Below are 117,684 nucleotides of genomic sequence, written 5' to 3'. Positions count from 1 at the left end.
AATTAAAAAAAAAAAGAAAAAAAGAAGCCAAACGACTATAACCAAATTGTTTTTGCAATTTGGCCTCGAATCCGATCCGGAACTATAATCACATCCATAAGTGAAAAACCATCATGATGGGGAACCATATCCTGGTTTAATGGATCGGTTTCGATCCGATTTGGGGTCTAACCAGTCCGTTAAGCATGTTTGTCGAGACTTTTTACAAAAGCAGCTTAAATTGTAAGGTAGAAATATATTTCACATTCAATTTTTTTAAAAAAATGAAAAAATTACAATAAAATGAGGTTCTTACAGCGTCGTTTTTTTTTTTTAAATTTTATATCCTCATTTATTTAGAATAATGTACAAAAAACAATTTTGATAATTTAGTTACAAGAGAATTCAAGAAATAATATAACAAAAACCGAAAATGTAGCTGGGAGAATTTGACTTCATAAATTGTCGAAGTATTTCCTAAAATCAAATAGATTAGGTTGAAAGCAGCAACAAATATTGTCGTTATTAGTAGTACAATGCTTAGAACTTGACACTAGAACTACCATAGATTTTTAAAATTTTGACATAATTGCATTCATATTATGGGTGTTTTAAGGTTGTCAATATTGAAACATGCATGATATATTTGGGAACTAAAGAACCCATCAAGACAATTAAGTTAATTGTTGTAATAAGTGTTTGATGTTACATTATTATATTATTAATAATATTATTAAGATTGAGATGTTTAGATTAACTAATTTTGATGTCATTATATTTTTTTAAAAAAAACAACAATGTCTCTATTATTAAATCACAAAAATATTCCATTTTTAGTTAATAAAAATATCATAAAAACTTATTTTAGTAAATTTGTATATAATATATAACCACGTATCCTAATATATATCTCTATGTATATTTTTGAATTTTAAATGGTCTAGCAAAACCATTATATAAAAGTTACGCGCACTATATATTTATCAGTATGGGGTATTAATCTTTTAAAAAAGACATCCACCGAAAGCGAAATAATGTATCACAACCATGAATAAACTGATACATTTCGAGAGCAATAAATTTATTTGAGGATATTTTGGAAAAGAAAAAATAATATAATTAATCAGATTTTAAATTTTTATTATTTAAGAATTTGGATCTCCTTCCATGCACAACATATAGAGTCATTGGATCATACAAATTTTACATAAGATTCACGTGGTCTAACGGTGACGATGTGCAAGGCATGGTGTGCTGTGCTCCAGACCAAGAGGAGAGACGGGACAGATATCATTAAAGGCATTTCTCTTCTCACTTACATACATAGACTTTAGTAACCAGTCGTTCCGTTTAGGTTTAACTATTTAAGATTATTTTTTTTTTTGCAAAAAACTATTTAAGATAGTTCACATGCAACTGTTAATTTTTTTTGTTTTTTTTTTTAAACATAAGCTCTATGCATTGTGGCTCAAGAAATTGTTTGAATGACCCGATTGAGCTATCGGGTCGATAGTTGATCCAATTCTCGAGGATGCTGAAGTAAATACGTCAGCAAGTTAAGCTTATTCTTGGTGTTCCTTTTTGTGTAACAAACTACAGAATCAAGAGAAATTTTGTTGTCAAATTCTTCCTGGCTGAGGAATGCAGCCAATTGGTAGTTCACCGAGCCTTGGTAGGCATAATCATTGTCCGAAGGATACCGTTCCTGTTGAATTTGACGCTCGCTTCCACCACCCCAAAATCTTTGTTGAATTTTAATTAATTATTTTGATTAGATCAACTGTAAATTTTGATTCCTTTTTTAAATTCAGAAAATTCCACCGGGTAAGAATTATGTGGATTTGGATCCTCTACTGTGTGTTGAAAATTCAGCATCTGATGCTGCGTACTTTTTACACGAGATGATAACATGATTATCTCGTGGACACCACACTATATGAGAAAAATTTAAAAAGTTATCAGATTAAACGAGACAATCATATGATCATCTCATGTAAAAAGTTATACAGTAGAGGATCTAAATGACAACCGATAGAAATGAAGCGATTGAGCACAAAACTTATGCTCGTATCGGGTTATTAGGGAATCCCAGTGATGTGTACTACGGGCGCACGATCTTATCCAGCCTTGCAATTTCTGGGCTTCTGTGAAATTGGTGCCTTCAAAAGTTTTGCTGAAACTTATTTGAACCATATATTCCACGTGGTTTCATTCATATAACAATAATTTTTCTTTCCAACCACCAAGAAACGCGCACTATTACTCAGCGACAATCACTAAGCAAAAACACAAAAGACAGTGAAAAAGGCATCATTGTTTTCTATAATATTTGCCAGCCACTGAAATACAAAAAAACTATCCATAAATGAAATCAAATGTTAAAATCAAGAAGCATGATTCAATAAATGAAAACTCGTTCTTTCTGTTTGTGCACCATACAACATTGAAAAGCTGAACACCCACCAACTGGGATGAAAATCATAAAAAATGAAAGAAACTGCAAGCAATATTTATCTTCTTCCATGAGCCTACCAAACATCAACCAGACCTAACAATTCATAGCCAAGGTAATTTAGCACCTGAGTTTTGCCTTTCGACCATTCCATCCATAAAACATTGGATCGGGAACGAGTGCAAAGCCAATAAAATCATCCATTATCAAAATCCAAGGCAAACAGACAAAAATAGATCATCAGATAACTTGATACACCCTAAACCTTGTTTAACAAGAGTTCAAATCGAGCCGGACCATTTAGACACTTCTCACCGTCCCAGCCAAATATAACCACTGAAGAAAATTTGTACCCATGATCACTTCAAATTAGTAAATCGAAATGCCATCCATTCATGACGCTGCAAAACTCCTCAGCCCGAAAATGCGCGCATAATCACTTCACATCATACAACAAAATGGAGCTAATATGATATTGCGCTTCGTTTTTCAAGAACCTAAGTCATTTATTCCCACAGAGCTCTACAACAAACATATAATTTGTGCTAGACTACAGTTGAATAGGCACAAGATACACCAATAACAACACCACCACTATGTACCCACAATGTTCCTACAGAGGTCTGCTAGTCAGTTAATCCTGCAACTAGTTCACATGGTGAAGATTCCCAAATCAGCAGGTCGATGAATTGTTGCTTCAGCCTTTCCTCTTGCGCACTGCACAATGCCTCAGCCACATCACATAAATGTGAGACACCGTGAATTATAGCCTCCTGTGCTTTGACCTATTCGATTCAATATAAATGTCACAAAAAACATAAAATTCCAAATTTCTCCTTTTTTCTCGCTTCCAAGTTCCAAAAAGGAAGAATCCCTAGTATTTATTTTTACAAAATGCATGCCTGAACACTTCAAAACAATAAAGTGGCGGACGCATAGAATTTTAAAGGAAGAAGCTGGAACCTGAAATAGGAGATCGTTGACGAGTCTCCGGTGAGTGGGATTTGTCAAGGAACGCTCTTCTGAGCTCGAGGGCTGGATAAAAGAGACCGCATTATATATCCCTTCACGCGCCTGAAACTGTGTTTGGGAGTTGGCTTCCATTTCCTTTAAGGTGGTCGACAAACGTCCCCACTGACCAATCTCTCTTAGATACTTCTCCCTAAGTTTAAGGAGAAGTTTTCTCTTCCGCTCGCGGAGGTTTTTCCTCGGGTGATTGGCGTCGGACGAGGTGGCGAGGGAGTCCTGGCGCCGTTGTTTCTTTCGCTTGTGCACAAAAGCATCATCATTAATCAGCTCCCAGTCATCTGGATTCTCCCAATCTGTGGGATCCATGGATGTCTTGAGAGAATTTAAGAAGAGCGAACGGATTGGGATTGAGGGAAATCGGAAGATTTTGAATTCAATTTGAGCGTCAAAGTGAATAAAAACTTTGCTGCTTCCACAAATAATCTATTTTTTGTTTATTTTTAAAAAAACGCATTTAAGATCTTGATTTTATTGGTGAACTTATATTTTGTTTTTGTTTTTTTAATCGGAATCTAGTATTTTCCTTGTAAATTTATATATGATAGGCACAAATTATATAGACTAGTTATTCTGACACCAGATTTTTTTATCATCGTCGATGAACTAAATTGAAATTTGACAAATTATGTCATTGACTAAATTGATATTTGAATTTTTTAAATAAAAATAAAAATGTGTATTGAAATTTTTTTTAAAAAAAAACAAAAATGTAATATTAGTATCATACAAGGATAAAGTTGGAAGAAAAAATTGGTGTCTTTCTTAGGTGGTTATTATCATACTCTCAATTTTAATAAAATAGAATATATTTTTGAAAGAAAAATTATATATGTCATTTTATTATTTTTCAAAATATAATTTTCACAATGTTAGTTTAAATTTTATTTATTTTTTTATTTTAATAAATTTTTATAAGAAATTTATTGGAGAAAAAAAAGATTGAAAAAATCGAGAATATGTATGATCAAATTTTTAAAAATATTTTTTAAAATATAATCATTATTTTAAATATCAGTTCATTTCACATTTATAATATACATATATATGTAACCATGTAGGAAATAACAAGAAAGAATTAATATATTAAAATAATTTATGCAATATAAAATTGTAATATATTATGATAAATATATAAATTAGAATGACACAGGTTAAATTCAAGATTAAGCAGCCTAATCCGGGTCTATTTTGTTTACTCAGTAATAGAATGGATCCATAAACCACAAATATAAAAACTGCGGTTTTGATCTTCACGATTCCAAGAAAACCGTAGGCGGATTCAAAATCCACCGGAGCTAACCACCCAATTTAAGAACAAATACCTGAAAAGCTATTATCTTTCCATCAGAGATCAGATCATAATTTCCTTAAAAACCATATCACAAGTGTTCGATTTCTGGACCGTGTCAAGATTCAAGGATCTAACTTTGTTAGTTGAATCATCGTCTTTCTTACCCAAAGGTAGTTACGGCGGTCAGCACGGGTCTTCGAGGAGTTCTGGGGGATGTCCACTCCCGATATTGCCGGAATCTTGGAGAACTCGGTGGAACTTGATCGCTTAAGGAAAAGGCAAGAGGAGATCCTCATGGAGATCAACAAGATGCACAAGAAACTCCAATCCAGTGAGTGGGTTGTGTAAATATTTTTTTTCCCCTAATTCGGGGCCATTCAAGTTATTCCACTTAATCTTGATTGTTACAACTATAAACTATCTGTTCACCGTTATCGTAATCTAGGAAAATTTCGAAGATTGCCTGCAATGTTAGCTTGATGGCTTCTGAATTGAAGAATGAAATTTGGAAATATCTGTTGTGTATACTTCACGGTTAGGATGAGTTGATGAGCTTTTATGGGTATACATAAAATCTAGTTGAGGAAATATCAAATTGACTTACTAGTTGGCTTTGTAATTTATATATCGAACACTATTTAGTATGGTATGTGTTGGTTGCTGCATTTGGATTGTTTTAAATAAGCTTGGATTGATCCCAATCACAAAGCCCGGTGCGGCTGGAATTTATTTATTAATTTTAACGTAAATATTGAGTGAAAATGTAATTAGCTCCCTCTATTTGGAAAAACATTTGGACTTCTAATTTTCCTCGATTAATATGAATTATTGGCTCTGCCATGGAGCCTTTATATATTTTTTCGAGCTAGGGAATTATGATTGGAGTATGAGCATGCTTTTGTTTAATTCTATATGTAACCTTCTCATAGACTAGTGCATACGAAATAATATGGTATTTCTTTATCCATGCAGCGCCTGAAGTGGTTGAAAAGCTCAGGTGACAATTCTCTATCAAGGCTCAAAATGTTATATACACAAGCCAAAGAGTTGTCACAGAATGAAGTGACGTATGCCTGAATTTCATTCAATTAGGATATTTATTCTTTTTTGGACTTTTATTTTCATTTTCCAAATTCTCATTACATTATCGCTGCTTACAGTAGTGTTGCTATTTTGTTTGGATTTCATAGTTTGCACCAATTGAGGCGTTGAATGTAAAAGTTTGATTTTGCATACACATTTTTTTTTACTTCTCATTTATGTTTATTCATTTGTAAACAGAATTTCCACCCAATTGTTAGGACAACTGGACGCTCTAATACCTTCTGGGACTTCAGGGCAACATCGCAGAAAGATAGGTTTGTACTTGGTTTTAGAAGGCATTCAATAAAAAGGACTACTTCTGGCTGTATGCTGATGACAAATTTGATGGCTCACTACCAAGCTGTTAAGTGATCTTAGTTTTTGGAATTTTAATCAGTTGGTTGTCTTCACACTAGATATGTTTGATTTAGTGATCCTCAAAATATTACAACTATTTTCATGCTATTTCTATGAATATCTCAATGAGTTTAAATTTTGCCTCCTTTCTTGTTTTGTATAAAAATGTGCATAAAAAGACGAGAGTTTAAAAGGTTTAGTCCTTTTCCAAAGGAGTGTCACCCATTGAAAGAAAAGATGATATGCGGATGCGGATGCATATCCATTATGTAGTCCAGTTTATGTAGGTTTTAAATTGGTACAGTGCTAAAAATGTAGTTGAGTTATTATTACATGATATTTACTTTTAACTACCCGCTCATATTTCATTATTGAGATTTTTTTTTTGCCTATTTGTATCTGCTTTTTCTTCGGATTGGCAATATAACTTAGGCATTTGGCAAACAGGAGACGGTAATGAGCCGAAAAAGAAGAGGATGAAGGCCGATTCAGATGTCTCCAGACTTTCTCCTTCAATGCGAAATCTCCTGGAGAACCTTGCAAATTTGAAGGGTGAACAGGTTAGCATTAAGCTGGAAGTCTTCACCCCCTTGCTACTGATTATCCTGTTGATCTTCGCTTTTAAAGAATCCAACTTTGGTTTATTTCGTTTGAGATACCTACCGTTGTGATAATTTAGTAGTGGATTATAATTAGAAATCTCCAAACAATTCAGGTGGCAGCAAGGGTCCCTCAAGAGGATGCAGGAAAGGATGAATGGTTTGTGGTTAAAGTTATCCATTTTGACAAGGAAACAAGAGAGTGAGTGTTGTTTTATTTAGAAGGCGAAAGTGCATTTTTGCTATTTTCGTAACAAACATAGATGAAAAACTTCATACAAAACATATGACCTTAAGATTAGATTTGTTTTTATTTTTAGTTTTATTTTCAGAAAAATACTGATGTAAATGGGTCTTAATCAAGATCTCTGTGTAATAATTGTGCGAACACAGAATTGAAGTGTTGGATGAAGAACCAGGTGACGATGAGGAGAGCGGTGGGCAGAGGTTGGCTCTTTCTTCTAATGTTACTTCTGTATTGTCTTTGTTACCAATGATTTTTTGGTTCTGTTGGCCCTGCTTCAGCATCAGTTCACTGAGATACTTTGCAATTTCATTAAATTTAAGACATTTTTGCTAGAAAACGATGTTTTGTTTCTGTTTCTGATTTTGTTTTATTTTTCTTATTTATCGTTTTGTATTTCTTTAATTCATAAAAGTTTGGAAAACCTTACAACTCAATTAAGGCAACACAAATTTTGACATGATAATGATATTCAAAATGCATTTTAATTCCGTCCACAATCCGGTACATAAAGCCACAAAATGAAGTATCATTGTGGATTGGTGATAGTCTCAATCTCATGGATTTAATCGAGGGATTCTTTCATTAATCTTGTTAGCTGTAGTGTCGCGATAAAGGATTTTATACCATTATATTTTACTCTCTAGGTTTTGTAAGGTTCTTTGATTTCTATGACAATTAATCCTATTTATTGATGTTTGCACTCATTTAAATGTGATGCTTGCCTGTTGTTGGTTCTTATTGATCATCAAAATACTTATATTGTTGAACTTTGAAGTCAACATTGTGTCTTAACTTCATCTATTGTTTTTTCCTTGATGGTGTCAGAAAATACAAGCTGCCTATGTCGCATATTATACCATTTCCAAAGGGAACTGATCTCTCTAGTGCCCATGACTTTCCTCCCGGGAAACATGTTTTGGCCGTATATCCAGAAACCACAACTCTATATAAAGCAACTGTTGTCCAAGCTCGGAAGGTATATATCTGCTTTCTATGTTGTTTCTAAAGATAAAATGATTCAAGCTGACTTGCAATTATGTTTTTTTCTGCATGCAATGTGATGTTCGATTTGCGATTATGTAGAGGAAGACTGATGAGTAAGTATCTTTTCTTCAGTTTGCCACTTTGCATTATCATCGTCTATTATTCCTCGTGAATCGTTTGTCGTGACTTATATGCTTGTGTTGACATAGATGTTTGATTTATCAGGTGATATTTTAAGTTCTAAAATTTCTTTGTGGTTTACCTTGACAGCTATGTTTTGGAATTCGACGACGATGAAGAGGATGGATCTTTACCTCAACGATTGGTACCCTTCCACCGGGTTGTCCCTCTTCCAGAAGGATATCGTCAATAACTATACTATTTATAGGTTGTAAAAAATTATGATACATGTTCTTGTAGCAATGTTCTTGTAGCATTTAAGTTTTGTAACCACTAGACTAAGATTACGTATGGTTTGTATCCACGCCCTTTGAAGCAACTTTTTCTTTTTTTGCAATAACTTGATTTTGTCATTTGATACTAGTTGTGGTATTTATCGATCAAAACGGCAGTGTACAGGTGAAAAAATTACTAATTCAGAGGTGAATCTGAAAATGACAGTTAATTGTATTTACAAGTGAGTTTTTCATTGGTAGATTCTGCTGGTGTTCCTGCATATTAAATCCTATGATGTTTCAATGGACTCACACTTGCTTATGGCAAGTTTTCATGATTGCCATTGGGGGATCAGACAAGGATCCATCTATTATACGATTTGCAGCTTCAGAATAGTGCACACCATCCCAGCTGATTACTACAGAAGGATCTGCGCAAGGGCCAGCAGACACTTCACTACCACACCAGATATCGTATCCAATTCCATGATATCTGCAGCATATTTGAAAAGGGTCCCCAAATCCTGCAAATAAGGAAGATGCACTTTCCTTAAAAAAAGGTGAAGTTCACATTTTTCCCCCAAAATTTGGTTGGATATGATCATACCTTGATTCTTTGCAGTTGTGATTAATTCATTGCAGTGTACATATCAACTTATACTATTGAAGCTTCATAAAGCTCTATTTTTAGTTTGAGAACCTCATCTTTAAGCTCGTTGTTGAATTGTATAGCTATTACATTTTGGTTCTTGACACACCCATACTCATCAAGGTAACCCAGCATCGGATCTTGGACTTTTAACTGTGACTACGGGCTGTCCCGTGTTGTGTATCCAATATGTCCTTGCCCCTTTCGCATACAGATTCTACGGGAATGTAGAAACAAAGAAAACAAGCAGGCCTATTCTGTAAATTGGAATTGACTGACTTAATTTTTTATCCTGATCACTTAAGTTTCGGGACCATAGGAGTAAAATACAGGAGCAACAGATATTAGTGCAGCTTACTCTTAGTTGTGTTGAGTAATAGCTGATTATCATGGGTATGGCGGCTTTCTGTTGTTCTAAACTCAACTTTCTTATGCATGCAGCAATATCATTTTACCCTATATCAAGTTTGAACAGCGCCTTGACAAAGCCCTTGGGTTTTGATTGCCTTTTTTTAACGGACTTCTTTTTCACTGAAATTGAAGGCATAAATTAAAATCAGGTAAAGAAACAAAAAGGCACATTAATGACGTTTTTTTCTTCAAGACCTTGCCAAGTTTCATGTGAACCTTCATTGACAAAATAAGCTGTTCTTTCTTTGATGCAAATAATAATATTCTCTGCTGACTAATTTTCATTAAAGGTGGTGTAGAAAGAGACATGCAAGGTTAAAATTTTCAACCGAGTCAATCCACTACTTTATTTTCTAAAAAGGAAAAAAAAAATCAATTCGTGCACGTTAAAATTATATTCCGATGCATCAAATTTTTGCTTTCACAACTGATTGAATAATGCAGTTAGCCTTTTATATATACATAAGTTCTACTTTTCCAATCATACTCGTGGAAGAAGTTCTACTTTTCCAATCATACTCGTGGAAGATTTATGTCAGGGCCCGTGCACTTAGTTAATATTTAATTACCACACAACAAGGATTAAATGGTGTAAACAGCGAAAACGAGTTTAAAATGTTCATTAGGGCCTACAGAAATTTCGGCATGACCTCCCTGTAAGTAGGACATCCCAAAAATTTCAAAACACAACAATAACAATATACGCTCGAAAATAACATCAGTTTCACAATCAACCACACCAACATCCTACAGCCGCACTGGCCAGGACTAGACACAACATACCACAAATAAAATCCAAACATTAAAACATAACCATACAGCTACACAGGGCATCTCCCTGGCAAATGTATCAAACCAGCATAATATATAAATATCTGGAAACTCTGACACCAACCGACTGACTACTGGGTACCACTCGTTGACGCTCCACCAGACGCGTCAAAACCCCTGGAATGACCTGCTATGTCATCAAAACAACCACAACATCAAAAGAAAACAGGGGTCGGACCCCAGTACGACAAACCAGTAAAATCACGACGTAAATAAAGGACATGTAATAATATCAAGTAAATGCAATGCTATGCGATGCATGAATGGTAACAATGGAATAACGGATACCAAATGGAGTCCGAACGAATAGCATCATCAACAGTAACAGTGGCCACCCGTGTCAGGAATGCAGCATCAAATCGCCGCTCGTCCATGCACGTAGCATCGGGAATGCGAGTAGCTAAGTCGCTCGTCCCTAGCTGTCATCTGGGAATGTGGCTAATCCTAATCCACTCGTCCCTCTGATGACTCAATATATCTCAACAGAATCAACATAAATAGCCGTCAAAGGAGTCAAGGCTCAATATGTTATGCCAATACAATTTATGCATGAATGCATCAGATTAAACATTCAAAGCACATAATAGCAAACAACATTCACCGAATATTCTTACATGCCAATATAAGCGTCATAATAATATAGGTTTGAGCGTACCTCAACTATATCTTACAATAACACAGAAAATCTTAAGGAATATCGGATGAACTCGTCCAACGATATAACCTACAATATAAATCCGCTATACACTTCAATATAATGCATTCTAACCGACTAAAACAAATTAAATCGGCTCGGTTAAAAATCGAATTTCGGACAGCTTATAAAACCCTTCAAAATCTGGAATTCAAGCTTAATACCTCAATACTCGAGGCTAGAATGCACAACTGTAATTTCGCAAAGGTGGCTCGCCGGAACAAGTCGCCGAAAATACTGTTCACGCCGGAAACCTAGCTGGAAATTAGGGAAAAATCTCAATTCTTCACTTTTATAAACTAATACCCCAAGAACAACCAAAATTCGAAGCCAAAAGCTTACCTAAACCGAATCGAAGCTCACGCACCGTGCTGGAAAACAGGACCGATCGAGCATGCAACCTTCCGATACAAGGCAAGAAAGAAGCTAATAGAATGGAGGATGAAAAGTGATAACCTACTGCACAAAATTTCTGGCCGCTGGGACGCTGCACGATTGAAGCAGAAAGACGGAGAGAACGATGGGCAAGGCTGGGGAAGAACTTTTCTGGAAATGAGCGATCTGATCTTGTATCAAATGGGTTTGGGTTTTTATTAAATAAAAGGGAAATGGGCTGGGCTTACTTATTGTTATTGGGCCTCACATTCTCTCCTACTAATAAAATATTTCGTCCTCGAAATCTAACAAACACAACACTGATATCCACAACATTACATCTGATAATACATAGGAAATTCAGAATACATCGCGTAATTCATTACATTCTCAAACAAATGAGGCCATTCTTGTCGCATCTTTGCCTCTAATTCCCATGTAGATTCTTCTCTTCCATGTCTACTCCATTGTACCAAAACCAATGGAATCGTCTTGCTCCTGAGCTGTCTTTCCTTACGGTCCAAAATTTGCACTGGATGTTCAACATAGCTAAGGGAACTTTCCAACTCCACATCCTCGACATTCAAGATATGAGACGGATCTGGCTCATACTTCCGCAACATAGATACATGAAACACATTATGTATCAAAGACAAACTCTGCGGCAAATCCAAACGATACGCCAATGTGCCAATCCTCTCAACAATCATACACGGACCAATATAACGCGGAGCTAACTTCCCTTTATGTCCAAATCTCATAGTACCCCGGAATGGTGATACTTTCAAGAAAACATAATCGCCCACTTGGAACTCTAAAGCTCTACGCCTTTTATTAGCATAACTGGCTTGACGATCTTGGACTGCTTTCATCCTTTTCCTGATCAATTCAACTTTATCTTTCATTTCTTGAATAAATTCTGGTCTTGACATTTGTCTTTCTCCTACATCTTCCCAACATATCGGCGATCTACATTTTCTTCCATACAAAGCTTCAAATGGTGCCATACCGATTGTTGCCTGAAAACTATTATTGTAAGAGAATTCAACCAAAGACAATGATTCTTGCCAACCACCTTTGAAATCCATCACTACTGCTCGTAACATATCCTCTAGAGTTTGGATGGTTATTTCTGACTGACCATCTGTCTGCGGGTGATAGGCAGTGCTCATAGCCAACTTTGAACCCAAAGCTGATTGCAAACTTTCCCCAAAACTTCGAAGCAAATCTTGGATCACGATCAGATACTATGGTTACTGGCGCACCATGCAATCTCACTATATGATCAATGTACAGTTTCGCCATTTTCAAATAAGTACAAGTACGATCATACGGAATAAAATGAGCAGATTTAGACAATCTATCAACAATCACTCAAATCGCATCACAACCACGATTAGAACGAGGTAAATGTGTTACAAAATCCATAGCAATGTGCTCCCAGTTCCACTGCGGCACTTCAAGACTATGTAACATTCCACCAGGTCTCATTCTCTCGGCTTTAACTTGTTGACACGTTAAACATTTAGCCACAAAATGAGAAATATCTTTCTTCATACCTTCCCACCAATAATGAGCTCTCAAGGTATGATACATCTTTCGAATTCCTAAGTGAATACTGTGTCGACTACAATGTGCTTCCCTTAGTATGGCTTCTTTCAGATCTATCAAATTAGGAACCACAAGTCTACCATTAAAGCGCAGACTACCATCTGAAGCAACACTAAACTTTTCTGTCTGACCTGTTCGAGACAATTCTTTCAATCTATGAATATGCAGATCGGTCTTCTGTGCTGCTTTGATTCTGGACAAAATCTGTGGCTCGACTTGAATAGATGACATTATAAAGTAGTCTCCACTGATCTGATAAGTCCATCCTGAAGTTCCCAAGTGCTCGTGAACTTTAGAGATAGTCAGAGATGTCAGCATAGCATTCTGAACTTTCCTGCTGAGAGCATCTGCAACAAGATTCATTCGCCCTGGTTGATACTGAATCTCACAATCAAAGTCTTTAAGTAACTCCATCCATCGACGTTGTCTCATGTTCAAGTCAGGCTGTGAGAAAAGATATTTAAGACTCTTGTGATCCGAATAAATCACAAACTGCTCACCGTACAGATAATGACGCCATAACTTCAATGCAAACACAATAGCAGCCAACTCTAAGTCATGAACTGGATATCGGGTCTCATGCGGCTTCAACTGACGAGAAGCATATGCAATCACTCGCCCATTTTGCATTAGAACACATCCAAGTCCATTTAGAGATGCATCTGAACAAACAACATATCCACCTGAGCCTGATGGCAAAGCTAGCACTGGAGCTGTTGTCAACTTTTCCTTCAAAGTCTGAAAACTTGACTCACATTCATCAGTCCACACAAAACGTCGATCTTTTTGGGTTAATTGGGTCATAGGCCTTGCTATAATAGAAAATCTTTCAATAAAACGCTTATAATATCCTGTCAATCCCAAGAAACTGCGAATATCGGAAATATTCGTCGGTGTTGGCCAATTGATAACAGCTTCCACTTTACTAGGATCCACTGATACTCCTTGAGTTGATATAACATGACTCAGAAATACAACTCTGTCCAGCCAGAATTCACATTTAGAAAATTTTGCATACAATTGCGCTGCTCTGAGTGTCTGGAGGACCAACCTTAAATGTTCTCGATGCTCGAACTCGAAGCTGATGGTAGCTAGAACGAAGATCGATCTTTGAATATACTGATGTACCCTGCAACTGATCAAACAAGTCATCGATACGCGGCAGAGGATACTTATTCTTCACAGTAGCTTTGTTCAACTGCCTGTAATCAATGCACATTCTCATCGTTCCGTCTTTCTTCTTTACAAACAATACCGGAGCTCCCCAAGGTGACATACTTGGTCTAATATAACCTTTTTCCAGCAAGTCCTGTAATTGCTCTTTGAGCTCTTTCAATTCCGCTGGAGCCAACCGGTATGGTGCTCTAGAAATAGGATTTGTCCCGAGCACCAACTCAATGCTAAAATCTATTTCCCTTTGGGGTGGAAATCCAGGAATTTCATCGGGAAACACATCAGGGAATTCCTTGACAACAGGAATATCAGAAACTTCAAATCTTTTTCCCTGTGTCGCATCAACTGCATAGATCATGAATCCTTCATTTCCTATCGACAAGATTCTAAACATTTTCATTGCTGACACTAATGGAATACGTGATTGCGAATCACTGCTGTAAAAATTCCATTTACTGCCATAATACGGTCTGAATCTGACGACTCCATGGAAACAATCAACGGTAGCTCGATAATTAGACAGAGTATCCATTCCCAGAATACAGTCGAAGTCAGACATATCTAGCTTGATGAGATTAGTTATCATAATATTATCATCGAATCTAATCACACAATTCAGAATTATCTCATGAGACATCAAATATACACCAGCAGGTGTAGAGACTGACACAGTATCTATCAATGGAGTAGCAGCAATCTCATGCTCATTAACAAATACAACAGATACAAATGAATGAGATGCTTCTGTGCCTATCAGTATACGAGCAGGATGATCAAAAATAAGACAGATACCTGCGATAACTCCGCTCGGTGCGTCTTGAACTTGATCCTGGGTTAAAGCATGAACTCGAACCTGCTGTGGCCCTGGGAAACGCTGCTGTGCAGAACCTCTAGGCTGAGGATAGCTAGACTGCTGAAAAGGCTGAGTCGAACAAAAGGCCTAGTTGCTTGTCCTCTAAAATCCTGACCAAACTGAGGTTGCTGAAATTGTTGTCTCACTGCATTCGAACATACTCTAGCATAATGTCCAACTTGCCCACAAATATTACAAGATCCGTGAACTCCCGTACACTGAGTGCTGAAATGCTTACCACCACAACGATCACAAAATACTCCACCTGGGGACCCAACTGAACTTCCACGCTGACTGCCAGAACTAGAAGAACTACTACGAGTCTGTTTCTTGAATTGCTTCCCTTTGGCCTTAAAGTTTTGCTGCTTTGGTTGCTGATAAGACTGCGAAGGTTGATACGACAGTAAAGGACGGTATAGTGATGCACCAACTGACATCGGCACATTGCCCCCGAAACTCTGAGGAATACCTGGTTGAACCGACTGTGGTTCTGCCAAAAGTAGACTTGCCTCCACATTCTTGGCTTTCTCTACAGCATCGGCATAATTAACAGGTGCTCCAGCGACTACTAAAGTGCAAATGGTTCGATTCAATCCTTGCATAAAATGAGATAGCTTGTTCCAATCACTGCTAGCAATATGAGGAACATAGGCAAGAAGCGCTGAAAATTGAGAAGCGTACTCCACTACAGTCATGTTACCCTGAGTCAATCTATTGAATTCAGCTTCCTTGGCCGAATAATATGAAGGCGGTGAATACTCTCGAGCAAACTGAGCGCAAAATACATCCCAAGTAACTCTTTCACCTGATTCTTTCAAAGCTTCCTCAGTAGTTTCCCACCGTAACTGAGCTCGGTCTTTTAATTGACAAATGGCCAACTTAAGCTGCAATTCAGGAGTGTACTACAACATATTAAACAAACGCTTCATACTTTTTAGCCATGCTATAGCTTTCTCACCATCTTCATTCCCAAAGAATCGAGGAGGACGCATGTTCTGAAATCGGGATATCACAAGTTCCATTTCACCCATTTCTCTGGTCAACTGATCCACTTCACGCTCAACGTTAACATTTCGTGCTTCACCACGAGGACGACGACCTCGTCTTCCCCAATCAGTCTCGTTAAGTCCTCTCACATTAGGAGCTTCAGATTCCTGAACAACTTCCTTTCCTTTTCTACCTTTACGTCCCGGTGCCATATACAAGACACAAGGATTTAATCCACATGCAGAAACAAAATAATGGGCGTAGCATAAGAGTATAAACTTAAACTAATACGCTCTAGTCATGTTGATACAATTAATTCAAAACATAGAAACAAGTAAGAGCAAATATTCAAACACATGCACAATCATTTTATTTGTGCCTAAACTCGAGTGTCCTAGACTCTAATTCGAGCGTATCCCAGTTACGCTCTGATACCAAACTGTCAGGGCCCGTGCACTTAGTTAATATTTAATTACCACACAATAAGGATTAAATGGTGTAAACAGCGAAAACGAGTTTAAAATGTTCATTAGGGCCTACAGAAATTTCGGCATGACCTCCCTGTAAGTAGGACATCCCAAAAATTTCAAAACACAACAATAACAATATACGCTCGAAAATAACATCAGTTTCACAATCAACCACACCAACATCCTACAGCCGCACTGACCAGGACTAGACACAACATACCACAAATAAAATCCAAACATTAAAACATAACCATACAGCTACAGAGGGCATTTCCCTGGCAAATGTATCAAACCAACATAATATATAAATATCTGGAAACTCTGACACCAACCGACTGACTACTGGGTACCACTCGTTGACGCTCCACCAGACGCGTCAAAACCCCTGGAATGACCTGCTATGTCATCAAAACAACCACAACATCAAAAGAAAACAGGGGTCGGACCCCAGTACGACAAACCAGTAAAATCACGACGTAAATAAAGGACATGTAATAATATCAAGTAAATGCAATGCTATGCGATGCATGAATGGTAACAATGGAATAACGGATACCAAATGGAGTCCGAACGAATAGCATCATCAACAGTAACAGTGGCCACCCGTGCCAGGAATGCAGCATCAAATCGCCGCTCGTCCATGCACGTAGCATCGGGAATGCGAGTGGCTAAGTCGCTCGTCCCTAGCTGTCATCTGGGAATGTGGCTAATCCTAATCCACTCGTCCCTATGATGACTCAATATATCTCAACAGAATCAACATAAATAGCCGTCAAAGGAGTCAAGGCTCAATATGTTATGCCAATACAATTTATGCATGAATGCATCAGATTAAACATTCAAAGCACATAATAGCAAACAACATTCACCGAATATTCTTACACGCCAATATAAGCGTCATAATAATATAGGTTTGAGCGTACCTCAACTATATCTTACAATACCACAGAAAATCTTAAGGAATATCGGATGAACTCGTCCAACGATATAACCTACAATATAAATCCGCTATACACTTCAATATAATGCATTCTAACCGACTAAAACAAATTAAATCGACTCGGTTAAAAATCGAATTTCGGACAGCTTATAAAACCCTTCAAAATCTGGAATTCAAGCTTAATACCTCAATACTCGAGGCTAGAATGCACAACTGTAATTTCGCAAAGGTGGCTCGCCGGAACAAGTCGCCAGAAATACTGTTCACGCCGGAAACCTAGCTGGAAATTAGGGGAAAATCTCAATTCTTCACTTTTATAAACTAATACACCAAGAACAACCAAAATTCGAAGCCAAAAGCTTACCTAAACTGAATCGAAGCTCACGCACCGTGCTGGAAAACAGGACCGATCGAGCATGCAACCTTCCGATACAAGGCAAGAAAGAAGCTAATAGAATGGAGGATGAAAAGTGATAACCTACTGCACAAAATTTCTGGCCGCTGGGACGCTGCACGATTGAAGCAGAAAGACGGAGAGAACGATGGGCAAGGCTGGGGAAGAACTTTTCTGGAAATGAGCGATCTGATCTTGTATCAAATGGGTTTGGGTTTTTATTAAATAAAAGGGAAATGGGCTGGGCTTACTTATTGTTATTGGGCCTCACAATTTATGTCTTTTTCAGTTCAGAACATAATCCAAAGATTTATAAAAATCTATTTCCAGATTTTTGTAAAAATATCAACAAACCAGTTATAATATTCTTGCGCTCGTCAATTGCACAACTACTTTTAATGGTGTTGTGGCGTCGAGGTCTTCAAGTTTAGGATTCACCATTCCAGTAGAAAAGTATTACATCAAGAAAATATTAGTACAGAGTACAGGCATAAACAGCCGATTCTTGGGAAACACTTCCATGGAAAGTTGAAACCAGTCCTGTCACTAACCATCCAGTAACGGCTTGCATTCAACGCTTAAGATATGCTTTTGAAATGGGCATCGGAGGGTCGGAATACGAGCCATTCAGTATACGATTTGCAGCCTCCGAGAAGTGCGCACCATCCCAGCTAATGTATGTTTCCCCAGTTCCGCATGAACCTACAAACTTTTGTGTATCGTCGATCATCGCTTTGCCGACACCATACGTGCGTATAACATTCATGTATCGGGATCCCTGAATCCTGTTCAAGAAAACAGCATGATAAGATTGACCAAAATGTTAATCATGGTTATATCATTTGCTGAGTTTCAGGTACTGACCATATATTTTAGCGTTGCTGATTAAGTCATATTTGACCGAGTAGATGTCAATGTAGTTCAAGGCAGCGTGTGGAAGCTCAGCCCTCAAATTGGTCACTCTAGCTTTTAAGCTGCCGATTGAACACGACAACCATGCTCTTTAGCCCTTTCATGCATCCAACCTAATTGTCCGATAAACCAGGTTTTTTATTCCTGATTTAGAGAGTGGCTACCGGCAAACATCCGATCCAAAAGGTCCCGTATCGTGAATCCAAATAGCTCTTGCTCCTTGTACGTAGATATAAGCGCTGTAAACGTATAATCATACTTTCGAAACTCAGAATTGCTAGGAAATACGAGTTTGTTTTGTAATTAGTTACTAAGTTTTTTTAAATTTTGTTTTGAAAAATAAAATAAAAACAAAAGGTGATTAAATCTATCAAACAGATCGATGGATTATAGTAATTTGAAATATATATATATATATATATATATATATATATATATTTGAGATAGACTTTATTTATATATATTTTTGAATTGTTTTTTTTTTTTAAGATATGGTTCATTATTTTATTTTTTTAATACATTGAGATGTGATCATGTGGTTTTATTGATTATGATATGTAGGCACAAGTCCGCGTCAAGTCTCGATTTGGACATATTTAAATATTCATTGGCAAGTCTTCTTTCGTATTACTTTTTTTTTATTATGGTCTTAGTAAATTACAAGTGATAATCCTGATCACATATTTTTCATACCATCACTGTTTAAAAATTAATAACAAACCATTTACCGGGTGTTTGAGTTGGTAGAGTAAATAAACCCTTGATCCATGAGAAATTATCTCATCATCAATATTTTATTGAACGAGTATGTCGCAAAAATTTTTCCTCTTATAATTTACTTTATTATCATGTTTTACAGGTTAATGTCTTAGTCATGAAGTTTATCATGTATGCACGAAAGAACAACGACTGCTAAGTCCATCTTATTTTATTATTTAGACCTAATAATAAAATAATATATATTCGAAGTTACAAATTTAATGTGGACAATATATACTAGAAATATTTATTTATGGAGGGAAAATATATGGCTGATTTGTGCTATTTTATCCAATTATATATTTTAACTAATATATATTTATATTGTGAAATAAATATATCATATATTTTTTAAAAAATATATTAAATCATAATTTTTAGTGTAATATATAAGTACAGAGCTGGCGAAAGAGAGAATATCGTAGAATATCCCGGCTACATGATTCAAATATCATTGAATAAGCAAATCATATAAAAATATTTCCTATTTTACTATGTTTTAATTATATATAAAAATAATTAATGTATTTAATAATCAAGTATATTTTAACATCTAATTAAAAATCTAGACCATTTAAAAACTAATGCTCAATTAACACAGTGAATCTTGTAATAAAATTACAATAATAACTATTATTTTCTTTCCACGCACGCACACAAAAAAAAAAAAAAAGATATCTATAACTAATTTCACCCTTTTTTTATTCTAAAATAATCTTTTTAAATTTACAATTTTATCATTAAATATATTTTAAAAGTCAATCTTATTTTTATTTTAAAGTTTTTAGATATAATAAAAAATATTAATTTTAAAATAATAAAAAATATCATATTTAAATAAAATATTTCAACAATTTCAAAAAATAAGAACTTGAACTTAATTATTCGAGGGAACATGTCTGTACATAGGAGGATACTGGTTAATATAATCCGGTTCAAGTATATACTAAAGTTGACTAAGGTCAAATTGTATTATTTGTTCTTTTAATTTTCTCGCGCTCCAATGACTGATCCATCCAGGCAGAAGAGAAATGCTGCTATTTTCCGCCTCTGAGGTATCATCTATCCTTTCAATTTCTGCATGTGGAGATTTGGAGGAATTGATATCTGGAAAAGCAGTTTCAAATTTGTTTTGTTTCACTTGAATTATCGACTTTTATACGGTTCGAGTTACCAATCGATTCACGTTTTGATTTGTTTTGTTTCCTTTCTCCTTACTATTCATTGTCGTTGAATTTTCAGATAAACACGTTTTGTTTTGTTTTGTTTTGTTTCCTTTCTCTTTACTATGCATTGTCGTTGAATTTTCAGATATACAATTAAAATCTATTTTTGATGCGTGCTTGTCTGAAAAAAGATCACGCGGGAGAGGCTTGGCGTGGAAGGGTCGACGTGAAGTCGGCGCAGCGTTCCGTAGGCATTTTTCCTTCATTTGTCAAATAAGCTACCTATTTTGATAAATTCGCCACTTGTTTAATTTTCTTGTATATGTGAAAATAAGTAGGAAATTAGGTTTGAGATAACTAGGCATTTACAATATCCAGATTCCAGAGTTTTGAATTGCTTTGTGATTGGGGGATCAATCTGTGTAGATCTGGGTTATATTATTGATTCCCTTTGCTAATTAAATTTTGGAGTAATTGATTCTTTCTGGCTTTCCTGGACCCTTGATTAATCTGAGAGGTTACTTGAATCAATTTTCTGTGGTGAAGATTGGGGCCTGTGATTAGAATTTTGAAGTACTTTTGTAGATAAATTGATCTAATGGGAAATCAGAAATCTAGCTCTAGAGGTGGAGGGAATGGGAGGCCATCTTCAACTGGTCGGTCTATTTCGTCGTCTGGATGGCATCATGATCATAATCAATCGTCATATTCTTCATATGCTCAGAATTATCCTGTTCAGCATCCTTATCCAGCTGGTTATCCACCTTCAGGCCAGGACCATGTTCCTCCTCAAAATTATGGTACTTCGTCACAATCACATGCGTCACCTCAAAATTATGGTAGTCCGCCGGAATCATATTCTCCTCCTCAACAATATGGGCTTCCGTCGCAACCACACGTGCCACAGAAAAAATTTGAGAGAAGGTATTCAAGAATCGCAGACAATTACAGATCATTGGAGGAGGTATGTGCGTGTGGATATTGGGAGAAAACTATTGAATCATAGATCTTTCTTGATATTAGACAATGTGAAGCATCGAAAATGAGCTACGATTAATGGGCATGTAAAACATGTGTTTTAAATGATTAATTTATTCAATCTTGTGAAGGGAATTGGATAATTCCAGGCAATTGGTATAGTTGTAACTTGCTGGATTTTTTGTGAACTTTTCACTAAAATAGTTCTTGAAGGCTTGGTTGAATGACTTTTATTTTATTGTAATTGGTGGGGGTATCTTTATAGGGAGAAAATTTGGAGATTATACATTTGTTTCTGATTTTCTGCAATGACAGAGTTCTTTAGCATGTTCTGATTTGTCTGCAAGTGGGGAGTTGAGAAAGAACATTTGAATAGACTGTTATGAAAGGCCTAGATGCTTGAATTAAAATTAATGTTTAAAATAGCAAAATCAGAACATGATCCATAATCAAAATAGATTAGTCAGTGTTAACCATATGTGACCTAGGAATGCCAGAATCTGAATTGGCGTGACCGGAATTGTTTTGATGTCTTAGATCTGTAATTTGTGCATGTCCTGGTTAGCATTGTCATATATAAATTCACATTTTTAGCTCCATGTTCGTCTGCTTCCAAATTTCGATGGAGTGGTGATGTGATCCCTTCTTCTGTGTCTTTGAATGTTAAATGTTCATAAAAGATTTGAAAATTGAGGCCTTTTCAGGTGACTGAAGCTCTTGCACGTGCCGGACTGGAGTCCTCCAATCTAATTGTTGGGATTGATTTCACTAAGAGCAATGAATGGACGGGTAGAGTCTTCTGATTTTCAGTTTCTGTTTAGTTAGATGCCTCAATTGAGGACTAGAAATTGTGGAGCAGCAGCTGAGCTTGATTTAATGTTTAGGCAAGAATTCCTATCATGGCCGAAGCTTACATTACATTGGAAATGGTCTTAATCCCTATGAACAAGCAATATCTATCATTGGAAAGACAATGGCCGCGTTTGATGATGATAACTTGATTCCTACTTTTGGATTTGGAGATGGTATTACATGAAACTAGTCGTTATTCTGTAATTTATAATTTTCTTTCTCAAATTATAAACATACATTTCACCTAGTTAATCTCGCAGCATCAACCCATGATCAAGATGTTTTCAGTTTCTACCCCGAGGAGAGATTTTGTAATGGATTTGAGGAGGTTTTAAGTCGTTATCGAGAAATTGTTCCTAGTCTAAAACTGGCAGGTTAATAACTTTCTAGTCTTCTTTGTCAAGCTAGATTTGAATGATAGCTTAGAATCTTTATCACTTTGTTTCAGGTCCCACATCGTTTGCGCCTATTATCGAAATGGCCATGTCTATTGTTCAGCATAGTGGAGGCCAGTACCATGTTTTACTGATTATTGCAGACGGACAGGTATATTATGCTATAAACAATGCCAAGGTTTTTTTTTTTTTTTTTTACTCTAGACGAGTTGGAACTGCTCTTCACGTGCTCTGATAAATCTAAAAACATATTTAGAAATGCAGGTCGGAAGTTCTTAAATTTTGTCATAAATCATCATATTTTGATTGACTGAACCATTGGGTGTTGTTCCATTCTCTTTTTCAAATCTGCCTGCCATTCTAACTACATATATATGCTTGCACTCCTGCTTGTTCTTTTAATTTTATCTGGCAATCAATGTCAATATATATGTTTGTGAATCTTTTTCTCCTAGCCCATTTAAAATAAAATCCTGTCCCATGTAAGGCTTCTAAACTATTTAACAGTCTGTTTTGCTTCTCATGTTCTTATGTTCATTAGTTGTCTGACATGGTTGGAAGAAAGATGGATTTAAACGTGATTCTCTGATAACTTAATGGAAAAAATTCTTCCGTTTATTAATAGAGTTTTCTTATGCTTAAATATTGTTGCAATTTTTGATGTTTCTTTTCTTATGATTTTTTTAGTTTATACCATGTGTCAGAAATATTATGCATATTCTCAGGTTACCAGAAGCGTTGATACTGGACACGGTCAGTTAAGTCCACAGGAGCATAGAACTGTTCAAGCAATTGTTGAAGCAAGGTGAATTTTTTAAACATGTTTTCGGGATATGCTGGTCATTTTTCCTCATTTTTCTGGCAATGATTTCTACATTATTTGCAGCAAATATCCGTTATCTATTATTTTGGTTGGGGTTGGGGATGGCCCTTGGGACACAATGAAGGAATTTGATGACAACATTCCTGCTCGGGAATTTGATAATTTCCAGGTCAGTTGTTTGCTTTAGATATATTAATTTTTCTACCAATACCTACCTGGCTAAATTTGGTGACTCTTTACTCCTTTGTTCTTCAGTTTGTTAATTTTACAGAGATAATGTCCAAAAATGTGCACCAATCTCGAAAGGAGACTGAATTTGCTCTTTCTGCATTAATGGAAATTCCTGCTCAATATAAAGCAACAATGGAGCTCAATTTGTTAAGGTAATCCTTGCTTCACCTTTTCTTCTGTGTGTATATCTGGTCAGGGTTGGGGGTGCGCTGGTATTACTTGGGTGCATATGTAGCCCTAATCGCATGCATTTACTTTTTGGATGGTTTAGTGGATCAAAAGGAAATGCTCCTGGAAGGGTCCCTCTTCCTCCTCCACTCTATAGTACAACATATGCCAGCAGCTCAAAACCCTCACAAACAACTAGTTTTCAGCACAGCGCCAGTTCATTTTACGAGCACAATGTTTCTGCAAATGTAACTCCATCTGCTCCTAGCTCGACGTTGGACTACCAGGTATTTTTTTGTGCATATGAATCAATATTGGGTTGTAGAGGACGTGTTTCCGTCCTTTATCAGCTCATCCCTCTGTGAGGGAAATTCTTGAATGAATTATGCGAGTAAAAAGTAACCGTGGCTTTTTTCTGGGTTCAATAGATTTGTCCCGTCTGCCTTAGCAACCCAAAGGACATGGCTTTCGGTTGTGGTCATCAGGTAACCAACTCCATTTCACGATCTGTTGTGACATAGTGGTATGAATTCTATAAATTTCCAAACAAAATAGGTTTTTTACCTCGTTTTTCACAGACATGTCGCGGTTGTGGACAAGACCTTCAACTATGTCCAATTTGCCGGAGTCGAATTGAGACCAGAATCAAGCTCTACTAAGTAGCTGTCCTCCTTTGAATCTCAACTCTATATTATTATAGTATCAAATTCTTTGTATTGGTTTCTTGATGTATAAAAGTGGTAGCTTTTTGATAGTGTTTTGATACTACAAATCAAGTAATCAGTCTTTCTGCATTATCTTTTGGTTGGATCGTGTACATATTTTTAGGCTGATATTAGAGGGCTCGGTGAAGTTGCAAAGTTTCTGTAGCAAGGCTTTGTATTGAAACAGTTTGAAAGTGTGGGAGTTAAGATTGTTGTTAATCGAATGGAATTATTTTGTGGTTGAAATCGTATAAAGTTGCGTCTCCTATTTTATTTACTTAAAAATATGCTTGTTAGGCAGGGAACAAACTGTGACTCTTGCTGAAATTGTTTATTATGACTTGAATATCCAGAGATAGAGTAGATTAGATTCAGATGGTGGACTTGTTTCTCATGAAAAACAGTAAATCTCATGTTTAGACATGCTTTATTGCTAAGCAAGGATTAATCAAACATACAGAGTTAGAAGAAACAAATTGTTATTCAAGAAATGCTGAAATATTAGATCCAATGAAGGTCAATAGATTAGAGTAGAACGATCTCTTTCTTAACTAATGAGATTAGCCATTATTAGGACTTCAATGCAACAATCGATCGACACCGGGTGCTCACTAGACCTTGGACAAGATCAAGAGTGAGACCACATGCTTGTTGCCTCAATGTGATGGACAAAAAGTTATAGACATATATTTTAGCAAAATCGATGAAATTCAAACAACAGTCTTCGGGTTATAGGCTATTGGATATGAAATGGGTTGTCCGTCTTCAGTTGAAAAAACCAGACATTCATCTCATCGACCATGCTGGCGTCCATAAGGTTCAAATTCGAGCTGATGAGTGAAGAAATTCGGTTCTGATTCTCTTTTGACTCGCATTCCTTTGATGTTCTAGTTCGGGAAATCGATGACTGTTTGATACATTTTTTAGATTCAATTTCTTACATTATCCTATGTTTAACTCAAATTTTATGATAAATAGTGATGTGATCTCGTTAAAATAGGTGAGCCAGGGTACAAGGCTCCAACGGACCAAATCAATAATTTATAATGTTTGGGAATTTGAGTGAAGATAATGGCTTGGATCAACACCTGTAAACAAGAAAGTAACTCGTGAATGAGCGCCGGAGGGATGTCCGGCGTGGCCACTCCGATGCTTAAGTCAGCAGGCTTTTTTTATTAACACAAGCAATATTTGAAGGGAAATATGTAAGTGCTTTTAGTTCCAAGATTTCCCAATGTTTAAATGACATTAATACCTGCTATTTATAGTAGAAAATGGGGTAGATACCTCGATTCTTGTGCCACCTACTAAGTATGGCAAGTCGGCTGCCCATACTTGTAGCTTCTGATGACTTCTAGGACACTCCAAGCCCAAGTGGTTCTGACGGATTAGGCTGCCTGTATCGATCACACTCGAGTGTGGTGCAATTCTCGAGGTGGCCTGGGTAGTTGGTTACCTGGGTACCTGTATGAGAAACCGGGTGGAGAAGAAGTGCCCGGGCAGCTGTCTTCTGATCCGGGCTATTCAACCGATAACCCGGGTCATCATTAACCCGGAAATGGGTCACCATTATCCCGGACCTTTACAGGGGTATCACCACACATCCTAAAAATAGTCGGGCTAGAGCTTGACTCGTTGTCCCGATCAGTAATGCATGTTTACTCCAAAACATATCCCAGAGTGAATAAGAGCCTTGGGTCTCTAAATATCCTGCAGAAGTGATGAGGTGTCAGGCTTCTATATCTCTCAGGTTTTGAACATTCATCGTTTAGTATTCTCGGGAAATCCAATGAATGTCATTAGGCTGCATGCGTTAACAGTGACACCGTCGAAAATTGTTCGTATTCCGAGGTAATAATGAGCATGTTTCCTCGATACTCGTACACGTCTTTTCATCTGCCTGCTCAATTTCCTAGATTCCCTCTGATCGTCCGATTGGATTCGGATCGACGATGGAGACTGATTCCTTCCTATATATATATACAGTAACATGCTTACCTATTCTCCAACATTCCATCAACTCAGTCCTTAAGAAGTGCAATGGCGGATTCCAGTGGTTTGAAGGCTCCCGACATGGCAGCATAGTTCATGCAAGCGGCTTTTGAGAAACGAAAATCTGAATTGGAAGATGAAGTCTTCCAAAAGATCCTCCATTACTGGGAGGAGCTGCAAGGACTTCAGCTTCTTCACGAGTGGGAGGAGGCTATCACTCCTGAACTGGTGGCCAAGCTTGCAAAGTATCGGGAACGCTTGCAGATTTCTGATACGGAGGACCTCTTTGAGGATGACTTTATCCTCCAGCTATTGCTTCATAAAGAGAGGAGGACGCTGCAGAAGATTGCCGACTCCGCTAGCTTTATGAAGGCGTTCACTGGTAGCTCTGTAAAGAGTTTTGTGATTAAGTGGATAGCCTCTGTAGAAGAGGAATTTTTTGATGTAACGGGTAAAGAATTCCCGGAATAATAATAATAAATGCTTATCTAGTTACTCTTATTGTCCGTATTTCATTGACACCGCATGATATATGTACCATAAAATGAATCAGAATAAATATCCAGAACTGATAAGTGATCAACTGAAAAAACCGGGCCCTAAAATTCCCCAGGCTCAAAATGAAGTACCGGGGCCTTACTTTTCCCGGGATTAAGATAAGATGCCGGGGCCTCAGACCTCCCGGGCTTAAGATGAGATCTTGGGTAACCCACGGGGTGCCATGATAACGCGTGCCCTTTCTATCAACGATCAGGAACGTTTCGTATTTCGATGAGCCGATAAGTCTGACATTATTGCGTGTGTCCCCTCGTATGCCTGGTACAATTTTCTAGGCAAATCGTGGTCGTCCACGCATGCTTTTTAAATAAACGACTGAGATCTTCCCCCACCGCCTATATATACTAACTAATAGGTTTTCCAAAAATTACTCTCAAATTCGAAATTGCAGCGAAGCTCTTGCGAATTCTCTTCTCGAGACTCTACTTGTGCGAAATCATTTCCGGCAACCTTCCACCGCATATATCGTCGTAAGTTTTCTTCTTTTAAAATGTCTCACTCCACTTCTTCCACCTCAGGAGCGAATGCGCGAGACTCTCCTAGCGCTGAGTCTTCCGCACTTCGTTCCGATTCTCCTCCCTCTCCCCCACGTCGCTCCATTACCCAACCTTCTAAAAAACCAGTGGCACTTCCAACCAAACCTCTCTTTTCTAAACCTTTATCTTCTGGCCACTCCCGGGCCCGAGCTCTTGCGAAGAACAAAGGTAAGGGTAAAGCCAAGGTCTCGAGTCCTCGGGCGGTCGAGATCCCGGGAACTCCCTGGTTCTCCTCTATGCGAAGCGCCTTACGCTTGGGGGCAGATGAGGAACTCCGAGCGCTGGGCAATATTCCTTCTTCCATTTCTATCTTGATACCTGGGCCCTCTGATAGGGCCGATAACCCTCCTCCTAGGTACACAACTTTCTTTCGGGACCAGGTTAGGAATGGTCTCCGGTTTCCCGTTCATCCCTTTTATATTGATGTTGCCAAATTTTTTGGTGTACCTGTCAATCAATTTCATCCCAATTCTTTTAGGATTATGGCCTCAGCCTATGTCCTTTTTAAAATGAATAATCTTCTCATCACCCCCCTCATCCTTCACTATTATTTTTCTTGCCATTTCGGGGATAATGCATTTTCCCTTAAATCCCGGTTAAACGCTCGATTCCTCGATGACATCCCTTCCTCTCAAAAGGGATGGAAAGGAAGATTTTTTTACATCCAACTCCCGGGTCCTTTACCCTGTCTAACCCGGTTTCTCCCTTCCCTTCCCCAACAACCTTCCCTTCCTCCATCCTACAAATTTGAGGAGCCTTTCCTCCTGAGTCAAACCCTCGTGGAGGGACACAAGTACTCCTCTTCCATTCTTATCTCAGAAGAGAACTTAGTGGCCTACGGGTTGAGTGCCCGGGCTGAGGACCCCATAGACCGGGTAATTGATGAGGTGGCTGGCTCGGGTTCTCAATTCGGTACATACTTTATCTTCTGTGCTTCCTTATTCCTTTATCCTGTTTATTTAATGTGTCATAACCCTGTCACTCCTCTATGCAGATAACTTTGAGATGTAAGCAGCTTTTGCTAAAAGGCGTGCAGCTGAGAAGGCAGCCTGAGAGAAGGAAATGGCGGCTCGCCGGGCAGCTGCGGAAGAAAAGAAAAAATGGGATGCAGAAGCGGCAGCCTTGAGAGCTGAGGTGTCCCGGGAAGAACCTCCCCAGGATGGCGCTTCCCGGGCGATGACTGAGAACTTGGAGGAATCTGAAGATCTCATTCCCCTCACTCAGAGAAAACGAAAAGCTACTGCAGAACCCGAGCTGGTTATTCTCGAAGACCCTTCCGAGGGTGACCAAGGCGCCTTCCGATCTGCTCCAGCTCCTCCTCTCCCCCCCAGTCCAATGAAGAACCTCGCCAAGAGCTCCCTCCAACCGACCAGCTTTCTCTGGCTAACATCTTCTTCGAGGGAGCTTCCGCTGTTGGTGTTAAGCGTTTCAAGAAGGTGCTCAGCCCTGCTGAGATAGCTATCCTGAAAAGCACTCCTTCTAGTGTGAGGTTTTTGGAGGGGTCCAACCGTCTTCTGTCTGTAAGTTTTATTCTTTTATTTCTTTTCCCTCTCTCTCCCTCCCCCCTTTTTCTTTTTTAAGATTCCTTCTTGTCCAGGCTGCCCAGATGCTAGTTTCGGCCTTTGAAGAGGTGGCAGCGGTAGCAACCAAGAAGGGTAAGCAAGCCCGGGCGGCTCAGGATATTCATGACCATCTCCAAGGAGAGATGGCCCGGGCTCAGAAGCTTCATGAGGAGACAACTGCCAGTCTCCAAGCTTCCTTGGAAGCAGCTAATCAAGAGCTGGCCGCGGCTCAACTTTCTCGTGATGAGAGCATAGCCCGGGAGGAGGCTTCTCAGAGGCAAATTGAGTTCATGGCATCTCGGATTAGCTATCTCGAGGATGAAGCCAGTGCCCAGCAACATCGAGCCGAAGTTGCTGAAGATAAGCTCAGACTTCTTCAGCTGACCCATGAAGAATGGAGGACTACTTTCCTTCAATCGGCGGAATTCCAAGCAGCTGTTGAAGATAGGGCCTACAAATACTTTTCGATTGGCTTTGAAAAATGCCAGGAGCAATTTGAGGAGATAGGTCTGATTCTGACAGATAAGGAGGGCTTTCCTGATATTGATAAGGCCATTGCTTCCCTTCCCAAAGATGATGCTATCGAGAAAGAGGCTGAGAAGACTCTCGGGGAATCCGGAGAACCATCAGGGCAGCAGACTTTAGAATAGGCCTGTAATTTACTCTGTATTTTTTCCTTTGTATTTCTTGCCTTTGAACTTTGTAAGGAAATGTTGATTTCTTTCCGTCGCTGTGCTTTTTTCAATATGATTTTTGACAATTTTTCCGCAACCTGGGTAATGCAATAACTTATGAGTATTTCTTAGTAGGAGAAAACGGTAATTTCAATCGAATACCCGGGGTCCCGGTCCATACGTTAAATAAGTAGCTTAATTAATACTCCAGATGTAGAGATTTAAACCTGAACTCAGAAGGAGTATTTCTTGGATTCCACAAACTAGGGTGTAGTGCCCTGAGCTTTTTAAGAACCAAGGTACGGAGCCTTGGGCCGGGGATCATGTCCCGGGACTTGGAAATGGTCGAGGTGTGGTGCCCCGAGCCAGGGTGTAGTGCCCTGGGCTTTTTAAGAACCAAGGTACGGAGCTTTGGGCCGGAGATCATGTCCCGGGACTTGGGAATGGTCGAGGTGTGGTGCCCCGAGCCAGGGTGTAGTGCCCTGGGCTTTTTAAGAACCAAGGAACGGAGCCTTGGGCCGGGGATCATGTCCCGGGACTTGGGAATGGTCGAGGTGTGGTGCCCCGAGCCAGGGCGTAGTGCCCTGGGCTTTTTAAGAACCAAGGTACGGAGCCTTGGGCCGGGGATCATGTCCCGAGACTTGGGAATGGTCGAGGTGTGGTGCCCCGAGCCAGGGTGTAGTGCCCTGGGCTTTTTAAGAACCAAGGTACGGAGCCTTGGGCCGGGGATCATGTCCCGGGACTTGGGAATGGTCGAGGTGTGGTGCCCCGAGCCAGGGTGTAGTGCCCTGGGCTTTTTAAGATCCGGGTCATAGCAGCTCCCAAGATATAAAACGCAATACTCTGGGAAAATATATATTTTTTATTGATTTCTTCCGTCAAACAATTACATCTATTATGTATAGTATTTCTTTAAGTTAAACACATTCCAAGGCCTTTTGAGGGGACGTCCCTGCGCATATTCTAAATAAAAGGATCCCGAGTTGACTCTCCGAGTGATTTTGTAAGGTCCTTCCCATCGGGCTTCCAGCTTCCCAACTTCCCCAGCAGGGTTGACTTTTTCATGACTAAATCCCCAACTTGGAAGTCTCGCATACGGACCCTCTTGTTATAGGATTTCATCACCCGATTTCTGTATGCCTCCATTCGAATAAATGCCCTGTCCCTTTTTTCTTCTATTAAGTCCAATTCCATGGCCCTGCTCTGGTCATTGTCCTCCGGGTAAGATTCTACCCGGGAAGAGGTCTGCCCGATCTCTACTGGAAGAACTGCTTCAGAACCATATACCAAACTGAAGGGAGTTTCTTGAGTAGGTGCCCGGGGAGTAGTTCTGTAAGCCCATATGACACTAGGTAACTCCTCCACCCAATCCTTTTCTTTACCCTGAAGTCTTGCCTTTAATGCTTGCACAATGACTCTATTGACAACTTCTGTCTGACCATTGGCTTGAGGATATGCAACATAGGTAAAAGATTGAGTGATTTTCATTTCTTGGCACCATGACGTAATTCTTTTGCCTTGAAATTGTCTTCCATTGTCCGAGATTATTCTCCTGGGCACTCCGAACCGGCACACAATGTTCTTCCATAAAAATTTCAATACTTCCTGCTCGGTGATCTTTGCTAAAGGCTCAGCTTCAACCCACTTAGAAAAGTAGTCAACAGCTACTAGTAAGAATTTTTTCTGAGCCCGGGCAACCGGAAAAGGACCCACAATATCCATGTCCCATTGATCAAAAGGGCAGGATGCCCAAATAGGCTTCATGAGAGTGGCCGGGCTGTAGCTGAAATTCGAATGATGCTGACAGCCCTCACAAATCTGGACCAAACGAGCAGAATCTTGTTTTAAGGTGGGCCACCAGAATCCAGCAAGCATTGTTTTTCGAGTTAAAGACATTCCTCCGAGGTGCTCGGCACAACACCCCTCATGAATTTCTCGGAGAACATAATCCACCTCTTTTTCATTTAAACACTTCAAAAGCGGTCCTTGGAATGATCTTATGTACAAAATTTTATTTAAGAGAACAAACCTGGGGGCCTGTCTTTTGATCTTTTGAGCTCGGGCTTTATCCTCAGGGAGCTCATGGTTCATAATATACGCGATCAGTGGTGTCATCCATGAATCTTCAGGCATGGGTGATGCTTCTTCCTCCGTAGAGAGAACCAGCCGAGTAATATGCAACACCTCCCGGGTATTAACTTCTGATAAAGAAGCAGCCATTTTAGCCAAAGCGTCTGCCTCACTGTTTTCTTCTCGGGGTACTTGTTCAATACTCCAATCCATGAAGCTTTCTGCTTGGGCTCGAATGAGCCGTAAATATTTAAGCATCTTGTCATCCTTAGCCTCATAAATGCCCTTTATTTGTTAAGTGATGAGCTGTGAATCAGAATATAGAATAATCCGAGAAGCTCCAACTTCCCGGGCAGCTCGAATACCTGCAAGAACAGCCTCATACTCAGCTTCATTATTGGTTATCCGGGAATCAATTCTTAATGCTAATTTGATCTTTTCTCCCAAGGGAGACACTAATACCACCCCTACTCCGCACCCCACCAGGATAGATGCCCCATCCACTGATACTTTCCATACCTCCTCCTCGCTGGGCTGGATCATTTCAGATAAGAAATCTGACAAAGCCTGCGCTTTAATGGCCACTCGGGGCTTGTACTCGATGTCATATTCACACAACTCTACTGTCCATTTTATCATTCACCCGGATACTTCAGAGTGAGTCATGATCCTACCCAGAGGACTATTGGTAAGAACAATAACCTGATGTGACAGAAAGTAAGGTCTTAGCTTCCGGGCGGTCATGACCAGGGCCAAAGCAATTTTCTCCACTTCGCTATACCGGAGCTCGGGCCCCCTTAGAGCATGGCTGACATAATAGACAGGTTTTTGATCAGTTCCTTCCTCTTTTATTAGAACAGAGCTGACAGCATACTCTGTAGCGGACAGGTAGACATATAATCTTTCTCCAGGTTCTGGTTTCACCAACACCGGGAGCCCGACAAGATGAATTTTCAAGTCCTGGAAGGCATGTTCACATTTCTCATCCCATCCGAATTGCTGGGCCTTCCTTAAGATTTGAAAAAAAGGATAACTCCGGTGTGCTGATCGGGAAATAAATCTGGAAAGGGAAGCAATTCTCCCAGTTAGCTTTTGTACCTCCTTGACAGATCGGGGAGTTGGCATGCTTAGCACAGATTCGACTTTCTCTTGATTCACCTCGATCCCTCGGTCTGTCACAATGTATCCCAAGAATTTGCCACTCTTCACGCCAAAAATACACTTGGCAGGATTAAGCTTGATTCCATAATGCATGAGAGTCGCAAAAGTTTCTTCTAGATCACTAATAAAGCTGGCACCCTCTCGGGATTTGGATAGAATATCATCCACATAGACTTCCACATTCCGTCCCAGCTGCTTCTCAAAGACTTTATCCATCAGACGCTGGTAACTAGCCCCTGCATTCTTCAACCCGAAAGGCATTACAATATAACAAAATGTACCTCCCGAGGTGATGAAGCTGGCTTTGTCTTGATCCTTTTTAGCCAGAGGGATTTGATGGTACCCCTGGTATGCGTCCATGAAACTTAGCAATTCATAGCCCGAGGTGGAATCCACCAGCTGATCAATCCTAGGCAGAGGATAATGATCTTTGGGGCACGCCTTGTTGAGATCGCGGAAGTCTACACACATGCGCCACATCCCAGTAGATTTGGGTACCAAGACCACATTCAAAAGCCATGTGGGGAATTGAATTTCCCTAATGTGGCTAGCTTTCAGAAGCTCCTTAATTTGCGCATCAATTACTTTGTCCTTTTCCGGGCCAAAGTGCCTCTTTTTTTGTTTTACTGGGTGAGATCCCGGGAGGATGTTCAATTGATGTTCCGAGTGGATATACTGAGATCTCGGGCCACCCGGATTTGCTGGCCTGGTCCAATTTCTATTACTTCTTGTTCTTCTTCTGCCACAAAATGCACCTCTCCTCTCCCCATCGTTCTTTCCCCGTCCACCCTTGCCTTTTTCCCTTCCTTCCTTGTTCTACTCTGATCCGCCCGAACTGCCTCCACATAGCATTTCCGAGAGGATGGTTGATCTCCTCGGACTTCTCCCACCCGAGCTCCAACTGGAAATTTTATCTTTTGGTGGTATGTGGATGCTACGGCTCTCAATTCGTTCATAGCCGGTCTCCCCAAAATGATATTATATGATGACGGGGAATCCACTACGGTGAATGAAGTCATCACCGTCCTCTTAAGATCCTGAGAACCCAAGGTTAATGGCAACATGATCTCCCCTTCCGGGTAAACCATATGGCCAGCAAAACCAAAGAGGGCAGTCTCCACAGCCTCTAGGTGGTAGCCTGCAAATCCATCTGTACAAAGGCATCTTTAAAAATTACATTTACAGAGTTGCCTGAGTCCACAAAGACCCGTAGAATATCATAATTCGCCACTCGGGCTTGGATCACCAAGGCGTCGTAGTGGGGCAGACTCACCCCTCTCAAATCTTCCGGGCCAAAACTAATGATCGCCTCATTCCTTCTTGCTCCTTCTACCTCCAAACATTCCCTCCTGCTTCTCCCCTTCCTTGCCCGGTTAGAATCTCCATCAGTAGAGCCTCCTAATATCATTTTGATCATTCCTGTGGCAGGGGGCGAATTCTTTTTTCTCTCGGGCTCAGGCTCCCTTCTTCTACTGGGCTCAATCCTCGGGATATTCCTCACACTTCCTCCTCGGGCGCTGGATCCTGGTGGCCGAGATGTCCAAGGTGGCACTCTCGGCCTCTGGCTATTGTTACTGGGTCCCGGGATGGAGGATGAGGCATAACTCCCCTTTAGTGCCTTGCAGTTTTCAGTGTTATGGTGGCATACTTTGTGAAAAGAGCAAAATCCACTTTTTTCTGGCCGGGATAACTGATGATCCGGGGCCAAATCTCTGCTGCACTCCTGCACTTCCCTCTCCCGAGCAATTTTCAGAGGCACGTGGTGAGAAAAGTGCCCTGTATTGCCTCTTTTCTGTCACCTCTCCTCGGGCTTAGACATCCGGTCTCCTTTTTCTTTTCTCACAGCGTCCCTCTTTTGTTTATGGGCCTCCTCCATATTGATATATTTTTCTGCTCGCGACAATAGATCCTCGAAATCTCCCGGCACCTTCTTAGTAAGTGACTTGAAGAACTCACCCTCTCTCAAACCCTGGGTGAATGCATTAGTCTTCGTTTCAGTGGCACAAGTAGGGACGTCTAAGGCCACTCTGCTGAATCTTCTGATATAGGCCCTTAAACTCTCTTCTGGGTTCTGCTTAACTTCAAAAAGGCTAAAAGCAGTCTTTTGTACTTTTTACTGCTGCTAAAATGGTGTAAAAACACCTTCTGGAAGTCTCCAAAGGAACTGATACTTTGGGAAGTCAAGCCTTCGAACCACCTCTGAGCTGAATCCACCAGTGTTGTTAGGAACACCTTGCACTTGATTCTATCAGTGTAACAGTGCAACATGGCCATATTTTCAAACCTGGCCAGGTGTTCCTCCGGGTCTGCATTGCCATCATAGTCTTTCACCTTCGCAGATTTAAAATTTCCAGGAAGAGGCTCCCGGACGATGATATCAGAAAACGGGCATCCTCTCGGGACTGCCCGGGCAACGCTCCGTCTTTCCAACTGTCCTTCCAAGACCTTCATCTTCTGCCTTAATTCCATCAATTCCTCTGCCACGGTAGGAGATTTGGACCCAGCACTGGATCCCTCGTCTTCTTCTACCATCTCGTTATCCCTCCTTCCCTGCCCCTGCTCCTGCTCCTGCTCAAATCCCTGATCACATCCCTGTTTATCACCGGGTGGTGTGACAGGGTGAGAGACCTCCTTCCTGGCCATAGCTAGCACAATGGCATCGGCCATCATTTTCTTTAACTCTTCAGGGGTCAGGGTAATGAGGTTTGTTCCAATGTTATTAACATCAGCTTGTCTTGAAGTTTGCCCCCCATCACCCTGGGCGTGAGAATTACCCTGGTTGGTTCTTCTCGTACGAGCCATATCAACGTCTCGAACTCAGTGTTTTCCCACAGACGGCGCCAATGATGTGATCTCGTTAAAATAGGTGAGCCGGGTACAAGGCTCCAACGGACCAAATCAATAATTTATAATGTTTGGGAATTTGAGTGAAGATAATGGCTTGGATCAACACCTGTAAACAAGAAAGTAACTCGTGAATGGGCGCCGGAGGGATGTCCGGCGTGGCCACTCCGATGCTTAAGTCAGCAGGCTTTTTTTATTAACACAAGCAATATTTGAAGGGAAATATGTAAGTGCTTTTAGTTCCAAGATTTCTCAATGTTTAAATGACATTAATACCTGCTATTTATAGTAGAAAATGGGGTAGATACCTCGATTCTTGTGCCACCTACTAAGTATGGCAAGTCGGCTGCCCATACTTGTAGCTTCTGATGACTTCTAGGACACTCCAAGCCCAAGTGGTTCTGACGGATTAGGCTGCCTGTATCGATCACACTCGAGTGTGGTGCAATTCTCGAGGTGGCCTGGGTAGTTGGTTACCTGGGTACCTGTATGAGAAACCGGGTGGAGAAGAAGTGCCCGGGCAGCTGTCTTCTGATCCGGGCTATTCAACCGATAACCCGGGTCATCATTAACCCGGAAATGGGTCACCATTATCCCGGACCTTTACAGGGGTATCAAATAGAATTATAAATAACTATTTTATCATTATGTTTCAACTTATTATCGTATCATTTCGATCTCACTAACCATGATATACACACACACACACACTGACATACTATAAAATCGATTGCATTAATCAATATTTAATTGATAGTGAATACCTTTTTTCTTTAACATTTACTATTGGACAAATAACTGAGGCTGTGAGATAATCACGCTATCATCACTACAATCACAAATGTTGGTGCCTTTGCATGTAATATAAGCCGTTGACCGTTAATCTCGGCCCTCCCCTGTTTTTGGACAATTATATGCCCACAGTTTTGCATGGCTCCAACGTACGCCACCCCACCACCCTCCGCCCTTTATAACCCCTCCGCCTCAGCTCTTATTTTCCCCATTCTTTATTGTCGCAGTGTTTCTCGATATATAAGTTGAGAAGTACTGCAAGAGCCTAAAAGAATCAAGCAAAAGAGGACAATCATTTCAAAGAAAAGATAACTAATTCTAGCAGAATAAAAATGGCACGTCAAATGGTTGCTCTCGCACTCGTCTTGGTCGCCGCCTTCGCGGTCGCAGTTTCCGGCCAATCACCACATGGCGCACCTTCATCATCACCGGCTGCCGCTCCGTCGAAGCCAACCGCCACCTCGATCAGTGCCACCCCGAAATCTGCACCTGTGCCAGCCTCCGCCGCCGCCCCAGAATCCTTTCCTGCCGCCTCCCCCGAGGAGGAGCTCTCATCTCCTCCAGGCCCCGCCGCCGATGCTGCTGCTCCCACTCCCTCTGCCGCAGCACCTAGCCCCAGCGAACCCGCAGCCGATAAACCCAATAGCGGCGCCGCCACGTTTAAGATCTCCGCTGCTGTTGGCACCGCCGCTGCCGCTGGATTCTTCTTCTTCTAAATTTCCTTGATTGTTAATTTGTTCATTTTATTTATTAATTTGTTCGTTAAAATGGATATATATAGCTTGCCTTTTTGTTGAGAGACACGTCTTGGGACATCCCTCGGAATTCTTTATCTTTATATTTACTGCTAAAATATATATCGATCCACACGCAATATATATGTATATATATATAATTTAATTGAGTGCTATTATAAATATATGAGTTTGAATTATAAGCTTATTATTTTACCTTTTCATTTATTTTACAATTTCTTATGTTCGAGGTTCTTTAAATTATTTTTAAGTTAATTTAATATGAACATTAATAATGTACTTAACTCCATCAAGATAATTATTAATTTGATTTTACTTTTGAATTTCACTTAGTTTACATGTTACATATTTAAAAAAAATTGCTAATATTACTATTTGAATTTTATTTAGTTTACATGTTACGTATTTAAAAAATTTGCTAATATTACTAACATCTATTTACTATTATAAATATATGATTTTCATTTGTAAACTTATTATTTCATGTTCACGAGGTTCTTTAAATTATTTTCTACATCAGTTATTTAAACATTGACATCAAATTCATAGAAAATTACTATAATAATGTTATAAATTATTAATAAATATTAAGATCATATAAAACATCTTTTTCTCATTTAATTTATTTATTTATTTATTTAAAATATAAATATATGAGTTTGAATTGTGAGCTTAGTATTTTACCCTTTCATTTATTTTACAATTTCTTATGTTCATGAGGTTATTTAAGTCATTTTCTATGTTAATTTAATATGATCATTAATAGTGTACTTAATTTCATCAAGATAATTATTAATTTGATTTTACTTTTGAATTTCATTTAGTTTACATGTTATATATTTAAAAAAATTGCTAATATTACTAACATCTATTTACTATTATAAATATATGATTTTCATTTGTAAACTTATTATTTTATCATTTTGTTTGTTTTATAATTTGTAATGTTCACGAGGTTCTTTAAATTATTATCTATGTTAGTTATTTAAACATTGACATCAAATTCATAGAAAATTATTATAATAATGTTATAAATTAAAAAATTGTTAATATTCCGAATATTAAGGTAATATTGGGAATACGAATGGAGAAGAGTGAGGTTGAAAAAAATTAAATTATTAATAAATATTAAGATCATATAAAACATATTACTCGCGATCGAATCGCTGAAGAGTTTCCCCAAAATTATATATATATATATATATATATATATATATATATATATATATAGAATCGCAGAAGAGTTTCCCCAAAATTATATATATTCGATCGCGAGTAATAAATGTTAATGCATAAAGAAGTAGTGTTGCTTCAAATTCTATAAGTTCAATTCTTTCATTTGGTTGTGTATTTACTCTACCATGCACTTGTTGTTGGTACCTTTATACCACCACCAACTGAGGATCGAATTTTCCCAAAAAACTAATGATATTGTCGTTTACTTATTTATGTTTTTTGAGTCTCTCTATTGATTAGATGGGTAGTTCACACTTCTCTTGCCAAGAGCCTTCGACATATTTGGGGTCTTTTGCTTTTCTTCTCCTATTTTCTTGAAATCAAACTTTAGCGGTCCCTATAGATAGTTCACTGAGCTTGAATTAATATTAGCATCAATCACGCAAGAACTTGTGGGATTCAACTAGCGAATATTAAAGGGAAGTAAAAACAGCAAACATCTTCATTGTAATATATATATTAAAACTAGCTAGCAACGAGATCCAGCCCTGCAATTAAGTGCCCCAGCAGTTCTGGTGACTGAACCCACGAGAGAAACTGGCCTAGCACTTAAACTTGATGCCCTCGAACATGCTGCCCAAGCTCCACCTCCCGATTGCCGGAAAAAGGCACCGTTCAACATCAGATCGCCTTCCGATATCCAGTTCCAGTGTTTCCATTTGCTTTCCGGCGCATCCTCGTGCTTCGTCACCTACAATATTTGAAATTAGTTACAATTAAACCTCGTGCTCTATGTTGATTATATTTGAATCTTCATTAGTTACCTCTTTTCTAAACCTATCATTGGGTGCAAGAAATCTGTTCCCGTGGCTATAAATGGTAGGAGAAGCACTTCCACCAATTGCATACATTTCCCAATGAGTATAGTCATTGTTCACCACATGAAAATACCCAAGCCTACACCTAGGCATCCTTTGAACCAGCCCTTCTCCAAAATGATTGAAAGCAATGGTCACCTGCATATTCTTATCCTGCCCAAACGCATCACTGTGTCCTAACAACATCACCTTATCATGATGAGTGAAATAATTATTCGAAATCGTGACTGCGGTCGACCCATGGATCACGTCTATCAGCCCGTCGTTGCAATTCGACAACGAGCAATGGTCTATCCAGATATTTTTCCCGGCGAAAATGACGATCCCATCTCCATCAGAAACCTCCCAGTGCCCTGCATGCTGCGGGGAATCTCTGATAATCCCATTCCCGGCTATCACACAGTCATGTATGTGAATCCCATGGATAATTATGTTACTCGCGTAGTGAATAGTAATGCATGGGCCGTTAGATATATGGACACTGGCGCCGCGGCCGTCTATGGTTTTGTGGGAGTTCATTACGAGTTCTTGATTTAGCCGTATGACCATGTCGCGCTTGAAGATTATCCATAGCGGCTCGTTTTGGATCACAGCATGGCGGAGGGTACCAGGCCGTGGGTTCACTGGATCATCGTCCCCGGGGTCAGTGACGACATAGATGCGGCCGTCTCTGCCACCACCTGCATTCTTGCCGAAGCCGATAGCACAGTCGGCTAAACGCTGGCGGTTTTTCTCCCAGTTGGGATCGCACCGCCAGCAGTCGTCGATGGGGTTGCCGGAAGCGCAAGAGAGGTAGCCTAAGTTTCTTCTGGACGCATTAATGCTCCTGCAGGATTTGGAAATATAGTTAGTTCAGAGAAAAATTGTGTAGTAACTAGAGACAATATTAAACATAAACAATTAGAAGCTCATTACTCCATTTAACAAAATCATGAAAACAGAGTACAAAGAACTTAGAATTTGGTTCTAGGCTGAAACATAATGATCTTAAATAAACAATTAGATCCCATTTTCAAATCGTGGAACGAACTCTAGAATATCCTACCAAATATGAAGCATGCCGATAATATCTTAATTTCGAGATCGATTGCACGCTTATGTTGCACTTACTGATGCACATCTTGTACCACGAGATCAGGGTCTTGAACATGAGAGAATGTGGAGAGCACTGGATGAGATATCAAGAATAGGAAGAAGAAGAAGAAGAAGTAGAAGAAGAATAACGATAACGAGGAATTAATGGTGATATTGGACATATTGTTTGGAATGGTTGTTGGATAAATGGTAGTGGTAAATAAGTGTGGTTTATAAAGGGGAAAATTCCGGGATAAATGGCGTGATTTGATTCAGCATGTTTGCCTAATTCTCTGGCCAATTTACACGACTTGCATGCTGCTTTCAAACATTAATCCGTTTTACATTTAGTTGGTGGTTAAGTTAGTTTTGCTTTGGAATCTAATATAAGACTTTTGAGATGGAATTTAAGAGTGGAACCAACCCGTAGCAATAACTTTCCAAGAGACTTTTGACTTTCAAGTGCGAGTCCAATTATTGTGTTTGTTTTGTAATATTATAATATAATATAGAACTTGTACCTATGGGCTAAACTCTTTCTTTCTACATGTGATGTGAGACTCCATCATAATGACGGACTCACCCTTAATTAGTAATTAGGGCTGAATTTGATAGAGAATTAAAGGAGAAAAATTCAAAGTGAATCACAAGAGAATTCAGCAGGTCGGTGGCCCAGTTAAGAGCCCCAGTAGATTTCTAATTGGGCCGTTGAAACTAACTCCGATAAGGCAGCAAACCAAGTGCTTTACATTAGATTGGTTATGGATCATGGAAAATAACTGTTATTGCAATACGTACTTTCTCAAAATGGGCTTGAAGATAGAAACCAGAAATTTAAAATAAAAAAAAAATCCAAAAAATTGGTCCATTTGACCAAAAATAGTCGATTACATAAATATTTCACATTATTGACACCATTATCATTCTTTGTTAAATAAAATAAAATAACCATCAAATTCAGTCTTAAATTTACCTAATTTTAGTTATTGTATGTAACTAACTACTGTGAACTTGATTTACTAGTTAGGAAAAATTACAATTTAATCATGTATATTTATTTTGTTACGATTTGATCATCTATTTTATAAATTTTCAATCTATCCCCTAACAGGAAATCCAGATACGCACGCCAACTTGTTCCCGCAGCACCCGGAAAGTCAAATACTTCAAGACAGAGAGATTCGTACCCAAGATCAAGAATACGTCGCCTACTTCTTCTCCTCCACATACGGCGGCGCCACCCTCACTGGCATTCTGGATGACGATTCCGCCAATACCCCCTCCATCTCGTCCTTCGCCACAAACAACAACAGTACCAGGTAATGGCGGGCCTGACGGAATCCTCAAAACTCAAAAGTACGTACGGGTAAAGTTTCAGGTTTCTTGATTTTTGGTTTCAGGCGAAATGATCCGTCCCCTTCATCGGCCTCGCTGACATACACCTACGGGGGTCACGATAGCAGAGACAGTTAGGCTCTTGTACGCAACGCGATGAAGAACAGGGAGCGGGACTCCAGCGAGGAGAAGTGGGTGTGCTACTTGGAGGTTGTGGAGAGGAAGAAGATAAAGGAGGAGGAGGTCACAAGCTCCGCCGTGGATCCGAGGCTGAGCGACGATCGGGCGGCGATTCAAGGGCTTGCGTTGAAGCTGGATTATCAAGAAATCTTGAAGGTATGGTCCAACAAAGGCCCGCTTTATGTGGATGCAGTCATGCAGAGAATTCGCAGATCGTCCCCGACATGTCCGATTGTTTACTCTTGCAGGAGTCGTCATCATATAACGTAAGATTTTCAACTCTTCTGTTTTTAAATCCTACTTTTACTCATATAATTAATATTATTACGTGCCTTTTACTTTGCACTTTTCTGTGCTTAATTTATTACTTAATCATCACACGTGATTATTTGACTTACCGAGTTTAGATTAATTAAATACCCCCGCACTTTACTTTATTGTAAATCGTCTCAAATTTTAAAAAACTTGAGAAGGTACTTGCAGAATTATTGGATTGGATAATTTGAATTGCCAAAGTTGAAAATAGTGAGTGTAAGTGAAAGAAACAGCTTTTGTATCTTTTGATTGGTTGAAATTTGAATCGATCCACGCCTCCACGAGTCTGGTTTTATTTTAATGTTAAATTGTATGATTGATTAGCAGGTGATGGGGTTGTGGAAGGTGCCAGAAATGGGACAAAGGGAAGCGAGTTTGTTGAGGTACAAGGAAAAGAGGCGTAACAGGCTTCACTCCAAGAAAATACGCTACCAAGTCCGAAAGCTCAATGCTGACAAACGCCCTCGTCTCAAGGTTGAGGCTAACTACTGTTACTGATCGTTCATATCTAACATCTAAATTATTTATTTTATTTGCAGGGTAGGTTGAACCTTATTCTGTCTCTTTTGTATATACACATATTTTTGTTGTTTCCCCTCATAAACTTGTAACTTTATTAATATATAATCAAATCGTTATTTACAAGATTATCAGCCAAGACAGAAAATTTTGCAGAAAGAAAAAAATTCAATCTTCCAAGTTCATAGAATTTGAATGGCTGAGAAAAATTTTCTGTTGGATTTTCAATCATATTCTAGTTATAATCTGGTTACAAGACAAAAAAGTTTAAATATTTCCCATGATATGTTGTGTTTGTCGAGAGGCTTTAGGAGTAGAAGTGCAAATACTGAGTTGAGATGAAGATTCTTATACGTGAACCCCAAAAGCAAAGTATATTTCTCATTGAAGCCAAATAGAGGTTCTCGTGGCACTTCTATTTCTTTGGCATGGGCAGTGGAGGAACAAGAAATTGGAGTAGATATAGATAAATCTAGTGATTTTTCGGAAGAAGACTCCACAATTTTTCTCATGAGAAATTAGAGGATAGGAACTCGCCTTGTTGTGTTGATAATGGTGGCGACAAAAAGAATTATGGTTGTGCAGGGAACGATGATGGAGGAATTGATCTTGATATGAAGTTAGATGATGCGAATAATGCAAGGGTTGATGTTCGTGCTTTGGCGTGGGCCTCACACTCAGCCAAAGATGCAGATGATGTGCAAATAATTCTGAAGGATGGTGCATTGCTTAGTGCTCTTGAGAAGGGAAACTATACAATGAGGCCCTTCGAGTCTGGAATCGAACCGAACTTATGTGCCTACACCATCATTGCTTCAGTACATGCTGGACAGGGTAAATTCAATATATTGAAATCCATGATACAACAAATGGTTGCTGTAGGGGTGGTCGATCCTACAGTTGTCACTTTCAATGCCATAATCAGCGGATGTCCTCGTAGTAATCTTGGAATTGCAGGATATGAATGGAAGTTCAAAAGATAATGCCCAACGAGATAACGTACGAAATATTGATTGAGGCACTAGCAAACGATGGTAAAGCAAAGCTGGCATACGAGTTGCATTTGAGAGCTCAGAAAGAGGGCCTTGTTCTGTCTACCAAGGCGTATGACGCAGTCATCCGGTCTGCACGGATGTATGGTGCTGCAATTGATATGAACATCCTAGGTGCTCGACCACCGGAGACGAAGAAAACAGTGCGTATCAGGAAGGATTTTTCCGGGTTCTGTAATTTTGCTGATGTTCCTAGGAGGAGCAAACCATTTAACAGGAAAGAAATTATGTTGTTTCTGGAGTGTTTGTAGAGCAAGCGCCAAGCAGTGCATTCTTTTGTCGAAGATGTTGAATGAATAACAGCTTTGTGGTACACTTTGCAATCAAGAGTGTCAAAAAATTATTTTATGCTTTCAGCTCTCAAATGAAAATTCCCAATCTCGTAAATTAACACTTATTCTAACATTTTACATAATATATGATTAACAAATGAAATTATTAGAAAAATACCATACATTTCTTAAAAGAACAAAAAGTATCTCACTTGAATAATTGCTCCATCACCCCAAATGAATAAAATAATAGGGAATTATTGGAAAGTCACAAAACTAAAAATAAAGTAGAAAAAGTTTGTAAACAACATTTCGGTAATATTAATTAAAAAATATCAGGCATAAATGAGAGAGCGCAGCACTACATATTATAAAATACAGTTATACAAGTTAAAATCAAAGTCCTTTGACCCACTAAACCAAAACGCTCAACCGTTACACCCCACTCACCCATTACCAGCTTCACGTTAAATTAATACTAGCATTTATCTTCATCTTCTTAATTCTATATATATATACACACACATATAACAACAGCTAGCCATCCACAGTACTCTCTAGCTGATTCTTCCTAGTTTTCTTGAATAGTTTTTAGCGTAAGATAAGATATATATATATATATATATATACAGCTTTATAGTAATGGAGTTCATCATGAAACCCTTCGTTTTCATTACATTTGTTTGTGTCTTAGAACTGTCGTTGCAGATGGGGAGTTGCTTCCAGTTTCAAGCGGCCAACAGGGCCGGTTGGGCCGTGCCGCCAGCGAATCAGACCGATCTCTACAACGAATGGGCCTCTCGGGAAAGGTTCGAGGTTGGGGACACCGTTCGTAAGTACTACAAATCAAATAAAGTACGTGCTAGCTTTTGGCTCAAGATTACTGATACTAACATGCATATTCATTCGTGTACGTGTTTAGGTTTCAAATACAAGAAAGATTCTGTCATGGAAGTGAACAAGACCGAGTACAACGAATGTAATTCCAGTCGCCCCAATTTCTTCTCCAACAAGGGGGACACCATCTACACGCTGGACCGGTCGGGCTTTTTCTACTTCATAAGCGGGGCGACCGGTCACTGCGAAAGGGGACAGAGAATGATCGTTTGGGTTATCGGGCAGGACGAGGATTCCACTGCTAAGTCTCATGCTTACAAGAACAATGCCCTTTTCTCGTATGCCCTGTTCTTGATCGTGTCTGTTTTTCATTTTTTCGCATGATGATTCTGTTCCTAGGATTGTTGTTTAATTAGTTTTGGTACTTTATAGTTTCAGCGTACGTTTCATGATTTCTGATCAGTTTGTTGGAATCAACTGTTATATATGTTTTATTTTGCATCTGAGTTTTGATCAAATATTGTAATGTTTATTTTGGATTTGCATGAAAATGGATCAATCGGGATTTGTAATCTAAAAAACTACATAAATTTTTTACATGAAAGTGCGTAAAAACTAAAGCCAGCTACTTAAATCTTTCCTAAACTAATTTACAGTGAATCCGAATAGAATAACAACAAACATGAATAATAAATGGTCGGGCAATTTAAACAACTCACTTTACAAATGTCCTCAAAATATATTGAGGAAGAACAAAGGAGATATTCGAATAAAAGCATAGATTATTTACAGTACTCATCTTTCGCAACCGATGTATATGATCACAGCCCGTTTCGAATTTTATATTAAGTCATCCGATGCCATCTTTCACAAATTCTTCCAACTTTTCAAAAGCAACACAGCCAGTTTTTCTGCGGAAAAAAAAAGGACAACTTTCTAAAGATTTCAACGAAAATGTTCAAGATACACGAAAGATTTCAACTTTATAATTTGTTGCCAGCTTAGATACAATTTGCTACTATACGATCGATAAGTCTGATCAAATTATGTACAATGTGCACTATAAGCTGTGGGGTGGAAATAGAAAAACCTTGCGGGGGTCATTGTATGATTGGTGTGGCTGAGACATGGAAGGTGGCGGCGGCGAGGGTGCTGCCGTGCCAGTGGCTGTACCGGTTGCTTTCTTTTCGTCCCTAGCCTTGGCAAATATGACTGTGAATCCATCAGCCGATGCCGGATTGTTCACGTCCCACTCCCCAAATTTCGGCAAAGGCCGACCTTTCTCGTGCTGCGTAATAATAATAAATATCAAAAGTTCAGATTGCTTAATTAAATCACATAATAAAAGATTTGGAGAATATGTATATATATTAATATACACTCACGAAATCAAACCCCCAATAATCCCTGTATCGTTTAATCATTAGAATTGGAACGTCAACACATATAACATCATAATAATCAAGTAACATATTTTGTGCAATAAATATCTTAATGCATGCATGAAAACGCAACTTACAGACGTCATTCAATTAATTATGCAGATTAGGCCCTCGATCGGAACGGAAGCTAGAAACAACTTAGATTTGGAATAAATGAGAATTCAGAACGATTCTTTAGGAAGGAGATGAAGAGCACACCAGAATTGATAGATGATATCAATGATAATGATAATAATAATAATAATAATAATAATAATAATAATATTGTGATTTGAAAAATATGATGCTATAAATAGAATATCGAGAAGTTGAAGAGTCAACAAAGAATGAGTAGTTTTCTTTCTTCAAATGCAAATATATATGTACATAAATATAATAAACGCTACTCGATCAATGATCATACGTTTGAGCAGGGCGGACCAAGGATTCAAAATTATACGGGGCTGCCTCGGTCTCATACTATATTTAATAAAATAAATAATTAACTAAAAAATTTAAAATAAAAAATATGTAAACACTGACTTTCATGAAAATGTAGAACAAGAGTATTTAATACCTTCAAAAACATGGAGCTAAAACACTACTGAAATTGTGCTCTTCGATTCTTCTTAGAATAAAACTCATTAATTATTAAATCGTTATCAATTTTTTTAATCAAATCTCGTTCGATGTAAATTACCATAGAATCTCCGAAAAACTATGCTTCCATCTTGTTACGAAGAGTTGTTTTAACAAGTTTCATTGATGAAAATGCTCGTTCCGTTGTTGCTATAGAAACGGGACGAGTTAAAACAAGACGAATCAAGCTGTCAATTAAATAAATATATCAGATTCGATAAATAAGTAAACGACGTATATAAAAATGTATAAATCACCTGTTAATCAAATCGTAGGTTCTTGACAATTAATCTTAGACATAGTTCAGAAATAGTTGATAAAATTTGAAATATTTCATGGTCAGCAACATTAAGTTTATAGTTATCCAATTACATTCTCAAATGATACAAATCTTGTGAATCGAAATCAAGATAATAGAATTTCTCAACAAGTCGATAGATATTATCAACATTAAGAAGCTTAAAGTTTTCGTTAGGTTCCAAAGCACAACTAAGTTTAAGAAGTTCAATTGTCTCATCTTTAAATATATTATTAAGCTCTTGATCAACTTGAAAATCTATTGTAGCTGTAAATACATTAAATTGACAGTGTTGCTCAACTGTGATTGAATCATTTTTTTGTCAAGAACGGCCTGTACCAGATTTTAATAACTAAAACCAAAATTCCAATTAAACAAATTGATTTTTCAAATTAATTCAGCTCGATAAGTTATTTGGGTTGAACTCGATATTTTGTTCACATATAGACTGAATTGATGTATGGCCTTATCTTAATTCCAAAAAAGATTTTTCAAATTTTTTACTCTTAAGAATCACTGCGGTCAAAAACCAAAGTCAATTCACATCATTTTTTAAAACCAACAGTAAAAAAAATGATATTGACAAACATCAAAGAATAATATGGACATTAATAGAAAACAAAAAGCTTTATACATCATTTAAGTCATTATGCACAAAATTCAAATCATTGATAAATCATATAATATCATATACTATGATTCACATGAAAATTTTGCGCAATTTATCAAAATCATTACTTTATTTTTCTCAAAATCAATTCTTAAAACATACACTAGTTCATACTAAAAAAATAAAATTCTATAAAACTTTTAGTATTAATAGAAATTAAATAAAGATATAATAAAATAAGTAGTAACTGCATAATTGTATTTATCATATTAGCTAAATTTAATATATTTGTGTGTTATTGTAAATGTGGTCTAAAAATATATTTGATACTTAAAGCTAATTTTAAAAATCAACTTACATTAAGTTCTTCAACTTTTTCAGCAAAATACGAGCGAAGTCAAATTTGATTATAGGTATTTACAGAAAATCATTTCAAAAAATTACTTATAGTTAACAAAAATTCTTCAAATTTGCATCAATAAAGTAAAGCTAAACAAAACGCAAAAATAAGGCAAAAAAAAAAATACGGAAGAACCATATATATATATATATATATATATATATAATATTTTAATTTTTCATGAATCGGATCGGGTCGAAAACCCGTCTGAAACAATTGAAATGTGAGATGATCTAATAGAAACTTTTGTTTATTATAAAATTTTAGTCAGTGCTAGTGCACCGAGCACATGCAATGTATGTTCATAAAATATAATTCAAATTTATTTTTAAAAATTTTAATTTATTTATAATATTTGATTCTATGTTAGGATAATGAGATGGTTAAATAATGAGACAATGAGAGAAAATGTGGGAGGTTTTTGAATGAACATTTACATTTTTGCATCTTATCTTATCTTAATTATTGAATATCTAAGAAGAATGATAAGAGCAAATTTAGACATCCATTAACATTACCAAATATTGTTATTCTAAGGGGTTTACACATTATAATATAGTCAAGATTATATGAATTCAGGATTTTTTTTTATGCTACAATTAACAACATAATTGGATATAATAGCTCTGAAAATGACAAATATTAAATAAATAATAAGTTCTTTAGATTTCTCATTTATAGATATTTTTATGAAATCAATATGATATTGAACAATATAAAAGAAATTGGCCGATGCAACTGCACTGAAAAAAATAAACACAGTGTTGAGTCTTTAGATTCACTAGGTGTGATGGATGCAGTTGAGGTTGAGGGAAGTCTTGACGGATGATTTGACTGGACTGAAAGCGCACACAACCCGAGGACCAGCGTTTCTACTTTTTCCGCATTTACGACTTATGACTCAGGATTTATGTTAAAGAATTTAAGACTATTTATTTATGCTTTTGAGAGATTTTTGAGAGGTTTAGTATGAGCTATACTTTTCAAACTTATTGCTTTTTAGGTTGGGTAAAACAGCTGACGATTTCATTTCTACGACTATTTCACTTGATTTTTAAAATACTAGTCGGATGATGTTTTATGTTAGAAGGGTAAAATATTTTATAAAAATATTTTCATGTGGTACATGTACATGGCCGAGAATTGAGTGTTTAAAAAAAATTTCTAGTACTTTTAAAACAATAAAAAAGGGCAGACGTTTCATATAACTAATAAATATATCATATGAACCGATGTAGATCAGGCCGGCTACAATTAGTATCGGAAAATATGTATAACTGACCGATGAATTCTTTAAAATTATGTCTAATGTGATCAGTAAAGGTACATGATTAAACAAATCTAGCTAATTTTCTAACTTCATTGGAACAAGTTATGAAACGAATGTAATTGAAACTTATTTGTTTCGTGATGAAAATCGATTTTATTTTTCTTCTTATAAAGTTTTAATAATTTATATTATTTTATCTTGGACTTCCAAGATGAGAAACCACATAAATTTGATTCATATTTTAGGCCATTAGTTTGTTTTAAGCTACAAAAAGATTGTTCTGTTTTAATGGTAAATTAATGCTATCGGACAATTATATATAATGAAGTTCAAGTAAGTTGATTAACAAAATCAAAATTATCTGTCTTTTTTGCTTTGATTTGAGTTTAAGCATATAAATTTCTTCTTTTGACTGGTAGATTGATGATTTTTTTTTTAATACACAAATGGTGTCCCAAATATGATTTGTATCATGTTTTCTTACATATTTATATATTGAAGATTGAAGATGAAGATAAACATACTATAGTATTTTCCCCAGAAATCTAAATGTACAGTTTCTGTAAAAAAAAAAAAAAAAGAACCAGAGAAGTCAAAATTTAACTTTAAAAAGTATATGTAATGGGTAAATTCTGACGACAAATGTATTCTATATGTTTGTTTTGATTATTAAGATGCAAAAAACATTTTCTTAGATTGTAGATGTGATAGAACCGTGTCTTATAGTACTACTTTAATATTTACAAAAAATTTAAAATTTTCTTATTAAATAATTTATTATAAATATAACTCGTAAACCAATTTAACGGTAACCACGCATATTAAAATAAAATTTATATTAAAACTCCACTCATTTCAAATACCACAATCATAAAATCCAAGTTAAAACATCCATCATAATTTGAAAAATCCAACGTAATACAAAAAGTTCAGCATACTATCTAGCCACCAAAAGCAGTGCAATCGAAGAAGAGTAAATAGTTTTAAAATACGCATAATAAAAACTATCGTGAACTACAAGGTCCTCGAGTTTGTACTGCCACTGATCCGAGCCTACTCACTGATCATCGCCTCCCGTCTCCTCAATTACATCATCTGTATCAATCAAGTCTAACGAGTCTAATGACTTAGCATACATAAACCGTGAATAACAAGTAATACGTAATTAAAATCCATACAATTTTAACATAGCTCATACATAGCATAATATAAGCATAAATATGTTTAACGCGACTTCCTGCAAAAAAAAAAATCATAAAATCATATTTTAATGCTAGTCATAATAATCGTAATCGTAAATCATTCTGCGTAGAGTTTTGTTCAATGTAAGTGGCCCATAACATAAATCGTTTGATCAAACTAAACCATAATACTGGGTAGACAGGGATCACCACAGCCCTTTGACTGGATGTCCGCTCCCTAACATAACCTAATTCATCCGAAGAGGTTGGAGAGGTCCCTGGACACGTTCTCCGGCTTCCAAACCCGAAACATAATTTGGCCATAAGACAAATCGCATACCTCAAAAATAATTATTTTACATGTCATACATACTTACGAACATCGTGAACCTCGTTAGATCATCTTTGGACTTGCTGCACTAACGTACTAAAATTTATACCCAAAACAGCTCCTAAGGTGCATTCGCACACATAAGACTCCCGAATTAAATAAAACCACTTAGGACGTACCAATCGACTCGGGACTCAACCCATACATAAAATACATCCTAACCTACTGTCCAAGGCACTAAACCAGCCCCGAACCATGTCCGAACTTTGTACCATGCACAACAAACCATATAGACACACACTGCCCAAAGAATGACGCTATGGCACTTATGCGTTCCATACGACTTCCTATCGATTTTAACCCGAACCAAACCCGAACCAAGCCCTAGACTCGACCCTTAGACATCGCTTAAGCCTCTAATCCAGCCCGTTCCAGCCCATACACACACACACACCAGCCCTTAAACAACACAAAACTACAGCCCTAAATCGCGAACAACACCCCATGCATGCAAGCTTGCAACTTACGGCTCCAACAACTATTTCCTCCCAACCGGACACTAACCAACCATTACCAAACATACCTTGGGACCCTAAGACCCTGCCTAGACCCTGGCTACACACCTTGGTCCACTCATGCAAGCAAATTTTTTTCGAGTTTCAACAATATCTCGAGGTAGATTTGGATGATAGAACTTGATTTTCTTGTTTTTCCTTCGTAATTTCAGAGAAAATGAAGAAAATATTTTAAGGAAACACATGCTTATCGACCTTAAATGTTGTGCAGCTAAGGCTGTGTGCGTAGGTGTGCAAGATCTGGCGCGGCCGCGCGCCTGTTGCTGTCCGAAAGGAGCTTGGCAGCGAACAGGTGCGCGAGATCCTGCGCGGGTGCACGTTTTATTCTGTCCGAAATACTATTTTACACTTTGAAATAGCAAAAGTAGTCAACATGAAATCGTAGCTCTATGTCTTGACTTTCATTTTCTATTGACATCACTCAATTTGGACATCGAAAACGAAATTTATGCTCATTCTCATAAAATGTGTTGGCACAGGAACTTCAATACATACAATACAATTCGGGATGATTTTCCCCCTATTTCCAAATAGATTTGGACAAAATTCAAAACATAAAAGTTTTAGTGCTATGTATTATATTTTTAATGAAATTGGTTTCATTTCATTTGAAATAATACTCAGATAATTATGCTATAAATCGTAACATGTGTCATTTCTCAATTGCAGTTCATTACACCTTTCAAACACAAATCGATTACTAATACAATATTTTATTATCACAACATATTTTCTCACTTTTATTCAATTATATACTTTACACACTTATATTATAACAATTTCAGAATTATCGAGAATACAAATATGATTTATGATAATACGATACAAGATCTTTACAAAAATATTTTCATATTCAAACACGTTTGAATAAAATAAAAAAATACTTATTGTTTAATCATTAATGGTAACTAAAAACACTAACTTGCTAAATACTCATCCGAAGATAAAATGTTCAAATTATTTATTATTTTATTAGATTTCTTTTGTTGGATTCAGGCTAAAGGTACAAAGCTCTCTCTCATATTTTGTTTGTGAAAACTACAGATGGCTTCCGCTGCCCTTGCTTCTCTCGTCTCATCATTGAAGAGGATTCAGCGTCTTGGGAAACAAATTTGCTGTCTCCAGGAAAAGGTTCGTTTCTTGATGGAAGTTGCGGTAGATTCTTGCCTCGTACGAACCTTAGACGGCTGGAAATTGAAACGGCAAATCATCGGGGCGGCCCATCAAGCAGAAGATATTATTTCTGTTCACCTGTCAAAGGAATCTCGTGATCATCTGGGGGTGGAATTTGAACAGCAGTTGCAGGGGATAGTGGAAGAATTCGATTCGATTTTGAAATCCACCATGGAATTGCTGGATATAAACTATTTTTGTCCAATGTCGTTACCCAACTCCACAACCGAGGATTTGGATAGGAACTCTCAACTTATGGATCAATTGGAGCAACAGGAAATGTTGGATTCTATTGAGGACTCTCTGGGATTTGATTGGAATCACGAAAGCTCTATGGTTGGATTCCATGAAGACTTTTTACAAATTAAAGATTGGCTACTTGGATCACCATATCATCTCGAAGTCATGACGATTGTTGGGATGACTGGAACTGGTAAGACTACTCTCGCAAGAAATTTGTTTGAGAACCCGGCCATTCATCATATTTTCAAAATTCATGCTTGGGTATCATTTTCTCGAACAAATAATGCGCACAAAATGATGAAGGGTATTCTGGATTCCTTGAGACCTATCGAAGATGAACTGGATGACAAGAGCATTGAACAATTAACAGATATTCTTTACAGAAGTTTAAAGGGTAAGAGGTACTTCATTGTATTGGATGATGTGTGGGATATCCAGGTCTGGGATGACATCAAAAGATCATTTCCTAATGATAATATAAAGAGCCGGATCATTTTAACTACTAGGCTGTTGGAGATGGATCTTAAAGACCGGTTTTCCAAGATTCACAACATGAGTCTTCTTACACCCAAAATGAGCTGGACTCTGTTTTGTATCAAAGTTTTTGGGGACGAAGATTGCCCTCAGGGGCTTGAGTGTGCTGCAAAAATTATGTTAGGGAATTGTGGAGGAATTCCCCTTGCAATTCTTGTGATTGGTGGCCTTCTCTCCAAAGTTCGCAGGACTAAAGATGACTGGCAGCTTATTGCGAGGACTATGAAGTCATCCACAACTTCTGAGGAACAGTTGAAGGGGATTTTCTCCTTGATCTACATGTACTTGCCAGATCATCTGAGAGCATGCATCCGTTCCATGATAATCTTGGCAGAAGATTATGAACTCTCAGTCCCCCGAATCATCACGCTTTGGATTGATGAGGGACTGGTAAATCAACTTGGTTCTAAAAGTCCTGAAGAAGTGGCTGAGGAGTTTCTGAAAGATCTAATTGATAGAAGTCTCATGGTGGTTTGCAAGCCAAATAAAAAGGGTGATGTTGACTTGTGTAGCGTTTGTAGCATCTTGAAGGACTTCTTCATGGCTAAGAATCCAGATATTCTTCAGGTAATATGATATTGCAGTAGTATTGATTCGATCATTTTGAAATCAAATATTTTTTTAGTAGCATAACCATTGATCTATAGGGGTTAGATGAAATTGTTCTATCAACTATACATGTCAAAAGTATAAAAGAAAAATATCAATGCATAATGATATTTTAAAATTGCAGTACTTATTTAACATGATCACATCTATAACAGGCACTATTTATGTATATTTCCCTTTCTCAATTTGAATATGATTTTCTCGTATTCATTGACTATAGCAGAGTTGTCGAATAAAGTTTGGATATCATTGTTTTTAATCAAAAGATCATGTGGTAAATTACATTCTATTAATTTTTTTTTTTTTTATTTATACATGACAGATTTCAGTTTCAATTTGTTTCCCAATATTTTGAGACAGATTTTGCTCTCAACTTCAAATCGAAGCACCACACCGGAACGGGGTATTGAAGATCTTCCAAGAGGCTATAGTGAAGGCGTTTCCATGATAGTTCTGGAAGGACAAAAAGGGGAAATTAACTGCAAGGAAAATCTAGGAATATCAATGGACATATTGTTTAACAACAGATACACGAAAGACTGCATTAGATATTGTTCGTTATTTCCATCAGCGTATGAATTCACCAAGGACATTCTAGTTTGGCAATGGATTGCTCAAGGGGGAACGATAGCAGGAAACAGTGTATTCGTCGAGGAAGCATGCATTCAGTGCTTTGATATATTGTTGAAGCTCAAATACGTTGCTCCCATTGGGTATGAATATGATGGACTTTATAAAAACAAATACAAAGTTGGTGATGAGATGAATGAATTCCTTCAAAATCATCCCGTAGGATCTCAGGTTACGAAAGAATTGGATAGTAGCCATGTCGATGTGTCTGAACTCGAACATTTGTCCTTGTCCTTCAAGGTCATTGACCAAATCAATTTTGGGATCATAAAAAAGTTGAGCCATCTTCATACTCTCATAATTCATGGTTGCCGCAGTTCTATTGTTAAATTCTTCTTACCTTCTGATTTGTTTCTGGAGCTTAAGGCATTAAGGATGTTAAATATAAGTCGTACTGATGTGTCGCACCTGCCAAGTTCTATTGAAAATTCAAAGGCGTTGCGATTTCTTGATATGTCTGAGACATCAATTATATCGTTGCCTGAGAAAATGTGCAATCTGACCAATCTGCAAACTTTAAAACTTGACAAATGTAAGTCCCTATCTCGACTGCCTAATCGTACAAAAGAGTTGATTAACCTGCGCCATTTGATTCTTGATGTTGCTGGCCAGTTGGACTCAATGCCAGAAGGTATGGGAAATCTGTCAGAGTTACGCACTTTAAGGACATTTTTGGTTGGCGAAGACGATGGCCATAACATAAATGAGTTGAAACACATGAACAAATTGAGCGGATCACTTCGAATTTCGAATCTTGAAAATGTTAAATCTCCTGCTAAGGCTGCAGATGCTTCTCTTTGCTGCAAACATGACCTCAGAAAAATAGAATTTTGGTGGGTGGATCTTCAATATGAGAAGAATCCAATGGAAGAGGAAATACTAGCATGCCTTGAACCAACTTTGGGCATCCAAGAGATAGAAGTATGCTATTATAGCGGTGGAAAATTCCCGAGTTGGATAAGCAAGCCGTCTTTTGATGAATTGGTTAGTATAACCCTCTATATGTGTATATATTGTGACAACCTTCCATCTCTTGGACAATTGCCATCTCTAAAGTTTATCAGTGTTGTTGGAATGAATGAGGTGCTAGAAATCAACAACCTCTTTTGTGGGGAACAAATTGATAAGAATCAACCCTCGTTTCCTATGCTCGAGAAACTGTCATTTTATGGAATGCCGAAATTGGAAAAATGGACAGAAATAAGAATCGGCGATTTTCCCCATCTCTTGGATCTCAGTATCGAATCGTGTCAGAAATTCAAGTGCCTTCCTTTTCTGTCACATTTGAACTCTCTTAATTGTATGCAATTATGCAATTGTCCTGAACTCTCATGTTTGCCTGATGGTGGATTTCCATCCACCCTTGAAACATTAATGGTCGAAGATTGTCCCAAATTAGAAGGACGATGCAGCAAAGATAAAGGTGAAGATTGGTGCAAGATTGCTCATGTGCCTGCTGTTTATCTCGATGGCGTGAAGATCCATACGAAATAGCTGAGATTGCATTTTGAACAGATCTCTCTCATGTCTTTTCTGGGGTCAAAGGTAATTTTATATTTCACCATACCTTTACTTACTGAGTCTCTCAAATTATGTTGGCTTTTTTTAATGATTCTCAGTAATGTGCTTTCATTTAGCTGAAGTAAGTATCAAAGATGGTGGTTAAGAGATGCATCAAATCTAGAAATGGCTAGAGTAAAGTGATAGACTCGACGTGAACCATTCGCACTAAATCTTGATGTCACTCACCAATTAGGGAATCATTACTTGCAGTTTAGAAAGTAGTCAACAGAATAAATTGTGTGCCTGATTCTGTACTGCCTGCCTCGTGGTCTGGACGTCTGGTTAAGAGAAATCTTAGAACACTTTAGTTTGATTAACAGTGGTGTTGGTTTTGTGAATTGTACAGATTATTGGGATTCTTGAAAAAGACGCAGAACCATTTGAACTTCGTTGTCATAGCTTTTGTAGTTTCAGTTGGACTTAAATTAGTCGAGTGACATGTTTTATTTCCAGCATTGAATTTCTATTTTACGAATTTTCTCAATATTTCATTGTATGTTTTGGAGAAAAAATCATTTGAGATGTGGAATTGTGCTTATCATTGGAATATGTTCTCCCCATCTCAGATTTGAAGCAAACAATTTAGTTGATATATTTTAAAATTCTTTTAATAATGTTAAATTATCTACTTAAAATAAACTTAAAGAATATTTAATTTTATAAGAATAATCAATATAATCACTGATCGTTGGAAGATAGCTCGGCATAGGCTGTAGCAATTCCGTTTTAACAAATCCCGTGGGCGAATCTAATTCTTATTTTGGGCTGAGAAATTAGAACTTTGGGCATCATTTCATTCCCAGAGTTCATAATAGCAGCTCAAGCTCATTGGAAAGCTGAAGAGAAGTTCATTAGTCCTCTCGCCTCTTATTTTAATCGCATTACTTAACTACGATTAATTAAGAATTATGAAATCATTTTCTTATAATTCACTATACTAATTTCCTAATTATATAAATTTAAGCCATTTCATGGTTAGGCGATTAAAAAGCACTATTTGAATGTCAGACTATTACGGGCAAAATGTTAGTCTGATCGTTAAATGTAATTATTATAACCGAGTTATTTCATTTTATAGAGTAACTTAACAAATTTATGCTAGCCACCATGCACACACTTTGTGTGTGTAACATAATCATATGAATATCATGTATTGTGTATAATTTGTTCTAAAAATTTTTTATAATGATTTTTTTTTCCTTTTTTTAATGTCAAATTTAAGAACAAATTGTAAGTATTAAAGTGAAAATGTGCGAAGGGCAATTTTGAGATTAGGAAAAGACTTCACCAAAAGTTAGTTATATTAGGGCCTCTTGTTTTATTATAGTATAGATATGAATTCCCAAGCTAAAATTTCACTACTAAATATTTTAATCCTTAATTTAGGTTATAAAATAAAATGTCCTTTAACTGAAAGTTACCATTTCTTTTCCCAAAAACCGTCTCTCGAACAATCTCGAATGACTTTCTCGATTTTTTGGTTAAAGTCTGTATGATTTCTTAATACTTAAACCAAAGAAATCTACTTATAGAAATTTTGGGACATTACAATAATCTATATCTATCTAAAGTTTTATGGCTATGTGCCTTCATTAATGGTATTACTTTATGGTTTTGTGTTCGTTGCATTTATTCTTGAGTGCATTAGTCTCCTTCTCTTTGATTCCCTCTTTATTTCTTTGTTTGTTTGCTTCTTCATTTCCTCTGTTTGTGGAGTTTGTTCTGCTTTGCTTTTTCTTGTCTAAGATAACATTCTTGTGATAAGTTATACGTTGCTACTTTTTTAATAACAGATTTCCTATTATTTTTTTGGTTTGTATATGTCCCTGGGTATTGTAATTATTGGTCTGATGGCTGGTTTACCAGTAGTCTATCTAAAGCTTTATGGTTATGTGCCTTCACTAATGTTTGTGGGTTTTTGTGTTTCATTAGTTTGCTTCTTTATGTCCTCTTGTTCTGCTTTGCTTTTTTCTCATCTAAAATAAGATTTTCACGATTAGTTATATGATGCTACTTTTTTAATAACGGTTGTCTTCTTCTTCTTCTTCTTCTTCTTCCCCTGGTTTGTGTGTTTTGTTTTATTTAATATTCTGTCCCTCGTCTGGTGGCTGGTTTTTATAGTAGGTCATTGATGTACTTGTAGTCTATCTAAAGTTGTATGGTTATGTGCCAGGTTCATGAAACGAAATGAAAAAAGGAGAAAGAGATGGGTCTCAGGCCATATTTGGAAGCAATTGATTCCAACTTATTTGCAATTTTGCTTGTAGTTATCAGTTGTTCCACTGTGTTCTCTGAATTTATTATCAGACATAACATTCTATGGGAAATACCATGTCTGGACCCAAGTTTGACCTGGGATTCATTCCATTTCTTGATTTCCTAGTAATACTTTCTTGCGAATTTAAGGCTCGCATTGCATTTTTTGCAGGGAAAGTAAATGATTTTTTTTTTTTAATTTAAAAAACACGTACGAAATGAAAATTGGTAAAGGATTATTTTCGATATTTCAATAGTTAGAATATAATCGATGCTCTTGTTATCAATAGTTAGAATATAATCGATGCTCTAAAACGAAACATTAAATGCTAAATTCCCGGTTTCATTTTATTGATTTAAGAGGGCTGCTGCTATATTGTTTCGATGTTTACAACTCAATTCCAGGGTAGAGTTTAAACTATTTTACGGTCAATATTATAACATTTATCATATCCATGTTTTATTTAAAATATCAACTATCCGTACATGATATGGATGCTACTTTAAAGACGGAGTTTTTATTTCTATCGCTCACAAGAACAAACATCCTTGGACTCTTCATATTGAAGGTTTTTCTTCTCACATCAGCTATAAGATGAAATTTTCTGCTTATTCTTTTAACAAAGAATTCATTACCCTTACTTGGATCAACTTCCAATAAATAAAAACTCTTGATAATTTCTCGCATGTTAAAAATTTTGAATTAGAACCAAATCACATCTTGGAATTTTGACACAATTTTATGATCATTAAAATTCATACAAAAATCTATTTCACTTCTCCTCAAAATTCTTGGATTTTAAATTTATCGAATTTTCGTTGTACAAAAATATTAATAACCCCTCTACTTAAAGGTGGACTATTTATAAGAACTACCTTATTGACTTGTCGTGCTCATGACATTATATTATCAACTCTATGATGACTTTTTCCAATATAGCAGAGTATTTCAGTTTATTGTCATTGAGATTAAACGTAGAATATTCCAAACAAAAGAACATTTCATTTAACAAATATCATATTGTTATTATTTTCGCACTCAACATATGTGCTTCGCGGTTATTAATTAATAATATAAACGAATATCTGGGTGTAAGCGTTGCGTATTTGTGACTAAAAACAAAACAAAAAAGAAAAAAATTATATCAAAAAATGAAAAAAAAAAGCGTTAAATAAATAAAAATTGACATTTTGTAAATAAAAATCACCAAAAGACAATAGATCTATGGCATAGTTTTACAATGGTGACATCTTTACCGCAGACGTTATCATAAATCTCATGAACAACAATCTCAAAAGCTTAATTTGTCGAGTTCAATGCCTATGTTTCCATGAAAAACAACCCCTCTGATTCTGCAAGACTTTTTCCTTTCTCCACACTGGTGTCGAGATTTAGCTATAGAATGTAGGAATTCAACACGGACATAAAAGCTAAGTTTTAAATGAAGCATATGAACGAGGTAAACTAAGCACATAACAAAATAATGCCAATGAAACAGTGTGCCCATGGTTTTTCTGGGTGTAAAAATTCTTTCTAGCCGCCAAACAGAATTAACTATACATTAGTCCTCATCAAACTTATCTAGTTTATGAGTCACCACCATGGAGGAATGACTACCTCGTCGATACACATGTGACAACTCAACCTTCTAGATTTGTCATGCAGCAACTATAACAGGCAACAAATTTTGCATAAAGAGTAAGACTAAATCGTTTTTCATCTGATATCAGATTTGCAGAGGAATGATTTACGTTAGGCACAAATTGATTATGCCTTTTACATAAATGAAAGAAATCATTTACAAGGAACCTTGGACAGTGCAAAACTTTTTCTTGTCTGATTGATAGTTAGGATAACAAGAAAATGCATAAAATCTAGCAGCCAGTAGACAAGAATCTGTAATCTCGTATTACATGCAAGAAATGATGGATTACTTTGCAGAGTATATAAATAGGAGAGGGATGAAATCATATACTATTTTCATTTTATTTTTCGGGGGTTTCACGTTCATTGTAGAAGTCAGGCAAGGGCCGAGCTTTGAAACAGAAGCTACGACTAAGTTTTCTGAATTCATTCTCCACCTTCTCCTGCAAAACGAGAGATAAACCGTGCATGTTGAAAAATACAAACCAAGTTTGAGAGAGAAGAAAAGAGAGTTCTGAATCAATGCATAACCCTCAATGTCTTTTGCACCAGCACCTTGTGTACATCCTTGTTTGCTTTAAATGTTTCCTCGAGTTTCTGAAATTGTTGTGAAAAGACAAGAGGCACGGATCAACGCACTAAATTCAAATGCACATTTAAATTGGAATTGGGGATAGAGTGTATGACCTGTTTTCTTTTTGCAGCTCTTTCTTCTGTTCTAAGAACAAAAGGGGTGGTTATAGTGGGAGACTGTAATTTGTTTCGGCATGCAGTCAATGACTTCGTACAACTGATACATAAGCACGCGCTTGTGAGAAAATCCAAATCCAAGCATTCTAAAGCAGTGGAAATATGCACAAACAGGCCTATCATATCATGCTTCAACACATATATCATATACACCATTTTTTAAACTTACACTGAAGACATTTTGGGCCGCTTGTTTTGCATCTAGAGGCAGAGTGATAACAGATGATATTGTCCTGTGTATTGCGATGGCCATTATCGATCAATGGTTAAGTATTAATTAAATATATATAGTTTCACCGCTAAGCCAAAGTCAAAAAACATATAAATATGTAAGTATTTAATTAAATATATAGTTCCATCGCTAAGTCAAAGTCAAGTCTTTTGGGTGGGGGAAGTACAGATAAGAAAAATATAGTCACATGTCAGCAAATCTATTCATCTATGAGAAATGTATTTTCATTTTAATGATTTGTTCGTGACTAAGACATCCTTATGTTTCACAATTCAAACTTAAAATCATTCCCCGAAATCTTACACTCCATTGACCTGCTATCTGGACCAAGATAGACAACAATAAATGGAATGAGAGATTTTAGTTGAAGCGTTTTACCACTGCGTCTACTTTCAAGCTGCTTCAATAATCTGTAATCTCCCCTGTACAATTGACAAAACCAACACCATGGTTACTGGTTAGCCAACTTCAATTTTGTTTAATAGGCATGCCACTTGAATTAAACATGTTGTACCTGAACATAAAACTGAATGTGATGAACCAAGAATTCACTACTCTTTATGGAAGCACCGTCACTAGGTTTGGGCAGTCGCTGATATTCGAATTCGGATGGGATCTCAAGTTTATTGGCACACTTGTTAAACTTGGGCAATGATGAATTCTGAAATTTTGAAGGCAAGGCATGACATCAACTGTATTTGTGAATTCCCAGTTGATCAATTTATCCATGTTTTCTATTTCGAAAGATTCCAATGATGGGAACTTTGCAGTATTGCTCGCTCCATAAAAGTTCTCATCAATCAACTCCAAAACAGGCAGACCCGATATATGAAAAAACTTTAGGGAAGGAAGCTGTCCAAGAGGTGGAAGACTATCACAATACTTGAGCCCTTCCAAGTGAATGCGCGTAATTTTGCGACTTGGTTCACAGAGCCAAGGTGGATAGAATCTTCCACAGTACTTCTTAATGACCAATTCTTTCAAATTTTGATGAGGCTGGAGATTTGCAAGAACCGAACCCTGTAGATTTTGTGCCTGTCGTAGAGAACCCTGAGAAACATTTATCAAATCCACCCATTGTAGCTCAAGATTGTTCAAGAACAGCTTCTCGTGTAGATTGGCCACAACTGCCTCTGCAACATCTGTGACACGATCGATGTTTTTAATGCAGAGTGATCCCCTCAGCGAATTCATATTACTTATTTGTGCGATACCATTTTCTTTTTTGCCCCCGACGATGAATGCAGAAAGAGCTTGAAGTTCAGTTCACCTTCCAAAATTTGGTGGCATATGGGCAAATTGTTCTTTTATATCCAAATCCAGATGTCGTAATTTGGAGAGATTTTTTGTGTTTGTTGGCAATGCTTTAATTCGAGTGCAATTTTTAAGTTTCAGTGTTTGTAAAGCCAGAAGACCACATATGGAGTCTGGTAGTTTTGAAATCTTGTTTCCTGACAGATTAAGATAACGAAGAAATTTCAAGGGCTTGAAACAAATTTTTAGTTCACTAAGGCCAATTCGAGTCAGATCCAACACCCGCAAAGATCGCAAATGTGAGAAAAAATAATTATCTAGCTGTCCCCCATCAGCATCATTCTTATTAATCATCAAAAATGTCCTCAACCTTTCATTTTTCTCCGAGGCCTTCAGATGTATCGGATGCACACTATCTCGAAACATCGATAGGTGACAAGTATTTCCAAATAAAGGGTATTCATCCCACATGTCATTGACCTGGAAGCATATATCACTAGAAACCATTTGTGACATGTCATGGATGAGATCATGCATTTTGTATATAATCTCATTCCTTGAATTTGTAGCTTGTTCGAAAAACGACCTCAAATAAAGGTCATTGAATTACTTGCTTCCTATGTCTTCTAGTCTCCTTCCTTCTATGGGTCGGATGAACCCCTCTGCCATCCACAAAAGAACGAGTTCCTCAACTTCAAACTCGTGATTTTTGGGGAAAAGAGAACAATATGCAAAACATTTCTGCAGCACCGGCGGAAGATGGAGAAAACTAAGCATCAAAGCAGGGAATAGGTTATCTTTATCTTCTGACAAGTTCCACAGCTTACTGTTCAATATATAAAGCCATTCGTCTTCTCTATATCCTGAATTTGACAACAAACTTCCCAGTGTCTTGGCTGCCAAAGGCAAACCTTTGCATTTTTTCGCAATCTCTTTGCCGAGAGATCTCAAGTTCTCTTCTTCCTCCACAGGGAAGAACATTCTCTGTTTCATCAAACCCCAACAGTCATCATCAGATAAATGTTTGAGACAATATGTTTCATAGGATCTAACAACTAACGAAACTCTGGCACTTCTTGTCATCACAATTACTTTACTTCCTTTAGCACCATATCTTAAAGGAGGAAAAATTCTTCCCAATCATCATTATTTTCACTCCAACAATCGTCTAACACCAGCAAAAATTTGAACCCCCTAATTGACTCTTGAAGGAGGACCTGGACCGAATTCAAGTCGAATAAACTGCAACTATTCCCAGTCAAAGCTTCTATCGTATATTTTGTGATCTTGATCAAATCAAAGTTCATCGAAACAGTTACCCACATTTTCTTCTCAAAACTCGAGTTTACCAAATCATCATGGTAAACCAACCTCGCAAGGGTTGTCTTACCAATTCCAGCCATCCCCTTTAACGACATTACCGAAAAGTTACCCATTTCTGGTTCATTTTTGAGCAAATTCACAACACAAGCTAGTTTTTCAGTGTCCCTCCCAAAAACATTTTTTTCATCTATCAGTGAACTAGTGGATATATAGTTATGAATAGGTGACACAATGCTGAAACAATTTTTCATGCTTTCAATCATCAGTAGTCTCTCCATTTCTTTAGCAAGAAGTTCCAACTTGTTTTGCAATATATTTATGTCATGAGCTAGTGTCAAATTATGAGATGAAAGAACAATTTTGCGAACCTCATCTCTATTAGCAGTTCCCACAGAGCCGATGGTGGAGAGATGCAACGAGATGTCATCGAGAAGAGCATCGGCATCGTAAGAAAGTTTCTTGATATCTTCAAACCATGCTCTCCAAGCTATGCTTCCTCTCGTAGACCTCAACGGACTACACTCCACACTATCCATCAAATCTTGAACCATCAACATGGTTCTCTGTAACTTTCGGAGCTCATCCTCAACACCCAGTATCAGTTTTATTTCATTCCAAGCATACGACCCGAATGAAGCCAACCTCTCCAATGCGAACGGAAATGGAGACGACCCAAACCCACTTCTGAAACCCGTTAATATCTCAGCAGCCATATCTTTTATATTCTTGATCAAAAAATGAAGTTTTGGCGTGAAGGGATGGAGTTCCCGATGAAGGGAGTATTGCCGGTGGAGGAAGTTTTTCCCACGGTGTAGGTACTTTTGAAATTAGAAATCTTTCTTCACTATCTCTCAGCCATATCTTTAATTTTCTTGGCCAAAAAATGAAGTTGCAGAAGGGAGTTTTCCACAATGGAGTTGCCGATGAAGAGCCTTGCTTATGGAGGGAGTTTTACGGATGGCATGGTACTATTGAAATTAGAAAACTTTTTATTTATATATATTCTTGATGTATATATCTATCTAGACATGGACGAAGCAAGATATTTAAACTAAGGGGGCTAAAATAATTTTTTTTAATAAATAATTAAAATTAGCAATTAACATGTATGTATAAAATATTAATAATTAATATATACTTTCTAACAAAAAATATGATTATAAAAATTTAATTTAGTATAATAAAAATAAATACAAACAATGATTTTCAAAACATGAGCAAACAATTTATAATTTATTCAATCACATTAATATTTCAGTCATTATAATCCAATTAATAATATAAAAAAAATAGAGTGACAAAAGATATATATAATGAATGATTTACTAACTTGTTGACCTAAGTTGTGTCAATACTGAAATTTAAATTTCTCAATAATTAAATACTATTTAAAAGATTAGTATTAATATAAATAAAAAAAAAAGGTGAGGCCTTGAAAATTGGAAGAAAGATGGTGTAGCAACTAACGCAAAAGCACAATCGGGTTTAGCATTGGAAGCACGATGAATTTGTGTCAGATGATGATTAGATAGATAAAGGTGGAACTACATCTTGTCCCTCTACTTCTTGAGGTTGATGATGGAATGGGCTTCAGATGTACACAAGGTGGATGGAGGCGATCGACGAAATTTGATCGTTTTGTATTTGATTTTCCATTTTCAACTGTATGTTGATTGATTATTAATAATTAAACTCAATTGTCAAATCAAGTAATAAAATTTATCTGAATAAAAAGACTAACCCACCGAAAGCATATATAATTTTGATTGCTTGCTTTCACAAAATCTCTAGGAGTTTACACCAAAAGTTGGATGTAAAAAATATGATCAAACAATATTATTATTTTCATTATATCACAAATTTTGACATAAAAAAGGAAAAAAAAAGAAAGGAAATCAAGTAATTTCCAGCAGATTGGTTACCTGAATGAAAATCTACACCCAACACCGATGATGGCCGATGAAATAAACAAAAACGCTCAATCATCACAACCAGAATGCAATGTAAAATATTACACAACTATATGCTCTTATAATAATAGCTGGATGTTAGGGGACTTGTTCTCATGGCTCATCCTTTCAGGTGATGAATTATTAGACAGAATTCGTCTTATTTTTGGAGCTTTCATGGACAAAGATGTTGGAGCCGGAGTTGGCATTGAGATGTTGCCATGTGTCTTACTCGCAATGCTTTTTCCTAGCAGTGATGATGATGTCTGAGGTTGTGCTGCTGCTGGAGTCTGCATAAGAACACAGAATCTTTTTGAGTGGTGGATTTCAAAAAAAATGTGTAAGATTAGGAGGAGACCGCTGTTTCTTGGATTTATTCTTGGTGAATGAGGAACATAAGATTGCACTTTTGGGGAATAAATGGATGGCTGTCTCGTATTACATGCAAGATATGATGGATTACTTTGCAGAATATATAAGTAGGAGAGGGATGAAAGCATATACTATTTTCATTTGATTTTTCGGGGTTTCACGTTCATTGTAGAAGTCAGGCAAGGGCCGAGCTTTGAAACATAAGCTACGACTAAGTTTTCTGAATTCGTTCTCCGCCTTCTCCTGCAAAACGAGAGATGTTCTTTTTTTTCTTCAAAGTGTGCATGTTGAAAAATACAAACAAAGTTTGAGAGAGAAGAAAAGAGAGTTCTGAATCAATGCATAACCCTCAATGTCTTCTGCACCAGCACCTTGTGTACATCCTTGTTTGCGTTAAATGTTTCCTCGAGTTTCTGAAATTGTTGAGAAAAGACACGAGGCACGGATCAACGCACTAGATTCAAATGCACATTTAAATTGGAATTGGGGATAGAGTGTATGACCTGTTTTCTTTTTGCAGCTCTTTCTTCTGTTCTCAGAACAAAAGGGGTGGTTATAGTGGGAGACTGTAATTTGTTTCGGCATGCAGTCAATGACTTCGTACAACTGATACATAAGCACGCACTTGTGAGAAAATCCAAATCCAAGCATTCTAAAGCAGTGGAAATATGCACAAACAGGCCTATCACATCATGCTTCAACACATATATCATATCATATACACCATTTTTTAAACTTACATATATCATATCATATCATATACACCATTTTTCGTTATTTACGATGCATCCAAATTGGTCAAGAAAAAGTTAGAAGTAGGAACCTTCTGCTCTCCAAACGAGGCGTTGCTTTAGGATACTTGGACACTCCCTTTGTCGCTCCCTGCAAATCAAGAACTGAATTAACCTTAGTCCACACTAACCATTTCACACACGAAATCTTGGGCTCAAAGCCACAGGAAACATAGAATCACCACAAGTGGAGTCCTTAAAGGAGTTGCGCAATCTTTAGGCACTCGCAATGAACTGAGACCAATCCTTGAACTCTCAGCCTTCTTGGAGGCAGAACTTGGCTCTTTATCAGGCTCTTTAGTATGCAGTAAGTTGATAATCGAACGTAGAGACTTCGGGGAAGCTCTCCTTCTGTCGATTGTATCCAAGTTGGACTTCCTTGTGCTTCGAATGACGCTGCTATTTTCTTTCTTGAGATGAGGAGTGACCGGTTTAGCTGGCGTGGACAGAACCGTCCACGTCTTACGCTGAATGGATGACTTTAACAAAGAAGGACCCGAACTTTTCTTGCTAGTCACCGATGGGTTATCCTCACTAGCAACAGAATTTTGCTGCATTTACACAAGACACTCAAATTCGAAATACAAATTTTAAACAATGGGCAATAGAGGAAAAGGATATATAGAGTACACAATTTTCACCTTTAGTAATGGTCTCTCCACCTGTGGAGTCCCACCACTCTCTGACCCAGAAATGGTGTCTTGACTTCCAAGATTAGTTTGAATTGAATTTCTCTGCACAAGGGACTCATTTTCTACTTGAACAGAATATCCACGATTTAGTAGAAGTCTCTCCATCTCTGAAGTTCCACTACCGTCCGACGCAGAAATATTATCATGATTTTCAAAATTATCAAATTTGTTGCTTGAATTTCTTCTCATAGGGCTGTCCCATTTGGCCTCATTCTCCACCGTTGCAAAAACCCTGCCTTCCACAACTACACTCTTCCCGTTACAGTTCACCTCATCATCTTTGGTAGAATTCTGAATCTTGGCCTCCACCGATTTATCCTCGACCTCGAAATTAGAATTCGAGACCAATCTTGTCTCATCGTCATCATTATCATCCATGTATCCAACTTCAGATTCTTCTGCAACAGTGGCATTTTTTGCAGCATTTTCTTGCTCGAGCAAAGCTGCAGCCTTTTGGGAAGCAATTCTCTTGTAATGAGCCTCAAAGAAAGCTTTCTTCTGAGCCACAGATCCCGGCTGCGCGTATCTCTTTGCCGCATCCACGTATTTCTTTTGTGAAAAGGTTGACCATCTCTCCCAAGATAAGGACTCGGTCATAAATCTTCCAAACGATACTGATTCCCCCAAAGCATGTACGGGGTTCCCCTGCAAATCAAACCCTTTCACTATTAAAATCGCCCCCCATCTTTTACCGGATTCCTTTTTTTCTGGGAAGAGAGTCAGTTAAAAATTATGCAAGAACACATTAGCAACAATAAAAAAAGGAAATACAGATCATTTTTCGATTTGAACTCCAAGAATCAGGTAGCAGTTGAAATAACAATCAGTAAAGCATCATTCATTAGCTCCAACACCACCAAAAAAAACCATAAAAGTACAATAAATCTTGAATAATACAAAAAACTTAATGGAAAATCTTTGATGCAAGTTTCATTTGTCAAAAACCCGTCAAAGCCATTCCATGCTTTTGGTGGATAAATCTCAGAAATCATGATGAACAAGAAAGCAAGTTTAGTTTCTTCCCGTTACCTGCTTGGATTCGTTGGGTACGTCAGAGGCATAAGAGAAGCCATGCATGAGACAAGCTGAATCTCCCATTCTGAGGTATTGCAGAACGAGAAGAGACAACCTCGCCAACGGTAAGAAGAATGTAATGAAAACAATATATCCCAGGAAACAAAATCTAATCTTTATCGTATTACTTAAGGCATAAATCTGTGTTCAGGGACTTAAATTTGAAATTCAAATGGAAAAGGCGAACGTTAAATTAATAGAAATAAAGTAGATCGCACACGTAGAACTTAGAAGCACTTTAATAATAATAATAATATAATAGAGATGTGATTGGGGGCGGGAAGATGAACAGAAATTAAAAATCAGAGTTCTAAAATTATAACATTTTTTCTCAAAAAATATTTGAGTTATTTTAAAATTTGAAAAATAGTAAATATTTCATTATTTAACATAATGACTAGTTTGGTGAGATACAAGGGGTATAGGATGGTGATGGGGTGAACTACTCCATCCAAGTATGGTGTTCTTCTATATTACACACAAACTAGATATACGTGTGTACACAAACTTCTTGTGAATTTTATTTTTTTGGGTTTTCAATTACTTAATATAATATGGTCATCAACACATTTTTGCAGCAATTTTTGAATGATTTAGAAGTTCTCTTTCAAGAAATACGAACTAAATAGTTTGTCTTGAATGCATGTTTTAAATACTTATCAAGACATTTCTTTAACTGTCGAATATAGATGACGACGTGTGCTAAATCTAATGTCAATTTTGAAAACCCAAAAAAAAAATTTGAGACAAAAGGGAAACCAAGATCAAGATGCTCACATATTTTTGGAGAACAAATAATCAGAAAATTTGACGTGTGTGAGCATTTTATTGTTCTTTGTAGTTTCATCAGCGCAGTACTTCTAAAACACCACCACGACAAAAGCTGACCCAAAATCATATATTATAAAACTGGAAATTAGTTCCATTTTGAAAATTTCAGCCTGGAGACCTCACCAGCTAGCTTTCATTTGTCTGTGCAGGTGAAGAGAAGCCAACTGAAACAGCACATTAAAGTAAAACCTGCTTCTGCAGAAACAGTCATTGCCAAGACACTGGCAACTGGATTCTTTGGAGCCAATCTAGTGTAAATATGTGGTGCCCTGTTACGGGACTTCCGGGTGTTTTTCCTTGTATGACACAACCATATCCCATAATCCTGAACGACGACGGCTTTTCTCCAGGTATTGAAATTTTTAGCTCTCTTTTTGTGTCCTTTGACGTATCCAAAATCTCATGGAAGTAATGTTTGGTTGGACGGTTCTGGATGGGGATAATTCTCCAGATTCCTCAATCAGCTCTGAATTGTCTCCGGAGGCATCAAGCTCATCTTTTTTGTCAATTTTCCATGATTTCACCAGAGGTCTCATGATTTGGCAAGGGCAAGGAAGGGCGGTCAGGGGTAGTTGGAGTGGACAGAAACTTGGGATCAGGAAAAAAATTTCTCCCATTGTGAACATGTAGAGCCTCGTTTAAAGAATTTACACATTCAATGCTAAGCAAGTAACTTTGAAATGTTTCCTCTTTTGCCCGATCAAGTGATGTTGGATCGGGAAACTTAGACCAACATTTTTCAACTACATTGGCATGTCTCCATTTTGGCTTTATCAAAGCTCCAGTTACCCACCCGAAAATCCAAGCCATGGTGAAAAACTCTATAGTTGACACAGGGTTCGGGAACATATCCAGGATATATCAAAATCTTGTTACTTATAACATGCCATGCCGCAAATGGAACTGCATGGAGGAATATCAAATGAGTAGCAAAACTACATGGCTCAAAATATTGAACACCGTGCACCAATGAGAACGAGCAGCTAAAGTTGCATATTATACACAGCATTTTTGTCCGTTGATGTGAAAAAAATCGGCATGTTTCGATAACCTGTGAAAATTTGAAATACCTCTGCAGCACCAAAGGCATAACCATACATCTCGCTTATCCAGCCAGCTTCATAAATATCTCCGGTTATGTTTCTGGAACAATGACCCACATTAACTCGGACTTCCTCAGTTTTATGCAGCCAAAGCAAAGCAAATCTTCTGAGGTTATTTATATGCATTATGATCACGCCTCTGACCTTGTCACAAGAATTAGGGTGGCTGGTATGGATCTTTGCAAGCTCATTATCACAGCCAATCAAGTAGCTGGCAATGACATAGCTATTAGAAAATCAAGATACCAACTCGTGACTATTTTTGTTGAAGATCAGCTAGATAGAAAACCACGTTCAGGAGAAAAAAATATAAAAGAAAAATTCATTCTTACTCATAGGGAGTGGAAACAGGACGGCACCTAGCTGCGTTGAACTCCAATGGTGTAATTGGTCCTCTCATAATCATATCAGCGTCCAGGATTAATATGTATTCTGCATCAACCTTTACTTGGTTCAGCCAATGCACAACTGCAGCTGGTTTATTGATGGCTGGATACCTGGCATGGTAAAAGAAAAAATCAGGTTTATAGTTTCCAATCCAGTATAACTTGCAATCATCAAGTCGACTGGATAATTGAAGATACCAATATAATAATTTTCCAAGAAAGGAATGCGATGGTAGCATATAAAAACAAGGTGCCAAGGTGGTCAAGACCTTTCTAAAATATAATCGAAGGTCAACATAAAAATAGACCAGTTTGAAGATGATATTAAGACATTTATAAAAATCTCAAGTGAAGATCAAGGAATGCCACTTAGCTCGAGTTTATACGTGGTCATGTAACAGTAGTTTTATAAATTTTCAATTATTTAAGAATTATTTTTTTGGTATGATAATTTTGAGTCTAAGTGCATGGAAATTTTGATTACCAATCTCCAGTTAATGGATGCCGACTCATAGATGGAACATGATGAGTGGGAGCTAAATTGTGCCCTTTATACTGCCCTCGAGTCCTCTTCCGCACATGCAACTTAGAAGCCTTGTGATGTTTCCAAGCTGGCCACTCTGGTGGAAACTGTGAACAAGCCCAACAGTCTGCCAATCGAAGTAAGGAGAGCATTCTGTCGATGGATTTTTGGATATGGCTTTCCTAGTTCATATGCATCTTGCTTACGTACAGCAATTTACATGGTTTGATGGCTTTTTGGAGTCAATTGTTTTGGCCGAGTTAGATCTGCGCGCAAAGGTTTTGCTCCTCAAGTATTTTGACCACACCGGCTTGGGGCAACCAGCATGTTGCAACAATATAATAGACCTTGATTGAGAGAATTTATACATTCTAGGTTGAGAAATAGTGCCCTCCTTTCATTTCTAGTCACGTCATGTCACTATTTAATAACAACTCGAATAATGTGTTAATGAGAATAAAATATTTTCATCGGACAGTATGATTATTTCTATCTTTTTTGAAAATGGATGGTGGACTTTATATTATGTCACTAATTAATTTTTCTATGGATCTTACACAATATTAATTGAAAAAGTACTTGGTAGAGATTTTTATAGATCATTAATTTTATATAAAAATTTCAACAACTTTAATAAACCCTTTTGTTTTTACTTTTAAAATTTGGAGTTGTCAAGTTCAAATGATGGAACTGATTTTTTAATTTATCTTGTCAAAAAAGAATTATTTGTGTACTACTACTAACTCCTCATTACATTCACTGATAGTTAATTATCATATATATTTGTCAGTATAATTATTTATTGAATCATCTGTACTGAATTTGAGAAATGACGCCAACACAAGCTCAGGTACCTTGGAAACGCCCTCAATTATATTTCTTGATGTCCAAATTTAAAACTCTTTCGATTACGCATAAACCTCATTTAATCTTGAAAAAATTGTATAATTTTGATCTTTTTGTATTATCAAATTTCAATTTAATTTTTTTTTCTCTTTTCGACATCAATATTTTTTATAAAGAAACCCCGATTTTTGTATGAGATTCTATTAGTAAACTCGTCTTCTTACACGTCATGATTCCAATTAACATCATGATAATCATAATCTTAATATCAAATAAGTTAGGGTATGTTATAATGACTTTCAAAGAATACATGTATTCAAATTTTCTTTTGTTATTGAGAAGAGAACACAAAGTCCTAAACAAAATGATTAAGCATATGGATTAAAGTATATAAAATAGATGGACTGATATATAATAATACCACAAAAGAATTGATCATTTACTAACAAAGTTGAGTACATGATCTTATCAAACAAAAGTTATTTGATCAGGCAGATGTTTTTTAATTATAAACACATTAAATGACTGATCAGTAAATAATTACAATGGTGGACTTTAACTAAATCAAGAATTCTAGGAAGATGTCTCAATCCCCCATTGTTTCAGGAAACATAAATTGCTGATCGAATCCAAAATCCCAAGAAACCATTGAATCTGCAGTCTCAACACACTGAAATAGACAACTATTTCCTTGAACTGAACTGGCCGATTCACCAGCTGAATTGGGGTAGAAGTTCACTGAATCTTCTAAAGAAAACGAGGGGCAGTAACTGGTCGAAATGCTGTGCATTTCTTGATTTGTCATCCATAAATCCATGTCCAGGTTACTCGTGAGCATCAGCATCTCATAGTTGTTAATGAGACGTGTCATCGTTTCGCCTTCCATACTGGTGCTGACATTGGCCTCATTGCAGCAGCTTGTTTGGACTTGTGTTGCTGATGGAGCTTTCAGTACATGAGAGAATTTGATCTCCTCTAATTGTTTGTTTTCATCACGCGAATTTGAGTCGATGTCTGTTTTGTTCTTCTCTTCACGACTTTGTTGTGTCTTTTGCTGGATGGGCTGGTGTGTGGTGGGGTCTAGTCCGAGGAGCTTTAACCGTTTCTTGATCCTGGTGTTCCAGTGATTCTTGATTTCGTTGTCCGTTCTCCCTGGAAAATGTGATGCAATTTTAGACCACCTGCAACATGCTGGCAATGTTTGAGCTGAATAAAAATCTTACATTTTCTATTGTAAAAATGTGAAAGTTAAAGAAAGCTAAAAGCAGACCTGTTTCCAAGGCGAGCATGAAGATCAATAATTTGATTCTCCTCCATTTCTGATAGAACTCCTCGTTTAAGGTCAGGTCGTAGATAATTAATCCATCTCAATCTGCAGCTTTTTCCACACCTCAACAACCCTACACATTAACAATGTTTCAAGAAATATTGATCCATTCTTTGCACCAACTTAATCTCACAACAGACCCAATAATTTTGTTCGTGCATCAAATAAATCAGAAATAGAGCTATCAAATGTTTTTTTACCTGCAAGTTTGGGTATCATTCTCCAGCATTGAATGCCATTATTCATGATAAAACTCATAAGTTTGTGATCTTCTTCTACGGTCCACGGACCTCTCTTCAGACCCATTTTGTCGCAACAAGGTTGCCTTCCCATTTCTTGTCCAGAAATACTATTCCAAGCCTTCTGGTACTCTAAATTAACAAGGGTTGATTTCAAAGTTATGGACGGAATAAAGGAATTTATATTGGAAAGAAGATTCTCACAGATCATTTAGTCACTTAAATATTGAAAATGTGTTGCTTAAGGTGGGAAACGAGAGATTAATGAATGCTAAAGGCATGGCTAAGACCTATAAAGGGGAGAGGGACGGCAAGAATTATTATACATTTGTCGCCATGATTATTTTGTTTGAGGCTATGGAATAAAATTTAATCATGTTTGGAACGAAATTAGACCGATGGGATCGAGCATTTATCGTTTTATTATACAATACCGTTGTCGTTGTGGATGATAATGCAACTCTATTAATAGTTATTACATCCAAAAACTCCAAATGTGGAGGTTGAAATACCGATCGAACTTATTGAGTCTTCTTAATCTATATTTGCTCGAATGTGTATTGAAAATATAAAACCACAATTAGTTGGGTAAAATCTATTTAACAATTTAATTAAGGAACCAATTAAGTATTATAATTCTGACACCAAAATAAACCAACGAAGCGTGCAAATTTTTTGTTTGGAAGAGGAAAAAGACTAATGACAATTAATGATGGGAATCCCCTTTGGTGCCATCAAAGCTGGCAAGTTCTGTCGTTAAGGACATCTTTTCTCATAATTACTTCCAAAATCTTCGAGTACGTAGAATATTAGTTGCGGATACTTGCGAATTTAAAGACATAAACTTAGAATATTAAATTAATTAATCATACAAATGGCTACAATATTATTTTGGTTAATCTTTTATATATATAATCTAATATTTCTATCTATATTATATATATATATCTATACATATTATAAAAGTGTGAATCAAGGTCAAAGTTTTTCTATTGTGTAATGTCAACTTTGTCCTTAGTTTGTACATACAGGAAAAATTTAGTGAGGATGTTTTTGTCAAATCAATTATTATGATAAGGACAAAATTGTCAAACTACATTTATGTTAGATAATGATCAAATCTATACAATTATTATTATTATTATTATATTATTATATTATATTATATTATATTATATATATATATATATATATTATAAAAGTGTGAATCAAGGTCAAAGTTTTTCTATTGTGTAATGTCAACTTTGTCCTTAGTTTGTAAATATTGCGCAAAATATTAATTTGAGAATATTGAAATACAAAAAATCATGGGTTTTATTTGTTTATAGATGAAGCGAAAATAATTTTTTCCCAATAAAATTAGTTTGTACAATATTGAAATACCAAAATTCTTTTGTTTTATTTGGTTGTAAATATTGCGAATTTTTTCCACAAAAACCATAATTTGTGTAAAGACATGATATTAAATATCATCTATTTTGCATTAATTGAGAATAATTAATTTAAAACGACGAATTAAAATAATGAAGCCAAATGATTAAATCATGTGGGTTGGTGTTATGAAGAAGGTTCGACGGTTAATTACATTTTACAAAAATGATACAAAGCATTATTGGATATAGAAGAAAGATGACCTTATAAATATTTCGTGAGTATTTATTCTATCTATTTTTCTATATAAAAAAATCCAACTAATATTTTTCAAAGCCTTAGTTTATTATTAAAATTTAACAATATATGACTGAATACATACAGTTTTACTAATTTTAACTATTTTCCGTCTTTGTAAAGATCAGAAACTATAACAATTACTTATTTGATGATCTTGCAATTGACGAATGTGTGTTTTATAAAGGATGGATATAAGTAAATCAATTATAGATTTATGTAATCTGAAATGACATATCTTTGAAGATAATTTTTAAAAATTATTATAAATAAATCTTTACAAAAATTATTCATTATTGCTCAATATTTCTCCTTATGAGTTATGATTGATAATCAGAAAGGTCAAATTTATTTGTTTTTATTTGATTGTAGATGAAGTGAACATATATTTTTCACAAAATATTAAATTGAATATGATTTGTTTTATTTTGTAAATCTATAATCTTTCGAATGAGTTATATATGCAAGAAGTTTCTCAGAAAAAAAATTAATATATACAAATTTAATACTTCCAATAATATAGTATGAAATATAAAAAAAAAATGTTATCGTAATTTTGAATTTTTGTATTTAAATAACATATTGCATAAATTTGTTATATCATTAAGAGTTGAACACTTTTTGATAAATATAATAAAATATTAATTAAATCATATTTTGTCAGTTGTCTAGAAGATAGAATAACCGAAATTCATTGATTTTATTTGCTTGTATATTAAGTTAAAATATTTACAAAAAATAAATATAATTTGTAGAATACTAAAATAACAAAATTCTTTGGTTTTATTTGCTTGATGAAACAAACTTTTTTTTCCTACAAAACACTTAATTTGTGTGAAGATTTGCAGAGGCATCAAATAGAGAAGAATATACATTTCTTCTCATAAGATTTGCTAATGAAGATGACGAGAATATTGTTTTTTCATAGAGTAGAAAAACCGGTGACAAAAAAAAAAAAAAAAAAAGCAATATAAATTGAAAATATAAAAGAAGAAAACATTTGACGCAATAATTAATTTAAGGTTTAGAATATATTATCTATATTATATTTTTATTTTTCATAAATCAATAATACGTGGTAAAATAAGTGGGCAACGTTATGTATTATACTTTTTTCATCTCTCAAATTTAATTTTAATAACTATTGTGATATCAATTTTATATTATATTTTCTTCAATGTCTAATTTATACAAAATTATAATATTTATTACTACTATGTTTTTCAACAATTATTAATTTATTTAGATTGCACTTGGATAAATTGATTTCAAATTTATGGATTATAATTATAATTTTATTGTTAATAATAAAACAATATATCAAATCTTGAATCCACACATTACTTATTTACATATTATTATTTATATAAAGTAAAATAAATTTCAAATAATATTATTATTGGGTAGACTTGAAAAATATCATAATTAACATGAAATACTACTATATAAACATGAAATGAGTGAATTTGAAGTTTATGATGTTACTTCTCTGAAATAACAAAAATAACATTTGAATGTATTGAAATCCTTCCATTCAAGAATAACCTAGATTTATAACACATAAAATTTTTAAACAAATATCTTTTGCACTCATTTTATAATACATGTAGTACAAATTATATTACATTGAATTTCCTACGGATAATGCTAAAGGTACAACCAATATATCGTAATGCGATATTTAAGAATTACTGTACAAATTTGGTTGCACATGTAGCATTACTCATTGTCTAGACTAATATAGCATGAAATCATTAATATACAATTTTTTGTAAATTAATCTCTTCTGATCTTATTTATTTAACAACAATTATTGATAATAGAAATGTATTTTCACGTGCGTCGCACGTGTCTTTAACTATTACTTCTAAAAAATATGGATATAGCGCAATATTTTCCAATTTTGAATTGGTCAAACTAGCCATTCATATGTGAAATATTAGACATTACATTTATATGTTTTGAAAATATATTTGTGTGCTCGGAATATAAATGATAAAACATCATATTCTTTAATAGAGTTATGTTTTTTAAATTACTGATCATGTCAAACCAGTTGATACGTAACGAGCAATGATGGTTAAGGAATTTAATAAATAATATTTGACCTTAATTTACTTTTTTTTTTATTTTAACCACAAGAAAACAAGTTTTCAACTTTATTTATAATATAAATAAATGAAAACTATTATAAAACAATATAAATGCATACAAGCTAAAAAAAATCGAAGAGTTTACTGAAAAATCTCAAGTTTTTAGTAAAAAAAAAAAAATTGAATAACAATAAAGGTATAAAATATATTATCTGAAGTTCACAAAAATCACCACTAATAATTTTTCAGCTTATTTTCTAAAAAAATCAACAAAGATATATATTCTATGCCAAAAGAAATGCTAGAGCCTAATGTTATATATATAAGATTACTATGAAATTGTTTTAAAAGAATGACACAAATAAAGATTCGATCCAATCAAACCCCGAGCTGCTAACATAGCAGTGTGTAATTGTACAAAGGACTACAATGTTACTTTGGTTAATCTTGATTATAAAGACTTTTAAGAAATAATGAAACGTGGAATATAACTAAGTAAAATAATGGGTTACGTTACGTTCATGCACTTAAAACTACATGCTCCCAACTACGCAATATATCATTGACTCGAGGCACGATAGATTTCTTGTTCAAAGTCAAGAAAAAAATATATTTGTATATTATTATAAGAAATAATTCAAGTTTTCATGATATCCACAAACGCACAGATGCTGACACTTCAATTTCTACTGCCAAAATTGTCAATTTATTCATGTATAAAAAATGAAGACTTTCGAAGAAGAAGAATTGAGTCGATGGAATAGATGCCTTTGGCTTCCTTTGGGGTTTTTTTTTTAAAATAATGTAATTTTAAAAAAAAATTCAAAAATAATGTAAAAAAAAAAAAACATTTTCAAAACTACGGCAATCCGCGCTTACGGAGCACGGACGCTGCTCACGTGGAGCAGCGTCCGCGCTTCGTAAGCACGGACACTGGTCCACGTAATCGACGAAATATTTTAGCGACGCAATATATATAAAAACCGTCGCTAAAATTAACTTAGCGACGGTTTTTGAAACCGTCGCTAAAATTGAATCAGCGACGGACGGTTTGTTTACGTGGACCAGCGTCCGTGCTTACGAAGCGGTTTTAAAATATATTACGTCGTTAAAAAAATATTCCGTCGCTTACGTGGACCAGCGTCCGTGCTTACGAAGCGCGGACTGATTCAGGGATGGCTGACTTTGGTTTGTTTGGTCAGCAGAATTTTTAGACTCCGTCTTGGTCGAACATACACAGTTTTACAAATTTGCTTAATGTTGGTCCGCAGCATCTTGTACATGACATTCGGCCACAGAATGATATTGAGGAAAATGAACAACATTCAATTGAGATATCCCAGTCTTACGACATCTCCATAGTCCCAGGAAACACCAATTTTGGTTCCATGATCATTTCAAGATTGGCATCATCACATGCGCAGCTTCTTTTGCTTGATAAGCCATGAAAAACTTATTTTTTGATGAACTTTATTGTCTGTTTTTTTCTCTATCTTCACTACAACAAAAATGACTTTTCGCAGCGCGCAAATTCTCTTTCCGCAGCGTACATTGCACGCTCCAAAGTTGCAAGCCGTTGAAAGTTCAAGATTATCCGCGACGTACATGTGCACGCTGTTGATATAATTATGTGCAGTATTTTGGCATTTACCGTCGCTGAAATTAGCGACGGTTAAAAAACCGTCGCTGATTCAATTACAGCGACGGTTGAGCGACGGTTTTTAGTTTAAAAATCGTCGCTGATTCAATTTTAGCGATGGTTTTTATATATAGTCCGTCGCTAAAATTCTCCACGTGAGCAGAGCGCGAATTGCCGTAGTTTTGAAAATGTTTTTTTTTTAACATTATTTTGATTTTTTTTTTTAAATTACATTATTTAAATAAAAAAAACCCCTTCCTTTGTCTTGTATTGGCGCTGCTGCTTCATTCTCTAACCAAGACAATGAATATATTCTTAAGTAAAAAAGTTGCAAAACGATTGACATATTTGGAGAAGTAATTTTTATTGGACTCTATTGTTTTCACAAAGCCCATTTTTTACCGCATCACACCAAACAACTCACCCAGATATATGACCGTTAGAGCTATTTTCTTCCTTTCAAATATTGCGAATCCCGTGGGAGAAAAAGGTTACAAGAAAATGTCGGATACGGAGGTTCCGAATGAGAGTCCCGATAACCCAGAAATTGATAATCAAGTTATTTCTGAAGATGGCCCGAGAAATCAAAATTTGTTCAGTCCAAGGTTTCGATCTGTCGTCGCCATGGCCGGATGGGATGAAGAAGCACTTCTGATTGCCACTCATATTGTTGAAGATACACCGGACAGATTGTGCAAGCAGCGGAGAAGATCGGATTTCAAGACCCCACCAACATATTCAAGAAGGTAAAATGCACACTGTGATTTGTAATTGTTTTTTCTGGATTATTTCTTATGAGTTCTCCAGTGTCTCTTAATCACGTGCCCGAGTTTTGTTTTATATTATTATTTCTTTTATACTGAATTAATTATTAACAGAAATGAAGATTGATCAGAAAAGATCTTATTTTTATCATCGCCATCTGTTTTCGTAGTGTGGGGATTTTACTTTCTTCTTGCCATGAATGTTGCCTCACTATCAAGTACAATCATTTCGATTTTTCTTCAATAAATTTGTTGAAATGCCAAAGTGCGTGGTGGTCTTTACAGAAAACGTAGGGCTCATAGGAATGGTCCAGTTTCCATACCTGTGACCGTTCTTCATCTTGAAGAAGATGATGATTCAACATCAAATCAACAAGGTTCTAATTAATTCCAATGATTTTGGCTCTCTCTTCATACAATTACTGAAGGGTTTTGGGAGTTGCATTAATTTTTTGGCTTTGATTATTTTAGGATGTGAGAGAAAGAATATAGAGGTGAATATTATGGCAAAAGTAGAGAAGAACGGAGGAGAATCGATTAAAGACGATGCTAAGGACTCAGGTGTTTCTAACTCAAGCCCTGTGATCCCTTGCCTTGATCAGCTTCGTGAAGAACTTTCATGTGCAGTAAGAGAATCTAGATTTGTTTCCTTCGCGTTTATGGTGATATTTTTTGTCACAATCTTGAGCTTCCAACTTGAGAATGTGGTGTCATATGGGCAGATCTGTCTGGAGATATGTTATGAACCGAGTACCACACCTTGTGGACACAGGTAAGAAAACAATGTAGCTCGACTATTAAGGCATCTTTCTCATCATTTATCTAAAACACGTGATTCGAATAGATACGGAATTATTTACTTTTGTATATGGCAGTTTTTGCAAACAATGTTTGCGTTCTGCAGCTGACAAATGTGGGAAGCGATGCCCAAAGTGCAGGCAACTTATCAGGTACACAAGGCAGTAGTAGTTGCTGTTCTTTTAGCGTATCAAAGTGATAAAATACAAGACCGATTGATTTAATTTATTAATGTGTCTTAATTGTGGCAGCAATTGGAGGTACTGCACCGTGAACACAGTTCTCTGGAATACAATTCAGCTCCTATTTCCAAAAGAAGTTGAAGCAAGAAAAGCAGTGACTACCTCAGATGCTACTACTGAATCGATTCGAGAGGAAAGTAGTCCAGCCATAACAAGAAATCCTAGCATGAGAAACAGATCTATTCAAGCATTAAACAATCCAGAAACAGATGGCACAGAATCAGATAGAAGAAGTCGTCGACTCAGAAGCCGAAGTTCAAGAATTTCTGGAACTTCAGACAGAGGAGAAGCTAGTTTAAGGAGAGATTTGCCAAGCCAGGATGGAGATGCCGCATTGGCTTTCAGATTGCAGAGGGAAGAATTTATGGAGGCGTTTAGGGTGGTACCCGCTAGAGAAAATTTGAGAGCTATGGCATCAAGGGCGACTAGCATTCGTTCAAGGGGCAGACATATGTGACATTCTTAATTTTTGTTGTTTTTTTTTTTTTTGGTGAAGGGGGTGGTTAATTGAATGACTTGGCTTTAGTTGTTAAATTGTTGTATCTTCCCTGTAGAGCTTACTGTGAAAGAAGAAGATGTTTTTTAGAATAGATCTAGCCATGGTGTTATAATCAGGTACGTTTTCTTTCACTCTACAGTAGCTCGAACCAATCAGACTGACTATGTTAATTTTTTTTAAAAAATTGTCCTCTTCAATCTCTAATAATAAATGTTTTCCAATTTACTTTTCTTCTCATTTCATTATGGTGTTTATTATATATTTTAAAATCCATTTCAACTCTAGTCTTCACTCATGATCCCCGCAAAATATTTTTGCTTGTAAAAAAACTTATGTCTCACAAAGTCAATGATTCTATTAGCTGTCAAAATTAAGAAAGAACAACAGACTAGCATGTTGTTGTAAAAAGACAAAAATAAGAACAGACTGGCATGTTGCTTATGATGATGCACCGTGGCATGTATTAGAATCAAGGAAAGGCAAAACATGCAAAGATGTCAAGGATGCTTTGAAGGGATTCAAGACTTCTTTGATGAATAGCATATTATTAATGATCCATGATGATGATGACAACTCCACGAGTATACAACTCTAGACAAGACAGAATAAATATTGGCAAACCTCTTGCAAGTACAATCTCAATAATCATATGTTCTAGTTCCAGAACCAAAACCGATTTATTTTAAAGAATGATGACAAATAAAATAGGGGTTTCTTGGAAAACATTTTTAAGCAGTCATTTTAGACTCCAAATATTTAACCATATTGCGAAAAACTAGAAATTTGACTCAACCTAGCACTGCGTGAACATTGACTCAGTTTTTTTCTCAGATATCCGATGCATGATGACCAGAAATTGAAGCAGATACAATCAAGACCAGTTGTCACCTATGTAAAAAGGTCAGTATACAATGTCCCTGGTATCGATCTAGCCAAAGCATTAGAGAGTAAAAATGGCGGCGACAAGATCTTTGTCTCCATATACTTGTCTGTGCATTATCCTCTCAATGGCGGCATTTATATCTGTATCGGAAACTGCAACTCGGGCACCCACGTCTGCACCTTCTCATGCTGGACATGGAGCCCCCTCCTCCCTCTCCTGCTGCTGAACTTTCACAAAGTTTCTTTGTGTCGATTCTAATTGCAGCTTTCATGTCTTACTGCCTTTCTTTATCCTATTAAATATTTAGTGTGCATTTTAATTTTTGGTTTATGTTTGGGGTTGTTCTTTTGTGTCATTTGTGTTACCGTTGTGATTTTTCAAAATTGTCTTTTACTGTGATATATATGATCTATTTGTGTGTTGATTTGAATCAAAAAATTACCATTAGTTCATCACATTCGATATTGTAAATTTTGATCCAAAGATTCAAGAAATTTGGGGAAACCTAGCAATAGTATAACGAGGATCCTCTACAAAAAATATTTAATCTATATCTATACTGATTAATAATGCAAGCTGAAAAATGTGTAAGAAACACCGAGATGCCCCAAGAGTAATAAGTAGGTGGTGTGCAACTATATGGCTCCTCAAATTGAGTCAACCCCCTTTCCGTTGGCTGTTTGTAACCCGAACCTAAACCATCCCCGAGAGTTTGGATTTAAGGGCAATGATTTTCAAACATTAATCGGTAATCGAAATACGTGTTACAAAAATCAGTGCTGAAGGCATGGCACAAAGCTATATTCATCTCATTATATCGTATCAAACAGTACACATGATCTCGAGTCAGACGAAGAAAACCGATACAAAAATATTAATCAATACCAGAGCAATACTAATGTCTATGGGAATGCTTTCTGCTGCCATGGTAAGTCTCACCATTCTTTATGTTCCTTCTTTGTATGACTCTAAAAGCGAAGGAAACAACTCCAATTGCAGCCATAGGATAAAACACCATATACTGGTACAATGCCAATGCAGAAATAAAGGAAAAGTAGCCAGCAAGGAGACAGCCAAAGCTTAACCTGATTTCCCACAAAGGGAAGCCAGGAATGGGAAACAAAAAGAAGTTTAATTCGGGCTTTGAATCACTTATACCATGCAAGATGACACCAGTGATAAGTAAAGAATCCCAAAAATGTGGAAAGTTTTGACAGATACCAATCCGCTGCAGTACGTTATACAATGATATAAAATTACATCAAAAGCTCACAGGAACTACATAAATCATTCTGAATGCTGTCATATTTAGCATAATTTTCCATTAAAATACGACCATCATTTGAGCATATACTGGCTCAAGATTAACCTTTGCACATTCACACTCAGGACTATCACTGATTTATTGATATCAAATAAGATGGATTGAGCAAGACCGGGAAAAATAATATCACGACATGAAAGCAGCCTGCCTAAAATTTTTCTAGGTGTCATAACTCCAAACTCCACTACGATCACTACAATTACTTGCCTTTAAGATAACGAGCTTTGTTAGCAATGAGTTGCTTATGAGCTATTTTCATATTCTTTAGTTAAAACTAGAAATTCAAGCGCTTCAAAACTCGAATGGAAAGATTGTAATAAACCAAACATACCTGGAGCCAAGCTACAAGAGAAGGGACAAACATCAATGCTGCAAGCAAATGTAAAATAAGCAAGCCATGGAGGTGGTTGAAGATTTAGAGGAAGACCAGAAATACTGAAACTTTTATGAGATAAAGAGAATTGAGGAAACTTGAGAACTCATATGAAGAAAAACAATGAACAATTGCATACCCCAACAGTGAGAAATATGTTATACATATAGATTACTTCATCATCAGCCTAAACGACACAATTTATGCTAACAAAGAAGCTAGATTACTTCAGCTTTCCTAGACTTCTTTTCTTCTACTGTAAGGTTCTTCAGCGTAATAAATGCCACGTATTTTGAATTCGCCATTCATAGCACAGCCTTAATGAATTTTATGCAAAAGTTACAAAAAGATAGTCTGTGAATGGCATATACAACATATTCTGAATGCTCTTGAAGTATCTGACCATCCATAGCAGAATGTTCACCTTCAAGATCAACTGCAAACCAATCAAGCATAGAAGTGTATTGATTTGGTAGCATATTTCCAGTCGAATCAGTATCTACTCCCACTTCCAAATATGGGAAAGCTTGATAGAAATGCCGTTCAAGTGGACCACTTTGATAAGCTCTGTCAGATTCGGTACCCAGGGATCTGATCTGCATCAATGCAGGTAACATATAAGCAAGTGTATCCAACAGTGAATATGAAAGTCTAACATTCCGGACTCAATGACAGCATCAAAAGAGTGACTACATGGCAAAATTTTTGCCCTTACTACATACGGCTGCATGTCAACATTTGATCAATATTTCAAAATTCATCACACTTTGAGATTTGTTTTACAATTTTTGGACCAAAAGCTAACTGATATAAGTCCATCAATAAATGCAACAACTGAATCAAAATAATTACATTGTCCAAATTTCCACCAGATAAAAAGGAAATACTAATGGAAAACATCAGATAGCTTCAAAACTCCACATAGAGAGAGAGAGAGAGAGAGAGAGACTTGCCTGTTTGTAGCTTCCGCCGTTCCCAGGGATGAAAAGAACTGGAATGCCATTAAGATTTTTAAGATGCTCGTCAAAATCAATATTTTTCCATCCTTCGCGGTACAGATACAGACCGTACTTTGTAGAAGACATGTTTTCTGGCGTTGATATGGGAATGTATGTAGGATACATGTATGTCATTACACAACCATTTGACATTGGTTTCAATAAGCCATAAAGACCAGTAAGGCCTATCGATACAGCTAAGATAGCCACAACTGCTACTCTTACTTTAGCTTTAAAACCTTTCATATTTGGGATACTTCTAACTCCCACACAAAGAACTATTGTCCAATCACCTGCTGCACGCCGACGTTCCCAACTATGTAAACAACCAAAGATTCAAGATGAAACAAGTAAATCAGACGTGGCAAAATTCATCTCACACCAACCGAAACAAATAAAACAGAAACTCATGAAAATAGTAAAATAATAAGGTGCACAAGCTCTACGGCATTGAAATACTGAAATGTACATCTAGTCCACAACAGTTAACTGGAAGTCTAAGCAAAGATATGCGAATGCGAATCAGTTCACATAGATAAATTTATGCAATTAATCTATATATACCTATAAAAGCGTGGATTCTGGAAATATTTTCCAATTGTGAATGGACGTAATAATGATCATTGATTAACATCTATCAAAGTATCAGAGCTTTTACATATGATATATTAACATCTTTATTTATTTATTTATTTTTAAATCAAACTAACTAATTCAACAAATACAAAAAATAACCTTTTTTATGCAAGTTATGTATTTGGTTATATTTATATTTTTTAAGTGAAAATCATACCGGTAGTTTAAATTTTATATTTAATAATTATTTTATGAGTTTATCAGATTTTATTTGATATTTACCATATAATCTTATTTAAATGAGTTATATTTTACTATCAATATTAGTATCTCGTTAGTTTTGATATTTTTTTGAATTTTGATGAATATTTATCGTTAGTGTGCTTAATTTATGTAACTTATGATTATACATTGATAAAGTCCATAATTTAATTAATTTTTATTTTACTATGCCTTATAGGTGATGTTTGGATATATATTTTTTAAAAATTTGTTTCAGTTCATTTGGTTCGATATATTGTGCTACTTATAATTTATTTCATAACATAAAATTAACAACTTTAATTTTGATTTGACAAAAAAATTGAAAGTAAATTATATAAGTTCTTAATTAATTTATTCATCTAACATAACAAGAGAATAAATTCAAATTAATAACAAAATGATTCAAATTGTTTTTTTATAAAATCAAAATTTTAATTTTTAGCATATAATTGGTATTTACGTGCATCGCACGTGCTTCATGCTAGTCTTAGAAAATAAACAAATCAGCAGAAATGGGATTAAATTAACAGCGGAAATCACATTCCTTAGACCGTTAGACGTGGGTTTTTTTTTTTTTTTTTTTTTTACCTTTTCTTAAGTATAATTTGAGAATAATGGGAAGAGGCAATATTTTATGATGATATTAGCTAATCATGGCTTCAAAAGATGTGAATATTTTGTATTCTCCATTTTGTTCTTTTCTTAAGGTTTGGAGATATTGAATTTTTCAAAATTTATTTTTGACTGTATTTAATCATGATTTTTTTTATAATGAAAAACCGGCCATCATTATTCATTTGAGTGCTTAATAGATAAATAATGAGGTTTATAAAAACCAAGTTAGTGGATTGTTAGTTTTCAACTTATTTTGGTGATAAATAATGAGGTTTAAAAAAACCAAGTTAGTCGATCGTTAGTTATCAACTTATTTATTTCACTCATAATAATGCGGATAAGCTTGTTAGACTTCGAACTATAGTTAAGAAGTGGCATTTTGAACAAACGAAAAGGACACGGTGTGCTCTAGTACACATCCATGTCTATGTAAAACCATTTTTTACTGCCAAATTACTTATTACACGCTAGCATGCTATGAAGAACAACCTTCTCCTAAAACCACCAATTTTTTTAGTGGCAGAACTAACACAAAATAATCGAAGAAAGTAGAACTTGGTATAAGATATTGCGTACGCATAGAACCTCCAAAGAACGAGTACCGATCACCAAATTTCAATTCAAAATGTTAAAATACTGCTAAAAATACAAAGTTTATCATATTAAAATACGCAGCCCGTCAGAATTTTTTTAAGCATGTCAATCCTTTGAATTCATATATCTTCTAAAAAACATTATCCTCTGGTTATCACCGCCCAAATATTCAAAATTACAATATTTATACAAATCATGGGGTAACGTATATTATCCACTAAATAAAATCTATGCTGACCAAGAAATACAAGGGTTCGGCCAAATTTCACGACACATTTATGCAATCCAAGTATCCTCAACTATTAGGCATTTCTCGGAGGACAGAGATGTAAACCGAGTCTCTGAATGCAAATCCAACACTTGACGAAAAATTGTCGAGAATACACATTGTTCATACAACTTCAATATAGATACATGCAACTTTCTTGATGGTAAAAATTTTAAAGAAACAAAATAAAGACAAGTGTCAGAAGCAGGGAAACAAATTTTCGGTAATGAAAATTCATCAAATGAAGCAAATATCAATACACAAATTAATACATTAATGTATATCTAGCTGGCAGATTAGAATGAATCTTACAATCTAACAGGTACATGATTCATGAAGAGATTGAACCTAGCCTGCCAGACTCCTTAGATTTATATCCCGGTATCAGTTACCTCGTTCACGCCTTTCCTTCAAAAAATGTGAATCTGAACAAACATGTGTGCCAATCTTTTCACAAAAACATAATGTAAATCTGCAAGCCCAGTTTACTGCTGTAGTAAATAACCAGATCAGCTATCCACAAGCATGCAACAGTAGCAGGAGTAGACAGAACCAGGCAAGCAAAACATCAGGGAAGTATTTTTAGTTAAACAACGGAGGGAAGGAATTCCACTAAAGAAATTATCCATTATCTCTTGAAGACACAATCTTCTCGCTCTTTTATTTTCAATGTTCCATCAAAGCTGTTTCAGTCTCTGACAACGGTGCTGCACCAACAAGATATTTAGATTAAACAATTACAGTATCGGAGAAATATTCACCTATAGGGAAAATATTTAATGAAAACAAGAAATGAATAATTATAAACCTATTTAACTGGGAACTGACCAAATTTCATTGAAAACTGGAAAAAATTCAAAAAAAACTTTGGTACAAAGAAAAAAATAAAGCTAACATTAAGAATGTAATGTCGCGAATCAACATACCAAGTAAATCTTCATAAGAATCGGCCATAAGTGCTACATCCATTAGCAAAGGAGGAGAGAAAACTTGATCATGAACTTCATCCATATCATAGAAGGACCTATGTGCATCAGAAACTGATGAATTTGAACCAACCGTAGAAAGAAAACAGTTCACCCCATCAAATTCATCAAGTGAATCCAAATCATTTAACATATCTGCCACTCCACTATACTTGCTTCCGAGATGAATGTCGTTTGGGTGTATTTGAATCATGGAAGAATTTGCTTGAGATTTGAATGACTGTCTACCCTTTAGTGAATCAGGCTTCTTATCTTGCCCAGGACGGGAGAATCCAGACACAGAAATTGGAACAAAGAAGTGTTCGGAGCTATCATCAGAACGACTGTCTTGGAACGATTCCAAGTTCCATGATTGAGATGAAAGGGCAGCTTCTCTGACAGATCTCTTTAAGTTTTGCAAGTAAACAATATCTTCATCTGCAAAAATAATTGAAAACAAAAAAGTAAGAATGCCTTCTATCATACGTAAGCCAAGAAGGAGAATAACAAATCACAAACCATGTGGTGGATTATCCACATGACTGATTGAAGGAGGCTGCTCCAGGGGCTTTTTATCTGTCATGGTTTCTGTCGGGTTGATTTGAGTTGCAGTTCGCTTTTGTGTGTTTCCACCTTTCCCAGAAGAATTTGGAGTCAAACTAAATAGCTGTGGAAGTTTTAAAGTAGGGGGACTAGCTGATACGCTTTCCAGTTGAACAGATGAAAGTCTAGAGGTTATTTCAGCAACCTCATCAGAATCATTTTCCTGGTCATCACATCAACTTATAAGGAGCAGATTTTACGGAAGGTCAACTCAAGAGCTCGTGAAATTTAGAAGACTATGTACGAGGAAAAATAAGCTTACCAATGCCCTTCCACTGTTCTGTGCCTGGACAGGCGAGGTAGATCTAAGCTTCATAAGAGGAGGAATATTGGAAGACATACCATTAACTTCTTCTGTAAGCTCCATGATCGAGTCTTGTATAGCCGGAGCAACATCTTTTAGTTGATTGATAAGCACCTGTACGTATTCACAATCTACGAAATCAACAAATGACTTAACCACTTCACAACACATAAAAAGAGAAAACAAGCCCAGCTGCATGTGGTGTAAGTCTCAAAGGACCATTTAGCATAAGGTGCAAGCTTCATGGAACAACCATCAACAGTCTGAACAAACTCGTAAACTCTGCATCACAGCAAACACATAAAGCACGTCAGTTAAACCATTGCCCACCTGAATGCTATCCAGGTGCTGCCTATGTTCAGCAAGGGTTGCAGCCAAAGATTCAGCATGACTGCTGGCACCACTATCATCCACCCTCTGTAGGAGCGCTGGACCCTCACCATCATTTGCTTTGGCCTGTGTCAAAATTAGAGTAAAAATGTCATCCAAATGACAAGCATAAACCGTCAGTGTGGTAAAAACTTGAAAAAAACAACACTTGCAACTCGTTCATTATTCAATGACTTTATAAATCAGAATAGTTTCTTCAAGTACACACTTTGAAAATTCATTTAACTGTAAAGAAGTATTTTAAGATAATGTGCAAGCCAATTAGCAAATGAAAAATCCATGCAAAAGAAGCTGCCACTCCCAATTCCCAAAAACCAATGATGTAGCAGCTTCATACACTGGTATTCCGATACAAAAGAAATTAAGTGGACCTATTAGGTCAAGAATAAAACAAGAACTCAATTTGATACAGCAAAGATATGTGTGCACATGTTTTATACTTCAACTTACATGGAGCAACAGAAATCTCCTATGCATGACCTATTATCAATTCACCAATCTCTCCAATAAAATCTTATCCGAGTCACTCATTTCATACATCTGTCTAAGACACTGTACAATTTTAATGAACAACGAGAAGATGGAATCATAATACCAAGGACACAAAATACATTTGATAAAAGGAAATTTAGGACTGGTTTGATCAGGAATGTAATCACGTCAAGAACTATTCATAATCCAAATTCACAATAAAGCAACTGATACACTGACTGAAGAAATTATTTGCAAGCAAGGAAATAACTGGTTCTGCATAAAGTAGTATACCAATTGGAGTGATTGCTTGTGAATGCGCTGCAAAGCATGGGTCCAACGTCGCAAGACTTCTGCTATGTCAACAGTAGGCTGCCCTCTCATGTTTCTTTCATCTATCCGAGGAAAGTTTTCTTCATTTCCACGAGAGAGTGAAGAATCAGAGTTACTTTTTCTCTCATTGTTTAGACCTTCATGTAAACCCTCCGTTTTCTCGGTGTCTGACCATTCAGGAGTTAAATTAGCAGATGGAATTACCGAACTTTGATCCATCGCTGCTACCAGAGATGAACCAGATATGCGATACCTGAAATGATTGTAAGGCATAAATTTAAGGGGAGCTAAAGAAAACAATGAAGTTACTAATATCACCTATGCTCACGATGGGCTATAAGATCCTCGATTGGGCCTGAAGCAAGAACCTCATGTTGACCTAATAAGATTGAACACAAAAAACTGTACTCAGTATTCAATGAGATAAAAACTAATAGGTGCTGCTGATTACTCATTTTCCAATCAAACTAAACTTTTAGCTGGCTGATATCCATTGAACTAACAAATACAATATATCACATGTCAAATCACATGGCTTGAATCTTCAACAGAAAATACAGATTTTGAACACGGATATCAAAATTTAATAGCAAACGCCTCATCCTGTCTCATATAAATTAAAAGTAAAGCAGGAAAAGTAAGTGAATATAATATTCTTCACAAACTAAATAATACTGCAGAAATAAGATTTTTGCCCAAAACTTGAACTGAGTTGAATTTTATTGTAGGATTCCAATACATAAAACTGAGGGACATGAAATGTTAGAAATTTAAGAAAACCAAAAAAATATTTAACTTACTCTTGCGAGATAGCAGTGAGTCCCACAAACGAGTAGCTCTTTGAACCATGTGAGAATTCTGACTAGAGCTGGATACAAGTTCATCCCAGATTTCACCATCCAATTTAACTTTATTTCTTAACTCGTGCAGTTTTTCAAGCTCTTGCTGCAGATACGCCTGTGAACCCAGAAAATATGTAAGCACATGTCCATCCTTGATACACGATCTGATATAATACACAGTATATCCTCACACGATATTTTTACCTCTTCAGCACAGAGACCACGAAACTCTGCTGTCATTTCATGTGCCAAACTGGACCACATGGCCTGCCTTTGGACTGCGGTTTCTGCATTTTTCAGAAATCTTCTTCTTTCAAGAGCTATTCTAGCCTGTTTGTAAATACATTAAAATATTATAATGCTTAGACGTGTAGGAACGATTAAACTTCTGGGCTGATTCATTACAGTTAAAAAAAATCCGACAGGCCTCTATAAGCTAAAATAAATCTCTAGATCCACTTACTTTCTAATTTTAAAAAAGCTTTGGCAGATTGTTTAGTAACAATTTTGTCTAAACTACAAGTAAATATCATTAGTAACTGGTATCAGATGGCTAATAAAGAGGTAAAAATATCAAATGACAAGTAACTTATTAGTTTCTTCCTATCTTTGTTCATGTCTCATATGAAAACTAACTGTTTTCAGAGAGGAGAAAATTCACGTGGCAAGAACATACTGTGGACAAATAGAGAAAGCTATGAAAGATATAGATCGGTCTTTCAGCAGTAAATCAACGCAATTATAAACGTAGTTAATGCATCTCAAAGTAATAGTACCCGGTTAAATCTAACTTTCAAGATACTGATTTTTAAAAGCAACGTTCCAGAGTATGCAAATAATTAAATGGGTAACATAGCTTTCATAAAATGAACTCAATGCACCAATAGGCAGGTGGCAGGAGTGGGGTCAAAGGACGAAGAGTGAGAGGGAAGTTGCGGGCTGTATCATCAGATGATAAGAGAATCCCGTCATCTCATTGTTTATCGGCAGAAAACATCAAATGAATACCTTGGTTACAGGAAGTAGTGTAGCTGCGTGAGAGAAAGCTACATCAGTCAGGGGAGCTGGAAGTGGATTTGATGCTACATCAGGTGCGAATGTCCGCCTATGAACTTCCCTCAAAGCATGCAGGGAGAGTTGCCATAAAAGTTCGACGAACCTGCAATTAGCATATGTAAATTCCCATTGACAATGGCATCAAGTAGTCACCAGTTCATAAATGCCTCTGAGAAGCTATTAGATGCAAATACGGCAAGAATATAATCCAGGATTTGGCATAAGAGGATTCTGATGAAAACAATTTTCTGACAAGATCTCAGTATCTATCAACTGAAATGGAGCATCAGAATTGCCAGGAAAAAAAAATAGAAGCTCCCTCCATACAAGAATAGCATTAAAGGTGCTTTCCCAAAGTTGTTACCATGTAGAATCAGATGTTGTTCTAAGTAAACTGATTGTACCATATTTTTAATATTTGAAACTGGGGATAGACTCTTTCAATCTCTTAAATAACTAAATCTACCACAATTTATGCCAGGAAAAAGTTGCATTAATTCCCACTTATGCTGCTGTAGAGAGACATCATCAGTCGCGACATATATGCATTAAGATAAAGATCTTACACAGTAAGTTGATAAATTAACAGCGCTGTCCAAAGTCCAAACCATAAATATTTTCAATTAGCTTCTAATAGCTTTTTTCGAATTTTGCATTACCATGATTTGGTCAGTAGTCACACTACCGTAGTCCAATGATAGTGTTTCATTGCTACCACATTTCTTAAGTATCAGCGTCATAACATCAGAAAGACAACTAATTCCATCCCTTAATCGTTCACGTAAACTAACCTCGGCCCACAGCAAGTTGCGAGCGATGAAACCCTCGAATTGCTCCTGGGCAATGCCCCTTGTGATTCCAGCTCACTTATAATCCCTTGCACGACCTAAATGTTTCCCCAACACCCCACACATAAAGAAACAACATTAACAACTCAGTCCATAAAGAAAAATTCACCCATATAAAATATATATGATCAAAGCACTGAAATAAAATTCACCTTCCGAAAATCTCTGGACTGAGCGGAATCAAAAATTGGCCACACCTTGTCAAAATCCTGCAATAAGATCCACACTTCAACACATCCAATCCATCATAAACAATTTAAAAAAAAAAACAAAAAACAGAATGGTACAAAAAAATTGCCTTGGCGGATTGAATTGGACCACGGAGGGAGGACAATATGAAGTACAGAAGCTGTTCGCCCAATTTCGGATTCGAATGGCGGAAGAGGCCGATCCGAGGCGTGCCGCTGTTGGAGCCGACCCCGATAACGTTCGGATCCAGGCCGAGCAGCAAGCAATTCGTGTACATTGCACTCTCCAGTTCTATCTCCCGCTCCTTCTCTCTGTCCATCGTCATTCCACATGCACTCTCACTCGCCGTCGGATCGGGTAACTTTGGTTCTCCGATTAGATTTCGTTTCCGCTTTTACTTCATGTCTTTTTCCAAGTTTTGAATTTAACATCAGCTCCTTCGAATTATTCTAAATTATAAAACCCGCCTTTTAATTTTGGAAAATACATTATAGCCTAGGTTGACACCCTAGTGTCTAGTATCTTTTTAATTAATTAATTTTTCAAAAAAACTCCAATTGGTTTAGTGGCATCTTCAGTTTATATTTCCAACCATTCAAATAATTATTCGGATGACAAAATTATTTATGTTAATTTAAGAAATTATTCAAATATAATAATATATAAGTATTGATGATCAATAATGTGTTAATGATAAAACAATATATTTTATTTGACTATACAATTCGTGATTTACATTATATAATAAATATTCTAAAATGTATAAGGTTCCTTCACGTATATACATTCACAAAAAATACATATAAATAAATATAAAACTTTTAGAAGACGTGAACGGGTGAATATAATACAATTATATTAAAACTCAAGTTTCATGATATGTCAAAGTATAATTTAGTCAGAAACAAGAGATATATTGAGGTATTATTTCTACTATAATTAATACAGTTATGTAACATCATAACTAGTTTAAGAATAATGTTCTTTCTTATTGGATCTATGACATCTTAGATTGCAACTCGATAGGTACAAATATTTGTCCACTAAATTAATATCAATGTCATCGTAGAATAATATCGTACGGTATCATAGAACCGTTGTGACTTGTTGTATATATGCTGACCAAATTAAAGCTATATATATAATACATACAAATTATTTTATATTTGAGATGAGTTGGAGATATGGAAAAAACATGTAAGCAATGTGATATTTATTTCAATTCGATTCAACACCAATTTAAATATCATATAAATTATTAGCATGTTAATTAAAAATTGGTACTGATTTTGTGGCATTTGAATTATTTATTTGCAGAACAATTTTATTTGGGGTTCGGTTTGAGAATATATCTTATGACTTATGGTTGGTTTTGAAATGCGAGGGTTGCCTTTTGCCATATTTTCTTGCTGTTGAGTGAGTGGAGCGTGTGGGGTCACGTTTCTGAGAATTTTGAAAAATGTTGGTTGATTGACTCTAACGTGCGCCAGGGCACTCTTCCCCTTTCATTTGCCGGCCAGAGGCGGCAATTTTGCTCTCCTAATTGCTAATTGTTCCCTTTTACTTTATTACAGGGGGTTCTTAATCTTAATTAATATTCGGGCCAATAATTATATATATATATATATATATATATATTTATTTATTTATTTTCTAAATTTGGGGAGTTATTTATTATTACTGGCCGTCGAACTCGTTATTAAAAAATGCACACATGAGAGGTGATTTGACTATTAAATTAATACTCTTATCACTAATAAAACTAAAATAAAAAATGTATAATAGTGTGATCTCATATCTGATATGGTCTTATCCAAATTATGAAAAATTACTATTTTTAATGTCAAAAATATCGATTTTTGCTTCAAATATGAATCGAGTGTGGTATTGTATGACATAATACCTATTCATAAAACTATAGTTTTAGAATGTATGGTCATACTATATCTTTTAACTCGTACCAGATCGGATACATGTTCATGCTATTATGAATTTTATTATAAAAGTAAGTTGTTGTCCGGCAATTAAAAAATTAAAGTTTAAAATCCGTTGTAAAATGAGATAAATTTATTGTTAAAAGTTTTGAAAATTCAATTATCCAAGATAAAATAAAATAAATCTGGGCCGTTACGTCTAGTTTAAAATTAAGAGGGATGTTATATTGCGTGGCTCGAAAGGAAAGGCGCCCAGATTCAGAACACTACTTAAAGCAGGGGAAAGCTCCATACGAGGCCCAGCACAATGTTGGAGATTAAACAATAATTAATTTGGAAAGAATGCCAAAATTTTCCATTCATATATGAAAATAGATTGCATATAAGTTTGATTTTAAAATATTTTTATCTTAAAATTTTCAAGATTAAAATAGCTTTAAAACATCTTCAAATTTGTGAAAATATGTATATTTATTGGAAAGTGTACTGGCTACTGATGCAAAATATTGCATTATATCATCATTTAAATTAATTATGAATAATCGGTGTTACTCCATTCTTTTTTCAAATAGCAAATTGTAATTAATTCATTATCAATTATTATTCACTTCATTTGAATTTTCTCACATTTATTTTTATAAATATTTCCTTGTAATTGTTTTTCCTTGTTCAGTTTGTTATCGTGGACATTGGACGATAATATTTTGATATGTTTTTTAATCTATTTCTTGATCCATTATTTTATAGTTTGTAGCCATTTTTGCGTTTTATATATAAAAAACCCGAGTAGTCGGGTAGTCAATGTAAGTCGAGCCGAGTTCGGACAATGGTCGGCAAATCGAGTACCTGACCTGAAATACTTGATCCGTGCCCATCCAATACTGTGGCCCACATATCTATAATGAATTTAATGGATGCTACGCCAGATGAAGATCACCCGTTGGAGCATATCATTTCTCGTGAATTAATGTCTGTGTTAAAACAAAGGGTGTTTATCAAAATCTCCATGTGCACATAGAAGAAACCAAAATACACTAATCACGTTGTCATGTTGTCATGGTCATTTATTTGATTGTTGTCAAAGTTTATTTACATGATAACAAAACCCCGTCCGATGAAACCTTCTTACAATTGAATTTTGTGATATACATATCTTATTCAGCACAATCCTTGTAAAATGTTATTTTTTATGTTTAAAATATAATTTTTACTTCAAATATAGCCTGAATTAATTGTAACAAATTTTATATATTGTTTCCATGTTTCAATAATTTAAAAATACACATTTAGCAAATTTCTATATTAACTTCAACTATAACAAATCCCCAATTTTTAGTCTGGAATTTTTATTTAGAGTATGACTTTTGTGAGACGGTCTCACAGATTTTTATTTGTAAGATGAGTCAACAATGTCTATATTTACAATAGAACGTAATAATTTTGACATAAAAAGTAATAATATCAAAAAAAAATATCCGTCTCATAAAAATGACACATGATATCTATCATATGTGTTATATTAAAGACGTGGCTACAAAGTTCATATAAAAAATAGTAAATTTTTTTTGGTTTTTTATACTACTATTTCACAAAATAATATCCTATAGTAATTAATAACATACGTTTTGTAAGATATTATGTTTAGTTTTTATAGCAATAAAAATAAAAGTAACAACTAACCTAATAAATAATAATCATATTAATATTTGTTCCTGTTGAAAAATATATTTAAAATGTGTGTATTGAATATTTGAATGTTGAATATTTGAATGTTGAAAATAAGAGTTGTAAATATTGAAAATTAATGTGTGATGATGTAGGTAATGATGTATTTTATTTTTGGATTATTTGTAAAGATTTCCTATAAATAGATCTCTCATTTGTGAAGAAAATCACAATTGAGTTGAGAGAAAAATATTATAAAGTGTGTAGTTTAGTAAATTTTGAGAGTTTGAGATTTTTACTTTTTACCATAAATTTTTACTTTTTCACAACACGTTATCAGCACGAAGCTCTAAAAGTCCTTATTTTTCCAAGCTCCAAACAGAAGAAAAAGGTAACAAAAGTAATAATATTTATTTTACTGTTATTTATTTATTGTGTATATATTTAATATATAATATAATACTATTATTAGAAATAATAAAAATAAATTTTTCAAAAACTTGTTATAAATCCTGGGAGGATGTTAAGACGACATCCCACACTCCCGGTAAGGGATACGACAAGTATAAAAGCCTATAAGGTTTTTAAAAAAAATAACTTACGACACCTCATTATAATAATGTGATATGATATACATAATTATTTAAACATGATTAATATTATATTCACCATATTATTACCATAAAATTATACAAATACATACATTTATTTTTTGTACACCAACGGTCATAAACGGTAACAAAACGGCTATTTTTTACCCTATAAATATCATCTCACAAACACATTCAATCACTCCAACTTTCTCTTCTTCTCTAAAAATTATTCTTCATCAAATTTTTCGAAGAAAAATGAAGATGACTTTCTCAAAGTTATTTTTAATTATTTTGGTTATCATACTCACGAGTCTTTTATTTATCGGAGAATATCCTCCTCGTGTGTTTTCTTTATTTTTACAAATACTTGTACTTGTTGTTTATCCATTACTTTGTATTGCAATATTCATTAACTAATAAAATGCATCGTAATTTTTTTTAGTACCACCATGTCAAACTTGGCAAAACTCGAATTCATTGCTCTTGATATCACGGAAAAAAATTATATGCCATGGACTCTCGATGTATAAATGCATCTTGAGTCATTGGGTCTAAATGAGACCATAAAAGAAAATGGCATATCGACATCCCAAGAAAAGACAAAAGCCATGATATTTTTGCGTTGGCATCCCATGGCTTTGTGGAAGGGATTAAAAGAAAGATTCGAACAAATGAATTTAGTGAGAAATCATCAGGTACGGCCCACTGGTTCAACGGCATTTCCTGAAGTAAATGTCGTAAGCAAAAATGAATTTAAATCTGGAAACCAAAATCAAAGTTATAAACAAGATTTTGGTCGAGGACGAAATCGAGGTCGTGGTCGTGGATGTGGACGTGGAAGTGGTCGTGGTCGTGGTCGTGGACGCGGCCGTGGTTTTGAAAATAATCGAGATAGTTACTTTTATAACTCATCTCAAAAGAACGTCCCAAACCATCCACAGAAAAGGCATCATGAAAATATGAGTGTTAATGAGAATCACTCAAAAAGATATGAAAGTTCTTGTTTCAGATGTGGTACTCCAGGACATTAGTCCCGTATTTGTCGAGCCCCTGAGCATCTTTGTAAACTTTATAAAGAATCATTAAAGGGGAAAGAAAAGGAGACCAACTTCACTGAACAAAGTGAACCTTTGAGTGATTCAACTCATTTTGATGCTGGAGATTTTCTGATTGATTTCTCAGACAATGATCAATTTGCTGGTGGAATAAATATGTAAAATATTTTATGTACCCATATGATAATGTTTTATTGTGTGCTATGTTTTTGCATTTTATTGTCAGTAATTTTATTTCATTGCATATATTTTTTGAAGTTGAAATATGGAAAATACTATGAGCAAAGCTGAAGTTTGCATACCCGATAGTGGTACAACGCACACTATCCTCCGAGATAAAAGATATTTCTTGGAACTAAAACCAACAAAAACAAGGGTGAATACAATATCAGGTCCTGTAGACTTGATTAAAGAATGTGGTAAAGCACAATTTTTGTTACCTAATGGTACAAAATTTTTTATCAATGATGCTTTATATTCACCACAATCGAAAAGAAATTTGTTGAGTTTTAATGATATATATTCCCATGGGTATGATACTCAAACAATGAATGAAGGGAATGAGAAATATATGTGTCTTATCACATATAAATCAGGAAAGAAATATGTGATGGAAAAACTATCAATGCTCCCTACTGGATTGCATTATACACACATAAGTCCCATTGAATCAAACATGGTAGTTGATAATTCTTCAAGATTAACCAATTGGCATTACCGATTGAGACATCCTAGTTCAAAAATGATGCGAAGAATTATAGAAAATACACATGGTCATCCGCTGAAAGACCAGAAGATCTTTCAGAATAATAAGTTTCAATGTAAAGCATGTTCTCTTGGAAAACTTATTATAAGACCATCACCAGCCAAAATCCAAACTGAATCACCAATGTTTCTTGAACGTATTCAGGGTGATATTTGTGGACCAATCCATCCACCATGTGGACCATTCAGATACTTTATGGTATTGATTGATGCCTCCAGCAGATGGTCACATGTATGTTTATTGTCAACTCGAAATGTTGCATTTGCAAGATTACTTGCTCAAATAATAAAATTGAGGAATCAATTTCCCGATTATACAATCAAGAAATTAGACTTGATAATGCTGGTGAATTTACTTCCCAAACTTTCAATGATTATTGTATGTCTATGAGAATCATTGTTGAGCATCCTGTTGCTCATGTACATACACAGAATGGATTGGCTGAATCATTGATTAAACGTCTGCAAATGATTGCTAGACCAATGATTATGAAAACAAAGCTCTCTATTTCTATATGGGGACATGCAATTTTACACGCTGCTTCATTAATTCGCATCAGACCAAGTGCATATCATAAATACTTCCCATTGCAGCTTGCATTTGGTAAAGAACCAGACATTTCTCATCTGAGAATTTTTGGATGTATGGTGTATGTGCCTATTGCACCACCGCAACGAAAGAAAATGGGACCTCAAAGAAAGGTTGGAATTTATATCGGTTATGATAGTCCATCAATCATTCGATATCTTGAACCTCAGACAGGCGACGTGTTCACAGCACGTTTTGCTGATTGTCATTTTAATGAGGAAATCTTCCCAATGTTAGGGGGAGAACAGAAACATACCGAAAAGGAAATTACATGGCATGTATCATCGTTGTTACATCTGGATTCAAGAACAAAACAATGTGAAAAAGATGTACAACAAATTGTACACTTGCAAAGAATAGCCAATCAAATACCAGATGCATTTGCTGACACAAAAGGGGTAACTAAATCATATATGCATGCTGCAAATGCCCCTGCTCGAATTGAAATTCCAAAGAAACAAATTGAAGATACTCATGATGTCATAAAACGCCTGAAGCGTGGAAGGCCAGTCGGTTCCAAGGATAAAAATCCTCGAAAAATAAAATTTATAGAGAAACACGATGATCACAAAATAAAGAATTATGTTATTGAAGAAACACATGATGATCACAAAATAGAGAATGGTGTTCCTGAAAAAACACATGATGATGAAAATATTCTGTCAGAACCACAAACTGACGAGAATCATGAAATCTCTATCAATTACATTAATACTGGAAAAATATGGAACCGAAAAGATATAGAAGAAATTGATGATATATTTTCTTATAATGTGGCAATCGACATCATAAATGATAATGAAGATCATGAACCAAAATCTTTTGGTGAATGTAAAAATCGACAGGATTGGATAAAATGGAAAGAAGCCATCCAGGTTGAATTGGATTCGCTAAATAAACGTAATGTTTTTGGACCTATAGTCCTTACACCTGAAGGTGTAAAACCTGTTGGATACAAATGGGTTTTTATTCGAAAGCGAAATGAGAAAAATGAAATAGTGAGATATAAAGCTCGACTTGTTGCACAAGGTTTTTCTCAAAGGCCTGGAATTTATTATGAAGAAACGTATTCTCCTGTGATGGATGCAATTACATTTCGGTATTTGATTAGCTTGGCGGTATCTGAAAATTTAGAAATGCGTCTTATGGATGTTGTTACAGCTTACTTATATGAATCACTTGATAGTAATATATATATGAAAATCTCTGAAGGATTTAAGGTGCCTCAAGCACAAAGTTCAAAACCCAGAGAATGTTATTCTGTGAAATTACAAAGATCATTATATGGGTTAAAGCAATCAGGTCGAATGTGGTATAATCGACTAAGTGATCACATGATGAAAAAGGGATATGTAAATAATTCAATATGCCCTTGTGTTTTCATTAAGAAAACAACATCCGGATGCGTAATTATTGCTGTATATGTTGATGATTTAAACATCATTGGAACGAATAAGGAAATTCAAGAAGTTGTGTCATACTTGAAGGAAGAATTTGAAATGAAGGATCTTGAAAAAACCAAGTATTGTCTGGGTTTACAAATTAAACAAAAAGAATGTGGAATGTTTGTTCACCAGACAAATTATACAGAAAAGATCCTTAAACGTTTTAATATGGATAAAGCAAATCCTTTAAGTACTTCAATGATTGTTAGATCATTAAACATGGAAAAGGATCCATTCCGACCATGTGAAGATGATGAAGCTATTCTTGGTCCAGAAGTACCATATCTAAGTGCTATCGGTGCCCTTATGTATCTTACAAATTGTACGAGGCCCGATATATCTTTTGCCGTAAATTTGTTGGCAAGATTTAGCACATATCCAACAAAGAGACACTGGAACGGAATTAAACATATATTCCGTTATCTACGAGGAACGACAGACTTGGGACTTTTGTATTCAAAAGATGCTAATCCAAGTATAATTGGTTATGCCGATGCTGGATACTTATCCGATCCACACAAGGCACGTTCCCAAACTGGATATGTTTTTACTCGTGGAGGCACTGCAATTTCTTGGCGTTCACAGAAACAAACGCTCGTAACAACTTCATCAAATCATGCCGAGATTATTGCACTACATGAAGCAAGTCGTGAATGTGTGTGGTTAAAATCAATGACCCAACATATCCAAATCTCATGCGGATTATCATTCGACGAGAAGCCTGTGATACTATATGAAGATAATGCTGCATGTGTTGCTCAAATGAAAGAAGGATACATAAAAAGCGACAAAACTAAACATATTCCTCTTAAGTTCTTCGCATTCACCAAGGAGCTTGAGAAGAATAAATGTATTGATGTTCGTCACATTCAATCAAGTGAAAATTCATCAGATCTCTTCACAAAGGCGCTTGCTACGTCAATATTCAGAAAGCATATATATAATATTGGGATGCGCAATCTACGAAATTTGTGAAGAATTGTCGTGTCAACATGAGGGGGAGTTTACGTGACTGCACTCTTTTTCCCTTGCTATGGTTTTTATCCCAATGAGTTTTTCCTAGTAAGGTTTTTAACGAGGCAGTATAAAAACACGTAATGAAGACAATCATTATGATCATCATCACAAGGGGGAGTGTTGAAAAATATATTTAAAATGTGTGTATTGAATATTTGAATGTTGAATATTTGAATGTTGAAAATAAGAGTTGTAAATATTGAAAATTAATGTGTGATGATGTAGGTAATGATGTATTTTATTTTTGGATTATTTGTAAAGATTTCCTATAAATAGATCTCTCATTTGTGAAGAAAATCACAATTGAGTTGAGAGAAAAATATTATAAAGTGTGTAGTTTAGTAAATTTTGAGAGTTTGAGATTTTTAATTTTTACCATAAATTTTTACTTTTTCACAACAGTTCCGCGTATTTGTTTTACATTTATGGAAATTGAAAAGGACAACTATATTTTTTTTGAGTGCTGTCCTTGGAATTGTGATTTGGTTCTCTCTCCAACTCACATTCCATCAACAAATACCCGACCCGCCCCTTTTATTACCTATATATATTGTAATCTCAAATTATCAAACAAATTATTATGACAACATAATTAATTTATTTTTGGTTTATTTATGGTGTACTAATGTACTTGGAGTTTTACTCCAAAATATATGAATACATCAATTTCATGTCGAAACAGATTTCTTATTTTTGCATTAAACTCTAATTAACTTTTTGTCTTTGTTTATGTACGTAGCAAATTACTATAAATTATAACATACACTTTTTCAATAATTTTACAAAAAAAAAAAAAACTCTTATTTTTATATATACTATTTTATTAAGTTCGAGACACTTAGAGTAATTAACTTTGGTATAATGGTCTGTTTTAATAATTATATATATAAAATGTTAAAATTTTAATGCAAATTATATGTATTCAGCGGATAGAGTCATTGTTTCTTGGGTTTAGGTTATATGTTTAATTCTCATTGAAGTCTTTTTTTATTCTTTTATTTTTCAATTTATTTTTTAATTTATATATCAAAATTACAGTGTAGTCTCTCACAATTTCTTATAATTATATTTTGATCCTTATTTAAATATAAATCAAATAAATTATAAAAAATATTATACAAACACGCAACGCGTGCGTCGGTACACTGGTATTTATTATCATTCCAATCTAATAGTGCCTGAGGAAACTTAAAGCAAGGGAAAGCTAAATTGAAGGCCCAGACCAAATCGTTATTGGGTTCAACAAGTATGCACTGCCCAGATAGAGTTTGACCCTGTTCATCTGCATCACGCAAACCCTTTGGAGTTTCGTATGTGGTGATGACAGTGGATTCCTCACCGCTTTCAAAACGCAGAAGATTTTTACTTTTTTCATCAATGGAATCTGAATCAGCTAAGGTGAATTAATTATTCTTAGATATCCTCTGATTTGGGATCTTGAATTTGTTGGTTTTTTGTCAGTGTTTCTGATTTTTTCGAGGTTTATTTGAGAATTTTGAATGAATGATACTGGATTTATTGTTACTTTCTTCATGTTTGTGTGTTGCTGAATGATTCTGTGTGCATTGATTGCAAAGACGGCACAAGAAGCTTCCTTTTATCGTTTGACCCAATGAGTGGAAATTTATGGTTGTAAATACCTTTTTAGCACACCAGGATTGTGATTTCATGGATTTTGAAGTATTTTGTCCGATTGAATGGGTTGCTGGACATATCTTGGTCCATAAAATATCAAAACTTAAGGTTTGGGATCTGTGATGAAGTTCCTTTCAGATGTTAGAAACCCAAAGAAATTTTTTTTACATTATGGCATGAGCTGGATGTGAGAACGTGTGAGTTACTTATTTCATTATTTGACCGCCGTTTTCTAGACATTGTTGTGAAGCTTCATGTCATTTAGCTATTCGATGTGATCTTCTAGTGTTAAGTTGTTCATATTTCGTTCACAAAGGCTAGGCTTGCACTTGCAAAAGAAAAATATGGACGAGACATCCGTGTGTTTGAAACATCAACAGCTTCTGCGATCCCTGCAAATGCTTCCAACATTGGTATGGCCCATATCAACGCATTCGCATAATTTTGAGTTCGGTGGCTATTTGATGGTTTGTTACTTTCTTTCAGAGGAGGCAGAGGACTTTTATGAGTTTACACCAGAGGACTACTACCGGATTTTGGCAACAAAGAAAGAAGGTGATATGCAAGATAATCATCTATTACATGCATGATAAATCCCTAAATTAACAGATATTCTGATTTCTGAATAGCTTGTTTAACATTCTAGTTATTTTTGTTGTGGAAACTTGAATCTGGTGCAGATAAATATTTGAAGACAAAAAAGTTACGCGATGCAGAAGAGGCTGCTCGTAAGTCAAGGATAACAAAGGTGTGGAGTTTTCTTTTATGGCAATGCCGGTCTTTTGGATTTAAGATCATTTACATTTTACTTTTATCTTTTTGATACATAAGTTATTGTCTGGTGTCCAAAGATTTGTTTATTTTCTGCAGGCAGTAATAAGGATACGGTTTCCTGATAATCATACGTTGGAGATCACATTTCATCCATCTGAGATAATTCAAAGCTTAATTGATCTTCTTAGAAAAGTCCTCGTGGATCCCCAATTGCCATTTTATCTATGTATGAATAAATTACTTCATATATTATATCCATTTGGTTTATCTCCTCATTTTATGGAGAAGCATACACACCTGGTAATCTGAAGAGACTAATTTTAAGATGTGGTTTTATCTGCAGATACAACACCTCCGAAAAAGCAAATAACAGACATGTCCCAGGATTTTTATTCTGCTGGTTTTGTACCTGGTGCAGTTGTGTATTTTGCGTGTGATGCATTAAAAGGTGTGTTTTCTGTTTAGTGTACCTTTGTCACTGCCACAATCCCAAGATAGTATCTTTCGATAATACAGTGACAACAATGATTGATCAACATCATGGGAGCATATATTTGCCCAACATGGAACACACATAATTCAATGACGATATGGTAAAAGAACCCAATGTCTCTTTGCGAAATACTAAAACGGTTTGACGGTAAAGACCCGGCACCCGGGGTAACCAGACTTTTGGTGTTTAATCTTTATTTTTGTGAAAAAAATGACAGATAATTGTATCACGCCTGAGCTCTATATTTTTCCCAAGCAATGTCTTCCTTTATGCGTCATTCAACCAGGCACCAGGACTTCATTTTCATTTTTATATTCTCGCAGGTGGTGATGATATTTCAGCGCCCGGACCCTTCCTGCTAGAGGACATCATGTCCCTGCTAGGTTTGGAATCGATATCGGAGCAAGCAGAATCTACCCAGCCTACACCCAAACTCGTCTCCACGAGCCTATCAGTTGATTCAGAACCGAAACCGGTCGACAAAAAGAAGATCAAGCCAAAGTGGTTGAAAATGTGAAATCTGTTATTTCTTGTTTTACATGGACGATCAGTGCAGATATGGTTGATAATATCCTTTGCTATGTGCTGTCCGTGGATGAATTTATTGTAATATACCTTATACTTGCAAATTACTGCTGCAATCTTTTTCATATATATAAATTATGAAACGTTTAATAATATTGCTGTTATCACCCGTTAACTTGACGATGTTTAAAGTATATCAAGTCAATAAAGAAGTTATTAAATAATACAAGTAAAAAAAAATTATATATTTTATTGAGGAGAGGAGAGGAGAGGAGAGGAGAGCAACAATTTGGGGTAAATAATGGGTATGATAGTTTGCTTTTATTTAATAGTAGTTAACACTGGGTGATAACATGTGTGATTAAAGAATGATTAACCAGCCTAATCCAGATTTGGCCCACTTGATACATGTTATCCCTCGTGCAAGCAATATATGGTTTTTGTTTTTTGGTCACGACTCAGCTAAAAAAATTATCGAAAAATCCGATTTATTAAATTATAGTTTTGTTCTTGCTAAGCATTGGGTAGCCCATAATATCCATCTCGAGTCTGATAATATTTCTCTCTTTAATAAATAAAATTGTATTTTAAAGAAGAAAAACTCACGTTGACAGACTGTGGAAGTTATTAATACACAACCTCCGTTGTTGAGCCAAATTTTGGTAGCACCAAAGAACGTGGTACAGTTCGGTTCATACTGAGAATTCCTCACATATAATATCTACAAAAAATTTAGTCTCCTACCCACATTCGATCTTCTCATTTCTGCCAAAGATCGATCAAGAAAGGTGCTTTTTGCTGTCTCTTTTACTTCTCAGTATGGCCATCCTCATAGATTCAAATTGTTGTAAATTTGTTTCCCCAAGTGCTTTTAGTTTACACTTGCTTGTTTCATTTTCTGTCACCTAATTATTTGTTGTAAAAAGAAAAAGCTATCCTAATTGCTGTTGATTTTGTTTTTCTCGATTTCGTTGATCATCTTTTTCTTTCCTTTTCTGTTTTCTTTCTGTAATTTTTGGTTTGATCTGTTGTTCTTATTGGATGCAAATAATGGTCGAATTTTTTAATTTGACTACTTGTGATCATGATCTGAACTTCCTTTGTTAATGTATTTGAGGCATATAAGTGCTTGAGTATACCATTGATTTTGGTTGGTTTTTTCTTTGGTTGGTTTTTTCTTTAAATTATGGACATCCATCAAGATGGTGTGATAGTAAAATTTATATTTATTTTTAATTTTCTTTAATGTTTTTTTGATGATAGTGATCTGAACAGTTAACAGTTTCCAAAGCTTGCTATCTTTATTCTTTTCTAGGGCAGTGAATTGTTATTTTGATCAATTGAATGTTCAACTTTCTAAATGTGCCGGTGCAGGTTAAAAGCTCTAATTCAGCATTATTTTTAGCTCCTGTGTGAATTGGGAAAATGGCTGGTGAGTGGCACTGTGAAAAAAGAACTCTTTCTAAGTATGAATCTTTTCCGAGAGAGAACGAGAATGTGTCCGAGACTGGGTGTCTTTCAATCATTGTTCTGGGTGCCTCTGGTGATCTTGCTAAAAAAAAGACATTTCCTGCACTCTTTAACCTTTACCGGCAGGTAACTGTTGGTTATGCTTATTCCATAAATATGTTTACTCTTTATATGGTTTGGTATTTTCTTTTTTGAACGAAATATGCCTTAAATCAGTGAGAGATATATTCCTTTTATCTTCACCTCAGATAGTGTAATAAAAAATATGCTGGTGTTTGGTTAAATTTTTTTCCCACTCAAGGTGATTTTGTACTTAACTGGAATATTCAGGGATTTTTGCAATCGAATGAAGTTCACATTTTTGGCTATGCAAGGACCATGATCTCTGATGGAGAATTAAGAGATCGAATTCAAGGGTATGAGTGAATGATGTCTGTATTAATTACTGAAGGAGATAATTTCTGGTTTGTTGGGATGTATACTTGGCAAGTCTGAAGCTGAAGACTGAAAATCATGCACGTTTTCGCCTGATTGGAGTTATTGATAATTCTACTATAAACATTTATTTGTCTTGTTCCTGTTTGTAAATTATTCTGCTTCGGATAAACATACCTTTTTCTATAGATATCTTCCTAGAGGAAAAGAAAGAACAGAAGACGTTTCAAACTTTCTGCAGTTGGTAAGTGGCTGCTGGTTACCACATATTTGTATTCATATCCTTGAAGTATGTATTCTTAGCACATGCGAATCTTTGTTTGACATTGTAGATTAAATACGTGAGTGGCTCTTATGATGCTCCAGAAGGCTTTCAAGCATTAGATAGAGCTATATCCGAGCACGAAATATCAAAAAACAGTACGGATGGATCATCTAGGAGGCTTTTCTATTTTGCACTTCCTCCATCTGTATATCCACCAGTCTGTAAAATGATCAAGAACTATGCCATGAATAAGTGTAAGCATATTTTAGCGTAAAGTAGTTTGATTTAGAGTGTTACTATGAATGACGTGGGCTACCTATGTGATTTGTGCTAACATCAGTACAAGTTTAGGCGACGTTTTAATATTTTGATTCATGTACAATATTAAGTACAAATTCATGTGATTCCTCAATATATTTTTATTTTCAGCTGATCTTGGTGGATGGACTCGCATAGTTGTTGAGAAGCCATTTGGAAAGGATTTGGCATCAGCCGAGGAACTGAGCTCCCAGATTGGAGAATTATTTGAGGAACCACAAATTTATCGTATTGATCATTATTTGGGAAAAGAACTGGTGCAAAATTTGGTAATTTATTACTTAAAGTATATGATGTTATTATCACCCAGTTACTCAGTGCACATATACTGTATTACCAAAAGGGAAACATTTACTTCCACTTGTCTTCTAAATCTTTGCAGCTGGTGCTTCGTTTTGCGAATCGTTTATTGTTACCTCTTTGGAATCGTGACAACATAGCTAATGTTCAGGTCAGTGTTTTAGACAAGATGTTTGGAATTTTTTGTAATCATTCCTTATTTACATAGATGACAATTTCACTTTTGTTGCTGCAGATAGTGTTTAGAGAAGATTTCGGAACTGAGGGTCGTGGTGGATATTTTGATCAGTATGGGTATGCTTTGTGATTCTGAGTGCTTTAATCACGAAATTAAATCTTGATAAATGTGTCTTTTGTTATTAGTTGCAATATGGTTGTATATTTTATGCATTATTCTTTCTGTTTGTACCCGCATCCAAAAAACGAGTAACTTGTGTTGTTGCTTCTTCTGCTCATTTGAACTTGGCAGCATTATCCGTGACATTATTCAGAACCACCTATTGCAGGTGAGTCTTGTCAATACAGATCGAATCCTTCTTGAGTACTAATTCTTTGTAAAATTCCAATTTTCTTTTCTAAATTGTTGATCTCAAATGTGCCATTGTGTTTTTCTCATGTAATAACGTCTGCCATTTTATGAAATCTCACTTGATATTGCATTTGCATTAATAAGATAGGAAAATTTTACTGGTGTGGTTGATTTTTTTAATTATTTTTAAGGTTCTTTGCCTTGTTGCCATGGAGAAACCTATTTCCATGAAGCCTGAGCATATACGAGATGAGAAAGTGAAGGTATGTAGCGGTTATTTTTTGCTCATGCAAGATGCTTTGTATTCTTCCATTATTTTGCTCGACTCCCTTAAGCTTTCTACACAAAGAAGAATCATCAAGACACTATTTTAGTTTTTTGTTCTTGAACCTCAATTTGGTGAGTCCTTTCAGTATCACTTGTCTGGAACTTAGGTTCTTCAATCTGTTGTTCCGATCAAAGATGAAGAGGTGGTGCTTGGACAATATGAAGGCTATAAGGATGATCGAACAGTTCCGGACAACTCAAATACTCCTACTTTTGCTACAGTCATTCTACATATTCACAATGAAAGATGGGAAGGTGCGGCGGAGAGTTATTGTTTGACATCTTTCACTTCTTTTGTATGATTAGAAAGTCAAAACATTAATTTGGATCTCTTGTACAATGACTCACTGTAGGCGTTCCCTTTATACTAAAGGCTGGGAAAGCTTTAAATTCAAGAAAAGCGGAGATACGGGTTCAATTCAAGGACGTTCCAGGGGACATATTTAAGTGCAAGTACTTGAACTCATACTCCCAACCGAACACCATCTTCTGCTCGTATAAGCCTGATGGAAAACTTTAATTGTTATAGGTCAAAAGCAAGGAAGGAATGAATTTGTAATTCGCCTACAACCTTCTGAGGCCATATACATGAAACTAACAGTAGGTGTAACTTGATATTGAGTTTCATGGAACCCATCATGCTTTTTGTTTTTTCTTGTCTAGGTGAAGCAGCCTGGGTTGGAAATGTCTACTGCTCAGAGCGAATTAGACTTGTCCTATAACCAGCGGTACCAAGGAGTTGTCATTCCCGAGGCTTATGAACGTCTGATACTTGACACGTATGGTTAAATAAGATGAACGCTATGAAAATTCTGAGAGAAATTGAACACCTTGTTTTAAAATTTTTTTTTTTAAATCGGTTAAATGATAACCAGGCACATGTTTATGTTTTACAGAATCAAAGGTGATCAACAGCATTTTGTCCGCAGAGACGAGCTGAAGGTAACAATAAACTAGTTCTCCTAACTTTTTGGCACCACCATATTGAGAACTCTTGTCCGTCTTCAGGCTGCTTGGGAGATTTTTACGCCCCTTCTGCATCGAGTAGATGATGGAAAGATCAAGTCCCTTCCATACAAGCCCGGGAGCAGAGGCCCCGCAGAAGCAGACGAATTGCTAGAAAAGGCAGGGTACGTGCAAACACATGGTTATATATGGATTCCCCCAACCTTGTAACCAAGTTTCCAAGCACAACCGGTGAGCATTAGATTTTGGGGTCCCTATCGGTTCACTGTGAAATGTATCTGTAATGTGTTATTATGTGTGTTTTGGCGCTTTTTACTTGTTGAATTGAGTAATATACAAAGCTCGGCGTATCTGTAGTCAAATGTAATAAAGGGTTTTCCCCCTGAAATGCAATATAATGGGAAGCTTGATGGACGCATTGTTATGTATGCTAAGTTTGCATCTTAGCATGAGTGTCACATTCATTCAAATCAAGAGCACGAGTTTTGTCACCTCAACCACCTCGAGGCTCCAACCGTCAGGTTTATTAACTTTTAAGTTGCAGGATCTCACGTAGTATCTGCAAATATCTTTCTTCTTTCGTGGGCATATTTTAAACCATTTTTGAAGATGATTTATATACACGCGTATGCGGTCAGCGAAAGGAAACTGGCAAAGCTAGGCTGGTTGTTCCACCATTCAAGTAAGACCACCGTAGAATGAATAATTGACCTCTTATATAAGTGATAATCTTAAGTATAGTTTGGTACAATGAATGGATAAGAGACAGATTGATAAATAATCCTTCTTATTTTATGTTTGGTAGTTTTTTAGAAAGCTCATGATGTGATAAATAATTTAATACAAGGATAACATATCTCTTTTATGATATGTGATAATTTTAATTTAATGATAAAAAACAGCACAAATGACTTAATTGTCCCCGATATATAAAAATCTTACACTTCTTCAAATATTTTTATTTATTTTATATATTATCAAAATAATGGTGTTTTGAACTCGAGATAATTATATAAATGATTTTTATAAATAATTAAAGTTACCTATTGTAAAAAGTCTCTGCCTTTCGACCTTAATATAAAATTAAAATTAAATAAATATTTTTATTTATTTTTATATATTATACAATATGATAATTATATAACTCGAGATAATTATATAAATGATTTTTATAAATCTCAATAAAATTATTAGTATCATTTGATTAATCTTAAAATTTGATATTTGACTTGACTCACAAAATCAAGGGCTCAATTATCATATTTATATAATATATAAAATTAAGTAAAAATAAATAAATCATGCAAATATTGTCGACGCATAAACAGATAAGAAATATGAACTCAACCAACAACTTTGAAATTAAAAATTTATTATGATAAAGTTAATTTTGTCATTACAATCTAATATATAAATTTAATCATTCTTATTAAAATCATACCAAACATTAATTATAATATCCTTAACTTATATTTATATTATATGTCACATGTTTATCCTATCATGTAGACAAACGATACCTTAATATATTCGGAATAATCGTGCCCGGCAACTCTCATCTGTCCGAGAAATGCCAAGCAAATATACCTTGATGAGTCAAGACCGTCCGTTGGAGAAAATCCCTCCCTATGTAACATCGTTTTCGCAGCAATTAATGGATATGCCAATGCGAGCAGATAATCATTCGCATCGTTTGTCACTAGTAAAACTTTATATTTATTTTAATACGCATTTCATTCAAAAAAACAAGGAAAAAGATTTCGCTTAAGAAAGCTAGTAAAAAGCAATTCAAAATTTTAGTTCAACAGTACCATCAAAATTTTATGGAATATCCCATGAATTTAATGCATCGTCGATGTCTTACCCATATATGCTTTGAAGTAAGTTCAATTCCATTTTCTCTGTAGATATCTTTCATCAAAGTTCAAAGACCTCTCAATTTACGCGAATTGTCCTCTGCACAAGAACAGCGCATGTTCCACTTTCTAATGCCAGATAGTTTATTTTCTTTAGAATGGAGCATATCTTGTTCCAGTCAACATGGAGCTTCTCTCGATATCGATCGGTAAAATGGAGCTGATTGAAGTATGGTAATCCATTACTTCTAAACATGTACCAGAGCTTGGGTTCTAATCAAGCAACAAACATGGCTCATTACAATCACATTCCATCACCAACAAATTGAATCACAAAGCAGTGCGTAAGTTCCACGTAAGACACGGTTTGAAAACTCGTGCCTAAATGAGCATCTCACTCATTTAAAGATTAACGAAAGACACTAATTTTTGCATTTAATTGTTATTTCTCGTTTCCGTGTCCAAGATATCTGAAGCACCAACTTCAGGCACAAATGTCATCTATCATCTTTCTTCACCATCAAACCAACCAACAGCCAATCAGGGCAACCGTTTAACATATCTCCATTGGCAACGGTTTCAAAATAGCGTCCGACTTTATTATACACTTGGCTTTTCTTGCTTCATAAGATATATGAATTCACCAAATACTGAGCAAGAATAAGTAAATTAGCACAAGATACATGCAAAATTGGAAAGAAAAAAAAATTCAAGGAAAAGCATTACTACAGCAGAATATATATGTCCATCAACAAACGATAACCTGGCAAAGTCAAAAAGATCAGACTCAAACAAGACATTGCCATTGATTGATCTTTTTTAAGTCATTCAAGCATCCCGGTCCCAGAAAAGGGGCAGGGGTGACGACAGATCTAAATGCACTTAGAGTGGTCATGTATAACATTTACATCATGGACAATGTAACAAATGGATTTTGTAAATCTTATAAAGGATATAAAATCTGCAGTCAGGTGTGGGATGGCATATATCAGCATGGCATATCCGTTACAAAATGATTAACAAATGATTGCTTTTAGAATTTACACAACCATCAATGCAAGCATGCATAATTTAAAATTAGTTTAAAAGAAATAAAGAAATACCAAGATCTGAATCATGGGGCCCAGGAGAAGCTTCAGGGTGGTATTGAAGCGACATAAGCTTTTGCTGAGAAAATGCGAGCCCAGCACAGCTTCCATCATTAAGATTGACATGAGTTACCACCACGCCCTCAGGAAGTGACTCAGGGTCCACGGCATAGTTGTGATTCTACAGAACACAAATACATTAGAAGATATGATGAAGCATAAATTGGTCATGGATGTGTTCCAGTCCCCCGAAAGGAAAGAGAGAGAATGCGAAAAAGAGTGAGTTCAAGGTCCAATTCACTACATAGATTCTGGAAAATATCTCGTAAGTGAACTAACCTGGGCACTAATCTCAACACGGCCATTTCGAAGATTCCGGACAGGATGATTTCCTCCATGGTGACCAAACTTCATCTTGAAGGTTTTACCCCCCAATGCTTGACCAAGCAACTGGTGACCCATGCAAATGCCAAAAACAGGAACTTTTCCAATTATTTCCTTGACGGTTTCAACAGCATAAGGAACTGCAGATGGGTCTCCTGGACCGTTACTAAAAAGGACACCATCTGGTTTCATCTTCAGGGTTTCAGATGCAGGCCATGCTGAAGGAACCACTGTGATTTGACAACCATAGGACGCTAGGCGCCTAAGTATATTATGCTTGATGCCAAAATCATATGCAACAACCTTCATTAAAAATGAACATGATCGGTGACTGTGTCATTAGAATACATTTTCTTTGAAACAAATAGGCAGTCAACACGGGAGACTAACTTGAAAAGTTTCTTGATTCTTTTGGTTGAAATCCCACTCTAGATCTGTTTTATCAACCCATTCATAAGGCTCCTTACAGGAGACACCGCTGATCAAATCCATGCCTGTATATTTGTATCATAAGCCTCGGCATATTAAATCATACAATAATTATCTGAAATCATACAATAATTCGCAAGTCAACTAAATTACCAACTATATCCCACGTTCGAGACATTTCCAGGAGTTCTTCATCAGTATAAGATTTCTCTGTACTCAAAACACCAATAAGGCTGCCATCTTGCCTCAATCTACGGGTAATTGCACGAGTGTCAACATCATCTGTAGTACAACACAAGAAAATCGTAAAAAAGAATGATGCCATACAAGGCCTATCACCAGCAACTCAACCTTGTGAAAATATTAACTAACATATTCCCATAATGTTCCTGGATGCAAAATAATCTTCGAGTGCCTCAGTACATCTCCAGTTTGAGGTGCTGAAGTTTGTTGTACATCAAACACAAAAAAACGAAACATGCAAGGTTAGAGGATAAAAAAAAACGAGTAAAAGACCCAAAAAGGATAAATGCGCATTTAAGATCAAAGCTTAGTATAAAAAAATTTCATGATTAATCAAAAGAAGTATAAGGGGCAACCTGATACTCAAACTTCTGATAATCAGTCCTCCTAGAAAGCATTTTCTTGATTCTTCATCATCTGTCAATAAAGTCCCAATTATTCAGAACAAACCATTTCAAAGCATAGTTTTGTCATGTTTTAAAACAAGATATCCACCGACCAAAATTGACACCAGTGTTGCCAATATGTGGATTAGTCATCAGAACAAATTGACCAGCATAACTGGGATCTGTAAGGATTTCTTGATACCTGCAATGTGTGAAAAACGTTATATTGCTGCAAAAATACATAACAGATGATAATTATTAATCTGTTCAAACAAAATCTCATGTCAGTTCACAAATGTTAAAAGGACGAGAAAGGGCCAGAACTGACAAATTCCCATAGCAAGAATAACCAGACATAGAAACAGCAGGGAAAAACAACTCTCCAAGACACACAGATTAAGTCAACTTTACAAGATAATGGGCAACGAATAAGAGTAACAAACAACTGAAATTACTGAGATCCTACAATTACAAAAAATTAGAAAATGTTTGAACATCGGCACAGACCAGATAAGATTTTAATTACCAAATATTATAACCAATAATATAGACAAATATTAGTATAAAACTAATCAAGAAATGATAATCGCCTGAGGCCTGTCATTGACCCTCTTCATGGTAAATAAAAACTCAGATAACCATGAATAGCAACAGCAGCAACAACACTTAAAGCACTGATATATTTACCCTGTTAATGATGTATTAAAGACGACTTCACCAACTTGGGTTCCAGAAGCACCAAACGACTTCGCCGGCCATATCGAACCATCCTCCAGCACCAGCCTTGCATCTGCCACCTTCCACGGCCTCTCCCCAGATCCTAAATGCAATTCAATAACAAATCATACTCGCTTAGTAGATATACATAATATTTACATGCATCCATAGTAAAGAAGATAATTTCACCACTCGGAATATTTTCAACGATTACTACATGAATTTCGCCCCGAAACACACACAGCATATAAAATTCATACATACCAGTAGGTGAAATTCTGGAGTTAGATAAATTAACGGAGTGGCAACTGACAGTAAAGGTTCCAACTTTTGGCGAATGCAGGAGATGAGGTTTATAGCACAACAGAAACTGAATAGCCGCCATTGCCAGTACACAATGCCTCTGCTACAAAAGTAAAAAGGGCGAGATCGATACCATGAGCACAGACACTTAGACTTCGATCACACAATATGAGCATAATTCACACTAGAACTTCCAATTTCAAACTAAAAAATACTGTACGATCAACTACCGACGAGGAGATTACTACAGATATGACGTGAGAGCGGTGTTCGACGATGTAGAGGGCCCCGGCGGCGAGAAGGCTTGGAAGACAAAACCTACAAGCAGGTGAACTAAATGGGCTGGACTCCACCCTTGGATTCAGTATTATTTTAAAGAATTATTTTATTCAAAACACAAAAAATATTACATAAATAAATATCTTTATTAAATTTTATATAAAATTATAAATAATTATATTGAGGATATTCATTGATTATTTTATAATTTGTAATTATTTTTCAGATGGTATGTGTGTTTTTTTTAAATAAAAATAATGATATAATTATATTAGATATATTTATAGTTTGCAGATACAATACGTGAATTTTTAAAATTTGAAAAACGTAGTGGTGTGTGATTGATAGTTATTGTTAAATTATAAATTTACATGTCAAATTTCAAAATTATATGAAAATTTTTATTTCAAAAAAGCAATGTTGACTATTTATTGGTGATTAGTATAATAATGTAATCATTCTAAGTCTCTAAACACTTAAAATTTAGTATAAGATAATAATTAATAGATGTTTATGATCTGATTATTTACTTTCAAATTAGCAAAGAGTAATTTTTTTTTTAATAGAAAATAAAATATTAGAGCTCGAAGAATTAGGATACTGATGAGGTTGTAGTTTATTAGACGAAATATATTTCACAACACAAAAAATAATCCCCTCTGATTTCTCCCACCACGCGTCTCTCTCTCTCTCTCTCTCTCTCTCTCGCAATCTTCTAGTTTTACTTGATCCTGTTCGGCTGTTCCCTTCCCATATTTGGTTTGGTCTCTCTGTTACAATCCCGATTTATACAGGACACTTAATGCTTACACACACGTCTATGAACAATAAAATAATTCTTCCAAAACTGCATTTT

General features: G+C 35.9%; 18 protein-coding genes, 2 long non-coding RNA genes and 2 pseudogenes across 35 annotated transcripts in view; 8 read left to right on the top strand and 14 right to left on the bottom strand.

Annotated features, from left to right (window-relative positions):
• Positions 1–2,357: 2,357 nt before the first annotated feature.
• Positions 2,358–3,864, bottom strand: LOC142515229 (uncharacterized). Its single transcript, XM_075619788.1, has 2 exons — positions 3,395–3,864; positions 2,358–3,216 (listed from the first exon to the last, which is right to left on the bottom strand). The coding sequence occupies exons 1-2, from the start codon at positions 3,764–3,766 to the stop codon at positions 3,058–3,060; spliced, it is 531 nt and encodes a 176-aa protein (XP_075475903.1). The 5' UTR covers positions 3,767–3,864; the 3' UTR covers positions 2,358–3,057.
• Positions 3,865–4,658: 794 nt separating this feature from the next.
• LOC142541833 (SAGA-associated factor 29 homolog A-like) lies at positions 4,659–8,587 on the top strand. The gene is given in 10 exon segments (XM_075648312.1): positions 4,659–5,082; positions 5,724–5,743; positions 5,745–5,818; positions 6,033–6,109; positions 6,639–6,751; positions 6,907–6,992; positions 7,184–7,237; positions 7,863–8,013; positions 8,121–8,134; positions 8,292–8,587. Coding segments are annotated over 10 exon segments (810 nt in total). The 5' UTR covers positions 4,659–4,964; the 3' UTR covers positions 8,395–8,587.
• Positions 8,588–8,723: 136 nt separating this feature from the next.
• LOC142541899 (GDSL esterase/lipase At5g14450-like) lies at positions 8,724–9,685 on the bottom strand (annotated as a pseudogene).
• A 308-nt stretch (positions 9,686–9,993) lies between these two features.
• Positions 9,994–12,488, bottom strand: LOC142515207 (uncharacterized). Of its 3 annotated transcripts, none has more exons than XR_012811079.1 (4): positions 11,625–12,488; positions 11,344–11,547; positions 10,596–11,259; positions 9,994–10,437 (listed from the first exon to the last, which is right to left on the bottom strand). It is a non-coding gene; the product is annotated as an uncharacterized LOC142515207 (long non-coding RNA). The 3 variants fall into 3 exon arrangements; XR_012811073.1 differs by having other exon boundaries at positions 9,994–10,434; XR_012811067.1 differs by lacking the exon at positions 9,994–10,437 and having other exon boundaries at positions 10,450–11,031.
• A 56-nt stretch (positions 12,489–12,544) lies between these two features.
• LOC142521157 (uncharacterized) lies at positions 12,545–16,212 on the bottom strand. Its single transcript, XM_075624385.1, has 7 exons — positions 16,027–16,212; positions 15,175–15,915; positions 14,953–15,082; positions 14,243–14,910; positions 14,006–14,122; positions 12,936–13,725; positions 12,545–12,591 (listed from the first exon to the last, which is right to left on the bottom strand). The coding sequence occupies exons 1-7, from the start codon at positions 16,210–16,212 to the stop codon at positions 12,545–12,547; spliced, it is 2,679 nt and encodes an 892-aa protein (XP_075480500.1).
• A 4,251-nt stretch (positions 16,213–20,463) lies between these two features.
• On the top strand, positions 20,464–25,011 carry LOC142541565 (E3 ubiquitin-protein ligase RGLG5-like). 4 transcript variants are annotated; one of them, XM_075648210.1, is made up of 12 exons: positions 20,464–20,530; positions 21,227–21,605; positions 22,324–22,408; positions 22,504–22,644; positions 22,732–22,845; positions 22,920–23,017; positions 23,592–23,671; positions 23,753–23,858; positions 23,945–24,072; positions 24,192–24,375; positions 24,517–24,573; positions 24,667–25,011. In XM_075648210.1, the coding sequence occupies exons 2-12, from the start codon at positions 21,240–21,242 to the stop codon at positions 24,745–24,747; spliced, it is 1,440 nt and encodes a 479-aa protein (XP_075504325.1). In that variant the 5' UTR covers positions 20,464–20,530; positions 21,227–21,239; the 3' UTR covers positions 24,748–25,011. The 4 variants fall into 4 exon arrangements, with proteins under 4 accessions (XP_075504325.1, XP_075504367.1, XP_075504262.1 ...); XM_075648252.1 differs by lacking the exon at positions 20,464–20,530 and adding an exon at positions 20,537–20,638; XM_075648147.1 differs by lacking the exon at positions 20,464–20,530 and adding an exon at positions 20,769–20,888.
• Positions 25,012–31,077: 6,066 nt separating this feature from the next.
• On the bottom strand, positions 31,078–32,823 carry LOC142521149 (uncharacterized). The gene is made up of 3 exons (XM_075624375.1): positions 32,530–32,823; positions 31,497–32,469; positions 31,078–31,382 (listed from the first exon to the last, which is right to left on the bottom strand). Exons 1-3 carry the CDS (start codon positions 32,821–32,823, stop codon positions 31,078–31,080), a joined length of 1,572 nt encoding a protein of 523 aa, XP_075480490.1.
• Positions 32,824–39,311: 6,488 nt separating this feature from the next.
• On the bottom strand, positions 39,312–41,063 carry LOC142541287 (pectate lyase-like). Its single transcript, XM_075647868.1, has 3 exons — positions 40,901–41,063; positions 39,737–40,616; positions 39,312–39,663 (listed from the first exon to the last, which is right to left on the bottom strand). The coding sequence occupies exons 1-3, from the start codon at positions 41,044–41,046 to the stop codon at positions 39,442–39,444; spliced, it is 1,248 nt and encodes a 415-aa protein (XP_075503983.1). The 5' UTR covers positions 41,047–41,063; the 3' UTR covers positions 39,312–39,441.
• A 937-nt stretch (positions 41,064–42,000) lies between these two features.
• LOC142541363 (early nodulin-like protein 21) lies at positions 42,001–45,875 on the top strand. Its single transcript, XM_075647934.1, has 4 exons — positions 42,001–42,183; positions 42,265–42,645; positions 45,246–45,369; positions 45,460–45,875. Exons 2-4 carry the CDS (start codon positions 42,538–42,540, stop codon positions 45,756–45,758), a joined length of 531 nt encoding a protein of 176 aa, XP_075504049.1. The 5' UTR covers positions 42,001–42,183; positions 42,265–42,537; the 3' UTR covers positions 45,759–45,875.
• Positions 45,876–46,031: 156 nt separating this feature from the next.
• On the bottom strand, positions 46,032–47,024 carry LOC142541465 (protein NOI4-like). The gene is made up of 3 exons (XM_075648028.1): positions 46,894–47,024; positions 46,465–46,662; positions 46,032–46,285 (listed from the first exon to the last, which is right to left on the bottom strand). The coding sequence occupies exons 1-3, from the start codon at positions 46,900–46,902 to the stop codon at positions 46,262–46,264; spliced, it is 231 nt and encodes a 76-aa protein (XP_075504143.1). The 5' UTR covers positions 46,903–47,024; the 3' UTR covers positions 46,032–46,261.
• A 6,080-nt stretch (positions 47,025–53,104) lies between these two features.
• Positions 53,105–59,226, top strand: LOC142541164 (putative disease resistance protein At3g14460). Its single transcript, XM_075647835.1, has 3 exons — positions 53,105–54,616; positions 55,019–56,833; positions 59,025–59,226. The coding sequence occupies exons 1-2, from the start codon at positions 53,144–53,146 to the stop codon at positions 56,780–56,782; spliced, it is 3,237 nt and encodes a 1,078-aa protein (XP_075503950.1). The 5' UTR covers positions 53,105–53,143; the 3' UTR covers positions 56,783–56,833; positions 59,025–59,226.
• Positions 59,227–60,499: 1,273 nt separating this feature from the next.
• LOC142521141 (putative disease resistance RPP13-like protein 1) lies at positions 60,500–64,071 on the bottom strand (annotated as a pseudogene).
• Positions 64,072–64,103: 32 nt separating this feature from the next.
• LOC142521136 (putative disease resistance RPP13-like protein 1) lies at positions 64,104–65,024 on the bottom strand. Its single transcript, XM_075624353.1, has one exon. It carries the CDS (start codon positions 65,022–65,024, stop codon positions 64,104–64,106), a length of 921 nt encoding a protein of 306 aa, XP_075480468.1.
• Positions 65,025–66,126: 1,102 nt separating this feature from the next.
• On the bottom strand, positions 66,127–69,318 carry LOC142541057 (protein WVD2-like 7). 2 transcript variants are annotated; one of them, XM_075647633.1, is made up of 8 exons: positions 69,145–69,318; positions 68,065–68,760; positions 67,606–67,974; positions 67,456–67,514; positions 67,136–67,238; positions 66,980–67,045; positions 66,765–66,875; positions 66,127–66,550 (listed from the first exon to the last, which is right to left on the bottom strand). In XM_075647633.1, exons 1-8 carry the CDS (start codon positions 69,211–69,213, stop codon positions 66,341–66,343), a joined length of 1,683 nt encoding a protein of 560 aa, XP_075503748.1. In that variant the 5' UTR covers positions 69,214–69,318; the 3' UTR covers positions 66,127–66,340. The 2 variants fall into 2 exon arrangements, with proteins under 2 accessions (XP_075503748.1, XP_075503830.1); XM_075647715.1 differs by having other exon boundaries at positions 67,004–67,045.
• Positions 69,319–73,464: 4,146 nt separating this feature from the next.
• LOC142521128 (myb-related protein 315-like) lies at positions 73,465–74,511 on the bottom strand. The gene is made up of 3 exons (XM_075624340.1): positions 74,406–74,511; positions 74,149–74,278; positions 73,465–74,059 (listed from the first exon to the last, which is right to left on the bottom strand). The coding sequence occupies exons 1-3, from the start codon at positions 74,509–74,511 to the stop codon at positions 73,465–73,467; spliced, it is 831 nt and encodes a 276-aa protein (XP_075480455.1).
• Positions 74,512–80,276: 5,765 nt separating this feature from the next.
• LOC142540507 (uncharacterized) lies at positions 80,277–82,352 on the top strand. Its single transcript, XM_075646768.1, has 6 exons — positions 80,277–80,590; positions 80,894–80,985; positions 81,080–81,234; positions 81,331–81,380; positions 81,484–81,558; positions 81,658–82,352. Exons 1-6 carry the CDS (start codon positions 80,277–80,279, stop codon positions 82,103–82,105), a joined length of 1,134 nt encoding a protein of 377 aa, XP_075502883.1. The 3' UTR covers positions 82,106–82,352.
• Positions 82,353–83,713: 1,361 nt separating this feature from the next.
• Positions 83,714–85,653, bottom strand: LOC142541005 (uncharacterized). The gene is made up of 3 exons (XR_012819210.1): positions 85,580–85,653; positions 84,686–85,323; positions 83,714–84,258 (listed from the first exon to the last, which is right to left on the bottom strand). It is a non-coding gene; the product is annotated as an uncharacterized LOC142541005 (long non-coding RNA).
• Positions 85,654–88,269: 2,616 nt separating this feature from the next.
• LOC142539575 (AUGMIN subunit 6-like) lies at positions 88,270–94,463 on the bottom strand. The gene is made up of 13 exons (XM_075645167.1): positions 94,153–94,463; positions 94,007–94,063; positions 93,798–93,892; positions 92,959–93,109; positions 92,155–92,280; positions 91,909–92,065; positions 91,427–91,487; positions 91,070–91,361; positions 90,245–90,370; positions 89,873–90,028; positions 89,527–89,773; positions 88,969–89,445; positions 88,270–88,749 (listed from the first exon to the last, which is right to left on the bottom strand). The coding sequence occupies exons 1-13, from the start codon at positions 94,366–94,368 to the stop codon at positions 88,709–88,711; spliced, it is 2,202 nt and encodes a 733-aa protein (XP_075501282.1). The 5' UTR covers positions 94,369–94,463; the 3' UTR covers positions 88,270–88,708.
• A 9,835-nt stretch (positions 94,464–104,298) lies between these two features.
• On the top strand, positions 104,299–106,686 carry LOC142540583 (plant UBX domain-containing protein 1-like). Its single transcript, XM_075646889.1, has 7 exons — positions 104,299–104,504; positions 105,058–105,154; positions 105,228–105,296; positions 105,422–105,489; positions 105,612–105,741; positions 105,859–105,963; positions 106,332–106,686. Exons 1-7 carry the CDS (start codon positions 104,427–104,429, stop codon positions 106,523–106,525), a joined length of 741 nt encoding a protein of 246 aa, XP_075503004.1. The 5' UTR covers positions 104,299–104,426; the 3' UTR covers positions 106,526–106,686.
• A 477-nt stretch (positions 106,687–107,163) lies between these two features.
• Positions 107,164–111,561, top strand: LOC142539811 (glucose-6-phosphate 1-dehydrogenase, cytoplasmic isoform). Of its 2 annotated transcripts, none has more exons than XM_075645573.1 (16): positions 107,164–107,321; positions 107,908–108,129; positions 108,334–108,419; positions 108,628–108,682; positions 108,771–108,957; positions 109,133–109,290; positions 109,404–109,472; positions 109,557–109,615; positions 109,791–109,827; positions 110,042–110,113; positions 110,285–110,432; positions 110,531–110,626; positions 110,707–110,777; positions 110,841–110,956; positions 111,074–111,119; positions 111,186–111,561. In XM_075645573.1, exons 2-16 carry the CDS (start codon positions 107,959–107,961, stop codon positions 111,351–111,353), a joined length of 1,539 nt encoding a protein of 512 aa, XP_075501688.1. In that variant the 5' UTR covers positions 107,164–107,321; positions 107,908–107,958; the 3' UTR covers positions 111,354–111,561. The 2 variants fall into 2 exon arrangements, with proteins under 2 accessions (XP_075501688.1, XP_075501760.1); XM_075645645.1 differs by having other exon boundaries at positions 107,164–107,350.
• Positions 111,562–113,220: 1,659 nt separating this feature from the next.
• Positions 113,221–116,921, bottom strand: LOC142540012 (carbamoyl phosphate synthase small chain, chloroplastic-like). Of its 9 annotated transcripts, none has more exons than XM_075645887.1 (11): positions 116,780–116,921; positions 116,511–116,652; positions 116,217–116,349; positions 115,643–115,731; positions 115,500–115,560; positions 115,273–115,340; positions 115,054–115,182; positions 114,862–114,965; positions 114,427–114,774; positions 114,103–114,268; positions 113,221–113,649 (listed from the first exon to the last, which is right to left on the bottom strand). In XM_075645887.1, the coding sequence occupies exons 2-11, from the start codon at positions 116,629–116,631 to the stop codon at positions 113,600–113,602; spliced, it is 1,269 nt and encodes a 422-aa protein (XP_075502002.1). In that variant the 5' UTR covers positions 116,632–116,652; positions 116,780–116,921; the 3' UTR covers positions 113,221–113,599. The 9 variants fall into 9 exon arrangements, with proteins under 9 accessions (XP_075502002.1, XP_075502075.1, XP_075502318.1 ...); XM_075645960.1 differs by having other exon boundaries at positions 116,511–116,649; XM_075646203.1 differs by having other exon boundaries at positions 116,795–116,921.
• Positions 116,922–117,480: 559 nt separating this feature from the next.
• LOC142539943 (F-box protein SKIP14-like) overlaps positions 117,481–117,684 on the top strand; it is a 3,083-nt gene continuing 2,879 nt past the window's right edge. The window contains exon 1 of the mRNA XM_075645763.1: positions 117,481–117,684. This exon is cut by the window's right edge and continues 1,278 nt beyond it. The gene's annotated coding sequence lies outside the window, so the exon portion shown is untranslated.

This window comes from Primulina tabacum, chromosome 1 (genome assembly GCF_025594145.1).
Source record: "Primulina tabacum isolate GXHZ01 chromosome 1, ASM2559414v2, whole genome shotgun sequence".
NCBI classification, from domain to species: domain Eukaryota; kingdom Viridiplantae; phylum Streptophyta; class Magnoliopsida; order Lamiales; family Gesneriaceae; genus Primulina; species Primulina tabacum.
Note: the sequence above shows the minus strand (reverse complement) of the source record. Positions and strands in the feature narration are given on the sequence as shown.

Excerpts from the sequence above, each read along its gene's own strand:
- LOC142515229 (XM_075619788.1), bottom strand. The coding sequence starts at position 3,766 with ATGGATCCCACAGATTGGGAGAATCCAGATGACTGGGAGCTGATTAAT. Across the intron at positions 3,217-3,394 it reads TCAACGATCTCCTATTTCAG|GTCAAAGCACAGGAGGCTAT; the intron begins GTTCCAGCTTCT and ends TGAATCGAATAG.
- LOC142541287 (XM_075647868.1), bottom strand. The coding sequence starts at position 41,046 with ATGTCCAATATCACCATTAATTCCTCGTTATCGTTATTCTTCTTCTAC. Across the intron at positions 40,617-40,900 it reads GTGGTACAAGATGTGCATCA|GAGCATTAATGCGTCCAGAA; the intron begins GTAAGTGCAACA and ends CAAATCCTGCAG. Across the intron at positions 39,664-39,736 it reads ATGATAGGTTTAGAAAAGAG|GTGACGAAGCACGAGGATGC; the intron begins GTAACTAATGAA and ends CAAATATTGTAG.
- LOC142541164 (XM_075647835.1), top strand. The coding sequence starts at position 53,144 with ATGGCTTCCGCTGCCCTTGCTTCTCTCGTCTCATCATTGAAGAGGATT. Across the intron at positions 54,617-55,018 it reads AGAATCCAGATATTCTTCAG|ATTTTGCTCTCAACTTCAAA; the intron begins GTAATATGATAT and ends ATTTTGAGACAG.
- LOC142541057 (XM_075647633.1), bottom strand. The coding sequence starts at position 69,213 with ATGGGAGATTCAGCTTGTCTCATGCATGGCTTCTCTTATGCCTCTGAC. Across the intron at positions 68,761-69,144 it reads TACCCAACGAATCCAAGCAG|GGGAACCCCGTACATGCTTT; the intron begins GTAACGGGAAGA and ends TTTGATTTGCAG. Across the intron at positions 66,551-66,764 it reads CGAAAAATCAAATGAAAATA|ACTCCAGCAGCAGCACAACC; the intron begins GTATATGCTTTC and ends GTTCTTATGCAG.
- LOC142521149 (XM_075624375.1), bottom strand. The coding sequence starts at position 32,823 with ATGATAAAATGGACAGTAGAGTTGTGTGAATATGACATCGAGTACAAG. Across the intron at positions 32,470-32,529 it reads GTATTCGAGCTGCCCGGGAA|GGCATTTATGAGGCTAAGGA; the intron begins GTTGGAGCTTCT and ends TAACAAATAAAG. Across the intron at positions 31,383-31,496 it reads ATTAAAGGCAAGACTTCAGG|TTCTTCCAGTAGAGATCGGG; the intron begins GTAAAGAAAAGG and ends GTTCTGAAGCAG.
- LOC142541465 (XM_075648028.1), bottom strand. Across the intron at positions 46,286-46,464 it reads CATACAATGACCCCCGCAAG|AAAAACTGGCTGTGTTGCTT; the intron begins GTTTTTCTATTT and ends TTTTTTCCGCAG.
- LOC142521128 (XM_075624340.1), bottom strand. The coding sequence starts at position 74,511 with ATGGGTCTGAAGAGAGGTCCGTGGACCGTAGAAGAAGATCACAAACTT. Across the intron at positions 74,279-74,405 it reads AATGATACCCAAACTTGCAG|GGTTGTTGAGGTGTGGAAAA; the intron begins GTAAAAAAACAT and ends GTTAATGTGTAG. Across the intron at positions 74,060-74,148 it reads CATGCTCGCCTTGGAAACAG|GTGGTCTAAAATTGCATCAC; the intron begins GTCTGCTTTTAG and ends AGCATGTTGCAG.
- LOC142521136 (XM_075624353.1), bottom strand. The coding sequence starts at position 65,024 with ATGGCTGCTGAGATATTAACGGGTTTCAGAAGTGGGTTTGGGTCGTCT.
- LOC142540507 (XM_075646768.1), top strand. The coding sequence starts at position 80,277 with ATGACCGTTAGAGCTATTTTCTTCCTTTCAAATATTGCGAATCCCGTG. Across the intron at positions 81,235-81,330 it reads GTGAAGAACTTTCATGTGCA|ATCTGTCTGGAGATATGTTA; the intron begins GTAAGAGAATCT and ends TCATATGGGCAG. Across the intron at positions 81,559-81,657 it reads AAGTGCAGGCAACTTATCAG|CAATTGGAGGTACTGCACCG; the intron begins GTACACAAGGCA and ends TAATTGTGGCAG.
- LOC142541363 (XM_075647934.1), top strand. The coding sequence starts at position 42,538 with ATGGTCCAACAAAGGCCCGCTTTATGTGGATGCAGTCATGCAGAGAAT. Across the intron at positions 42,646-45,245 it reads AGGAGTCGTCATCATATAAC|ATGGGGAGTTGCTTCCAGTT; the intron begins GTAAGATTTTCA and ends CTGTCGTTGCAG. Across the intron at positions 45,370-45,459 it reads CGAGGTTGGGGACACCGTTC|GTTTCAAATACAAGAAAGAT; the intron begins GTAAGTACTACA and ends GTACGTGTTTAG.
- LOC142521157 (XM_075624385.1), bottom strand. The coding sequence starts at position 16,212 with ATGGCACCGGGACGTAAAGGTAGAAAAGGAAAGGAAGTTGTTCAGGAA. Across the intron at positions 15,083-15,174 it reads AAGTTGGACATTATGCTAGA|CCTTTTCAGCAGTCTAGCTA; the intron begins GTATGTTCGAAT and ends TGTTCGACTCAG. Across the intron at positions 12,592-12,935 it reads AGCTCATTATTGGTGGGAAG|TTTTGGGGAAAGTTTGCAAT; the intron begins GTATGAAGAAAG and ends TTTGCTTCGAAG.
- LOC142539811 (XM_075645573.1), top strand. The coding sequence starts at position 107,959 with ATGGCTGGTGAGTGGCACTGTGAAAAAAGAACTCTTTCTAAGTATGAA. Across the intron at positions 109,473-109,556 it reads ACAACATAGCTAATGTTCAG|ATAGTGTTTAGAGAAGATTT; the intron begins GTCAGTGTTTTA and ends TTGTTGCTGCAG. Across the intron at positions 110,433-110,530 it reads TCACAATGAAAGATGGGAAG|GCGTTCCCTTTATACTAAAG; the intron begins GTGCGGCGGAGA and ends GACTCACTGTAG.
- LOC142540583 (XM_075646889.1), top strand. The coding sequence starts at position 104,427 with ATGACAGTGGATTCCTCACCGCTTTCAAAACGCAGAAGATTTTTACTT. Across the intron at positions 105,742-105,858 it reads CCAATTGCCATTTTATCTAT|ATACAACACCTCCGAAAAAG; the intron begins GTATGAATAAAT and ends TTTTATCTGCAG. Across the intron at positions 105,964-106,331 it reads TGCGTGTGATGCATTAAAAG|GTGGTGATGATATTTCAGCG; the intron begins GTGTGTTTTCTG and ends ATATTCTCGCAG.
- LOC142540012 (XM_075645887.1), bottom strand. The coding sequence starts at position 116,631 with ATGGCGGCTATTCAGTTTCTGTTGTGCTATAAACCTCATCTCCTGCAT. Across the intron at positions 115,732-116,216 it reads TTTAATACATCATTAACAGG|GTATCAAGAAATCCTTACAG; the intron begins GTAAATATATCA and ends CACACATTGCAG. Across the intron at positions 114,966-115,053 it reads TCGAACGTGGGATATAGTTG|GCATGGATTTGATCAGCGGT; the intron begins GTAATTTAGTTG and ends ACAAATATACAG.
- LOC142539575 (XM_075645167.1), bottom strand. The coding sequence starts at position 94,368 with ATGACGATGGACAGAGAGAAGGAGCGGGAGATAGAACTGGAGAGTGCA. Across the intron at positions 93,893-94,006 it reads AGTCCAGAGATTTTCGGAAG|GTCGTGCAAGGGATTATAAG; the intron begins GTGAATTTTATT and ends GGAAACATTTAG. Across the intron at positions 90,029-90,244 it reads AGCACCTGGATAGCATTCAG|GTGCTTATCAATCAACTAAA; the intron begins GTGGGCAATGGT and ends GAATACGTACAG.
- LOC142541565 (XM_075648210.1), top strand. The coding sequence starts at position 21,240 with ATGGGAAATCAGAAATCTAGCTCTAGAGGTGGAGGGAATGGGAGGCCA. Across the intron at positions 22,645-22,731 it reads TACTTTTGGATTTGGAGATG|CATCAACCCATGATCAAGAT; the intron begins GTATTACATGAA and ends TTAATCTCGCAG. Across the intron at positions 23,018-23,591 it reads TGATTATTGCAGACGGACAG|GTTACCAGAAGCGTTGATAC; the intron begins GTATATTATGCT and ends GCATATTCTCAG.